Here is a 142057-nt window from a genome sequence, read left to right on the forward strand (position 1 = left end):
TTACTGAGTCAAGAGTCTTGTAAAACAACGTAGGGAGATTCAGCAACGCTGTGAGCTAAAGGTCAGCATAAGTAAAAACACAGCATGTGGTGTGTTATCTGAAGTGTGGTTTTACAATGTCACAACAGGCAGTGAATGTGTCTCGTGACTGAGCTTCATGAGAGAGTTTACATTTCATTCCCAGTCATTTGATCTGACTGTGACATTTCCCCTCCTGGCTTTTCTCGTCTAACGCAAACGGCTCTTTAGTAACTCCAGCAGTTACCTGTCAGCGTGACAGCAATCAGCGTCCCAAACATCAGAGCACTTTCACTGGTCCATGATGGGAACAGGACCTTCTGGATGCTGCAGAGCCTCTGGACAAACTTCCAGTCTAATTTTTGTCTGAAGGGACACAGCAAAGGGACAAAATAAAACTGCATTTGGAAACATTTGAGTCTTATGGATGTACAACCCGTGTTCACATGCATGAAAGCTGTGACTGCCATTTTAAACCATTTTTCCCTCATACTGCAATATCAACACTTGAACTCCTTGTTGAAACCCACCAACACAGTGCTGTACTGTATTATAATTACTATCTGGAATGTACAATCACTTATGAAAGGCTATACTGTGCGCTTGTGGATAATGTATTGAGGCGAACATGATTTTCAAAATAAAATACCAACATAAGATAAATTAGCAGAAGAATAACAGAAAAACTTGCTGTTCAGGTGAGTAAGTACCCGAAAACTATACTTTTCCATCAGTCCGCGTGGAGGTGTAGCTTCTGTCTTACCTTTTTGTCCCTCTTCCACTTGACTTTTCCAAACGAGGCATCTGCTCGAGCTGCAGGGGACGAATAGTCTCAGATAAAGCTTCACATACGCTTCATGTACCTGAGCATTAAGCTAACTTTAGACTAAATGTCGTGAACGGCTCAAGCAGCCAAAGTGAAACAGTTAACAGCTAACTACAGCGGTTAGCGGGGGAATGACGAACAAATTTCTTCTAAACGACGACCCTCCTCATTACTTTCACGGCTACATTAATTAGCTTAAATGTGTGCTAACTTCAGCATCACCTAACCCTCCAGTACTCTACTGACTTCCTCTAAAGTGAAGGTGAATGTTTTGCTAGGTAAAAGTAAAAGACCGGACGTCCGGTTTAATATACTCCTATTTTTCAAAATAAAATGTTCACTATCTTTTCATTGTACTGTAGGTTGACGGTGGGATATAAAGGTGCCACTTTTGCTCAAAAAGTTGAATGTAGACTCCTTTTTTTTTTTGCCGAGAACAGGTGTTTTTCATTGAAAAAACCAAAAAAACCAAGATTGTGTGTGCCGCATTTAATGGTAATTTGAAAACAGGTTTTCGCTAAATGTCCTTTGCCCCATTAGTGACATAAAATAGATGTATGCCTGAAAAGCTGAAAAGCCACACCTGGACAGCCACTGTGTTAAAAAAAAAAAAAAAAAAGAAAAAAAAAAAAAAAGAAGAAGTGGGCACGAGCCACATATAAAAGAGTCTATTAATGGTTGTGAGAGGCCTGGCTTGGAGAGCTTGGAGATACCTGAAAAGCTTGAAATTAGTGCTTGGATAATATCTAATAATGAAACCAGTACATCAAAAAACTAAATGTTCCCTTCGCTGGAGAAACAATTTCTATTAGTCACGCTTGGTTAAATCCTTCATTGGCTGATAAATGTATAATGGTAAACGACTGGAGAGACAGGCCATGAGTTGACCTCTAAATTCTTCAGATTTACACAGTCGTTACCCAATGTTCAATTTATGAGGGCAGCACACAGAAGACCTGTGATTAGGCTGGATGTGCATGTGGACTACAATCATTAAAGACCTAAAACGTTATCTAAATTGTCCAAAGGTTAAGCATGAACCCAATGTGCTATTTGAGTCCAGGGAGTAAAACACATGACCCAGTTGTCAAAGGAGGAACTGAGATTACATGAAAAACTGATGGGGCCTCTTACGACATCTCCTTGCAGGAAAGATAGACTCAAAGTCATTCTAAAAAAAAATGCATTCAAAACGTGTTTTTCTTCCGTTTTTGGAATACTTTATTCTTCTTGTTTCCATACTTTTCCAAAGTACACAGTCCTTGCATAACAGAATAAGATGGGGGAATGGATGGTAATAATATAAGTGTCTCATGAGTACTTTATAAGTATAAATGCTTTAGCATTAATATTTTGAAATGGGTATTGCAGTTAACTGTTACTGGAACATTACAACAGCAAATAACAAACAATTAAAACATTTAGACAGAGTGCTACAGTCTGTGTTTTTATACTGCAGATCAAGGCAGGGCAGCAGAAATGTCTCCTGAATATAATTCTTAGAAATAAGCTATGAATAGTACAGATTAACAGTTTGAATTTCTAGAGCAACGATTCAGCTCCAATTAGTTAAAATGGCAAAATACTTTATCAAAAATATGCTATTTTAATTGTATGCTTTCAAATGATTTGCTTGCATTTGGATTCAAATCACAAACGTTTTGAAAGCAAGCATACACACGTACAAAAAGGATCAGTGGATGAAATAATGCTGACTGCGGAAATGTAGAAAAACTGTAATGACACAACAGGACTGCTCAAAGAGGGCAAAAAGCACGAGCCTTCCAGATTTCAACAGGGACCATGTACACACCACACATTATCGATTCATGGTTTGGTTTATTCTGAGAGCATGGAATACTCCAATAACATATTATATATATTGAATAACATGATGGAAATGCACAAGAGATTCCGCACTGATGAATGCAAGCATCATTACAGTACATCTGATAGGTTTCATATTTGCAAAGTTCCTGTTAACACTTATATATGTCGACCACAGGTGGATCTTAAAGGACAAGGCTGGTGATGTTCTATATTGTTGTCATTGTCAACAAATCCCAAGTCCCAAAACCAACAATGCTTTCGTCCATCTCTCTAATACTGTCCAACTAATCTGTGGGCTCTGGCCCCCCCGAGCCCATCGGCTCCAAATGAAGATGAAATTCTTTAAAAATGGGCTACAAATATATACTTTCTTTCTATTTTATTTACTTTCCAACAAAAAAACTAAATTACAGTTTGTTGGGGACTATTTTAAGCCATGGATTGATACACATTTGGCAAACGTACAGTGTAAGAATGATGTATGTGAGATCCACTCAAACTTCAGTGGCCATGTTCATCATAATGAAGGAACATGTCACCCAGTGCAACAGCATGGCTCACTGATGCATTTTAATAGGTTTTCGACAACAATGGCACTCTCTGGCACAGAGGCAATATCCATTGACAATAAAAAAAAGATATAGAATATCACCATATTTCTCCTTTAAATCAGTTCCTGCCATGCAGAAACTGAGACTATGTCTTGTGTGAAGACAAGCAGCATGTTTCCAGGTGCTGTTTGCCATCACCATGTGGGTGAACATGTCAGCAGTAAATGACAGCGCGCGCGCACGACACTCAGGCGAGGTTTAAGATCCTAAAGAGGAGAGGCACCACACAGACACAACTAAAACCAACAACACTGTAGACAATGTAACGGTACGGCAACTCTACTTTCATGTGCTGCCTCGCCTGTCTCACATCATCCGAAGGCAGCTCAAACAGTCGACATAAGAACGGAATAGTCACTGCTTTCATAACCATTCTCGTGACGAGGAGGGCAGCGACTCCGATGAGGAAGCGCAGCAGGGCTAGAAACACCAGGCTGGTGGTCATTGGTGGTAAAGTTAAAGGAAGTGAGGAGAGAGGTGGATCCGCCAGCAGCCCCAGCTGATAGTTCACATGGGTAGCCAGAGCAGCTCCTGCCCCGGTGCCCAGAGCCTGAGCTGTATCACCTCGAGAGGTGCTCCAGGAATCCAGAGAGAAAGCAACAAGTCCCAGGCTCACGTGTGACACAATAATCACAAGGGGAGCATAGTGGTCCATCATGTAGAAGCTGTCGATCTTGTCCAAAATTGGCTGAAAGAAGGCTAGAATGAGAAGGCTGTACAGGAAGCCAGTGATTACCTCCTGCAACACAGGGACATAGATCATTGTAAACCAGGAGTACACGCTGTGAAAGCCAATTCTGATAGTCTCATACTCATATTTGCAAGCTAGAAAATACTACCTCGATATACCCACGGCCTTATACAGCATATTGATGTTTTAACCACAGGTTTAAAATGAGATGTTAAAATCAGTTTCAAATAAATAAATGGAAATACTTTTGACCAGGACATAATTTAGGCCACTGACCAGCTTTCCCCAGAGTCATTAAACCTCTTGTAAAATCATGTGAGCTGCTGACTGACAAACAGGTGTTACTACTGGAGGACTGCAAAGCATCTCCATAAATAAAACAATATCTACTAACATCAGATGACTGGCCACCAAATGTAATCTGACCTTATCTACTGGCTTTGATTTGTTTATTGGCTCAGTTTATCTTCAATGAATCATAAAATTCAAGCCCCATGTAAGTTATTAACATGAAAAATGGGGCATGACGGCATGTTGTACATATTAATATAATGTTTACATGTAAAAAGAAAGAATGTGTCTACTTACAGAAATGGAAAACATGAACAGGTTATTTCCAATGTGATGTGTATATGTAAACCTGGTGCTAACACTATCGTCCTCCATTATATCAAAGACATGAAATGCAGCATCGGGTATATTTGTGTAATGTCAGCATTTACAACCATCCGAGGTGTGTGTGATAATGATAATATAAGATCAATGACAGGTTGCTTTGCCTTTTGTTTCCCAGAGACCAAGGTGAGGTGGACCTCATTAGTGAGGGACTGTTTATTTCATATTTCTTTAACATACTTACCAGAATAGAATGCATCCCCATGTAGACTCTGCTCACACAGACCAGGACACTCCAGCTAAGAGCCACAGAAAAGCCAAAGAGGAAGGGGTACTAGGAGAGAGAGAGCATTAAGACAAGCTATTAAAAAAATGAATGTAGAGATTAGAAAGGTGGCTAAAGATAAGCCTTCAAAAAAATACAAAAATCCAGGTCATAGTTTTCTGACACAAAGAGCTTTAACAGTGGACTCATGGACCCTTATTGCAGGACTACATTTTTCTTAACATCCTGCTGAATAAGACCAGAATATACAGTAGAATTTTGGGAAGGAGAAGCTCCAGTTATCACCATCCTTGGCAGAGCATTAATGGCAATATGTTCAATTCACATAAAGTCTCCTTGACAGCTCACTGTCAGAGGACATGCGATGTTTCAGAAAACACAGTGCATAGTCCATCTACAAAACATTTAGCTGATATCTTTGAAAGAATCTATGCAAAGGTCACTGAGTGAAAGCAAGAGTCTACAGCCAGGAGCTGTGAGGACGGACTTTGGCACAGAGGTGCGCAGAGCTGAATGCTCATGTCGACGTGCGAACATGCTCGCAGTGACGATGCTGACATGCTAATGTTTTGCTGGTGTAATGTTGACAATGTTCACCATCTTAGTTTAGCATGACAGTTGGCTAACGTTTGTTAATCAGCACAGAACAAAGTACAGCTGAGGGCGATGGGAATGTCCTCAGTGTTGCATTTATTTAGTCATTAAATAAAGTATTGGAGAAACTAATCTTTTGAACTGATGATGGCCCTAAATGTTAAGGGATTAGCATAGGAATTACAAACCTCGTGGGGCACATGGATATCTCTACCAAATTTCAATTTCACTGTATTTGAGTCTGAAGCAAAGAGGTTCAACTTCACTGGAGGCACACCACTAGCACAGCTAATAAGCATAGGTCTAACACTGTTTATCTAACACTAAGAGTCTTCCTCTTGCCCTGCAAGCTGTTTACAGTCTGACTGCATCTTATCTTAACCCCTTTCCCCGAAATGTTTCAGGTCCACAGCCTTAGAAATCACTGAACTCGATGACACCAAGGGAGTTCAGGGGGTTCAGACAACTGCCTGTATTTGGTTCAAAAGCAGCTATGAGATTTGGGGTTCATAGTTCATGGTGTGAGTCGAAAAATTCATTCAGTCATTTTTTTGAGAAACAGCATTAGTACCTCTTTTTTTTACCGTTAAACATATGGTGCACAAGATGCAGGGGCAAGCTGATTTAGAGATTACTAAAGAATTTTGAAATACAGGATTTACATGTGGACTAACAAAGGACAGGAATGCATTACGCATCATTAATGCATCACTTTTCAAAAAGCATGGAGGCTGCTCATTCTTGTGAGGAGTTGCAATCAGGGCTGGGGGTTGACAGCATTTTATGCAGACTGATACTACACTGCATACTTTTCTCTCTTAACTCCCCATCAGTGAAGCAGAGACACTCAGTGATGGGGAAAGTGGAGTTCTCTCATCCTTACTTTGATCATTTGCATTGCTGTCCATTGATACTTCAGATCAAACTGAAACTGAATTTGATTCTTACTCCTCCTCTACATCACGTTCACTGGTCTCATTTCTCTCTGACAATGCAGAACAACGAGTCTCTGTTTATCTGAAAAACAAAGCTGCCTCTGCACGCCTCACCTGTACTTCTGACACACCCTGTCGTGTATTCTCAGTCTGTTTAAACAGAGGAATGTTTGCTGTCCCCACGTGAGACTGGGCAACAAGGATTAGTAGTGATTTAAAGGCAGCCTGTGCTTTTTCATTCCTTTGGCCGGACTAACCCACAGACTCTCTCTGGCACTGAGGGGCCATGGAGAAAAATGTCATGTGGGCTTTTCATTTCTTGCAAAGTCAGGTGCCCTGTGTGCTTCTTGGAACTCTGGTCTTTTTTTGTTTAGTTTTTACCTGAACAAACATATAATATACTGAAAGATGTTGGATGTGGAAAATTTCTCAACATTTGTAACTAGGGCTCTTGGGGTCCTTGAATGTCTGGGACTTTGGTGCGTCTGGCCACCTTCCCTGTGGGTTGTCAAAACATGTTCATATCCTGTGCATCAAGGCCAGACCACTGAATTCTAATGCAATGCGAAGAAAGAAAAAAAAAACACTGAGGCAACTGTGATATTTGTTGATTTAAACGTATCAGGTTGTGCCAAGTAATCTGTAATAACACATTTCCAGTTCCATAACACGTATTACCTCAGAGCCGGGTTATTGCTGTAGGGGGCCCTGGGGCTGAAAATGAGCTGTGGGTCCTATTGAACCCGCTGTTCCTCCCACTCAAGTGCACTGTGAGCAGCGTTTCAAAAAGTCTCCATTTTAGGGGTTCTGCAACAGCAGAGTAGTGTGGACACTGGGCGCAAACAGAGCCAAAAATGACCCATTTTAAAAAGCAAACGGACTTTAATGGCCTCAGTGTATGTGCCCTGTTGCATTTAAGTGCCCGTTATGACAGCTGTGTGTTTGTGTAATTTAATGCAAATAAGAAGCATGTGAGCAGAAAAAATAATCACTTTTCTGATGAATGAATTAGTTGATAAAATGTCACAAAACAGTGACAAATGCCTACAACAGTTTCGTAAATACTAAGTTGATATGTTCACATAGTTAGTTTCGACCAAGCCGGAATCCAACCCCAAGGATATTTAGTCTCGTGGCAGACCAAGAAAAACAGGAACCAGTGCATTCTGGACATTTTTTCTTTGAAAGTAACAAAAAAGGTTACTGATTACAAACCTGTTTCTGTCAATTAATTAATCGGTTAATCGACTCATGCAAAACATTGAACCTGGAGCCTTCGAGGCCACCTAAGGGTTTGGGGTACTGAGTTGACCCCTTTGCCCTGGTAAGGTCCAGGGCAGTCCATGTCTCGAGACATCCATTTTTACATACATTGACTGCAAGCCCTTGTTCTCACCTGTATTTGACACTTTGAGTGTTTACGAAGGTGCTCACCTGCCACCGTCCGTAGGTCAGCATGAAGAGACAGAAGGGTATGGCTGTCCCCGTCATGGCGTGCGTGGACGGCATGCTGTACTCGGAGTTGTAGAAGACCTCCACCTTCACCACAGGAGGGGACGCCGGCCGGGACCAGCGGACCATATCCTTGGTGGACTGTCCCACGAACAGGTTCCAGGCCCAGACGACGATGAGTCTCCGGCTGACCAGGGCGTCGATGTTCCAGAAGAGGAAGGGGAAGAAAACGATGAAGAACATCTCGTTGCCCAGCTCAGTCCCAAACGTGAACAGGTAGAACAGAAACTTGTTGTGGATCAGGAACTCTTGACCCACGTCTCCGGTCAGGGAGTTTTTCCGGAGCGGCTTCGCCCTGGCGGAGTCGACATCACCTCCTGCTGTTGCCCCATCAGGCCCGACGGCGTTGTCACCCTGCATCCCGTTAACCTGCGGCGCGGTCGCATCCCCGGTTGCTCCATTCCCGACACTGACGTCCGAGATTTGCCCCCCGTGTTGCGCTCTCTTCCTCAGCCCTTGAAAGTCCGGCTCCGACTGTCCACTGTCCGGCTTGGTTGGTTTCACCGGAAATGTCCCTTTAACGCCGCAAAAATTTTGAAACCTCGCTACATGGCGGGGGTCTTGGAGATAATTACACATCTGTACAAAAGTCTTTACAAAGTCGTTCGCCATGACTTCCAGCAACAGTTAATTTAAAACACACAACACTGTTCCGTCGTGAAAATGAAGCTCATACTCATGGAGTGAGCTTAATGAGAAGTGGAGCTCGGCGGCCGTTGCATTCCTCTTAACGAAATAAAGAGGGACTTAACGTTAGCGAACAGCACGAAGCACTGACACTCGTCTGCTACCCGGTGACCACATTCAAAACACAAACCTTGTACACCGGCGTGGAGGTTTTCAACGACAGCATCCAAAGTCCGTAACAGTTAACCATTACTTGACGGTATATCCTAATAAATAGAGCCACCAAATAACTGCGTCAGGCCGTTATATCCTGTTGCAACTTCTTCTTCTTCGGTTCAGTTTCTTCTTCATTTGAATTAATGTTAGTCGGTCAACGTCCAAAATGTTCAAGTGCTACCCCTGCTGGAAGTGTATTGAATTACATATGTTTAAAAATAAAAATCCCAAATCAATATTGTCTCAAAAGTATTTGTACCTACAGGTCGATGACCGGTGGTGGACGAAGTATTCAGGTACTTTTCTTCAATATAAATACTACAACGTAAAACACCCCATTATTAAAAAAAAAGTCCTGCATTCAAAATTTTATGTATTATTATCTGATTCTTAGTATCAAAAGAAAAAGTACACATTACGCAAAATTCTTCCTTTGAGATCATGACCAAAGTCTATTTATTTTTATTTATTTATTTTTTTTTGGATTATTATGAACATGTAAGCAGCATTTAATGTTGTTGCTAGTCAAGGTGGAGCTGATTTAACTACTTTAATCTGTAAGAATGCCTGATATTTTTAACTGATTATATGTTTTTGTTTTTTTGTAACATGTTAATCCACAAAGTGACCTGTAATTATAGATGCAACATAAACGTAACAGAATAAAAGGTACCATATTTATCTCTGAAATGTAGTCAAATAGTTCAGTATAAAGTAGCATAAAATGGATATAATCAAGTTCAGTACAGATATCTCAAAACAGTATTTAAATTCTAGGTGAACGTTTTTTCTTGATTTTTTCCCTTGTATACTTCCATAGATAGTTATATGAATACACATATATTTCTAGACAAAATAGCAAAAATTTCCAGTTATATTTTAAACACTTTTTTCTTTCTTTTCTTTTCTTTTCTTTCTTTTTTTTTTTTTTTAAGTAACTGGTCGAATGGAAGATTATTCGTTACGGATAGCGGGGAAAAAAATGGGAATTGTAGGCCCTGAGGACATTATATACATGATATATAAATAAATCTTCAGATCTTTACTTATATCAAAAGCAAAAACAAAATTGAAGTCCATACGAAAATATGAGAGAAATTCCAGGCCAGTCCAGGTATACAAGTCTGAGAAGCTAGAGACAATAACACCAGAACAACACCGGAAAACCATTAGAGTTTCCTTCAATATAAAAGTGTCAAATTTATTTATTAATTTATTTTAAATAATAATTTAAAAAAACCACAAAACTGATGTGATTCTCATATAATATTTGTCCGAGATATATCCAAAAACCGATCTTCATCTAGTGAGTAAAGACTGATCCAAGTTGTCTGGTACATGTTTTTGACTCATCCTGTCATTCAGGCTCATGACTTCTTAAGTGTAGACCAATGTGGCTGTAAATGTACTGTGAAACCAACAATTTGGGGATAATGATTACCATTTCCTCAAATTTCACATTAAATAGGCTTCAATTGTACGTACGCAGAAAAAAATGCGAGGTGTGAGGCTTTTAATTGTCTTAAAAATCCCGGAAGTAGTCTTTATAATTCTGTGTAACTTGACCCTTGTGGTTTGCGCTCCGGTCGGGCAGACAGCGGAGGGGGGTAGTTAAGATCAGCACGTCCACTGAGCAGCTGAGTCTCTGTCCTGAACCCTCATAATGCATGGGGGCAAGAGAGGACTGGTGGCTCCGCAGAACACCTTTTTGGAAAATATCGGCCGGCGCTCCAGCGGTGAGTTTTACTCAGAAATAGAAACAAGAATTAGAGGATGTTGATTTGGCATGTCAGTCAAGGTACCACACAGGGCTGCATGGGATGCTGAAGTAAAGCCGTAGTCATGTTTATATGTTTTTAATGGGAAGCAGCATCAACTTACCCAATCTTATATTTATTTTTTTGTACTTTCTTTTTTACAGCTACCAAACAATGCAATATATGCCTCTACTGGATTAAGTGATAAGTCTCATGTCTAAACTAATAAGAATTAAAAAGATAAAACCAGAACAATCACCTGTTCTTAAAGGGCATGAGTATAAGAAACTTGAGTTTTGTGAGGGAAACGTTTTGGTGTGGCTAATTTTGTTTTTATTTATTTATTTTATTTATTTTTTTTGTGTTTGGCTTACAAGTTGCATGTGTCCTGAGAGCTTGTATGTGCCTGACACAGTAAATGAATAAATAAATAACAATAACAATACAGCAGCTGTTGCAGACATGCCGGTCAGAGGCAGAGATTATTTATTTATTTTACCTGGAGCCCAGAAGTGCTCATGCATGGCGCCTTTTCAGTGACAATTGAGAGGAAATTTGCCTTATCGATTTTTGTTTTTACTTTCAACACTCACGTGAACATAAACAGTGAGGCATCAGTCAGACATCTCTAAGAGAAAATAACATTTTCCTTCAGAGGATGTCATTCATGTTCACGGTAACTCGGTGGATTTTTATGTTATCTCCTGTAGGAGTATAGTCCCAGTGAATAGTGTGTTGTTTTGCTGTAACATTTATTAGCATTTGTCGTTTATGCTCCAGGTAATATCCTCATTAAAAATTCATTTTTGGATTGACAGTCTGCATGGCAAACGACAGAGTCAAGAAACAAGAGCAAAGCTGAGTGTGCGTGACATTGAAGGTTTTCATTTCAGATACAGATGAAAGTGCGTGATGTCAGACACACTGTAGCACAAAGGAAGAAAATGCAACATGAATTACATTTCTGAGAAGTTCTTGCTCACCTCTGTCTGAATCTCTCAGACGCTGCATCCCTGCAAAAGCCTTGCAAATGCATTCATTATGACATAAACTCATCTGACACTGCATGCAATACAGATGCTTTAAGTATGATGGCTTCAGTTGTGACCGTTCAGCGTCCTCTGCGTTCTCTCCCTCTCCCTCCAAACTGTTGTAAAGCTGGAGAACTTTGCAGCTCCTCATTAATATTTCATCAACATTAAGGGCAGAACATAAACATTTCATCAACAACTATTTCTGCCCACTGACTCGTCTGATTAGCAATGTTTACTGCTGCTTTAAATATTAATCATCTAGTTTAGTAATTTATGGTTATTAACAGAATCTTAGTTGTGGCAGAGTTTGCTTTGTGTAATATAGAATATTTCAGGTAGAGATTTGAATATATGGAGAGGTTTTCTCTCAATCATGACACTGTAGGAGTTATAGGAGACTCTAAATTAAAAAAAAAACAAAAAAAACCCTCAAAATATAAGATTTAACCAACTGTTTTCTTATTGAAATTGACAATGCGATCAGCAAAAATCAGTCCAGGTTCAATAAGGTTGCAGTTGCATAACTCAGGTTGTGATGATTGTAAGGATGCCTCTGCCCTCACTGACGAAACACCCAAAAGTTGATCAACAGGTGCAGTTGTGCGCAGGTGTGGTGTAATTTCTATGCTTTGTTGCAGAAACCAGTTTCCTGTTGGGAAACGCACAGATCGTCGAGTGGCCGGTCGTTTACAGCAATGATGGATTCTGCAAGCTGTCGGGATACCACAGAGCCGAAGTCATGCACAGGAGTAGCACGTGCAAGTAAGATGCCTTCTGCAGCATAATGGCCTGCGTGTGAAGATACGCGCTTTGCATCAGGACTCATCAAGTGATTGATACTGCTGAAGTGAATACTGCACAGATCTGAGTGTGCAGATGCTTTGTCTGTTTCGTACTGAGGACCAGAAATGAAATAGTACTTGATCTCGTTGTTGTGATGACTGATTTGCAGCAGTAATATAGATTTAAAGACATTTCTAAAAAGTCCTCTTTAGTTGCAGCATGTCTGTCTTTGACCCTCTGCCTTTCTTTCCTCACGATCAGCTAACAATGCTCCTTTTTGCTTCTCGGTTTTCTTTCTCCTTTATTTTGCAGTTTCATGTATGGTGACCTGACCGATAAGAAGACTATAGACAAAATTCGAAAGACCTTTGATAACTATGAGTCCCATTTCTATGAGGTGCTGCTCTATACAAAGAACAGTGAGTATCACTGTTTGGTCCTGAGTTCTTACGGAAATCATTAAATGCACGATAAAAGTAAGTAATTGTACAAGTGTCATTTTTCTCTCACAGCTCTCGTTTTAATTGTCTCCTATAGGAACACCAATATGGCTTTACATGCAGGTCGCCCCAATCAGAAACGAAAACGACAAAGTGGTGCTTTTCCTCTGCACCTTCAGAGACATTACTCTTTTCAAACAGCCGATTGAGGATGAAGCAACGAGAGGTATTCTGAAATCTGTTGTTTATCCACTTCTGGCATTTTTCATCCCTTATTCCACATACAAAAGGGTTCAAACAGGGATTTAAATGAAGTGAAAGTCTCGTTAAGGCCCAGCCATTGTTATCAAAGCTCAGTGTTACCCTGTGAGTGCATGCTGGGTGCAGCGCGGCTGAACGTCTCTTGGCATGCACGAGTGGCCGTGACTTCACTGACTTTTGTTTCCTGGTATGTAACATACAACTGTCCAGGTGTTGTGTGTGCGGGTCAGTGAACAGTGGTCTCTGTGGGTCGAAGCAGTGCCATGTCCCAGGGGATTAAGTGCGCCACTAAGACTTTTACATGCATCAAGCAGAAATAAAGGTTGCTCAGGGCACACGGAGATGTTAAATGTATGAAAACACTGATTATACACAGAGAAAATAAATGAATATCAGACCCTTTAATGCAAAATGTGCCAGCTGCTTTTAGAGTGAAGATTTGAACACCATCAAGCCTACTCAGCATGCAGTATATGTGCTATCACACCGTCATTATCTTTGGGTTGCTGCATCATTTTGTATTGTTAATTATGGGGAGGAATATACTTGAGCATTTACTCAAAGATACTCTCAAACAAATGGATTTTAGCGCATTTATGTGCTCATATCAGTTCCATTCTGTGCAGAAATGCATTTAAAAGTCTGGCAGGATGATGCATTAAAACATGGGACATTCTGAATGAAAATGTGCTGTGTGCCGACATTAAACTGTGCGTCGTTTGGTCTTGAAGCAGGGTGGACGAAGTTTGCCAGACTGACACGAGCACTGACCAACAATCGTAACCTGGTGCAGCAGTTAGCGCCGCTGAGCAAGACTGAGGTCAGCCACAAGCCCTCCAGACTGGCTGAGGTGAGCAGCATCCAGAAGAAGAGTTTTTTTATGAATGCCATGGTTCTATTTAAGATTACCTCATATTGCAGTGATTTCTGTCCCCATATTGATTTTTGATGGTTACGATGGGACACTTTCCATCTGGTTCTGTACTCACATGGTGGTAAATGTTCCCCCTCAACGAAAGGCTCTTCAGCTGGGATCAGACATTCTCCCTCAGTACAAACAGGAGGCTCCCAAGACCCCCCCACACATCATCCTCCACTACTGCACCTTCAAGACCACCTGGGACTGGATCATCCTCATCCTCACCTTCTACACCGCCATCATGGTCCCCTATAACGTCTCCTTTAAGACAAAGCAGAACAATTTGGCTTGGCTGGTGCTGGACAGCGTGGTCGACGTCATCTTCCTGATCGACATCGTGCTCAACTTCCACACCACCTTTGTGGGTCCGGCCGGAGAGGTCATTTCAGACGCGAGGCTGATACGAATGAATTACCTGAAGACGTGGTTCGTCATCGACCTGCTGTCCTGTCTGCCCTACGATATCATCAATGCCTTCGAAAACGTGGATGAGGTGAGTGACTTTCAAACCTCTTCCTTAAATGGAGGATGATTTTTTTTTATTTATTTGTGCTGAAATAGCTCAGGCATTGTTATTTAACATTGCATATAAATAACGAGACATTTCTGATTGCCTGTCTCTATAAAGGATGCGATCACATCTGCGTCCTCAGCAAGTCACCTCCGCGAGTCTTCACACTTCCACAGGAATGCCACACGCACAGAAGACTCTGTACTCCCAGTAAGGAAATCCATGTTTTTCTTTTAACGCTATTACAATCAATATTCTTCATGATAACAAAGGATCAAGTGACTACACGTTGTGTGAAAGGAGTCGCTAATAGTGACAAAACCACAAGGAGTCACCATCTGAGTTTAACATTTCTAGCATCATCAGTCACAGTATTTAGAATAAAGACAAACTTGTCCGCCTGTCTCTCACTGCAGGGTCTCAGCAGCCTGTTCAGCTCCCTGAAGGTGATCCGCCTCCTCAGGCTGGGCCGAGTGGCCCGGAAGTTGGACCACTACCTGGAGTACGGAGCAGCTGTCCTCGTCCTGCTGGTGTGTGTCTTCGGTCTTGTGGCCCACTGGTTGGCCTGCATCTGGTACAGCATCGGGGACTATGAGGTCATCGATGAGACCACCAACACCATTAAGACAGACAGCTGGCTCTACCAGCTGGCCCTGAGTATTGGGACTCCTTACCGCTACAACGCCAGTGGAACAGGGCAGTGGGAAGGTGGTCCCAACAAGGACACGCTGTACATTTCCTCTCTGTACTTCACCATGACCAGTCTCACCACCATCGGCTTTGGCAACATCGCACCGGCCACGGATGGCGAGAAGATTTTCTCCGTGGCTATGATGATGGTGGGCTGTAAGTACTTTCCAACATTTGGCACTGTGTTTACTATTTATTCCAATCATCAGATGCATTTTGATTGATCTGATGTGCTTTCTTATCATTGCAAAAGTTTCAGTCTTTACTGAACCGCACATGACATGAGACAGCAACTATGGAGCAGGACATAGAGATGTTTCATTATAAAGACAATGAAGTCACACAGCCGCCTAATACAGATACACACAAGCTCTCTGCTTAGAGACACAGTTTCCATTTCACACCGATCGTTCCTGTTTCCTTCAAAGCCTCTAACAAATAGCACAAAGCCTACATTTATCAGTTGCCAGTGGACGGTTTGTCAAGTGAAATTCAAGTGATGCTTTTCAAAAACAGCTTAAATCAAAGTGACCTCTGTTTTTCTTCCTCACTGGACATACAGCACAACCTTGACAGTCCAGATAAATCTACGTAAAGGACAACAGAACAGCAGCTCTGCTGTCGTTTCAGTGGGGAACAGTATGAAGGCGACATTTGCTGAAACACAGATCGTTAGATTGTGCAGAAAATTGTCTCCAGTGACTGTTAAATTATTATGTTGCCATTAGACTACTGCTTCTGGTTTTGTCATTCAAACCATGTCTGAGCTCGGTCATACAGGGCTAATATTTAGCTATAGCTAGTCCAGCTAACTACCACCAAACTGCCCATAAAGAGTGTTTATTTGCCACTTGTTACAGCGACATAAGCTACCAGTTTACGTAAGCAGCTGCAGATGAGATGGCCATTTATAATTGGCATATGCCTGCAGAACAACATCTGTATAGCAATGGCCACTTGTCGATCTCTCCAACACTCTACGGCATATGATACATTATCCATTGATGCTGTTTTTATTTCATTGATGCGTTCATAATATGCCAGTAAAACCTTGCAGGAGCTCAAACAATCTGAATGCATTAGCTTGCATGTGCTCCACAGCCCGGCTGGCTGTCTGACAGCTGCCAGTAAAGAAACATATGGTGTAGATGTCGTACAGGTTCAGGAGGGCCTGCGCACACGCAATGTAAATCAGGCCCAGTGTGATAAACACATGGCTGGATAAGTGAGCGGTGCAACATAGATCGCTGTATGCTAATTTAAATCACTTTATGTTGACACATGCCATCATGGATAAATGTATAAATACATTACATATACAAACAAGCAAGCAAGGAACAGTGTGTCCTAATGCGTTGAGCCTATTTTTAGCTGCTGTCCCATATAGAAAGGAGCTTTTTTTTAAAAATGTATATCTTGTTCAATCCAAACAAGAAAAAAAAATCCTTGTAGTAGCATGTAGCTCAATAGGTTGTGAAGGAAAGGATCAGCTTCAGATCATAACGTGTTCAGAGCTGATTCATCGCTGTAACGTAAATTTACTTTATCCGTCAGGGACAATACACATAAACTGAGATCAATGTTCCACATTTAGCCAAATGTCGCAGCGGGGCAAGTTAAATAAGCATCATATATGTGATTAATCCAAAGAAGAACAGCTAATTGCTGGATTTTATTCACCTGAAATCTGGTTGAAATGTTGCACTCATAAATAAGTCTTTACTCTCAACAGTGCTGGGTTATCCACAGGCTCTCTTGCCTCGTGTAATTCACATTTAGTTGCAGCCTCAGTGTCTGAACCACCAGGGAGAGTTTAGGCGTCGGCTCTGCTGATAATAAAAAGTGACATGTTCAGCGCCCATCACAGCCTGCTCTGTGAGGGTCTGTCTGAAGGTTGGCCATCACCGCCCTCCATCACAGAACCATTGTCTTGTTGTTAATTCACTCTCACTGAAATTATTCGGGCCCTGTATGTGTTTAAACTCAAGGAATAAATGTTTTTTGTTTTTTTTTTAAATTTTTCTGTATTTCTATATGCAAAACATGAGGGACACATAACTGCTTTCATGCAGTCAGCTGATAAAGAGTCCAGGTGAAAGCCAGTACCTTTGTTTCGTTACCAAAAGAACTTACTGTGAATTAGATCAAGATCCTGATTATTACGTTGAGTCTTGTGTAACATGGACTCACAAGTGATGCAGCGTTACAGACCTTAGCATGTTGTATAACACTACAGGCTCGTAAACAGTCGACACTGACCTTGTATTTATTAAAATTACCTGTAATTTAGGGATTTGTGAACATATTTACCTCATTTCACCTCCCAAAAATGTTTCATTCACAAAAGTTAGCCTGTGTTCTCCTTAAAAATGGATTTATGTGAAATAATATGAAAGTCCAGCCTCTTTTGAATGACTTTGAACCGCTTCACAAAAATAGAAATCTATTTTTATGCATTTGTCTGTATTATTTCCATCGCCCACTCGCAGTTACAGTAATAGCTTCACCTTTAGTGTCACCGCTTCCACTGTCTTTTCTTACTGTTCCTCCGTCACAACTCGCCTTCGCGCTCTAACCTTTGACCCGCTCCTCTAAAACAGCATGGAAAGTGATGCAATAAAAACAGTGAGGGAAACCCGAACTGACAGCCGCGCTTCAAGGTTTGTACTTCCAAAAGTAAACACCCAGTTCTCTGGTGGTGTTTCGATCACGAAGATCACTCAGTCACACTGAAGTGTCGGGTTCAATTACGGCCGACAAATCTCCTGCTACAGATACAGTAATTATGCGAGAGGAAGAGGAGAAAGGGAGAGCTTGCCTGCAGGCTCGGGTGTAGTAAAAGGACAATGAGCCATCACGTTAGATATGTATCCTAACCTCTGTGATCATGCTGTGGCGACTGGAGACGACTCTTTCCTCTTGAGTGGGTAAAACCTCACGATAAGAGATACTGACTGACTCTTTGAGGTCACTGCAGCGCTGCAGCACAGTACTCTCACTGAGGAAATGTGCATTATGAATTACATTATAAAGACTCATTATGTGTATGTGTGTGTGCATTTACTGCTCAGAGAACTATATCTTCAACCCAATTAACTGTATTATGTTATTCTGCTGTGATTGTAGGCTGCATGTACAGCACAGTAAATTATGACACTAAATCATATTATTTGCACTGTGGCCAAATGAAGGTCACCACTGAAGCTTCATTGTTTACTTTATGGTTGTGTTTCTTTTTTACTCTTAATTTTTCACCTCAAAACTCAATTGATTTAATAATGATTTTATTAAAGGTCCAGTCTGTAGGATTGAGCTGGATCATGTGGCAGAAATGGAATATAATTTTCATAATTACCTTTTCATTTGTGTACAATCATGTGAAAATAAGAATTGTTGTGTTTTCGTCACCTCAGAATGAGCTCCTTATATCTACAGAGGGAGCGGGTCCTCTTCCACACAGTCCACCATGTTGTCTCTGCAGGGTGACTCTCGCATTTTTCATGTTTTTAGCTGCAACTGTCAGGAAGTGTAAGGCCAGAAGTGTTCATTCCGTTGCAATCTGCAACCTCACCGCTCAGTGCCACTGAAATCTACACATGAGATCTTGAGGGAAAAATGAATAGATAATGGGCTATAATATATGAGGGTGTTTGTGATAGATCATATGTAGTTAGTTTATAGTGTTTGTAGTTTGAGGGAGATTTCAAAGCGTTAAAACCCTGTAAATTATTCCAAAAACATGAAAATGATCCTGAATGTAAACCTTGTCAGGACCTTAATTATTCAGTTAGAAATGAAAATCTACAGGGGAAATATTAATGGATAAATGGTTTGTTGTCATGTTTTAATCAGTTTTAAGGTTATTTTTACCCCTTAATTACATGCATAAAATACATTAAAAAAAACCTGATGTTTTAATCCATTAATGTTTCAATAAATAATTTCCTTGCTCAGGTTTATCCCCCTGAATTTGGTACAAAGGTACAAATTAAGTGGTACATGTAATGTTGCTAAGTAAATATTAAGCGTACCCAACACCCAAAATTAACCCCAAATTTGGGGTGAAATACCTGAGGACCGTTTGAAATACAAATCCTATTAATATGACACTTCTTTGACCTGAAAACATTTTAGGCCAAATGACTCATACAGTAAAACGTGTTCATGCTGTTTGTAATGCTGCTTTGTTTTCGCCTGACTTTTGCTCCTCGCCTCTTTTGCTTTAGCGCTGCTGTATGCAACCATCTTTGGAAATGTCACCACCATCTTCCAGCAGATGTACACCAACACAAACCGCTACCATGAGATGCTCAACAATGTGCGCGACTTCCTGAAGCTTTACCAGGTTCCCAAAGGTCTGAGCGAGAGGGTCATGGACTTCATCGTCTCCACCTGGGCCATGTCTAAGGGCATTGACACAGATAAGGTATTATCATGGATCCGAAACAACTCTCAACAAGTCAAACTAATATACCAAATATATGCTGTAAGTATAAATGCATTAAGTAAGAATGGAGTGTATCACCATGTGCTGATTGAACAGAGGTTTGTAGAGGCTTCACACGTGTTTTAAGTCCAAAGTTAAACTGATGCACAGCTCTGTCACTGACTGAAGTGAGAGTGCTATCATTTTAAACAGCATCATAAAAAAGCCATGGGTGGGGTTGACAGGTGGATGTGGCAATGTGAGCGGTAACAAGCCTCAAAGGTCACAGCAGATTACTGAGTGCACCCGCTGACTCCCCTTGAGACTTTGCTGCATCTTGTTCATTAAATGTTAATAAGCGATAGTTGTGTTGAGCTACAGCAAAAAGATTGATCATTTTAATCTAATCACCAATATTTCATGGGTGCAAGACACCCAGGTTTTATAATGCACGAGCCCTTGTTTATGAAAGGCTATTAAATTCTTTACTTATTAAGGAAGGAATCCTTCCCATGGATGAGGACATGTTTTAAATTTTATGAAATGATTTTTCTCCTCGGAGAGCACCAGAAATGACATCACTATTTGCTGGGATTTCTAACCCTAACGCACTGAAATACCGCCTCTGCTTTACATTCAGAGCCACGTTGCTGTCTTACTGTAATTCAGCTGCAGTCAAAGTTGAGCCTGGCCTTAACTGCTTTGAACATGCAACCTTGATAAGCATATATGTCACCGTCTCTCTCAGGTTCTTTCAATTTGTCCCAAAGACATGAGGGCGGACATCTGCGTCCACCTCAACAGGCAGGTGTTCAACGACCACCCGGCGTTTCGTCTGGCCAGCGACGGCTGCCTGCGCTCTCTGGCTGTGGAGTTTCAGACCACACACTGTGCACCCGGAGACCTCATCTTCCATATTGGAGAGAGCGTGGACACCCTCTGTTTTGTGGTCTCCGGTTCACTGGAAGTCATCCAGGATGACGAGGTCATCGCAATACTGGGTAATCCAATATAATATTAGGAAATAGACAAGGCCATGTTTTAACAGTGCCTGTTGGTTTAGATAACACTAGAGCAAAGGTCGTCTTTTACAGTGTATCCTCTACCTGAATAAAGCTTTTTTTTTTGTTCACTATTACGTCATTCTGTTCCCCTTCACTTTTCTATCAAACAAGAAATGTTCATGTCAAAGCATTTTGACAAAGTGATACTGTCTGGCTCCCTCCAGGTAAAGGTGATGTGTTTGGAGACGTGTTCTGGAAAGAGACCACGCTGGCCCGGGCTTGTGCAAACGTCCGAGCTTTGACTTACTGCGATCTGCACGTCATCAGGAGAGACGCTCTGATGAGGGTGCTGGAGTTTTACACGGCGTTCGCCAACACCTTCTCCCGCAACCTCATCCTCACCTGCAATCTACGAAAACGGGTAAAAATGACTGATTTAACTCCTTTTTTCTGTCTTTATTAGACAGCAGAGGCAGACTGGAAATGGGTCAGAGAGAGGGGAATGGACTTTCTGTTGTACTTTACTTTTTCATCTTATGCAACTTTAAACTTCTACTCCACTACTGTACATCTCATTAGCAGATATTGTGCTTTCTATGATTGATGAGCTGGCCATCACAACTCACAGCTTAACCTGCTTTGGAGACTTTTTGACCTCCATAGTTATCAACTGTGCATTGTTGCTCCTTCCTGACCAGAGGCATAGTTGTGTCCATGAGTCGTGTTGAAGCGGTTCATCAAAATAAAAGCCCTCTGGTATTTTAATGTTCTTATTTAGGACGTCAAGAGGACACAAATGCACATGTTTTAAATATTGAATGGGTTGTGCCCCCCAAAAATCTATTCATAGAGTGCATTATACTAACAGATAGTGTGGCACAACATGATTCAACAACAACCATGAAGTTACTTACTGTAAGTGGATACAAAAAGGGAAACTCAGTCTTTAATTAACAAATGAAAATTACAAACCTACAACTTGCTCTGCTTGAATGACCAGTGTGTGAAGAGGATCAATTTAAATTATTCTGCATGCGAACACTGTCTCAAGTGAGATTTCAGAAGCTTATCGAGCAATAGAGTGATCACCAAAATGTACTGAAAATGAAAGAAGACTGTGATTAATATTTAATGGAGCTTCTTCGAGGCTATACATATTAATCCCGGAAGGCACTGAGATGTATTGCTCTTCAGTGTTGATAGTAAGTTGCTCATATATTCAATAATATCATCCTATGGGATCAACATCACATAAATTCTTAATGTGAATTCCCTTTAAAGACAGTCAGGCTCATGTGGGTTGCTGTGTTCTTTGTTCAAGGCCGGCTTATATGAAATACTTCTGAGGTTCGAAACAGACGTGTGCACTTTTATGAAGTAATTAAAGAGAATCACATTTTCCTAATACAATATAATCTCTGTTTCCTTTAGTCGTTTGACAACAGTGTGTTTACATGCAGGTCTCAGTCTCAGGGTTTATAATGACTTTCTAGTGTTTTAAGTAACTGACTTTTCTAGTTTCTTATGGCTCCATTATATAATCAAATATAACGAAATCAAACAGCCTCAGTGAAGCAGCTCTAAATCTAAACAATTTCAAGGCAAATTGTGGCTCCATGTTGAAAGATTTATGGCTCATACTTGTAATATATTGAATAAAAATAAAGCCATCTATTATTCATCTGAGCAGCTTTAGAAAGTGTTTGTGCTTGCATAGGTTTAAGATTGACTCTCTGCCCTCTTTGCTGTTATGTGTTCAGTGCATGAATGTGTGTCTGAACTGCACCTAAGCTATAGGTTAGAATCAGTGCAATCATTGCGTTGTGTTATGTGTTATTCAGCAATGTTTTTAACCCTTTCCTTTTGGTTTCAGTGGAGTTTTTTTTGCATTTTGTGCACCTGATCTGGTTAAACTGATGTCTTTTTGACTTTAAAAGTGCACAAGAGCTTGTCAGGTTGAACAACTCTGCTCATGGGCACCTCAGTAAAACTGGATCAGGAGTAGACGAAGACTTGGCTTTGAATAAAATTATCTATGTTACGTAGTTATCCTCGAGTTAACCCTCTCAAACAGCCAACATAGGGGATCTAATCATTAATATGACTGTCAAAAGGATTGTTTTAGTGCTTTGTACTCAGGTGTTTCAGATGTGAAAATAATTTGGAACTGTTCATGAACTCCAGATCTTATTGTATTCACAGTTTCTTCACAAATGTAGATTGAAATGTTTGCAAAGTCCAAGCGAGAAAAGAATGCGAGATGCTGTGTTGTATCAACTTTGCCTATCTTTATCCTCTGAGGGAATCGTAAACTTTCAGGAGCTCGATATTGCTCCATTATTTCTCCATTAACAGTTTCTCTTGTGCATTGCTGCTTCCAACTCTTTAATATTTCAGCATGCGTAGCAGGCCTAGATGGTTATCCTTGATTTAATACTACATTATGCTCTATATGTACGATAGATTCTGCTGAGCTCTACTATTGTAATTTAAATGTGACCTCTGTGTGTACATCCCACATCATTGTCCTCACGCACAAATTCTCCTCTCTTGCAGATAATCTTCAGAAAGATTGCTGATGTGAAGAGGGAGAAGGAGCGCGAGAGGAACGAGGTGACTCTCTCCATTCCTGACGACCACCCGGTCCGCAAGCTGTTCCAGAGGTTTAGACAACAGAGAGACGCTCAAACACCAGGAGAGGCTCACACTTACTTTGATCATAACTGTGTGCAAGTGGAGCAGCAGCAGCACCATCACTCCGACACAAACTCTTACACGCCGTGTCAGTCTGTATCTTCTCAGCAGCAGGAGTACAGCTCTGTGGTACAGAATAATGCACTCTGCACAGGAGGAGGGAGTGTAGGCGGCATGGCTGCACCTCCACAAGCATTTGTCCATGCTGAGGAATCAGAGCAAAGCTGCACACAAGAGGCTGGAGAGTCTATCTCGAGGCCTCGTGCAGAGAATCAGCTTTGTCAGAGGGTCAGCAGCCCTGCACGCAACAGTGGTGCAGGTGGAGCGGGAGCTGTGGGTGGTGCAACCAGCAGCAGAGGTGGTCGAGGCTGGGCAAAGTTTAGAAACGCCACTTCTGCTGCGCCACCGCCTCCTGCCGTCGAGCAAGAAAAGCAGCCACAGAAAGCAGAGGAGTGGCCTGCAGGATCCCAGTCGTCGGAACAGTTAGCAGCCGCTAACAAGACCCGGGATTCAGAGGAGATGGGGAGCGCAGAGGGGGGCCACAGCGCCGGAGAAGCAGGTGAAGAAACAAGCGCCCTGCACAAAACTGACTCCTGTGACAGCGGTATCACAAAGAGCGATCTGCGCATCGACCGAGCCGGAGATTCAAGAAACTCCTTTGAAAGAAGCCCGATGGAAAAGAGCCCGATGGAGAGGAACCCGTTTGAGCACAGCCTCGGGGTCGACCCCCTCAAACACTCTTTTGTTCAGCCGGCCTCTGAACAAGTGCTCCTTCAAACGACCCTGCACGAGGCCAAGCTGGAGCTGAAAGGGGACATTCAGATCCTGAGCGGCCGCCTGTCAGTCCTCGAGTCTCAGGTGAGCGAGATCCTCAGGCTGCTGTCGGTAAAGAGAAGACTCTCACTGCCACCGACTTCTTCCCCGAAGGCCAGAATGAAAAGTCAGGACTCAGTCGCCGCCCCTAAGCCTGTCACACCGGAAGCAGATGATGGGCCTTTCTGAATTTACTGATTTGAAAACCCTGAATCTATTAAAAAACAAAACAAAAACAGATTTATAGAAGCACCAGTTTGCATGTCCTGCTGGACTCTGGCCTGCCAAAGACATTTCTTGCATTAAACACTTGACTGCATGCAGAAATCCCTTTCATGTTACCCGAGCACTACAAAAACCCAGGGATTATTCAACAAGACTTTGATTTATGAGGCACTTTTGTGGTCCTGTGTATGCTACGTTTGAGAATGCCGAGAAAGAACAGGAACAATAGATTATCAAATATGTAACACTATCGAACAGTAAAGTTAGCTCGTCCATGGTTGAATGCTAACATTAGCTGTTGTCTAGCAGTAGTTAATGGGTTATCAAGTATGTTGCTTTACCTTGAAATATTGCCCCATGTCCCTCCAGATTTTCACTATCTGTCATCTTTTCAGTGGCCGATCAATTGGAAAGTGGTGAAATGATAATGATTTGTCAGATTCCTTATGTTATATGACTTGCAAGCAGGAACACCGAGAACAGCATTAATGGCATATGAGCTTCCTACCTCGAGTGTGACAGTAGAGGAAAATGGCCACCGTGTCAATATGGTCTATTATTGAGCAAAGGGGAAAAGAAAACCCCACTTCTGCCGTTACAGCTAGGAAATCTGTTCATTTTTCTAAGCATTATGTGTCATGTATGACACTCCAATGAAGGCTTTTGTTGAAACGTCACAGCCTGATAGGACGATGACTGAAAATGTTGTGGTCAGGTCACTCTTTTTCAAACATATTTTGAGTTCAGTCTTTTTGTAAAGCTGTCATTTTCCTGCCTTTTAATTTGCAGTTTTTGGTGGTACTCCTTCCCAAAGGGTGAAGCGAGTGAGCCAGAAGCTCACATATCAATGTCTCCCTTTGTCTTATTGAGCTGGAGATTCTCAGTTTTTTGTTTTTTGTTGCCGATCGTCAATGGGGACTACCTTTAGAGTTCTTATTTATCAGGTGATAATAGGTGCCTTAATAATGAAGCCTCATTCAGAGTTGTTTTGATGAGACATTATCAACTCTTCATAGTTTTTGAGCATATGTTTTATAATACAAATGTTAATCCTCCACTATGCATTCCTTTTATCAGCAGCTCCATTCCCATGCATGTAAAATAGGGATACTAACACAATAACGGTGGTTTAATTAGAGATTTTTACTGTTAATTATCATGATCGCAATTTTCCTGTGAAAGATTTATTTTCCTTCATTGAGACGTGAATATTTCAACAGGTAATTGCTGCAAACTCGCTGCGTATTCCTTCATGTAACTTTGCCTCTTGCTCAGGTATATTTAAATGGATTTAAGTATTTACTTCTGTATGAGTGAATTTATCTTTGTCTATTTGTGGTATTAAATAGCAATGCAAGTCATGTTGTTAGAAGAAAGAAGATATGAAATGATGGGTCACTAAACACTGCTATGCAAAACTTAAATGAAGTGACACTTGGTGGTGCAAACATTTGGATTTATGTTCTTCTATTTGGATGAAATGATGCACATGAGCAAACAGCATGGTTACAGTTTTAGTTCATGATGTTCTCAAGTTTTCTGTGTGACTGTGAATCACCTGAGGATGAAATGTAAGGGTCTAAGCATGTGAATCTATTTTATTTTAGATATGATCCTGCATGCATCCAGGGGAAACTGTCAGCAATCAAATGAATAATGAAAACTGATGCCTGCTCACCATCTGTTGTTCAGTCTCCTCTGTTATGCAACACAACAGTCAAGTCTATGTGAATGAAAAGCATTGAAAACTGCAATACGCAAGCTGTTTATGTTTCACGTTTATGTGTTTGTTGATCCAGGTGAGTCAAAGCTGTATTTGTGAACACGAACAGTTGCTGTGAAGCTGCTTCATTGTGCAATGAGGCCACCATAGAGAATGTTTGTTGAAGCAGAAAAGGCTTGAGCCTCTAAACGAACCTTTTTGCTCCAGTTCTTTTCTTTTAAAAACATTATTTTATTCAGTAGTTCAATAGTAGACAGGAAACGTGTGGAGGGCAAGAAAAACATACAACAAAGCACTGCTTATTGTCCCTGCAGAGTTAATCACATGCTTTGACATGAAAATAATAGCTTATAAATTATTTCCACTTTTTAAAGCGAGTTCAAAAGCCTGCAAGTGATGATATTCCGTCCACGGTGCCCGACTTTCATTTCAATGAACAATAAATACGCACGGTGGCGCAGCAGGTAGTGCGCGTGCCTCACAGCAAGAAGGTTGCTGGTTCGAACCCGGGGTCGGGCAGGGCCTTTCTGTGTTCTTCCCGTGCATGCGCATCTCTCCGGGCACTCCGGCTTCCTCCCACAGACCAAAACATGCTCGTTAGGTTAATTGGTCTCTAAAATTGTCCGTGAGTGTGAGTGTGTGAGTTGTCTGTCTGTGTGGCTGTGTATGTTGCCCTGCGATCGGCTGGCGACCGGTTCAGGGTGTACCCCGCCTCTCGCAGAAAATTGCTAGCTGGGATAGGCTCCAGCCCCCCGCAACCCCGAAATGGGATGCGCGGGTAAAGAAGATGAATGAATGAATAAATAATGCATGTAGGTTTACAGTACATTGACGGTGTCATGCGTGCAGCCCTCCAGAACACCAGGTGGCGCTAATCTCGGTTTAGTGTCGCGACAAACTGAAGCAGAAACAGATTTATAGAAGGAAAAACAGACAGGTAATTGGGGAAAAGTCTACGACACGTAAAAACAAAGTCGTTTTTGGAGTTAATATCATTGAATGCCGACCTCCTGCGCATTGTATTATCATTATTTCCACCCGTACACCCGTGTATATTCGTTTAAAAGTTTCAGTAAGTATATTTGCGCACAGCTCGCACTTGCAGAGGAAGCAGCTGTGTGTCTACGGCTCAACCTCCAGGTGATAACGTGTGTTTTGGTGTCCTCTCAAACAGGATCTTTATGGAAATACATGACATGCTTCATAGCGCATCTTCAAAATGTGCAGTTTGGTTTCAACAGTCACTTTGCATTTAATTAAGGAAAATGTCTCCAGATACTCTCCACTCGTGTTGTTACCTGAAGTCTGCGTTGATAAAGGGTTTGCAGGAATAAGAGTTTCCTTCCTTCTGGTCCGTAGGGATCTTTGATGTGATGCCAGAAATCCACAGAAAGTCAGTCAAGTTCAAAGGTGTAACTTGGTGAAGAGTTCAGTGAGTGAGGTTTTGATTGTCCAGAGCACCGCCACAGCTACAGATCGAAACATGACCTGCTCCTGACTACCAGTAGTTCAAATCTGTCTGGCAGCTGAATGTGAGATTTGCAAATGATGTTAAAAACGAGCTTTCTGCTGACCTCCGTGTCTGTATCTCGGCTCTGTGTTCCATTGGTTTCTTGAATCAGCGCTGTGATGGAAATGCAGCTTCCACCTCACGAGGGAGACGTCCTCTCGGTGGTCGACATGCACACGGGTGGAGAGCCTTTGCGGGTCATCCTCAGCTGTGTCCCAGAGGTCAAAGGTGACAGCGTGCTGTCCAAACGCCGCTACGTCCGAGAGCATCTGGACCACCTCAGGAGGGTGCTGATGTACGAGCCGCGGGGGCACTATGACATGTACGGAGCGCTGATCGTGGACAGCGAGCTGCCTGAGGCCGATCTGGGCGTGCTGTTCATGCACAACGAGGGGTACAGCACCATGTGCGGACACGCCGTCATCGCACTGGGACGCTTCGCAGTGGACTACAAACTGGTGAAAGAGCCACAGTCACCAGAGACCCAAGTGAACATACACTGCCCGTGCGGGCTGGTGAAGGCGTTCGTTGAGTACTCTGATGGTAAAACAGGAGGAGTGAGATTTCTCAGTGTGCCCGCGTTTGCGTTTGCTACAGGTAAGACACTCAGAGCAGCTCCCAGGTGTTTTCTTTTCTTTTCTTTTTACTCTGCAGGTCTAACTAAATGACTTTTCTCCAGATGTGACGGTGACAGTGGAAGGGTTTGGTGATGTGGTGGTCAACATCAGCTACGGAGGAGCCTTCTACGCCTTTGTGAACGCCCAGAGGTTTGGCCTGGATGTGACCAAGTCCAGGACTCGAGATCTGGTGGACGCGGCCACGGCGGTGACCAAAGCTGTCAAATCTCAGGTAAGAAGATCATATTGTCACCCGTGTTCGATCACCACACACAGTGAACAGATATGGAATATATCAGGATTATTTGACAGTTCTGTTTTCTCTCCCAGGTGAAGTTGCACCACCCAACCAGTGATGATCTGGCCTTCCTCTACGGCACCATCCTCACCGACGGCAAAGATGCTTATTCCTCTGATGCCACTGCCAATGTCTGCGTGTTCGCAGAGGCTCAGGTATTTTAAAGATCCTGGTCCTGAGAGAATCCCACGTTGTTATATGACACTTCACGGAGGATTGAAAGTACAGAACAGACACTCGCTGTCTGGTTGGTCAGTATTACCGGACGTTAACTGGTTTAAACGTGTTCTCAGGTGGACCGAAGCCCCACTGGTTCTGGCGTTACAGCCCGAGTGGCTCTCCAGTATCACAAAGGTCTCATCCAGCTGAACCAGACCAGGACGTTTGAGAGTGGAGCCACTGGATCCCAGTTCACTGGGAAAGCTGTCGAGGTACCAAAGTTCTCACTTGTAAAATGAGTAAAAATGTATTAAGACTCACATTTAAAGCCCTGGTTCTGGCCAATAATAGATAGCCTTCAGCCATGGACGGATTAGGAGGCTGATGTGTGTGTAGATAAGATGTTGATAGGTTGATTTGAGATAAAATCTCCCCTCAGCTGGAATCAGTCACTGCGGGGTGTTTAAAGATGTAACATATAGGAATCGGCCACCTGCCAAAGGTCGATCCACTGTTTTATTTTTAGGATGGTTACGTTGATTTAACATGTTCAGCTGTTCAGATCATCAGGACTTAAATTGATGGGTGGGCTGACTTTAATTAGTGACTCTGCAGAATATGACATATTACAATAGAAATGAGTTCACAGCCATTAGTGAATCAGGAAATGTCACGTTGTCAGTTATTGTAGAAACTACTGTTGTACAAAGTCCACCACAAAGACTTCCCCTCCTGCCGTTTATCATTACTCTGAAAAGTGTAACCTTCTGTCGGTGTAGTGCAAGTCAAAGTCTTTTCTTAATCTCCTGGTTGCACATGGAATATAATCTTAAATCCATATCCTCAGTTAACATGTGTTGTGTATGTACATTGCTTACATTTAGACTTTTTAGGCTTCATGTGAATCAGTTTTTGCATCTGAAGTGACTGAAGTGATGAAGCTGGAACGGTAAAAACATTTAGTCTCTTGTCTTTCACGGAGGCGTTTGTGATTCTCTCTCGTTCTTTCTGTTCAGGAGACCAAGTGTGGAGACTTCAAGGCTGTGGTGGTGGAAGTCGCCGGCAGAGCTTTCTACACCGGAGTTTCACGCTTTGTGCAGGAGCCAGATGACAAGCTGGCACATGGTTTTCTGCTGAAGTGAGCCTCAAATACACTTTGTCTCTAAGCTGTCAGTGAGTATTAAGCCCATAATAAACTGTTCAGAGTAGTGTCAAAATTATCTGTCTAAGAGTGATTTATAGCCTGATTTAACCTGAGCAGTAAATGAAGAAATTTCTTTGTGGGTGAAATTATCCACCATTCATGAGGACCAACAACTTACTGCAGTGCAGAAAATGCATGTCGTTCAGAGCATTTGTGTGCAATAGCAGTTATTAACCACTAGATGGAGTAATGAGCCAGGTTTGTATCAGGGTCTTTGCTCTTTGATACTTGACTCACACAAACAGATTCTACCATCATTTCTGTGTCCAGTGGTACTAATAAATAACTTTTTGAACCATAGTAAATTAATTCTTTCCTGTATTTGTTAACTAAGTACAAAAACCCATAACTGTTTTCTCCCATTTATTATCATCAGGTCATTTTACAATGGAAGGCAATATTTAAATTATAAAAGTCCAATGGAGCTTTTTGACACTGGATGGATTCACACAGCTGAGGGGACAAACTGAAATTAAAGGTTTCACGTCCACATGTGAAGTTTTGAAGAATGAAGACGTCACATGTGGATCGCAGAGAGTTTAAGCTTTTTTTTTTTTTTTTTGTAATTCTCTAGTGTGAATCCAGCCAGCGCACAGAAAACATTTCATCTACTCAAAACCTAAAGGAGGGCACTCCCTTCAGAGGGGGGAAAACAAGTGTATTGCATCTATTGGGTATGGTTTTAATGGCGTTTAGCATAGTAATTATGAATTTATATGTGCATGTGTAACAAGCACGCAACCTTATATATAGATATATGTAATCTATGACATGAGTGTCCACACTTGTTGAGAAATTGCAGATTAGGCCCAGGCCTTTGAGAGTACCCACTCAACAATTAAAATCAACAGAGTTAAGGCCAGCTCTTAACAGGGAAAAGTTCAAATAAAACATACAGTGGTCAGATACATAAATGCTGCACGTCAATAAAGATGAATAGAAAAGAAACTTCTGCCTCTCAGCTGCCTGTCCTGCAGCGGAAACCGCGTCTGTCAAACAATGCAGCGTCTCAGTCCTGTGATGGTTCTGACTGCAAGAGGACGTCAGCTTCGAGAGGAAGTTCAGATTCAGTCTTTCTCCAAAAATCGTCTCGTGGACGCTTCAGGCGAGTGAAAGCAGCCCCTCTCCATCTATGAAATCAGTCTGTACAAAATGGCCCCTTGTGTTTTTTAATGGAATCATCTTCCTGTTTGGTTTGAGCATCAAGCCCTGAAGGAGTCTGCGAGCTGCACATCTGTGCATAGATCCTGACGTACAAAAACAGCACAGACCGGGTTCCTGACAAACCACCGCGAGCATCTCTCACACCTGGAAGGAAACTTTTTCTCCTGCGGGAAATAACATTCAGCTCCTGCACGACAGCCTCCTCAAACATTTGACCAAAGTGATCCTCCAGCAGGGAATTATCTGATTTGGTCGTTAATAACAAGTTTTGGCTTCTGCTCCGTTTAACATGAAAATCTCAGAGGATGAAAGGTCGACAACATGTTGTGCTGTGTGCGGCTCTGCAGCGATGAGGCCGAGCTGGGTGGGAACGGAGGAGGGTGCAGAGGAATGTTCATGTCAGTTTGACCCGAGGGAAACTAATGATGGCGGGGGGGGGGGGGGGGAGCAGGGATGATGACCTCAGCCCTGCTTAGAAGTTGAGCTTTGTGACCGGTCGCTCTCTGCTCGAGTCTGTGGTCTGGCTGTTGATGCGCTTGCGGTTGCGTTTCATCTTGGACAAGTCTTTGTCGAAGACCTCGCCTGATCGCAGCGCTGACACCAAGTCGTCGAACTCGCCGCCGTCCTCCTCCCCGTTTGCCTTTGCTTTCCGGGCCTTTCGCTCCTTCTCCCTCTGCTCTTTCAGCTGGTGACACAGAAATGATTGTAATTCAATGATTCCCTCTCAATTTATTAACCAGAGGTTAACCAGAGGCATCAAAGAAAAATGTTGGCATTTGGGGAAATGCATGTTTTCACTTGTTTGTTCGATAACACTCATACCTGTGTGGTGAATCTGAGCTGCAGCCAGCTGCTGCTTAGCTTAGCTTAGCATAACGACTGGAAACAGATAGCCTGGCACTGCCCAAAGGTAACACAATCTGTCAACACCTCGAAAGCTATTTCTTGGCTGGTTCACAGATTCCATTTTTACACTTCAGATTTTGTATGGATTAAACAAACAAGATATAACTTGATAATTAATCAGCTTCAGAGGTGCTGACAGGTGGATTCTGTGACCTTCAGAGACAGCCAAGCTGTTTGTTTCTCCTCGTTTCCAGCCTCTGTGCTAAGCTAAGCTGCTGCTGGCTGTTATATTGAAAGTACAGATATGAGAGTGGTATCGGCCTTCTCATCGAACACTCTGCAAGAAAGCCAATAAACGGATTTCTCATAATGTCAAACTGTTCCTTTTAGGCAAGACTGTGTAACCTTTGCTACAGAGAGGCCACTGTGGCCCCAAGTGGGTATTACAAGATCATGGCAAATTGAATTTATATGAGTCAGTTGCTTGAGAGGCATCAGCGGGGCCTCCTGATACGCCATGAGTTTAAGATGCCAACAATGTGTTCAGTGTCCCCAGTTGGAGACTGCTCCAGGACTTTTTCTGCATCTAATCCGCTCATTTCTCTCCCCAGTTTCTGTCAAATCTATACTGTGTACTGTCTTTATAATGTCTACTGTAGCAGCAGGACCTGAGTGTACTGAATTAATCAAAGGGTCATTTTATTGGTTATTCTTTGTTATTAATCTTCGTTGAAAAGTCCTGTAGTCTGATTTTAAAGAATTTCCAGAATATTTCAGATTGGAATGGAACCAGGGAACGATCACATACTTGAGCTTCCATTTTGGCCCTGCGCTCCTCCTCCTCTTTGCGTCTTCGCATGTTCTCGTTCTCCTGCTGAGCCTCAGTGAACGACTGCAGGAACTGGTCGAAGATACCAAAGAACTCATCCGGCTGCATCTTACCAGGATCCTCACCGAAGTGCTTTAGTGCCCTCAGGAACTGTGGGACCAAAGAGGTAGGGGCACAGAGAGAGGGGCACATGGGATTAGATTTACAGCAGGACACAGTAGAGCCATGTTTTACTCCATCTTTGACTGTTTTACAGGAGACTCGTTAGGTCTCAGCTCTTTGAAATCAGAGCAGGGCACCAGCAGTCGGGCTTTGAAGCCCGCGTTAACCCAGATCTGACCGGCTACTGATTACAGCCCAGGCCAGAGACTGGAGCCGGAGCCCAAATTAAGGCAACGTGTTTGTTGAGTATTTTTCACAGTACGTTAAAAGGAGAACATCCAGATGTGAGATCATGTTGAGAACATGCACCATATAAGAAGTGTATGCTAACGGCAGCTCTATCCACGACACACAAAATCTACCAGGTGGAGCAAAGATGCATTTAACTTCCTGAATTTTTTTTTTTTTTGTTCTGAATGTGCATAATTTCTGTGACAAAATGGCTAAAATGGCCCCTTTTTTTTCTTTATTCTGCGACAATTCTATTATACATGCACACAGACAAAACAGAAGCAGGGAGCTGTTTAAACCATATCCTTCTGTTTCCCAATAATGAGCACAGAGGACCACTGTAAACACTCTCAAATATTTAACTGTGGGACACCGTAAATGATTCACAGAACTAATGGTTGCCATGTGATCAGCGGAGCACTTGGGTCAATGTAGCACACACACACCGTAGAGCGAAAGTCATGCTCAAGGTAAAAGCGCTTCCTGTCCTGCACCAATAAACGTGGACAGACACCATAAATTTAACTTCAGGGTGTCACGCTCTCCTTAGGAAGGTGAATATGCTCAGGTTTCTGGCGGTAAAAAGCCCAGTTCCCTTAAAATGGCTGCAAAATCCAGATAATATGTTAGGTTGGCAGGTGCGATCAAGGCCAATGTCCATATATAATGACGAACATCATGGTGTAAAATAATATCCAACCCTCCACACATGGCACCAAGCAGGCTGACCAATAAAGCGTCAGAGGTGCTGCAGGAGGAGGCGGTTCACTCCTGCTGTTAGCTTTGCTACAAAGGTGACTGATGAAGTCAGTAAGGCGTGCAGGAACAGCTGTGCCGAGAGGAAATGGGATGAAAGCTTTCAGCGTTTGTGTCTACAAGTGACGGCAGTGCGTGACGGTGGTGCTGTGCGGCCTGCCCAGACGATGACTTACCAGCTCCTTGGCCTCTGTGAGAGAGTCCTCCACATCGGAGAAGCTGAAACTGGCCACAGTGATGAACTGACTCACCACCGACACGAACTTGTCGCCCAGCTCCTGCGGTCGCTTCTTCTGGTATTCCAGCTCCTAGGGGTGAAGAGGATGCAGGGGACGGGACATGGGAAGGAAAAATGAAAGAAGAGCTAAAGCAGAGCCGCGCTAAACATAGTGTAACAGCCTGCCCAACACATAACATGTATTATCTCATTGATTTTTGTGACTCACGTTCTCCACGCTTTTGAAGCCGCTGCGCAGGTTGCCCATATCTTTTTCCAGCTCAGTCATGCTGCAAAACAAAAGGAGAAGGAAAAACTAATTGTTTAATACAAGATGGAAAGCAAACAAGAGAATCAGGCGTGTTTCAGGCTGCAGGATCTCCACAGCGCCACCTACTTGACTTTGGCTGCCTCTGAGATACTCTGGAGTTCCTCCTGGAACAACAGGACTTTGGGGTATTTCTTCTCCAGGATGGTGATCAGATAGTGCAGGAGAGTGATGTTTCTGCAAACAGAGAGCAGCAGACACACCGAGTGAACGTGGCATATGTGCAATATATTGCTTTTATTATGTAGGTTCAGATATGAATTAAGCATATGGAGTTTCATGTGCGTCACATTCCCTGTTCCAGATGTGACTTTTATAGATTTCATGCCGTTCTTTCTGTTACTGCTGAAAAGTTTTGATGTTATGACTGAAAAACGTTCTTACTTGTCGATACTGGATTTGGTATCAGCGATCTTGTTGAGTGAGGACACCTTGAAGCCGTAAGCGTTCCCCCTCTGACCCTTGTTCATGAAGTTTCCAAAGGCCAGCACCACCTCCAACAGCTGCTTCAGGTTTCTGTTGTGCAAGATCTCCTTAGATGCCTTGGCCAGAGCTGAGACCCCAAAACATGAAGAAAAGACATGTTTTCAGGTGTCTGATATGTTTATAGACTATTTTTCGAAAATAAAAACAAAGCAAAGTGTTTCACTTAGTGTCACTGGTGTGTGAAAATATGCAACTTTTCCCACCTTCAACTTTGGGTTTCAACTCAGCTATCCTCTCTGCAAACTTCTTCTTGAAGTATAAGGACTGCAGCCTCTGCTGGTAGTGGTTTATTCTGGACGGGATGGAAAGTGCGTGTCAGAGGAGGATAAAAATAGACGAAAATAATAAATTATAAACAGGGAAATCCACACATTTGGACAAAAGCCACAAACATGGACATCATGCCTGAGTAGAATGAGGCACGTCGCCCGCGTGCTTACTTAAATGGCACATATAAAGTTTGACTTGTGGTAATGAAGCTTATTTTTGGCAGCGTTTTTGATTTCGGCTTCTAAACCACCGACTCTGCAGCTAATGAATGCCACAGTGACATCCATCCTGGAGTCCATTCTGTACTTTGAGTAAACTCAAATGACAAAAGTAAATCATTAAAAACAAAAACAATTTTTTTTTCGTTTCCTTTGTTCTTTTTATACTCCAGGACTTTGTTTACGAAACTGCAACACAAATACTGTTATTACATTATGGACTCTCTTCATTCACCAACGCAATTTAGAAATAATGATTCACACAGACAGCTATTGTTCGCTGCTCAGTACATTGTGGCCATGTGTCATTTCATTTATCTGCTCTGACTAACAGGGAACAATGGCCATTGTTTCTCATCAGGTCTGATCTGCAGAGCGCTGTGCTGACCTGAAGCTGTCAGGTCTGAGGTCAGTAACTGTTCAATACAGAATGAAAAAGGTAACAGCTGAGAGAGAATGAGTGAAGTACCTGCTCATCTCATAGAGGAAGCGGTCGGGTTTTGCCATTCGGTCCAGCTCATGCTTGTGCTCCTCCAAAAGATCCACATCGCTCTTCTCTGGGACAAACTTCAGCAGCTGAGGGGGCGTGAACACACTCTTAACTTAGCATATAAAAACTCATTCATCTGTATCATACCGGGAGATGAACAGCATGCTAACATGCTCCTGCATCTCACGATGTATGTCACTAAGCACACGTTTTTTTCTTTTTTTGCAAAGCTCCACAACCATAATAACGTGTTGAAGTTCGTACTGACATGCATTACCTCACTCTGCAGAGAATGGAAAACATCCAGTCACTAAATGAAAGCACATTTGATTTTTCAAGTGCCGCTGCAGCACCGATTAGTGTTTCTCCACTACCCCCTACCTAATTTTGGAGGCCTGGCTTACTCATTTTAACTGCAGCAGTGATATGTCTATGCTTCTTTTTTGTTTGTTAGTTTTGGTGTGTTTGTGTGTTGGAGGACTGAAGGTGTGTGTGAATGTAACAAAGTCAAATCTTTAGCGTAGCCTCTTGAGGCTACTTTGTGCTGGTTCCCGTTTTACTTTGGACTGAATTACTTTGAACGTGACGATGTGTCGCTACATGATGATCTTCCCCTTCTTCCTGCGCTCTTCCTGCCTGAAGTCTCTGTCCTGCACATGTGTGCATATAAAAAGTCGACTATAAGCTCGATTTCCTGTGCACTGGAGTTTTCCAGGAGAAAATCAATCAGGGGAAATCCAATTCCTCTAATCAACTACCCCGATCAAAGTCACCAGGTGTCTCGTTTGTGACTTTTAAGAAATCAGCTTACTGGAGAAAGCCGACTGTAACCTGGCGCATGTATAAACACACAGCATGAGAGCTGCTGCTGCATGCTGGAAACCTGATGAAGTACCTGCTCCAGCATGTCTTTGGGAAGGTCCTCCTGTTCGTCCATGGTTAGAATGGCTCTCTTGATCTCCTCATTCGAAAGCTTCAACCTGCAGCGCACAACACATGAGTCCATTAAATAAATATACGACAGCCTGGGAAGTGTCAGTAATGTGTGTTATGAGCGTTATAATGCTGCAATAAACCTACCGCGAGAGGAGGATGTTACAGTTTTGAGCTCGACGGCCATCAATGACTGACAGCTCCTTGACCTTTTTAGAGCTCAGCATGTCTTCCTCTGCCTCTTTCTGTGAGCACAGTGATGAAGAGGTCAGAGTGCAACAGGCTACTCAAACATGCATAAGTCAGTTTTAGTTGAAGTCACCCACAGACACACCACAATGACGATGACACATGCCCTAAAATCCCAACCGAGAGAAAATACAGTACAAAGGTTTTGAAATCAGGCACACATTCATGAGTACATGCAAATACGACACAAAGTGAAGGGGCTCTGAACACAAGGTTGTATAATCTGTCGGACACACATTAAGTAAGAAGGTGTAGCTGTAAGTACAACAAGACACGACGTATAACACGTAAATCTGAATGAATCCACGAGGGGCGACAAACGTTCAGATCTACTGTACTGTTAAGTGCACTCACCTGTTTGCTGTTATTGATCATAAAGAAGTCCTAAAATGCAGGCAAGAAGCAGGGAAGATGTAAGCACTCATTAGAATAAGTAAAGCAGTTACGTGATTGCAGCCCATAAAAACAAACAGCAAAACCAATCAGAGCTCATTCAGCACTTAAATGCCAATGGATCCATCAGTAATGAAGTGAGCAGCAGTGAGGCGCGAGCTGTTCAGTTGTTCTATATGAGCTTATCGTTCACATGCTGTGCACATAAGAAGTCTGTGGAGTGTGTCTAGTTTTTGTTTTGTCATCTTTTCATTTCAACTAATCAGGCCCACGCTGAACATCTAACGTGTTCGTGCTCCCATTCATTCATTTTCAGTCTTTTTTTTTTTTACATCTTATTGTGTGTGTTGGACATGCTGAAAGCGCCTGTTGACATCTTTAACTCTGAAAAGACATGCTCATTCCCCTTGGCACAACTAATAAAGACACTACTGATTATGAATAACTAGTGACTAAATTATTTGCAAAATGAAGCCATGAGAGGAAAAGAAGATGATCCTGAGCAGCTCACTCATGCATTTTCAATCACATTTGGCAAAAACCACAAACAAAAATGGCAAAAAAAAAAAAACAGCATTCCAGTCAAGTGTAACAGGGCGTTTAAGATGATTCAAGCATGACATTTTTGCCTCTAATAAATCCCCAAAATCTTTCAGGCAATTTCTCCATTCTACCATTAATGTCTCAATTTTTTCATCCTTCAGGCCGACTTTTGTTTTGCTGTAAATGATCTGACCTCTCCCCTTCTCTCTTGTCCGACTGTGCTTGAGAAATCAAAAGTTGCAAAACTGAAGAAATTTTTCAAAATGCAAGCCAGCTGAGCCCTCTGCCACCCATCCCACCCACCCAGTCCGCCCCCCCCCCCCTCGGCACCAGACGCCAGCATTTGGTGAGTTGGAGAGATGAACTGCATCGCCCTCAGTACCTGCTGTCTCTGATAGGCTGAGAAGGTCTTTTCAACGTCATCCAGATCCAGGATTTTGAAAACCCTGGCATCATCCACATCCATCCACACAGTGCCCTCCAGCTTATTCTGAGCAGAGGAGAAAAACACATTTACATCTCATGTTCTAACACAAACCCTCAATATATTCAGCTATTTCATACTGCTCTCACCTCAGCTAACTTGGCCCAGTTGAAGGATTTGAGTGCATTGGATGGCTGGGGAATGTTCTTCTTCTTCAGGGATGGTCCTAGGGGTGCTCCTGGCGGGGGAGGGATACCCCCGATGGGTGGGCGTCCGGGAGGAGGTGGAGGTCCGCCTGGAGGAGGGGGTGGGGGAGGTGGAGGAGGCATCATGCCCCCAGGAGGAGGCGGTGGGGGAGGCGGGCCCATACCTCCAAAGGATGACATGGGTGGAGGAGGCAGGGGACCACCGGGGGGACCAGGGGTGAGGGGAGGCCCTCCAGGAACAACAGCTGCCTGTCTCTGCAGGGAAAGACCGAGGAGATTGAAATGCTGCAGAGTTTAACATTACAGGAGAATACTGCTGATTTGGTGATGGGTTTTTGTTTTGTTTCCCCTCTTCATGCTTCTGAAACTCCTTCAAGAGAAGGTCATTACCTGCGATGAGTAGTCAAAAATCAACTCAAGTCACTGTCCGGTCACTGGTGACATAATAACTGTGACAAATTTTTTATTTTGTGACACTTTGCCACTTAAGGAAACAACATAAAGTAACACATCAGTATGAGACAGAAGTGTTACATGGCTTCAATTTTGGCATTTCAGCTCCTGACAGCGGGATGATTATAAGCAGCTCTTATGTGAACTCATCCACCGCTGGTTGTCAATATCCAACTTAATATTCATCCAGGTTGCATTTAAATGTTATTATTAAGTGACCCAGAGAATATGAAGGACCACGTACGGTGCTGAGTTCATGCAGTCGGGCAGTGAGTTCGGCCACTTGCTGTTTCACATTCTTGTGCTCGGTGCTCTCCTTCTCCAGCTTCTCTTTCATCTTGTTGAGCGTCTGCATCATGTCCTCTTTCTCCTGAGTCTTTGCATCACATTCACGCTCCTTCTTCTCAAACCTCTGCTGCAGCTCGTGGTGCTCTGTGAGAGAAGTCGCAGAGATGCATGTTCAGCGCACTGAGTTGATATAAAAGCTGATTTTAATTGGCAACCACCTTTAACATCTCTTCCAGGTAAGTAACTCATAGTCTTGCTAACCTTTTCTCATTTTCTCTGCCTGCTCTTTCCACTGCTTGACCTCATTTTCATTGACCAGCCTGCAGAAAGAATGAAACACATAATTAGGCACAGCATCTGCATGAATAACTCCACTCATTGTTTTTCTGAACTTAAAAGGGAAGCTATTTTTGAGCCAACACTGTTGAGCACATGGCTTTTTAACAGGAACACAAACACTGGTGTCCATTCTTCAATCTGCCAGCAGCGTAATCTGTTCCATGTACTCATTCATGTGTCAGAGGAAATCAGAGGACTCACATCCGGACAACGTTCTTCACGTTAAAGTTCTCCAGTGGTGTGACGTCGGGGTCGTGACCTTTGTCATTCTGCAAGACCATCTGCTGGACGATACGATCCAGCAGCAGCCAGTACTGCACTGTGTTACCGCTCCTCTTATCTGCGGAGAGAGGAAGAGAGAGTTTCCCATTAGCCTGCTGGCTTGACTTTTTAATATTCATCCCAGTGATTAGGATTAGTATCTCCATTAGTGCGACCCAGATTCTAAAACAAAAAATTAACACAGAAAGCAATCACTTGCAAACGAATAAAAATGTTCAGTGCATCCCATAATATTCAGCAATATTATTCCGATTCCAAGTGCCAATCACAAGCTTGCACTTTATGAACTCTTGTGTATCACCACAGCACTCATATTCCCGACTGAAGTGTTAATTAAACTCTTCATGCCTCGGGAAAGTAACTGAGACTCATTAAAAAGCCACTAAGAGGGGAAGGTGGGCATTACAGGGAAGAGCTGCTGCTACTGTCTGCTGCCTCTTTGTTCGCCTCTGCCAACCAGTCAAGCTGAAGTTTATCTGTCTAGAATCATATTGTACATGCAGTGAAGGGATTTAATAGAAAGTCCTACTAATTCCTATACTGACATGTATGATTCCAGTGAATAAATTCCTGTGAGAAACATGCTGTCTTCGCTCAGAGGCTCTTTTTACAGAGGACTGATAAGAGAGCTTCATCACATGGTGCAATGTCCGTACGGACAACCAGAAAGAACATAAAGCCTCTGGCCACGGCTGTCAGTGCAGACGCATGAATGTAAAGCCAACAACAGTAGCTGAGTATTAGGTTTGGCTGGGAATGTGCTAATGTGGACAAAGTCAACATCGCTATCTTTTTTGGCCAGAAACCAGAACGTACAGAAGTACTGTGTGTTTTGTGGGAGTAATACTACTTCATGGTTTGGAGCCTCATTATATTTCAGGATATCTTAAATTCACTGAAGTCTTTTAATCACATTTTCCAACACAAAAGGTTCTGACTCTATTTCTCTGTGATAATATTCGCCCTGATGTGGTCTATAGATGAAGTAATGAACCATACAAAGAAAGACTCACGTGGCATGAGGAGACAGTGATGCAGGACAGACATAAAGTGCGGATATGCGTCAGTGTGGTTCATCTTCTTGCGGATGAGATCGAAAACTTGGGTGGCACTTTTGGTGTCTATATGTACCTGGAAGAGGAGAAGTAAAACAATGGGACCTGTCAAAATCTGGTGCAAGGTATTTTACAGTCAGAAATAATGCAATAATAAGGTCAGGAAATGATCTTTTTCCCCCTTACCGACTCAAAACGTTTTGACAAAGCCAGCTCATCCTCGTTCCGCAGCATCTCAAAGTAGTCTAAATGCCTGAGAGTGTAAAAAAACTGGATTAGAGCGGCAGTCTGCAAATGTGATGCACTTACATCAGGTTTTACTTAGAAAGATCTCTGTAAAACGTGATCTCTGGGACAATCTCTGTTGTCTTGCCACCTGATTTGGTGCCTTTCACGTTAGAGGGGGCAAGAGGATTCTTTCTCACCTGTCTAATGTGGAGTTTTCATGAGAACGTAGCTTATCGATCACAGGCTGGATCCCCAACATGAGGAACTCATATCGTAGGTGGATACGGAATTCCAAACTTGTCTATATTTGGGAAGAAAAGCAGATGAAAAGGGATGCAAACAACGCTTCAGAGCAGCTCAGGGGCATGATGACCTTCTACTGTGAGAGGGAGCATAAAAACTGTCTGAGGTCTATAATTCACCTCTCCAGCGCCTTGACTCAGCACAGCGTTTATAAAGGACATGATGGCTGTTTTCAGGTTGACCTCATCTCTGTATCGGCCCGTACTCCGGTCCAGATCGTTTATAAGTGTCTGCGGGATGACAGGTCATTACAGTTGTGTTAATTAAACTTCACGCGATGTTGCTTCTAAATGACTTTGCAAAAGGTTTGAAACCACAACACTTGGCTTGCTCTCACCCACCTGGAATCGCGTCCTCTCGCAGGCGAAGCGTTGATAGTGCAGCATGGCCTGCAGGATCTTTTTGTGCCCGCCGGGCACCAGGCACACGGCGCCCATGATCTCCAACACCGCCACCTTGGTCTTGATGTTCTCCGTGGCCAAGCTCTGAGCGATGATGTTGATGCTCTCGGAGTGAGAGAGGACGTGGGCGCGGCCCTGCGAGTTGTTCATCAGAGCTTTGATGCAGCCGATCAGAGACGTGTGGATCTGAGACTCTGTGGTCTCGTAGTCCATGCTCTTCAGGAAGTTTAGGATGCACGTCAGGCCGTCCAGGTCGATAAAACGAGTCACGAACCTGAGAGGAGAGCGGGCACAGAGAGTTTAGTGACAGAGAAAGACCAGTTTAATGTGAAATATAATGCACAAATAGCTAAATGTGTGTTATGTGTATGTATGTCTACTTGTCCAGAGTCATCTTCAGCAAATATAATAATTAACTCATGACATTTGCTTTGAAAGTGTGCTTTGACATCAGTGAAGAATACCAAACTAACTCTGCGGTGACCTTTATGGCCATTCAGTTCTTAAAGGACTCATTTACATACTGTTGTGAGGAACAGTGACAGACAAGGTGAGGGGAGGTTAAATGAACAGAGATGTGATTATAGATGACATTATACATAAAGGACAGGAAGGCGGTAACAAAGACTGGACAGAGCGACATGAGAGAAGGACTCGTCCACCTCATGGGTTGTGTCCTCAGAGCCGTCTTCAAGCTCTCTATGGTTTTGTTCCTCTCTTCCTCGTCTTCCTTCTCCAGAGCGAGGAGCGTCTTTCTCTGCTCGACAAAAGATTAAACATCATAAAGGTCTCAGTCTGTTGTCTGAGAAGCAATTTAGGGGCAAAATGAAGTTCATGTTATTACTTACAGCTGCCATTGAATTGAGCTGATCAATGTAGTATTCTGGCCAACTAGTTGCACTTTTGTTTTCTTCTTGTTCCTGGAACACAGAGAATAACAGAGATTGAACAATGCTGTGCAGTGATCCTGAGAGATTGTTTTTAAGGAACAAGTTAATTGGAAAAAGTGTGTTTGGCTTATGAAGATTAATCGGCGGCGACTGGAATTTAAAAAAAGGTCACAGAAGAATGCGGTCTTGAAGGAAATATTTCAAAAAGTCACAAGAGGGGACAAGTTTCAATTTGGTTCATGTCCTATGTCGGCATACATCAAAGTGGAACTACAAACCAGATGGAGAACTTCATCAATTGGCTTTGAAAGACATGAAACACACAAACAGCGACAAACACACGGGGAACAGACGGTCCAGGGCCTAAATAGCCAAAAGCCAAAAATGGAGCAGGATCTCAAAGTAGGGCGACACAGATATCCACCCCATTTTATCATCGAGCGCTTCACTGAGTTTCAGGAGATGGTGAGAAGCGCAGAAAAGAGAGCACAGCTGCTTGAGAAAATCTTGAGATTAGCAAATGAACGTTAAAACTGCGGATTAAGGACGTGGCCTGATTTATGCTGAGATTAATCTCCTGACAGGCACGTTTGTATTACAAATTAAAAAAATAATAATAATAACAGCAAGATGTTTCTGAGATGATTTAATGTTCCTACTCAAGGGCAAACACTGAGGAGAAAACGACTTGACCATGAACTTGGCTTGTACATAAAAGGCCCCCCGGCTTTCATTTTAACTCTCACTCCATTAAGCACAAGTGAGCTGTGGCCATCAGAAACTAATTGGGCGTCAGTTAATAAAGAGGCCTGCAGAGACTTGGCTGTTCTCTGACAGAAACTGCAGGGCCTTGGCCGGTCTGCAGGGATCGTGCAGCGACAGGGAGATCTGATCCTGCTGTTCCACTCAAGACCGGTGCCAGCTTGACCAGGCGGGTGCTGGCCGGAGTTCAGTGCATTAGTGGAGCGGTCGCAGAGGTGGGACCACTTCCCTTCGCATCTTAAAGAGTTCATCTTTCAACTCGGAAGTCAGCACTCTTCAAACACTGACATGTCTGCAGTTTATTTAGGGTCATGATGAGAGAGAAATGTGGGGAGTGTATTTCTGGGAGTTTATTTTCTCCACATTTGAGAAAGTAAAGATCAAAGGCACATTGGGAAACAGGAACCTTGGTTCTTTAGGGGTCAAGCGACAGTCGGCTTGAAAGAGAAGCTACGGCTCTGTCCTCTCAGAAATTAATTTTTTTTTTTTTTTTAATGAAATCTGAAACCTGACTGCAAAATCCCTCACAGCCAGATCAGTAAATCTGCCTCTTGGCAGATGATGTAGCCTAGAAGAGAGCAGACAAGGAGGAGGAAGAAGATTGATTCTCTGCAGCATGATTTCATCAGCTCAGGTGCCTGGCCAAAGCAAACAGCTCAAGCCTTGCTGCTTTGACTGACTTATCTCGGCCAGGCCCAGCCCGGCTCTTGAAGCCAAGAAACGGCTGTCGAAAAAGAGCGATATCATCACTTGCGGGCACAGAGCGCCCCGATAATGACCCCACCTTCCTCCTTATCATCCCGCTCTGCCTCACACACAAAAGCTGCACCTGTGGAAGTGAAGCCTTCCTGTTTGCCTTGGACAACCGACTGCTTCCTTTGCCTCTGTTCCACACACACGCGCAGACAGCCACACACACACACACCCTTCCTCTCTGAGCTCAGATGCTGAGTTTGTATCTGTCTGGGTCGGGGCCAGAGCCTGCTGCCGAGTCAGCAATGTTGATGCATCTCTGTCAGTCCTTCCTCCCCTCCTCTGCAGGTCGATGCCACACATAAAGATCTGGCTCCCTCAAATACGCCTCCTCCTTCACACCAACACTGAAACAACCTTGCATGATCTCTAGAAAGCTGAACGGACACAGAGCAACATTTTGGGGATTATTTTTGAAGCGCCTTATGTGGATACTTTGGGCCCCAAGACTACTCTTAATGAGGCCACTAATTGGGACACAGTGGAAACGGGAGCATACACCGTGCTGTTTCCATTTCCACTACCTTCTCTCCGTCATTCGCCTCGTTGCTGCTGGTTGGTGGGTGCTGTGTTCACCCAAAGCCATTAGTGCATCAATACTTAAACAAAGTGAGCTTGCAGCTGAAAATGAATAATTCATGTAGAGATATAGATTCTTGGGCTTATCATATTCATTGACACAAAAACACTCAAAACTGTACTATGCATGCATGCATTAAATCAAGTTGCTGCCATAAATGCACATTATTGGCTAACACAAACACATCTCTGAAGGAATATTTAAGCATTTTGGCAAATATGTTTAATAAAAAGAGTCAAGAGTTGCCATGGTAAATATGAAGCTACAGCTAAGCCGGTTAGCTTAGCTTAGCATAAAGGCTGGAGGCAGGCGGAAACAGCTAGCTTGGGCCTGTCCAAAGGAAACAAAATCCCTCTAGCAGCACCTCTGAAGGTCACTAAATAACACGTGATATCCCGTTTGTTAATCCACACAAAACCCATAGTGTAAAAATGTGAATTGTGGTTTTACACTTTGTGTGTATAATGGGCTCTTTTACCTCTGCCTTCCTGCAGCTGTGCTTTTGGCAGACCTTCATGTACACATGCAACCTTTCCATCCATCACACTAAATCCCAACACTCCTCACCTCCAGTTTGTAACTGGATGTAAGAAAAGATGAATAAATCTGTAAGGCTTGTCTGCACATTAGTCAGGACAGGATACCAGGCCCACTCACCCACAGCTACCTACGGCCTTGACAAACACTGCTGTAAAAACGTGAGGGCACATTCAGTGGAAGCTGGAAAGCTCAACTCCAGGTGATCTCAACTAGACCAGGCGCCTGTGATTTCCTGCATGCACAGGAGGGATTAATATACAGGGAAAGGCAAAAACAGCTGACAGTCCTTTTATCACGAAGACGAGACATAATGAAATATGACACTGTCACTGAGTGGCGGAGTATGTTATGGCTACACGAATGCTTTGATGGGACAGGTATATCATCTAAAAAGAGAAGCTGCGTGATGAAAAAAATCCTCCTTTTTTAGGAAATGTGCCAAGCTTTTTTGTTTTTGAATAACAATAAGACAAGAACCTTATAGTCTTTGGAGTCACAAGAAACAAGATAGTACTTTCTTCTTAATTCTACTACAGTCATGGAATATATTTCAGTACTTCACAATTTCTGACACTGCCTTTCCTGTTAGTGGATTATCTAACAGAACAGGCCGAATTTAGCCGTCGTCTTACTCCCTCTACATATCCCTATTTTTATATCCACCTTGTGTAACATCCACTTAAGTGAGTAATCTGTGGTGGAGCTCTGATTAGACTTATTATGTGGTGATGAGGAAAGTGACTGTGAGAGTGAGACTGAGGGAATAAAGCCATTAAACGGCACTCTTGTTGGTACTGAAGTGGTATGTTTGAAATGATTGGGCATTTCTGTGTGTAGTATATGTTTCATAGTAGCATGCTTTCCATTACAATGCATTTCAAGCAGTTAAGGCTGTTTTATGAGCATGATGACTGCTAATGGCTCTCTATCACTTACACTGGCTGCATAAGTAAATGTATTATTTGTTACATACTACCCTCATTTACTATTCGCTCTTTGCTATGTGGTGTCTAATAGCAGCAAAAACGTCAAAACAAAACAACAAAACCCCGAACCATACCTTCAGGACAAAAATATGGACATCGGTTCACCACGAGACAACAATGGATACTGCTTGCTGCAAACTCAAGGATTGCTACATTATGTCATGAATTATGTTTGTGCCTTCATGTCATGGGCATTTAAAGAGGAGAAAACAATCACCTGCATTCCACAGGTACAGTAAACAGAAAGCATGCTCATGCTCCAGCCTGTTATGAGCACAGAAATACAGTAACACAAAGACTTTGTGGTCTGTTTTTTAGAAAAATCACAGCTTCAGGTATCACCAAATCAATGAGGGAGAAGGATTACACAAACTTGGCAGCTGAGATATTTGCAGATATAATTCAGCAAAGGCAGCTGGTCTGCAGCAAGCTTGTGGAGGCTGATGCTGAGCTTGACATAATGCACCGCGAGAGTCTTTTACCTTCTTTTTGCTGCAGTAGATTTGCCATTTCTTCTCTGCAGGCAGGGCGAACATGGCTTCCCTGTGTTTCTCTGTGAGGTCAAGCTCATCCTGCAAAAGCGGGAGAAACATAGCAGAGAGGGTTAAGAAGTGTTGGTGAGGAGAGCTCAAAAAGAATCCTCTGATTGTGACTGGATGACTGTATGGAGAGGATAACGCTCAATGATTAGAAATAAAGCATCACTCTCAAAAAATAGCTCACGGACAAGCTGCACAAGCCATCAAACCATCACACTGTAAATTTAGAAACATCCACATAAATCAATGCTGTTTTTCCCCAAAACAAACACGTGTGCCAGGAGTAGTTGCACCAGAGCTCGGTTTGTGCTGAATCTCTTCACGATCACTGGGATAGCACCGTAAATTCAATACGACTCTGAATCAAATCAGATGTCTTGCAGGCTTTAGACGTGTGAGTAATGTGGGGGGGTGGGGGGGTGGGGGGGGAATAAGGCGTGGTCTGCCTGCTCGACATGTGGTAACAAACATCTGGAGACAACATGCGTCACAGTGTATAACAGATACTTCACGGAGGCACACAAAGGGTGCTGCTGGGAAGTGACTAAACACCAGAGAGTTTAAAGCAGATCAAGATTTTGCATCGTGGCATGGCAACGCAATTAAAGGTAGATTCGTGTTGACAATGAACTGTTTTCTGTTTCATGTTTTAATCCACACTGATGAAATCCTCAGGCAATTATGTGTAAATTAGCCTCATGTGAAATAGGTGGTGGAAGTCATGAGAGGGCTCTTAAGCTACTTAGTCCCGGGAGACAATACAATCAGCAGCCTAAACACAGGTTTATTTGTTCTTAGCTGCTCTTTAAGTAACAAATGGAAATTAAGTTAACGTGCTTTCCCAAACAGCCTGATTGCTTGATGTTTTATGGCAACCACTCATCATGGGAATGTCTTGGGGGATGTGTTTGCTAAAACCATCAAGCTCTGTGAATCAATATGTGCGATTTTAAAATGTGGACTATTGACTCACCTCATGAATTAGGGTCCACATACTGACGAGCGAGCACTGAATGAGAACTCATTCAACTGTGTGTATGAAAAAGAGCAGCTACAGCAACAGATTCGCTGTTAATGTTCTGCTTGTGAGTGACTGTCTGTCTCTCTCAGTATGGGATGGAAAAAGAAGCTTTACTTGACATTTAAGTTTTTGGAAATCTTTTAAAATCGATCTGAAGTTCAAAGGTCGGGTTTAATTGATCGTAACAGAGCAGATGGGCCCAGCTGATTCCACATTATGAGTCTCTCTTCCAGCAAGCCTGTTCTGATTACACACGCACATGGTGGCTCAAACTGGGTGAGAAGAAAAGCACGTGGCTGTTTTCTTTTGGTAAACAGAGCAACTGAAAGCCTCCTTGTCGTCACACTCAACTTACTCAATTATGTCTTCATAAAGGGTGGGAGACAAAAACAAGCAATTAGCAGATGGAGGGGGCCGAGACATTAAGAGTTCCTGAATGAGGTCTATTGATGTGCAAAAATGTCATGCTTAGATTACTGTGGCAACCACGGGAGAGGAAAATGGGGCAGGAGAGAGAGGAGAGCACGGCAAATTAGAAGTGACAATAAGACAGAGAGAGAACAGCAGCCTGGCCCCATTACTCACAAGACAGTGTAAACTGGGAGGAAGTGACCGCTTGTTTGCGATTGTCTTAAAATGCAATGGACAGTGTAAACAACGAGGTAAGAATCTATTTTAAAGACATCTTTGATAAAAAGCTGAACTGTACGAACGAGCCATTGTACGAACACAAATATTTGGATTGTAAATTCAGAAAAAAGTAAGTAAGTAAGTTCAGAGTATTTCAGTGTTAATAGTCATCTTCCATAAGCCGTTATTTATGAGGCAGACAAAGAGCTGTCTTGAACACTCTGTACTACGTACTGCTGAATGTGTCTCACACATTTGATGTGGAAACTGTCGGACAACAAAATGAAAAAGTGTTTCTTAAAGCGCAAGACTGATCATATACTGTTTTTTTCAATGCCATAAAAAGACCACCACCAATGCCGCAGTTGGTTTCTCAATACTTTCTGACGTTACTTTGCTGTGTGTGGACTCTCAGGACCAGAATCTACATCATTTGAAATGGCACGAAAATATGTATTTTAAAAAAGAAAAAAAAAAGGCTAAATCATTTCCTACAACAGCTGGACACACTCGTTTGTGGCAAACATGGGTAAAAACAGGAGTAAATAGCGCATTTGTTGGAAACTTCTTCAGCTGCAGATGAACACATTTGGTGCTCTAATGAGTATTTAAAGCGGCGGGATGGTGTATGTGGAATTAACTCAAAATAAACTACAGTGGCCATGCTCATGGTAATAAAAAAACATAAGTCACCCAGTGCAACAGTGTGGCTCATTTATGTGTTTTTAATAGTTTCTGGACAGCAATGGAGGCGCAGAGGAGTGAGCTATATAAGGCTTTAGCTACACTGGCAAAACTTCATTAGTAGGATCAATTAACTGCTGGTTTTTGGTCGTTTTGAGGAATTTGCTGACAGTTAAGAAAAATATAGAATAAGTACAATTAAAACATATTTACTGAGACATTAATTAAAGGCTTCTTTTGAAGCCTTACAATTACTCTGGTCTGATTTTCCTCAAATAGAAAAAGCAGAATAATGTCTCACCACCAACTCGGAGAACATGCCGTCCAGCTCATCGTATCCTGGCATCGGCAGCGCCGGCTCCATGGCCTGCAGGGCGAAGTCCTCACGCAGCCTGTAGGTAATCTCCGGGTGATCGTTGCTGTTAAAACAGCAGAAGATGAAGGAGAGGCCACCGCGCCCGCCGCCGCCACGTTTCCGAGGAGCCATGGCTGTCCGATGTGTGCGGCTGGTCAGGTAGGGAGGGTGGGAGGCTCCTTCAGGGCCTCTTTACAGCCTCCTCCACCTCAGAGTTTGGCCTCCGTCAGAGGGTACTGTGAGCAGAGATACGACACAATGAGTTTTTGGCACAAAAGTAAATCTATTCTCACACAGCGGAGTGACGTTTATGCTTTTTACACTCACATTCACTAAAATCCACACTTATAACCAAACATCTGTCCCCGGTAATGGTTAATGACGCAGGGTCAAATGAAGGGAAAGTACAATGCACCGTATCAGTGAGGGCAAGCACTGAAGGATTCAGTTATATTGTTTACATAATAGGGCCCCGTGAGAGTGTGATGTTTGAAATGGAGACCATAATTTGCCATGATTAGCGTATTCAGGCCTTTTCATCTCCCCTTCCTTCCTATTCAGCATCAGCTTTCCTCTAAAGACCTAATGAGCAATGATTAGAGGGGTGTGTTTACAATGACCACGGTGAGAGGTGTGTGAGGCTTTTTGTTGTTTTGAAGACTGGCCTGGTCATTGTGGGTAAAGAGTAAAAACAGACCTTGTAAACCCTGCGATGAGTCATTAGAAGGTGTGCAAGTCGGCCTGCGTGTTAGATGGCAGGTTAGATTTACAACGTTTGGAGTCTGCGTCAAACTCCACATGCACTGCCTCAATCATCCTGATAATCATCATCTGCAGACTTTCCCTTCCAGGCTCTCTGACTTAGTAGCTATGATTACACATTTGGTTTGGTCCCTAGCAGCTGCAATTTTATCAGTAACGTAAGAATTGTGTGCAACTCTGTTGGACTCCTGCCACATAAGGCCTGCCCCTTTATCACAGATAAAAATACACAGAGATCAGCTGTCATAAATGAACAGCATTGATGAGGAGGGTTGAGCACATTACAGAAAGTTTTGTCCTGCCAGGTGATGATTCATTGTGCATCACCATTTATAGATTTCCAAAAGCTCAAGGGTAAATTTGGGTTGGTTTCAGCCATGCTAGCAGCAGGGCTCTAGGAATGGCAATGTCAGGCTGTCGGTTGTTTTTATCTAGCTTCACCGTGAGAAACAAAACTGTTCAATACTTTGTTTTTTTTTGTTACCACACTAATCATCTATGAGCCACAGCTTTACTTTGTGTTAAGTGCTGATTAGCAAATGATGGTGAACATTACAAACATTACACCTGCTGAACGTCAGCATATTAGCATTGCCTTTTTGACTATGGTGCCAGGCTCTCACAGAGCCATTAGCATGGCTGTAGTCTCTTACTCTTGTTTAATGATACACATCTTATTGTGATCTCTTCGACAGGCATTTTGACCTGGGATCAGATTTAACTGTAGGTGGAACATTTGCTTCTCTGGTTACAGCCATTCAGACATTAACAGTGATGTTTTACTGTGATGTTTTTAAGCTAAAAAACTAAAAGGTAAGATTTTGAGACAAGACAGACCTCGAATCTCACCGCTGAAAACATAAACAGGTCTGATTTGTATCAAAACTACTTATTCATACTAGCACACAGTACAGGCAAAGAGACAGCTCTCAGACCTGCTGGCCCGAATCCAAGCAGGAATAATGGAATAAAGTGCACAAGACCTCTCTGCTGTCTGGCAAAATAAAGACATGGTGTTCAGATATCCACGAGGACACTGTCGTCAGCATGTCACAAAAACAGCTCTACAGTCTCCCTTCCTGCTGTGCGGAGCGATGTGATGCCAAGTCTCATAACCACAGAGGCTGTGCCGACCTGCAGGAATTTCTGGACATCTTTTTTGGTGACCAGCCGCTCGCTGAACATAACCAAGGTCGCTTGACCTTTCCAAGAGTTTTCCTATAAGTCAGAGGCTTCGCCCAGACAGAATGCATCATAAGCAGTGTGATGCAGTCTAAATTTAACATGGTCAGGTCACATACTTCACTGTAATCAAAGATTGCGGTTCGCTCGGCTCGGTGGGACGAGGCAACGGACGACAGCTAAAGTTATCTCTTCCAAAAGGGAAAGTGAGGACATTTCCTATGGCAACTTTGTCGAAGCAGAGTCAATAAAATGTCAGTTTTGTGGTCTACCTAAATAAAGCCTGATGCCATCACTGTCCCATTTTAGTCACTTTTTTTGGTTCATCTGTGCTTCTTCTATCCAGAAGCTGTGCTTTTCTAATCTGGGACAGTCACCGACTTTTTCCGACCGCCAGAAAAACTTGAAATCTGCCATATTATTTACATATTTCACCCTAAATGTTTTTTTTTCTGCCAGGGTTAAGCTTTGAGTGGACCATGTGTTTAGTTGTGTGTGTCAGTGTGTGCATGTATCTGTCTGCAGTGTATCTCACATACTAATGGACCCATTAGCCTTATATTTTATGTGCACATGCTCAAGAGTCTCTTGTTGATGGAGCATTGCTATTTTAACCTGAACAGCTCTTCTATCCTTTCCTGCACTGGTTTAGCAGCCCGGGAACCTACAGACCAGTTGCACGCATTGTCAATCATCCCACATGATGCTACTCAGCCAGTCAAGTATCTGTGCAGTCCAACAAGCATTGTGAATCAAGTCTGTGAGTGCAATACATACACTCAGGGGAGAGAGGACAGACAACAGTCAGGAAAACAGGTGAGTCAGAGAAAGAAATTTCACATGGTGTGTTCTGAAAAAAAAAAGGAAAGTAGACAAAGACAACAGAGCTTTCAATCACGAATAGACAGACTTCACATGTTCTTCCTATGGGCAGTTCATAACCAGCATATCTCATATGTTCTAAGACCACGTTCGTTATCAAAAGCAGCAATGTGAAGAGCCACTATGAGACATATAGGCCAAGGGAGACACATACAGCAAGAGGGATATGACAGCTAAAGAGGGGGAAAAGGACACAACATGACGATGTACATTTTCCAAAAGGCTCTCTGTTCTGATTAAATGCAGCCCTTATTTTACTTGAAATAAGAAAAGAACATTTATTTACTGTTAGAGTACTGTGCTAGGCACAGCGCACACACCTGGTGGAGATCTGAGTGCTCTCTTCTAGTTAATCTTTGCTTTACATGACACATTTAATGTGCTGATGCTCGCAAAACAATGAAGCAAACCAAAGAGGAATATAAGCCAAACACTTTCAAACATGAAGATAAAATATCAGTTAACAATTTAATGTTTTGTTTCAGGGTAAAGTGTGTTGATAATGAATTGTTGCAATGACCATTTAATCAGGCACTCTACACATTAGTCTAAATCACCACTTGTGTCTCTTGGTGGCCAACAAACTAGTAATAACTGGCCGAACTGTCAAACCAAACTTACAATGGTCAAATTTATCCCATTGCTAAAACAATCACTGTTCTCCAAATAAAGACAAATGTACCTAAAGTGCAGTCAAAGCTTAAAGTGTGCCACATAGACCAGGTACCTGAGGCCAAATGGCCACACATGGGATAAAGTACACAGCAGCTCACACAGAATAGTGTATTTATTTTGACACATCCTTGACTTTTCCAAATAGACTACCAGAGGCCTCAGCAGCAGCTGCTTGGCTTCACGGTCACCATCTATTCTAGCATGAAGGGAAGAAGCAATTCAAAGCCCTCTTTGACCATATTAGTCCACAAAACTACCCATCTTTTCCATTAGCTAAAGCAAGCTGTAAACTTTATATAAACTTGTGAGCCGGAGTGGGACAGCGCTGGTCCCCGTCCAGCTGCAGGAACCTGTGGCCATGTGAGGAGGGTGCAAAGAGGCAGACCGTTAGGGCAAGAGGGGGAGTATTTAAGGTCTGAACATGCAGACACTGTGTCACTGTTAAGATTGTGTGTTTGCGCTGTAATTGTTAACCTGCGACACCCGAGTGCTCCCACATTAGCCTCTACAGGTCGTCTGTCAGACGGTCAAGGTTCCCAACATAACAGAGGCCTGTTAGAACAAGAGGACATTCCTCTCATAGCCAGGTGAGCCTTGTGACCCTGAACAACACCCATACAACAACACCTTCCACCTGCTGAGAAGAAACACAGATTACTTCCAATCCTGAACCAAGTATGTACAAGTCAAACAGTCACGCCGACGCTGAGCTGTCCAAACAGTAAAAGTGAGCAGAATTAATAGTTATTTCCAGGAATTATCCTTGTAGTAGGCATGTTTGAAATGCTAACAGTCTGCTAGTTGATGATAATGCCACGCAACAGCTGCACTTTCCATATAATCAAGAAGAATGCTGTTTACACTGACGTAAATCGACTCTTGGACTGTACTAGAGAGACATGATGACTTCTGTTGGATGCTGCTTACAGTACGAGGCAGATTCTTTTGTACTTCTTCATTCATACACATCCAATAATTAAACCCGCCCACCCATATTCACACAAACACTTCTGTCTTTGTCTCAGGAGATTTCTATCCTTGGATAGCCTTGTTGTTTTCGTGACCATGTGGTTTGGTGGGTGACCTGGCGCGAGTCCAGACTGTAAAAAGAACCCCAGTGTTTGTGAAGTGAGTGTGAGTCCGTGCGCTGTGCCTGCCCAAGACCTCTCCACTAGACCTGCACGAGTGTCAGGTCGGTTGGAGAAAAGGCAGAGTCAGAGAGGAGCATCTTAAGCTAAACACAGAAAGACACTCACGTTACTTAACACGTGCGGAGCGGAATGAAGATCAGAAAGTAAGAATTCAGAGATGACCTGACACTTTTCATCCAGCTGTCATCTTCCAGCTCCGCCGAGGCCTCTTTTCCTTTTCTCTGATTTGGGTCTATTTTGGTCTTCACCCTCCTTTTCTGTTCAAGCTTACTTTAGTGTTTATATTATTTGCTGAATGGCGTCAGCACTGACGGTTGGTACACGGTGTGCAGAAGAAATAAAGACTTCTCTGGTGCTGCTATCGTTTGTACGAAAGCCAATTTTTCAGTGCCCTCACTTGCCACAGTACTCATAAGGTACATAATCTCAATTGCCCAAAAACCACTATTTGTGGTGTTGATAGTCAAACATTTGTATGTGATAACAGCAAGTCACAATCCCAAATACTTAAGTAAAACAAAAAAATACGTAAAACATGAAGGAAATTTGCAATACTATGCAATCAAACTACTCACTAAAACAAAAAAAGAGCTTCTAAACAAAACCAAACATGTACTCTAATAGTAATCATGTAGTTTAGCATACCATAACTGATGACGTAAAGATAGGCTTTTGACTGTAATTTAGAAAGAAAGTGGTCAAGCTAAAGCTGATGCTAATAAGTCAAAATGTGCTTCACTCAGAGCAGGAATTCAACCTTGGAGAGAGAACACAGTGGACAGTAGTGTATTGAAAACAGATGTGTGAAATACCTTCTTCTGAACCAGCTGGCATTTCACGGCGGTTTCAGACACTGTGATGTATTTTAATTTTTGATATCTACAGATGCCTAAATGATCAGTCACACTAATGATGATTAGGACAAGACACAGCAGAACGGCTCTGCTACGTTTCTAACAGAGCAAAGTAGCTCTACAGCCACAGGCGACGGCAGGAACGCCGAACAACACCATTAATGACAATGGATACAGGAAGCCCATATTAGACAGCAGAGTTGCTTCACCTTGAATTGTTTTGAATAGGGCTACAGCTACGTCTCTCTCAGGCTCAAGTGCTATAATTAGCAATAATTTACCTTTCTAAAATGTCCTTGAGCAAGACACAGACTCCCTCTCTGCTCCAGGGACATTGTTCTGTCTGACCCTGACCTCTGAACATTCTGTGGAGCGAGCAAATGAAAATTAAGTTTGTCACCAAAAATGGAATGAATAAAGCCTCATGATGCTGTTATTATCATCATCCTTGGATTATGCCATTGCTCTAACCCCAGCCAGCACACATCTATTCAGGCTTTTAATAATCCTGTAATATTACAAGCTACACAAAACCCAAATAATTTTATGTGCTGTTTTGAGCTGCACTGAATAAAAAATATGATGCGATACGATGAAGTGACTGTACAGACTATAGCTGCAACTGTGTTATAGGCAGAGCAGAAAGGCATTTGGTGCACAGAAGTTTAATCTTCTTTTCTGATTTAGGATTTGGGATGGATCAGACTTGCAATTTCATCATCATCTCATTGCAGTTTTTTCAATGCAAAGCATCCAACAGTGAAGGTAGTGCTGTTTTATTGCTCTATGCTACATAGTGCAGTGTTTCTCACGCTGACCAAAAAAATACGAAAACCATTGAGCATAAAAGTGTACTTCTATTGAAAAAGCCACTGTGGTTTAGGGATTGCAGTGTGCTTTTTGGAAAGCCCCACGACTGTTGTGCACGACACTTGGTAATTTATTTTGGATCAATTTGGACAGCTGCAAACAAAAGGCTCAGGAGTCAAACAGCGAAGGCTCGTAGTAGTCCTTTCATCAAAACACACTGCCTGAGCTCGGAGCTGCCCTGCTGAAAATCAATGAGCAGCCCACTATTTGGACACGAGGCGGTTGCTTAATCTGTGAAATTCAAAACTGTTTTGACTCAACCACAAAATGCTCGATAGTAACAACAATGAAAAGTAATAAAACAATCTCCATGTCTCAATGCAGCTGCAGAACACACACTGCTAAGCTTCTTCCCAATGCAGAAACCCTAAATCCTCCACGTTTTTGCTGAAAGCCAACATTAGCAACCTCTAGAAGAACGTAAACTAATCTATTGATCAACCCGTGCTATTCCTGAAAACTGGCTAAAGCTACTTGGCAATTATTTGTATGTCAACCATGGGGTTTCTCATTGTCTAATTTTCTCCGGTTTCGCTATGGTACAAATGGCACAGTGGTGCCCAGTTGTCTTGCACAGCTGGATAGCATACCGTTCATTCTGCCAGTCACTTAATGGCACCCTAAGTACACGATGAGTAAACACATGCAGACTTGGACACACATCAGAAAATAACTGGGCCACGATGTAAATACTGACTGGCAGGTTAAGAGGAGATTAAAATCAATCACTTCCCAGCAACGACCAGTCAGACAACAGGCAGCCATTAAAACTGTTCTTCGTGTGAGAGCAGCAGCGTTAACAGTAGCAACTAACTGTTCAGCTCTGCCTCTGTGCTCGTGTGCATAACGTTACACGATTGTGTGTCAAGATATGACAAAAGGCATTGCCTCTCGAGCATTAATGTCACATGGCTGAGGGAGTTGTGCTGAAGTGGTTCTCAGATTACAGGATTAACATACAGGGACACAGAGAGAGCAGAGAAAGGGATAACAGCACAGAGACAAAGGAAGCATTTCTCCCACCAGCTGATGCATTTTATGCACGTCTACATGGCTGCAGGTTCAAAAAAGTTCACATCTTGGAGGACTTTGAAGCAGCAACAGTGGATTTGTCACAAAGTTACTGTGAGCTGTGACTGCAAAACATTGCATTATGCTGGAAAGTTACGTGATGTAATGTCTTTTGGTGTGGTAGTTTTTCCAGTTTTTATGATGACATATGCCAGCGTGCACATTGATATATGTGTTAATCACTGCTACACTGCTTCCACTGCATTCTTGCTAAACCACTATTAATATTGGTTGTGCAATTAAACAAACTATATATAACACGATCAAAGGAGAACTACCTAAACTTCTTCATGAGGTCTGAAGTTACTATATAGTGCAGCTGAACCAGCTATTTTAAGAATTCATTAACCATTGAAGACATTTATCAAGAAAGATCTGATTCCAGCTTCAGTTCAAGGATTTGCAGATTTTGTCTGTTTACATCGTTCTAACTTGATTCTGACATGTTGGTGGCACAAAACAAGCATCTCCTTGAACTGTGGAAAATGGTGATGGGCATTTTCCACTTTTCACACACAATTAATCAAATAACTGGAAAAACAATCGCTAGTTGCAGCCCTAGTCTGTTTGCTACTCATAAACATTGCATTTTGGTGCTGAGCCCAATTTCCAAGGGCTATTATGACAAACATTACTACTGCTATGAAAAGGTTTGAACTATAATTGCACCCTGCATTGTGTTCAAACAGCAAATACTGAGTAACAATGCGGTAGTTTTCTATTAAAACGGCTGCAGTAAAAATCTAAAATTATGTCTGCGAACTGTTTTGAAACTTAGGCCGATATCAACATAACATTTAACGGCACACAATAAAGCTAACTACCATTCTGCACCATGTTACCAGCACACACACACACACACAGGCACTGCACTGCCTGTTGTAACTGAAAGCAAAGGGAACTCTATTAGCCATGTCACATAGAGGTAATCCAATTGCTTTCAACATCCTTCCCCATTACGCCGACTCGTGGTCTTCACACGTTTCATTCGGAGACATTGTCAGTCGGTCTGTGATAAATCAGGTTAGTTCAAGACCAGCTTCTGTATCTCGAGCCACACCTGTTTTCAACAGTCAAGGTTGATAATCTTGTAAAAAATGATCACCAAACAGGAACGAAACACAAAGGCTGTGATGAGTGCAAGCTGACTAACTTGCCGTGTTTGTTCCTACTGCTGAGGCCACAGCATTACTCCATGAACGCAGTGCTGATAGAGACATGTTTGTCAGATACGTTGTTTTGCTGCCTGGGAAAGATTCAATCACTGCTGAATCCAATTTGCGGTCCACTCTAGCTTTTTACTACTTTCTTTTTCCTTAACAAATGGTTCATTTACTGGCAGACCCAGCATATGTTTGTTTTAACTTTAATGAGCGGTGTATTACAGTAGCCAGTTTTTGAACAAAACTAGAAACAATACCTCTAATCCATAAAGATACTGGATGCTTTGAACACATCTGTGCGACCACCCAAATGAATTTGTGAGGAGAGGTCATGATGATCTAATTACCTATGGTCACACATTAGATGAAGAAATAACTCATTTTTGAGACTGAATGTTATCTAAAACACACCGGACTCCTCCACGCCTTAAAAAGTAATTCAGTGGTATTCCCCTTTTCTTACATAAATGAATAATAGCACAAAGCTAAAAAAAAATGTGCATTTAGGAAAGGGGAGTGTGCGGCTGAAATGTAGGGAGGACAGAGATTAAAAAGCAGGTTAAAGGCTGCTGCTCTTTCTGCAGGCAAGGTTGTCAAACTTGTTCTGCAGACAGCCTCTCCAACCCCCCACTCTTAACATGTTAGCATTCTTCCTCGGGTCAACCCTTCAAGTGGAGGTTAGACTCGGGGCAAAGAGGGAAACTACTCAAACATGCGACAAAACCCTTTCAGAGTTTCATCTTGGTCATCCGGGTTCGGGCTGTTGGCTGTGTGCCACAACAATGGAAAAAAAAAGAGAAGAGTTTTAAAAATAGCTCATAAAACACAAGCAGCCCTCTCACGTCGCTTCATAATTGTGAAAAATCGGCACAAAAAAGGCAATGGTTAACACATAGCACAGATGTTGACATTGCAAACAACTTGCCTATTTGGTAACAGCAGCTTAAGTTTTATGATCCGTAGCTGTCAAGCAGGTTCAGTTTGGGTTATGAATTACAAGTCTGTTATAGCTGCGATATGAATCTGCAATTCTGACTTGTATCCTCTGTGTTTTGGATGTTCTGCATGTGAAGCTCCTAACAAGTCTACTGAAATGTCTTTAATCTAATGAACCAAAGCATCTTCAGTGAGCAGACAGCGGGGACATGTTTTATCATCAAGACTGGAGAATCAAGAAACTTCCATTTAGTATGAAAGAAGGGCCTGAACCGTGTTGTATCTATCGCGTTATAACTATGAAAGCATTCTTTGGTAATCAGAAAGAGAAAATCCTACCAAGAGTGTTTGTATATGTTAGGCTAATGCAGATTAAACTAGAGCAGCAATTATAGGCACTTACACCTTAGGAGGTACATTTGCATGTGACAGGAATTCACTTGAAAAAAGAAGTGTGATTTTTTCAAATGTATCCCCATTTGGAGCCGGCTGTGACATCCTTCACACCAAGTGTTACGATTGAGAGTGCGTGAAAGCAAGTTAGCAAGTGAGCAAGCCAGCAGAGAAGCTGAAACAGTTCAGGAAAAGCTACGTCTGTAAAGATTCTCAGTCATCCAGGTCATGGTTATCCAAGGAGGGTTGAAACTAGTGCAACTGGCCTTGGGCCGCTTGCTTCTTCCGGAGTTTTACTTCGCATGTGACCATGTCAGCTTTATTTCAGCAGCATCATCGCTATACTGCTTTTTTAAGTAAGTTAAGTTTTCAACTAACATTTAGCTGTTTATCAAGCTGCTTATCAAGCTAGTGTCCTAAGAAAATAACTAATAAGATGTTAGACCAAAGTGAATAGAGCCCCTGAAAGCTGCACACAGCAGGATAACTTGTTAAAACACTGTAGATAAAAGTAGGCTGAAATTAAAAGTCATGGATAAATAGCTGAAACGTCCAGCTTCTGCTGCTCCGAGCCGTAGTAGTATGGATGCAAACTTGACCAAATCAACCGAAAAAAGTGAAATTAATTTTGCATTAACAAATAATGTTCCATGTTTATATATTAATAAAATCCAGTTTAAAAATTGATCCAAATGAACACATCTGAAACATGATGAGTGGTGCTGATGATGGGGCGCTTTAGCTTATCTGATAGAGCCGATACATGTCACAAAAAGGCTGGAGACAACTGAGGTAGAGGATCAATGAGACTATTAGCAGAACAAGAGAATCAGTACCATCATCGAATCAGTGTTATCTAGGTTATGTCTGTGCTTCTCTCTCTGTTTAAGATTTGATTATTACAAGATCAGCATCACCGTGAATTAGTGAATGACAGAAAACTGGGAAATTAGAGAAACAGCTGAAAAAACAGAAAAGAATAAACCTTTGCAAAATGTCGACTTCGAACGATCGAGAAGATCATAAAGCACCAACAGTGTGTGTGGCACAAGGAGCAGTAAACATTATCATGTGCATCACAGCTGGACAGAGTCCAATATTAGTCCCAGATTCATTCCTGAGCAGTATAATGGATAACCTCTCAGATCATCAATAACGGGGTGTGGACAGCGTTGTAATCTCTTCTAGGATACCCTGAGCTGCAGCCTGTCCTTTAAAAATCCCTACCTCTTCCTCAGTTGCTATGGAAACCAGAGCAGTGGGTGACGGGTGCAAGCTGGGTGGGTGGGTGATTTAATGTAAGCCCCTTCCACCGCACATTACCCTCCTTTTTAATCTGCTCTGGATGTTTATAGGGGAGAAAATAGGATTGTCTCTCTAATTCAGTGCACAAAAACAAATAACAAAACCCATCAAGGATTACAGGGGGAATCTAGCTTGCCATCACTCAGAGGCACCATGAAATCCTACAAAGATGAGCTGTCAGTCCTTTGTAATGCATCAGTCTGTGTAGTCTTTACATGCAATGTAGCCCACACTTAGCCTCTCGAGAGAAGCTGAGGACTGGAACCTGAGAAGGATGGGCAGCGACAGGAAATGGGAGAGGTGAATGAGCAGACCCCTCTCTGCTCAAGGTGACTTTCCTTTTCATTGACTTGATTATGTGCACTCCACCCCCATCATGGAAAAAAGTATGCCATCCGCTCTCTCTCACACTCACTTGACACTGATAACGGGCTGCATTCGCCAAACCACAGAGAGAAGCTAGTGGGAGGTAGTCGCCCGTAGCCTCTGTATGTGTGTGTATGTGTGTGTGTTTGTGTGTGTGCGTGCACATATTTCTACCACCACCTCACCCTATACAGACCAGCCTTGTCATTATGGGGCATTCCCCGTATACGCAGGATAACTCTCTCACTGCAAAATCAGCCCCAGGGCCCCGTCTGAGCACCCTGTCATCCTCCCCCCACCCCCCACCCCTCCAGTTACTACGGCAACACTGTTTTCCGCACTGACACCTCCTAATTAGACAGACATGACACAAGCACCTACGTCTTGGTGAGAGGAATCCAGCCTGCATCCTGAGGAGTGATAAAGCAAACCAGCAGCCCCAACTCCCCTCATGCACACACACACACACACACACACACACACACACACAGAAGATGATAGCCTCAGACTATCTACCGGTCACATGCAGCCTATACACACACATTCCAATCAGCAGATAGCCGGCTCCTGCATCCTTTTCCTTGCACTCATTTGATTACAGGGTAGAATAGGCAGATTCATTGAGCTCGTCTTACCCTGTCCAGGAGTGAGCTCGCTTCTGTTGTGCTCTGGGCATTCCCTTTATATCCTCAACTCACTGCAGTATCCTGCTTTCTGCACTGTCGACAGAAAAAAACACTGCTCGTACACGGCATGCAGCTAGCATTCTTCTGCGCAAGGTATGTGATCCACGCAGGTTCAAAGTCGCCTGCTTGAGGATTGGAATCCGAAAGGCTGTCAAAATCAGCTAAGAGGAGAATCCCAGTTAGAAAGAGACTGCTTCTCTGTGATGGCACGGGGGGCAGACAAGGGATAAACTCGCCATATAGCATGAACTGCAGTTGAAGAGCCTGCGAACAGCCAGCTGGCCGGCGAGAACTTCTCCTCGGCGTATCCACTCCCTCCCTAACCTCCTCTCTCTGCAGAATGCTGTGGGGGCAGAGGGGACAAGCACAGATGTTACTGGCTCCAGGCCACACCCCTTTTCAACACTCCCAATCCTAATAGGATGCAGCCGAGCCGTGGCCGCCGCCCAGCTCACCCCCTCCCCTCCCCCCTACAATGGCTTTGGACAAGTTGTTTAGGGTTTGTTTGGAGAGCTGCAGGAAGGGAAACAAAGCAAAGGTGTAAAACCTGCCTGGTGTATATGTGGGTGTGAGATGGGCTACGGATGAAATAAAGTAATGTCAAAAACATGCATTCAGAGAGAAAACAGAAGAGTTTTACTTGCCACCCTCCACCTTAAACTCCTGTGTGTAATAAAAACACATTCAGCCCGAGAAACTGAAAACGCTGCACACATCCCATCCAAACAGTCTGGCAATGTTGAGAAAACTGCCAAAATATCCAAAGGGTTTCAATCTAAACAATCCCAGGCACTCCCACATGATTTACAGCACAAGCATCGCTCCTGTATCTCAGCTAATTACTGACTCACAACATCCAGCATCCATAAACATTCCTGCATTGCAACACAGTGATATTTTTTGGACTGAATGAACACCGCAGTAATGGAAATGTGTAAGGAATTTGGTTTTCTGTGGAGGATGCTCATCAAAAAAGTATTTCACTTGAAAGAAATGTACACAGCATCACAGTAATTTGGCTTTTTGCTGCAAGATTTCACATGCAAACCGGTAATATAATAATATAACCATTTCAGTGCTTCAGTTCACTGTTTTCCAAGTAGCTTAAGTGAATAAGTGAAGTCACAAAAACAAAAGCACAAGACCCCATTATACCACTACTGCAATAAAACTCTGTGGTTCATTTAGACATCGACAGACTTTCTGTTCTTCCCTTTCCCTTAAATTTTGCCATGAAGCTCAAAAAAGCAGCAAAAATGATCATTTCATTCCAGGACCTGAACATGTTGTTTTGAATGCAGTGTACATTCATTAAAACGCGAATACTGAATGAGAAAGCTGAACTAAACTAATATTTTCAAATACACTGATACTTGATCTCATCAATGGGAATACTGCAAATACTGCTTTTAACCTTTAGATGACTACTATACAGTATCCGATCAGGCTCTGTATTGGCAGATATCCAAGTCCTTTGATATTGGATAAGGATCAGAGACAAAAAAAAAAAAAAAAACAATATGAGAAAGGTGTTGATTCAACTCTGAGGTAATTCTTGGGGCGACTGCATCTAACCCAATTACTGCTTTGTCCATCAGGAGGTGAGAAAATCAGACGTGTTCTCATGCAAGAACAGAAGTCAAGTACCTGATTCAGGCCCTTCAGCTTTCCATGCAGGTGTTGACGAAATAACTGTCATCAATCAGTCATTAACTTCCTGTTCTTCACAAGTGAGTCAGGCATTACAGGCAGTAACGAGACGTCATAGTGCTTTTGTTGTATACTTTGTTATTCAACCCAGCTTTGTCCAATCAGCGTATGCATCAGGAAAAGTGGCAGGAACACAGCAGAGTATCATATGCCCTGTAACCGAGACTGTGGATTTACACTGCTCGCCAAGAAAAGTCTGGACTCGGACACTTCTCTGCCAAAAGGAAGTCACAAATCAAACTTAAAAGAGAAATTCAAACTTTTTCCTCAACAGCTGTGAGTGAGCACTCAGCAACTTCGAGTATTAAAAATGCCGCCTTATTTTTTCCCTTAACCGTAAAGCAGCACAAAACAACCAGTTCCTTTAACAAGAGTATGGAGGTTCAATAAGGTCCTTTCACTTAATTTTTGAGTTTTCAAACAGCTGCCTCTCGCTGCCATTTGGAGATGCCAACGTGTAAAGTTGCCTGCGGCTTTAAGATTTCTGGACCACTTCCAAGTCACATGTCCTGCTAGTTGACATAATACAATCTTCTAAAGCACTGCAACTTTCTGCTTAGATCTGAAATGTCCATATTTGAGACCCTGCTGTGGTCTGATCTAAGAAACTGGGCTGATGTGAAACAGTTTATCTCCACAGGGCTGGTGTTACAGACATCAGTGGCGAGCCGCGCCAGTGCAGTCATGAATAGATAACAGTGGAAGCTGTACAGTCCTGGGTAGCTGCCTCTAAAAAGAATGTCATGCAGCTGGAATAACAGACAGGTCCCGGTTCTCATGCGGGGCTTCTGTTCTGGTGGGACAGATCATCCGTGTCAATAAAAACCAGGACTGATGTTTTGGTGAACTCAAGGCCACCAGGTACATACAGCAGGAAGCCTACAGGACACTGCAGATGGTGAGACTTTTACAGACAGTGACATTGGGAGTTTTGTCTGTCCAAGTTTTCAAGAACTCACAGTAATCAAAGCCTCTATGCTAACGCTAAAGCCAGGGAACTTCATGAACTAGAGATTTGGGTTCTTCTAACCTCCTTGTTTCTGTCTGGTATGAATGGAGACACTGTCACCCCCAGTGGATGCTTTGGATAAGAGAGCTTTAACCATCATGGATTGTCTGGAGAAAATACTGATCAGAACAGTAAGACAACGTACACTTACATCAGGCACAATAAAGATTCAGTGACATAATACATGAGAAGCTCTTCATTCCAGCTGTGGGTTGATGATTTGCAATGTCACATTTGAAGGTAGGAAGTGCTAAACGTACTCTGCTACTAACAACTCAAACAGAAACTGAAGGCCCAAAAACACTGTGTGAACCTTCTGTCTCTTTACTGCACTTTGCTGTTAATTATCAAGCATGTACGAGCAGACAAATCAAATTTTTGCCTGCTGAAAATCAGAAGGAAAAGGAGAACCATTTGTTATTGACAGGTGAAGAGGCAGACAGGAAACGGGGAGAGACAGGTGTATGGCACCCAACAATGGCCTCTGTCTGGAATCAAACCAGTGACAGTTGCAAGCATTCGGCCATGTGGCACCCACTGTATGATTTTGTCATGTGCTGACCAAAGGAAGCAGGTCAGCGACACAAACGGCACATAAATGCACAATGCAATGCCATTAATCCCAAGCACAGACACAACAGCTCTCCACACATTGCCTCTGGGAAACCATATTTGACAGAAAAGAATGATGTTCTGTGTTTAAAGCTGCTGAAGCTTGCAGATCAGTTCGCAGCACATTAACAGTGATACAAAGAGGCATGGAAGTCTGACTGGCTGCAGACTGTAGATGACCCTGAAAAGTCCAGCTGTGATTACAGGCTTGTTGATGGAGTTTCTCTGGTCATACAGGAAATAAAAGGGCTTTGGTGAAATGTTAACCATTCTGAGTACAGTGTGAAACATGGGTTGTGTCAATAGCAACACGCACAGGGACTACTAGAAACAGTGGGAAAGAAGTGTATGCAGAGAGCCCTCGAGTGAAGCACCTCAGTGTTTGTGACGATGAAAGAAGAGAAAGTTCTGCTGTACGATGATGATAAATATCATTTCAGCAGAATCAAGACTGACAGCTCCTACATAAAAAAGACAGTCTCTCAGACTGCTGTGAAGGAATGTGTGAAGGGGGAACATTATATTATGGCTCGTGTCATGTGGTGGAAGGAAACAAGACTACACCGTACATATGCTTCATTCAGGGTGGGGCCATATCCATAAATTCCACTCATGCAGCCCTTCCCTTGTAGGAGATCCTAACGATCACAAATTAAATGCCAGGATTAGAAAGGGTCCTGTTGGTCTCTACCCACCCTCTGGAAGGCTTGTAATTACCCCCTGGAATAGAAAGGTCCACGCCAGAAGGCCCACGCCACTTTCTGCATCCACTAATCTGTAAAACGCAGCCAGCGTGACGCAAACATGAAAAGGAAGTCCAAGTAAGGATACAACATTTTACAGTTTAGACACAGAGGTGAAACGGAGCAGTGTCTATCACAAAAAACAGCAAAAAAAAATTAAAAACTTTCCAAAAAGTGAAAATTCAGGCTTGTCCTTCTGCAAATCTTAACTCAAGGTCCACCAACCAGCCTTTTTCTCCAAACTCTGAATTTCTATCTACTTCTTCAACCCTAAAATTTTAAACAGACTTTTTTATTCTCAGGAAAAAAACAGAGAATTTAGAGCTACAAGGATGAAAGATCTTCCCAGAAGAAGTGGAAGAGACTGCTGCAAAAATATTATTAAGCAAAAGGCTGCAGCTGCAGTGAACGTGCTTGTAACGGATTGACAGAATTTGAGGGTTAAAAGGCTGTGGCTTAACTTGTTGATCCCTCCAGATGTAGGCCAGGCCCATAGCACGGAGAAAGTGGTGGTTAATGTTTCGAGCACTGAGATAAGAAAGAGGGGCACTGAGTATTTCAGTTAGCACATAAACAGACAAACATATCAAACAGAGAAACGTTAATCCAGCATAATCCAATCAGTATGCAGGCTGTTCTGAGGGCGAAGACAGCTTCAAAGTGCAGTGCGGCTATTAGCTAATGTCACACATGGATACTCTGAGAATTAGTTCACCAGACTAAATCCAGGTGAAAAGGTCTGAGGTCTCGGCCTCATCTTTGACGGCCAACATGGATGTGAGAGTGGCTTATGGCCAGCCGGACGCATGACTGACTGACTGACTGACTGACTGACTGACACAGAGGCAAAGCCTAAGGTGAGACCAAGCCGACAGACAGTGCGCGGCCATCTTGTACGGCTGGATGACCGAGTTACAAGCTGCTTATCTCAGAGTGTGTCATAATCTGAGCAGAGCAAAACAACCTGAGACCAGATCAGCCAGAACAAAAATATTAAAGCTATATTAAAGCAGTATATAAAATCTGCTGGGCGGCGCAATGAGAAATGAAACCAAAACACAAACAGCAGAAAAAGGATGTTTGGGGATGTTAACAAGGACACCTGCTGTTCAACCGCCCCTGCCCTGTGGCGTCTCAGGTATCAAAGGTGCAAATGACGCAAACAACACCGTGTGCAGGGTAGCAGTGCACAAAACAACCCCAAACTACACCGTAATTTAAGGGTTAGAGCAGGGAAAGACAAACCTGTTGTTCTAATGGAACACCTCAAAATCCTAACTCTGGTTAAAGTATAATAAGTTACATAACTGTGAGAGAAGAAAGAAATATGGACGCGGACAATGGTTGCCACTAAAGGCTGTAATACAATCACTCTTGAGGAACATTTAGCTGTTGACGCAGCTGGTTTCGTCTGACTGCATGGCTGTTTTGACGGCTTCTCTACAGTAATGTTATTGCACAGATATGTTATACTGTGGGAACCTGCTCGTTGTTGCAGCAGCCTCAAACCCTGCCCGAGGAGACCAGGACACCTTGTGTTCCTGGAGGGAGGACGGCGACTGCTGTGACTATCTTTAAGATAAACAAAGAGCATTTCCTACCTGTCAATACGCTGCATGAGGAAAGACTGAAGACAAGCAGGTTCAGCCTGAAACAAGGCTGCAATTCATTGCTTTGGGCTTTCGTGAATGTTATTTGTAAGAAATCACAACGCGCTTCACAACAAAAATGACAAAGAAACAAAGGTGCTTCTTTTAAACAATCTCAAATTCTACAGATTCAATTAGAATGTGCATGACTGACATTACCGGCTCCAGAGGCGCCAACTCAGTTAACAGTAAATGACATTACCATGGTAAAAATACCAATGACATCTCAGCTAGGAGGTATACAAATGACAGAGAGAGAAAACAGATCTACTAAATCAAGCTTTTATTTCCATACACCATGCAAAGGATGATCTCAAATCAAGGCAGTGCACTTTACAAGGCAGGTTAGCTCCATCCCTGACCAGGCCCAAAGAATTAAACCTCTTAATCCTTTCCTGTTGTGAGCTTTTGAATTGATAACATAGCGTCAATTTATGAATGAAACAAAGATAAGAAATATAGCCTAAACATATTTTTTCAACCTTCGCTCTTTCGCCTGTCAACTTGTCAGAACTTGAGTGTGCTTTCTGGAGGGTGGGGCGGCATTTTAAAGAGCAGGATAAAGCATGCCGTGCTCTGGCACAGTCTGCTACTGAATCTGATACCTGTCGGCTGTTTCAAGGCCTGCTGCACATGCTTTGGTTTGTGTCTGAGGAGGAAACATGTTGGCATCTGACCTGTTCCAATCGAGGAAGTGAATCAAACAGGATGCACGGCACACGCTGCAAATGCACGTGTAATTCAGAAAATGGCCCACTGAGTATTTCAAAGCATTAACGTGTACCCTTAAGGCTTGAAATGAGAGAATCGTGATTTGTGAGGTTGTAGTTGAGCTTTGTCAGGCATAGACATCAAAACAAGCTTTATGTTTTGGTAGCATGAAAGCGTCAAATCAGATGAAGGAGTCTGCACCCTCAGAAATTCCCAGATGCTGCAGCAGTCACCTTTTTCATCTTTTGTGGTTAATCCTCTTTGTTAACACGCCCTGATGAGATAAGACATATAGGAAATGGTCTGAACTCTGGCATTTAACTGTTCAAATGCTGTTAGACGGGCTAAGTACCGGAGGTGAGCGTAATGAGGACGGCTTTGATGTGTTGAACACACGTCAGCTTCTAGTGACTGAGCTGTACCATAACTACAAGCAGCAGCCTGAAGTGATGACTACGCAAAATGTCTGTCAGATGAAATGCTGGCGTCCAACCAGCTGGAAGCTCTCCTGCAACAATAAAAAAGAAAATAAGACAGTGAGCTCACAGACTCACCAAAACTGCAAACTCATATAAAATTCTTGCTTTTGGGAATTAACATTAATAATGAGACCTATAGACAAAGGGAATAGAGGCGAGCAAGGGTTGAAACATGAATCCCACTTGGCTCATAAAACCCCCCTTCCATCCTCCCACACCAGCATCTCGGTTATGGGACTCCCCCACACTTGCACACACGCACACACAGGACAGGACCCACATGCTCCCTTTGTTTGAGCTGCAGCATGGCTACACTTTTTCCACATCTTGCTGCTGAGGCTCACAAGTAATTAATTTTGGTGCTCATTGTCATGATAATCTGAGATTTGCCTCAATTCTCTCAGTCTGGCAAGAGAACAGTCAGTTTCTAACTTTGTTAAATGCAACTGAATGCCACTCTTAAAAGCAGGAAAAGCAAAGCAAGGCTATTAATTAAAAAACTGCACAGCCTGACAAAAATTTAGCGATTAAAAGACTTCAGTCAGAAACAAAACCAAGCAACCAAGTATAAATATAGCATCTGTCATGTGACATACTGTAACAGCCTGAGACAATTATGTCACTCCACATAACAAGCACTAAACCAGGAAAGACCATTTCCCAAAACTGAAATGTTTATTAGTATATGGTGTATTTACAACAGCGTTGAGCTGGGAGCAAATACAGGACTGAATCTTTTCAGCTTTGAGTGAAAACCCTTCAGTTTACAGCTCAGTATGTGCAAAAACACTGATTATTCTGCTCTCTGTTAACGTACATTTAGAGAAGATATCACTTATTCTGCAACGTGGGTTTATGTATCTCCAAACGGAGATTTTCTTGGAATAGATTTACTCTGTACAATGTACAAAATAAAACTGGTAATAAATAGAATATAAAATATAAAAACAGAGCTCAGTTGACGTCCTGCTTATCTCACAGCTAAAAGCACCTGTACGTGTGAATGAGAGTGATCACATTATCACAGCCTCACATTTAAAGCTAATATTTGAATAACTCTGAGGTTACATTGCTTACTATCCATTAGAAATATCATAACATGCTTTAAAGTGGTCTGGCAGATCGATTTGTTTCATAAATGGAACTATCTCAGCAGGCACCAAAAGTAGCACAGCTTGTTCTGTGCTCTCGAAGGTACAACTGCAAAAAGTTCAGATCCTCCCAAAATATAACTTCAGAGGTCACCCAGTTCTAGTTATAGAAGCATAAGACTGCAGATCAAGGCTTGTTTCTCTGGAGGGAGCGTGCTCTGTGGAGATGAGTCTGTGCTGCAACACCAGTGACTGGGCTGGACTTTGGAAAAGCTCAACACACCTAATAATTACACTGTTTTCAGTGGATGGAGGCCAATGTGCCAACTCCTGCAAGCATGTCAGGACTGACAATAAACTCTTGACAATGACATCGGGCTCATCAGATTTTAGAATCTTATTCATTAGAATGTAAAAAAAAAGGAAAAGTGACACCACATCTGCAGTGAGTGTGAGTGATTTTCCCATCAGTTTTTGTTCTAGGCTCAGTTCACATCATCTTAGTAGCTGTGATGCCTTTTTATTGCTAATAAAAACTGGGCAAAGAGTGATTGACTTACCAGGAAGGATCCATTACTCACCACAAGGTCTGAAGGCCGTCAACCTACAGCCCATTAATTAAAAATCTGCCACCACTGAGTGGTTGAGCTTGAAACAGGGTGCACTGCTCTTTCACCCCTGAACAATCAGAAGGGTCAAGAGTCAGGCGGCTTGGGAGGGAACAAGCAGTGTGCAACCATTGGGTGGGTATCTAAACTCATCTCAACGTAAATGTTCAGGATACACTTTTGTGCTTTTTTCTGAAAGTATGGTGGTTTCAAAATGTACTTGTGCTATAACATAAAAAAATGCTGCTTTCTGTGCAAGGCTGTAAGCAGAGTTCATGCAATATACTGTGTGTGTTTTTGTCCAAAATGATGTTTGTTACAACAGAAAAACTGTCACATCAGGATCTATCACTTATTTTTTCCCTCAGAAAAACTGTTTAGCTGAGGTGGTACTGTGTTTTTGTTTTTGCTTTCCTCTCCAGTAAATGATGTTCAGCTGCTCTCCATCAAGTTCAACGTTAGGGGTTAGAGAAGCCTTTGGTTTGCAACACTCAGAAATGCAAACTGAAACATGCTGAGGGGTCTGCAGCTGGGCCACAAAGCAACAATCCTCAAAATGTGAGGTTGGGTCTTGGGTGTGGCCAACAATGGCTGCCTAAGCCCAGCTGTCCCAACAGCGAGGACAAGTGCAAAGCCAGGCCAGACTGGGGGCAGGGTGTGGCATGGCAGGGGTGCCATGGTGACGGAGCAGGCCTCGACAGAGAAGGGATGCTAAATGAAGCCATTGTCTGGCCCAAGTGAAGCACACCGTACAAAGAATGGCACATTCAAACACTCATACAGGCCTATTGTTGTGGCGGGCCAGCGGAGTGCTGCTGGTCCACAGTTTATCCCACAGGATCCACTACACATCGCACAGAGAGAGCCTGATCTGAAAACATGGAGATCTGACACCAGCAGGAGCAGCAGGAAGCTGACCTGGAGGAACCTTTCCCCATAACAACTCCAAGGACTTTTGAGGTCGCTTCATCAATGCAAACATCAGTGAACTGGCCTAAAGCAGAGAATAAAAACACAACATTCTCCTCTTGAACCTCATTAATGTGTATCAAATACAGGTGAAGCAATAAGTCAATCCATGGATAAACAATCAGCAACTATTACTGGTTTAATAATTCTTTCAACATTATCAGCTTCTCAACTGAATTTTCATTCTTTTCTGACAATCTGTCAACCAAATGATTCATGGAGAGAAGAATCAGCAGGTTCATCGCAATTAAAATTAACTGATAGATGGAGCATAAATGTGACGTGTGCACGGTGATAAAATCCTTGGTCACGTACGTGTAATATTGAGATATAATAAAGTCCCCTAGAGATCCATTGAGAAACTGTTTGTCCAACATTGCAATAAAACATGTGCACACTTACCACACCCTAATATTCCAAAGGAACATTTAAAGGTGCAGAGACCACAGTGCATAAGTAATGCAAATGAAAATTCACTGACAGTAGACAAATGTACATTTTCTCACGGTATTTTGTCATATCTTCAAACCCCGTGTGTGGAAGGAGACTTAAGATGTGACACATAGAGCAAGAGTCAATCTTTAAGCCGAGTCAAGTCAAGATGGACTAACTGGACTTACTGCATTCTCGTAATATAAGCATTCTTTTACTGACAGTGCCAGACAAGTCATACATATTTCCCTAAGTGTCTACATGGACTAAATAACTTCAAACACATGTCTAATGCATGTGAAATACACAGTGATGATTTACAGGAACATGATAGCAGTATCATTTATATCCTTAATATAGCCCAGCATGTTAAAAAGAAAGCTGATATGACAACTGACTTCTTCTATAAGGATGTACATTTTCATTACTCTCACTGGGAAAACAGTAATCACAGGGCTGTGGTTCAACTCCAGCCTCTGTACATTAAGGCCACCACAACATCCAGCAAGCACGCTGACATATGGTGGTCTTCTGGGCTCAGCTGTGTTACAGCCACTCCTAAATGACACCCACCATTGAAAAAATAATTAGTCTATACCTCCCCCCTGTTGTTGGTGCTGTCGTTTACTCTTTCACTCTGTAGTGGTTAATGTGAGCCAAGGAAAGGGGAAGGCTGGCCCTCCGCCCCTGTGAAACATAACACTAGGTTCATTAACAGAGTTCCCCAAGAGAGGTTTAGATGCAATTGTGTGCTGACAGGCAGAAGAGCACCAGGTACAACACACTGCCACTGTTTGTGGACTCACAACTTTGATGTGACTGCTTTACTCTGTGGAGACCTGAATGGAAGACTTTTGAATGGTCACCACTGACAAAATGTAAAGACAGAGCATCTTCAGTCCCAACAGATAAAACTGACCGCTGTGATCTCCAGTTCTTCACCAGTGCCAACTGAAAGTGAGTCACAATGCTGCAGTCAGTTTCGCCAAATTATGTTTCCATCAGCGGAAACGAGAGTGTTCCTGTGAGGAGAATGACGAGGAACATCAACAAACGACTAGTGCCAACAACACAAGACGGAAGCTGCTGTCGCCGAAGGCTGTGCTCGTGTTGAGGAAGCAATGATCGCTCCTAACATAGCTGGCATAGCTCCTAACAGCAGCTAATACACGGACAAACACAGGGCGACAAGCTTGTCAAGGTACACGCAACGCCTTAGGGCTAACCGCTGGATAGACACATTCACAACCTAAGATGAACTGTTGTGACAATCCTCCATTAAAACCTTAATGCAGAATAAATAAGCACTGTAAATGTAAAGCTCCTTGAGGTAGGAGCAATGCATAACGCATTAATTCCCACTCACTGTCTCTCTCTCTCTCTCTCTCTCTCAAAAACACATTGACGAGACACCTGCCTGAGAATAGCCCGTCCCCTCCGAGCACACCCTAAACCACTCCAAGTTCACGTAGCATTAACATCATGAACACCTCTGCACAAACTTGTCCAAAACTGATGCCTTCAAGTTAACTCTGATAAGTTAGTCTCGCAGACCCAACTTGTCAAATGAGTTACTGGCAAGCATGTAAGGAGCCTAGCTAATAAGGATAACTGCAGTCAAGTTTGCCATTACTTGCAAAAACCCGGTCAAGCCAGCCGTTGCTTGGATTCTGATGAATGTGTATTTGTTCTGCCATAATACTTGCTTGGAGCGGCCAATAAGGACGAAAGACTTAGAGTTATTAGGCACTAAGTGAAGCGACGGAGCTTTGTGTTTAACGTGTTATTTGTCTGACACACTGTGAAACATTGGAGCTGTATATATTGTTCAATTGCACCATCACCAATTACAGGCCACCAACTGCAAACCTGCCAATATTAACTCAGTATCAGTCAACAATATGGACCTACAGATATATATCGGTGAGGCTTTAACAACAAGGCTTAGAGCACAAACCACTTGGGAATTCATGCAGTTACGACAAAGACTAATCATCTGCAATGTGCACTTATTCAGAAAAACAAGCCACGCAATTCAAATGTCAGGGCCTGTCCAGGCTGATCTATAACAAGCCAACTCCCTGTCTGAGCGTTACCACTGTGGACAAAATAACAGCATGGTACATCATGTAAGACTTCTCCCATGTTTACAGTGAAAACATGTCTGCAGCTCACACCACAGCAGTAAGTCCTCTCACAAGGCAGCGGCCCATTACAAGCACGTACAGGCCCCTCAATGATTTAGAGCATTTTAATTCTTGGGAATGCAAGCCTTTCCTGATAAGCGTCTAACTGGGAATAAAGCCTGCCACTAGAATGATTATGCTGCGATAATCCCTGTGTTGTGCTCTCTGACTTGACCTGTAACTTCATGGCTTCCACAAGTGTATCACTCCAAGCAAAGTGATACAAGTGAATATTAACTCAGAGCAGGTGAAGCTATCATATGTCTGGCCGGCTCCACAGGCTAATCCTTTTATCAAGGGTAAGGTGGCAGCTAGGGCCCTTTATAAGGGCCAGGCAGCTCTTCATGGACTGAATTAATCAATCAAAGATGAACAGCGTGGTAATGGGGCATGAGAAGAAATGATCAACCCTGAAAATCAGTAAAGACATAGTTAAAACATTATGTTTTAGGTGCAAAGTTCTTGTTATCCATCACATGTGTATGCAAGTTCAACTCAAAACTGTGAACGCAATATGGAAGTTATCAAGCATCAGTGGACCTGTGTGTGCCTTCAGATTACAGCCTCACTGATAAATCCGCCAGATATAATTGAACAATATTAGCTTACTGCAGTTACATCGGTATCAGAATATGCTTTTCCAGACAAGTTAAAAACAGAAAGGCCAAAAACACATTTGGAGTATTTAAGAAACTTTCTACATTACACAGCAACTCGAGTTTAAATGTCCCACATCCTGGTCACAGCTTTTCAATAAGACAACTGTCAAAAACGTCTGCTTTTATGTTTTTAGGCAATATCAACCAATATATCTATTTGTAACACTTGTACAGTCTGACTACACTACATAAACCGGGGCAAACTATCATTTATTAGCCAAAGTTACATCTCAGACTCCTGCATCCAGCATTAATCCCACATCCATTCATACACATTAACAGCAGTGCATTGTCCATCTTCAAGCGTTACGAAGTAATGTTATCTCAGCGTGAAGACCACACAAAGATACAAACACAGACGTGACATCTAGTTAATTAAACGAGTTTCAACTTTTTCCGCACTTTCTCTGCAGGAGCCCTCTCAGGGACCCTCGAGGTGCCCTTTGCGGACAGTCGTTTGCCTCGTTCGGGCTTCATCTGAGGAGGGACCCGTTGGTTCTGCGTGGACAGGTCAGCGGACCAACACACAGAGCTGACAACACAAAACAAAACAAAAACTATTTGCAAAAGAGATGCAAATGTCATCCGACTCCAGCCTGTTGACTCCTGTCTAGACCGGCTTCAGGCCGCTGAAGCTCTGTTAGGAGACTCGGAAAACTCAACAATAGACGCCAGCAGCTTCCATAAAGTCGCCACGGCTCACGTTAATGATGGCTGCTGTATTGACTGGCCACACCGGTATGGAGGTCACCACCAACAACGCAACTAAACGGCCCGGTGAGGCGACTCGCGCGGGTATTGTTTCAGGCGTTTTCAGACTTTTGTTCCAACGACAGAGTTCTTACCTCGTCACGACGGACATTCCTCTTGTTCTCTGTGTCCACAAGTTCACCAGGTAAGCAGAGAAGTACAGCAACAGAAAAAAAACACACACACATTCAGTGCAGACGGCACGGAGATGATCCACAGACTGGTTGGTCCGGGCTCGTGATGTCATCGCTTTACTCGAGCAGCTAATGCGCACGCGCCATCCTTTGTTGGTCCAGTGCTTCATGGACGTTGTAGTAAAAGATGTAAACTTTGCCTTTCACAGAAACCTGTTTAAGTTTACATGTTTTCCATCTGTAAATCTTTGAGTAGCCATGGTTTATCATTGTCTGTTTCCTGCATTGAAGGATTCCCAATATGAGACTTTATCTTAAAAGCCTTTACACCCAGGTGTGTTTTCAGGTGCTGATTTAGAGTCCACATTGGATTTACTGATTAGTCCAACTACAGAAAATTCAGGGGAACTACTGGGCAAAGCAATAAGCCATTTAAATAATTTTGCAAGGTACTCTCAAATGTTAATTCTCTGCCATTATACAGTAGCAAACTAGATGTGTTTGGCAGGTTGAACTTGTCGACTCGGCTTTGTGATATTATAATGGCCATTTTTAACTTTTTTCCTGACATTTCATTGAACAAATAATCAATTGATAAATCAATGACAAGTGACGAGTTGCAGCCCTCGTCTACATTCATATATGACCTCATGTAAACAGGATGTCTGTGTTATCCTTATTGCTAAACCCTAAACCAACAAAAAATCTTATGGAAATATGGAGGTTTTGTTTACAGTTAGGCCAGTTTAGTCAGGGATACCCAGAAGCATTTTACTGCCAAGATCATGTTTTTCCATGACATAGTTGTGGACCAGGTGTTGTTCCAGTCCTGAGAGCCACTGGTCAACAAACTCAACAATGGCTGTAATCCAAATGGTGTAATGTCTCCATCTAGTGAATAAAAAGGTGTAAATATTCAGGCTACACTCTGTGACATCAGGTAAGCCAAAACTAAAAAATACTGACTGGAGTTTTTTACCCCACAAACCTCAAAATATCTTTTTCAATATCAGTAAAATGTAAATGCTGTGGGTTCTGTATATATTCTGCAAAACATATATGTAATGCATGGTGTTGAGGTACTCTGTAGGAGCAGTGTGTCCTTGTCAGAGCCCTTCTAAAGTTACAGAACACATTATGTAATGTAAACATTATACTATGAACATTCTCATCTGTCTCAATGATCCTGCAGCTCTCTTGAGCTTCCCTCTGTTTAATTCCCTGCAAGGTGCAGGTTTCTGGGTGGGCTGGATGGTTAATCACACCTGTAATCACAGAGCCTGTCAGCCTGTCGGTGTAAATATGTGTGTTCCGAACTGACAAAGATCTGACTTGGATCAAATGTTGTCTTTTTGAAACATGTTGTGTCTTGGAGTCAGTGTGCAGGCGTGACTTTTGTCATTGATGTTGCTTTTTAAATAGCTTTGCACGTACGTGACGTGTGTATTTACACACCTTCAGGTCACCCAGCAATTATGACATTTTTACAAAAAACAAAAATGACATATCTTGTTCTCCAGGTCCTTCTCCATCTGGGCCAGTGCAGCATTCACCATGGAGGTTTCTTCTATTTGTTGGGCTGAGCTGTGGTTTGGGTGTCACAGTCAGCTCTGGTTCAGATGTCACAGCAGGCTGCGCTCCAGATGTTGCATCTAGCACTGGTTCAGGTGATGCTGATGGCCGGGGAGATGCTGAACAGCAGCTTCAAAGGTTTCTTTTTCTTGTCCTTCTTCTGTTCCTGCTGCTTGTGATTTTCAATGACACTCTGGAGAAGGGGAAAGTCTGCCGAATTGAGCTGCAAAGGTTTACCAGCTGGAGTGTTTCCTGTATGTCTGGCTGCAGACTGAGGTTTCTCCCTCTTGTCTTGGTTGCAGGCTGCTGATTCCACAGACGGCTCTTGTTCAACAATCTGGTCCTTTTCACTGCCGAGGTCTGCAAACTGTCCAGACTTCTTTTCTGAATGGAAGAGAGGCAACATTGGCTTACACCCTGTCCTATGCATATTGAATTAAATTTCCAGTGTGTGTGTGTGTGTGTGTGTGTGTGTGTGTGTGTGTCTCCTTGATTCTCTTACACAATACTCTTGGTAGTGTTCTGTTTGTGGGTTTTTAAGGTGAATCCTGTCCTGAATGATGACCTGCCAGCACAGATCATCTCATGTTGTTGTCATGTCATGTTGCCTATTTGAGCTCTAGGAATAGCTCAATTGCAAGTGTGTTATTTGTTCTGCCAACACTTAAAACCTGCAATAACTGATTTTTGAAAAACAAATTATTTATTTATTTTTTTTTCCCAGCAGAAACTAGTTATGAGCACATCATTGACATATCACTTTTTAAGCTGATGTGTCCAACGTCGTTGTCAAGAGAAGCCTGGAGAAAAAATAGATTATGCAATTCACAAGTCATACATATGGAAATAATCCTAGAAATAGAGACAACATACAGAATATTTGTAAAACCTGGTTTCTCTCGCCATATAGGTTCTTGGGGAAACACTGCCACCCTGTGGCTAAAAAGTGCCATAAGCCACTCAGAGGACAATATTTTTAGACAATAGATACTTAGTTCCCAGTTGATCAGGTAGACTATGTTAAAACTGATGCAGTCTAATACAACAGCTCTGTATTATCCTCATGAAGGTTACAATGTGTTTTGTTCAAACTTAACAGGGACTATGACTGAACTTCACAGTGTATCCCAAGGAGTGCAAGAAGAAGGAGTATAACATGTCTCGTTTGTTTGATGCTGTGGACATAACTACCCAACATCCTTCATCATTGCTGTTCTACTCTCTCTAGTGTAATGGCAACTGCATAAACACATACTTTGTTCTGATGTTACTGGAACTGTTGACATATGCATTTATTATGTATTATGTATTTTTTCCCCTGCAGGACTGCTTGTGTTTTACTTAAAGTACAAATTTTGATGTGTTCTGTCCCCTTTATAAAATAGCAAGCAATTCTTGGCACACTGTCATATATTGATGAGCATTTACATTTACCACCAGAATACAGTATATTATGGCTGGAGTGCACCGGAATCAAAACCAAGCACCAACAAGCACCACTGAAGATTGGATCACTGCAGGTCTTCTGCCACACACTGCACATATTGTGCCTGACTCCAGTGTACCATGTTGATAGATGTCCTCAACATGGTTCAACATGTTTGCCACTTGGTCTCCATCACATCCGGATCTCCATTAGGAATGAAAGTTGCAGTCCAGTGTAGGAGATTGCTAATGTCTGTTTTTTGTTGACATTCTATCAATCTATTAATTCAAATATATGTCAGTCATTGAGATGACAGTTCGTGTTGAAGTTATACTACATTAAATGAGAATGTTTCTAATATTTTGTCCTCATACATTATTTAAACAGAGTGGAATTATCTGTTTACAGCTAATGCTATATATAAGAGTACAGTTACACTACATGATGAACAATGGAAAGGTTTGAGGTTACACCGTGAGCCCCAGTGAAGCACAGATGGTAGCTGAGGATCAAGTGAAAAGAAGGCCTCTTCTGTTTGTGTTAGTGCTGCAGCACTGATTGTAGGTGCATTTCTGCAGTCATTACTTGCAGTGTCTCCCGAAACCATATAACTCACCAACATTACACCATAGGAAAATAGGATACAAATGTATTTGCTGCACTAACAGTTGACAATTTGTGTGAGTAGACTTCAGGTTTGTAATGTTAACATACTGAAGTTACCTCCTATAATCGAAATGCTATACTGACCAATTTGGAAGTTAGCAAACGTCACAAAGCAAGACTTATGTTAGACAGCTCATGTTTTCCTTTAAGGTGATTCTCCCGCCGTTGGTAGACGTCACAAAAGTCAACCAGGCATGAAAGCCCTATGGAACTGACATCCTGACAGGCTGGTGTTAATATTCATCATGTTTTAAAATACGGCATAAAGTCACATACACTCACAAGAAATCTCAGGAGCAAATTATTTTCATGTGTATCTTTTTTTTTTTTTTTTGCTTCTCTGAGATTCATGAGTTACAGTGGTCTGTCCCACTGCTTCAAATACATGAAACCTTTGAGAATCACCCCAATCTTGCATACCATAAAAAGGAATGGGCCTGCTGACCATGTGTGTGTCCCATGAGGCACCACTACAGCAGCTGATAGCAAAGGCACTGCACAGCTGTGGTGGTTACAGGGGGGTGTGGGGCCTAGAGAGCTAGACAAGCTATCAGGAAAGCTCTCAGTGTGAGTGACAGGCGCTCCTTGTGACTCTGCAGCCCTAAAAGGGCACATCAACTTTAGGGCTCTGGTGTCTCACATGCCACCCCCGTTCCCGGCCTTTCCTTAACACCCCCCTCACTGTAGTGAACGTAACTTCTGGAAGCTTCTGAATGGGAGCTTCTAGAAACCACCCCCTAAGTATAAAAAGACGCCGGCATGGAGCAGATAGTAACTTGAACTCACCAAGAGAGACTTACTGCCCACAGGAGCAGAAGCAAAGCACACATTTGGAGCTCTTCAAGAAGAGAAGACAAGCACAGGTTGACGGCCGTCTTCAAGAAGTGATTGTAGGAAAAAGGGATATTCAAGGTAAGACTGGAACACCTAAAGTAAAATGCATCGATGTTTCTGCTTAGCTATTTAAATGATATAAAATAATAAACAGTATTTTGGGTGCTTAAATGGTAGGAACACACACGCAGAACAGCAAGAATACTTGCTACAAGTAAGAATACACAAAAACTAGTAAGTGAAAAGTCATCTGTGTGGCAGAGCAGCCTCTTTCCATTACTATCCTTGCGAGACTATAACATGCAGGGAGCACATGGCAAGCAGGGTGACCCTCAGTATGAGAGCAATGGCGGGCGAGCAGGAAAACTAGTTGGTACAAAGAGCAGATACAGCAAAACGGCACATCTAAGTGCAGAAAAGTATACAAAAAAAAGAAAGAATTACAGCAGCAGGGGCAGTGTTTGAATGCAATGGAATCACGTAGGTACCAACTTGTGTAAGGCCTCTTTTAGCCATGACAGTTTCAAACCTGAAGGAGCTAATGAAATGTTACCACATGTTCTAAATGCCTCGCTCATGAAAAAAGATAATAGATTGTTACTGTTCTATAGTTGAAAGTTAGATTTTTTTTCCCCCCATCTTTGAATTCTTAGCTGCTATTCCTTCCTTTATCATAGAGGTGTTGGATGACACATGCTAAAGCCTTTTGGGGGTGGGGAAAGCATCAGAACTCCACCCATTCTCCAAATGGCAAGTGCTTGATTGACAGAAGGAACATGTGTTCATGTACCATGAGCAAAAGCTACCTACCTCAAGCCATGAGGCTGTCTATAGGAGGGGAGGGGGGATTGCAAATATAACAGCAGGAAATTATATTCCTGACACATGAATTAAGCATTTATTTTGGAACAAATTGGTATGTTTAAGCAGACAAAGCAAAATCAGGAAGCCAGAATAAGATCATTAATCATAACATAACATGTGCTTCCTTAAGATGCCTGAGAAAGCTGGACACATTATGGAGGAAGATGTGGAGACCTTTGCCTTCCAGGCTGAGATTGCTCAGCTCATGTCTCTTATTATCAACACCTTCTACTCAAACAAAGAGATCTTCCTTAGAGAGCTCATCTCCAACTCCTCAGATGTGAGTAAAATCAGCAGTTTACCACCATATCATCCTTTGTTTTTCATGTAAGCAGCCTTTATATGTATCCAAACATAACTATTTTAACAAGCCTATCCCTTCTGCACAGGCCTTGGACAAAATCAGATATGAAAGCTTGACAGACCCCAGCAGACTTGAGTCCTGCAAGGACCTGAAGATTGAAATCATCCCAGATCTGCACGCTCGCACCCTGACCCTGATTGACACAGGTATTGGAATGACCAAGGCTGACCTGATCAACAATCTGGGCACAATCGCCAAGTCTGGCACCAAGGCTTTCATGGAGGCTCTGCAGGCTGGAGCTGACATCTCCATGATCGGTCAGTTTGGTGTGGGTTTCTACTCTGCCTACCTTGTGGCTGACAAAGTGACAGTCATAACCAAACACAATGATGATGAGCAGTACATCTGGGAGTCTGCAGCTGGAGGCTCATTCACAGTCAGACCTGACACTGGTAAGTTTGATTTCCAAAATTAATATAATACTCGTTATTCAAGAACATGCATGGTGAAAAATGTGACTAATTACCGAGCCCTGTTCTCATGAACTCTTAGGAGAGTCCATTGGCAGAGGCACAAAAGTGGTCCTTCACCTCAAAGAAGATCAGACGGAGTACTGTGAGGAGAAGCGCATCAAGGAAGTTGTGAAGAAACACTCACAGTTCATTGGCTACCCTATAACACTTTATGTAAGATATAAGCTCCATTAACAACACAAATCTGTCATCTTACAGCCTAATAAAAACCAATGACATTGACTATTTTTTTTTTTTTTATATATTCAAGGTGGAGAAGACAAGGGAGAAGGAAGTGGACCTTGAGGAGGGAGAGAAGGAAGAGGAAGTTGAGAAAGAAGCTGCTGAGAACAAGGACAAACCTAAGATTGAAGATGTGGGCTCCGATGAGGATGAGGATACAAAGGATGGCAAGAACAAGAGGAAGAAGAAGGTCAAGGAGAAGTACATTGACGCTCAGGAGCTGAACAAGACCAAACCAATCTGGACGCGTAACCCTGATGACATCACCAATGAAGAGTATGGAGAGTTCTACAAGAGTCTCACCAATGACTGGGAGGACCACCTGGCTGTGAAGGTAAGCTTTACTGCTAATAAACATGCCAAAAAGAGTCACCTAACTGAGTAACCTAAGTGCAAATTTTAGCATAATGTAATGTAATGTTTTTTGAGCTAATGAATTCCTGCTCCATTCTTGTCTCTGAAGCATTTCTCAGTGGAGGGTCAACTGGAGTTCCGTGCCTTGCTCTTCGTACCCAGAAGGGCTGCATTTGACCTCTTTGAAAACAAGAAGAAGAAGAACAACATCAAGCTGTACGTGCGTAGGGTCTTCATCATGGACAACTGCGAGGAGTTGATTCCAGAGTACCTCAGTAAGAAACATAACATTTATTACTCATCATTCACATACAAATTCTTCCAATCCAAGATGTTAACAGCTTTACATATATGCATTGTAGCTCTCATACGTTGTAATTACTAGTAACATTAATTTATTTTTAACTTTAATAAATACATTTTGTTTGGCTTTGGAGGGCTAAGTATTCTTTATCTTCTCTGTTCAGATTTCATCAAGGGTGTGGTGGACTCTGAGGATCTGCCCCTCAATATCTCCAGAGAGATGCTGCAGCAGAGCAAGATCCTGAAAGTCATCCGCAAGAACCTGGTCAAGAAATGCCTGGAACTCTTCACTGAACTTGCTGAGGACAAGGATAACTACAAAAAGTACTATGAGCAGTTCTCCAAGAACATCAAGGTAGGTTGACTCATTTTAATTTATTTCTTTAACTCTTACCATTCAGATAGAAAATATAAATTCCACATATTTAGTGTTCAATACTAGTAACACATCATTTTGTGGTTCAGCTTGGCATCCATGAAGACTCTCAAAATAGGAAGAAGCTGTCTGAGCTCCTGCGATACTACACCTCAGCTTCTGGAGACGAGATGGTTTCCCTGAAGGACTATGTCTCACGCATGAAGGACAACCAGAAACACATCTACTACATCACAGGTTAGCAACTCAACTGTTTGTTTCTTTTTATATTTTTGGTCAGATGTTTTCTCAAGAGTGATTATTTAGCATACTGATTCAATGGAATGACACCCACTTTCACAGGAGAGACCAAAGACCAGGTGGCGAACTCTGCCTTCGTGGAGCGCCTTCGCAAAGCCGGCCTTGAGGTCATTTACATGATCGAGCCCATCGATGAGTACTGTGTCCAGCAGCTGAAGGAGTATGATGGCAAGAACCTGGTTTCAGTGACCAAGGAAGGCCTGGAGCTGCCTGAGGATGACGAAGAGAAGAAGAAACAGGAGGAGCTCAAAAATAAATTTGAAAACCTTTGCAAGATCATGAAGGACATCCTTGACAAGAAGATTGAAAAGGTAATTAAGAAAGATGATCTTATCTATTTTAATGTTCTTGTACTGTTATGCTAACATTGTATGGACAAATTCATTCAATCATGACATACATTATGCAATATTTCAGGTCACCGTCTCCAACCGCTTGGTGGCTTCCCCATGCTGCATTGTCACCAGCACCTATGGATGGACAGCTAACATGGAGAGGATCATGAAGTCTCAGGCCCTGAGAGATAACTCCACCATGGGCTACATGACAGCTAAGAAACACCTTGAGATCAACCCTCTGCATCCAATCATTGAGACCTTGAGGGAGAAGGCCGAGGCTGACAAGAACGATAAGGCTGTGAAGGACCTGGTCATCCTCCTGTTCGAGACTGCCCTGCTGTCTTCAGGATTCACACTGGAGGACCCACAGACACATGCCAACCGGATCTACAGAATGGTCAAGCTGGGTCTTGGTATGTTTTTTCTCCCTTACATGTGACATTACATAGATTATAGCAATTAGTCTGTTTTTTTATAGATTAGTCAGTGGCATTGGTAGCTAATGAATGCATTCTCATCCACAGGCATTGACGATGATGATTCTGCAGTTGAGGACCTCATTCAGCCTGCTGATGAAGATATGCCAGTCTTGGAAGGAGATGATGACACATCAAGAATGGAGGAAGTTGACTAAAACACTTAGTAGACTCCTTGCTTCATTTTTATTTTTGTAAGTTATAATGCTTCTCAAACAGACATTTCAATCTCACACAACTCTCATCTCTTAAACGGTATTCAATAGTCAATATATGTTAATTAATGGCATTAGTCTACATTGTATAAGCTGCTTATATAAAACTACTGACAACCATTAAGAGTAATATCAAGCCACAAGGAATTTGGCTTATGTCTCTTTTTGTAATTGTTATTTTTTTTTATGATATGCATTCAAATTTGTAATAAAATGTATTTAGAATTAAAACTTTCTTGCTCACTGAGTCTATTGCATGCTGCATTCCATCACTTTGGTTGCTTGATATAGTTGAAAATGGACAGTCATAATACACGTGTAGTATTTTTCATTTATCTACTTCATGCTCTTGTTCCATTCAATGTTCTGGAATTTTCAGTGAGCGCTGCATGATTCATTCTAGTTAACAGTCCTTCACGCATCCCTCGCCGGGTTCAACCTCTAGTCCCGCCCCCTCCATCTGAGAATGGAGAGAGGCGTGTGCACAGAAAATGATTGACAGACCACTGGGCCTGTCAGCGAGCAACACCGAGCAGTAGCGAGGATGATTCCAGATGGTTCTGGAAGCTCAGGTCAGGATTTCTCGAATGCTCGGTAACGGTATTAAAGCTGCCTAGCTTCCCTATCCGTACGACGTGGTCCACAAACCGAAGAGGCTGCAACTTCGAAGACAGGCGACCTCAATACATTTCACATTTCGATACACAGAAGGCCAAGGTAAACAAATTAAATATATTTTTTTCATCTAATAATAATTTACAGAGATTACAACAGCTAAAATATAATATACACTTTCACATTAATCGACAATGTTTGCTAATATTAGTTTAGTTGTTGTATAGCTATAGCTGAGCCGTTTTCTATCGAAGCTAATTATAACGCGACAAAAATGACAATATTCTGGCATTCCTGGTGTTGATTGAAGTGAAGGTGGCATACAATCTACTCAGTACATTGTGTTATAATCAGATTATGACAGCAGAACCATAGGCATGACATTTCTTTTCGACAATTTTACACTGAGGTATGCTACAAAGTGATTTACCGAGCATGTCAGCGTTATTTGCACATGTCAAAACTTTTGTTTTTTTTTACTAACATTATCTTGGCAACTATTCCGCCCACAGTACCTTTGCATTGCTCAAAGCTGGGAGACAGCAGCCACATGGTGCTTTCGTGGTGCACTTGACAGGCAGGCATTACGTTAAGCGCACAATTTAATGAACCGAACGGTGAATCAGATTTCCTGAGCGGTGAGATTTTTTTTCTCAGATTTGCAGTCCATGCCATCCTCTGCCGTTACTGTGAGTGCAAGAATAGTGAGTACAGGGACATCATTCATAAAATGTCATCGGACGATGGCTTTAAGGAGGAGCTTTCGATTCCTATGGAAACTGCTGGAGTTCTTTTCGCCTCTTGGTACCTTCTAGAATCTTGCATTTCGCCTGGGAAACCGCCAGGTGGAGTCATTTGTGCTCATATGCAGTTCTAGCCATGTGCTCATTTCTGATCAGCCAGTAACTAATTATGAAAATTGCAGTAAGAGAGGATCATAGCGCCTCTAATTACACTGTCATGATTTATCTACATATGTGGGCTGAAAGGCTGTAATTCATCACTGCTGTCTTGGTCGTGGACCTTAATAATGGAAACTATTTGAGATAATCTTGATTTTTTTTTTAAAAAAACAAAACAAAAATTGAGTACAATCAACTTTATACACTCTCAGTGTATAACTTTTATTGCATTTACAAAAAAATTAAATTGTATTATGTTACTTGTATAAAGGCAGAAGCAGAGAAGACGGATTATAGGCAGGTGGAGTAGTGAGCAGAGCTGGACCGTCTGTCACACCAGCTGCTTGTATAATTGAATAAGTGATACACACTCACACACTCACACTTCAGTTGTCATTACTGATGCATACCTCATTGCAACTTCAGATGACAGTCTTAACTGTCATCTCCTTGTATGGTCAACATTTTGATAATGACACTTAGAGTTGATGGGCACATTAATGGATATACATTGCGTTACATAACAGCCATGTAATAAATAAGATTTAGTCAGAGGTATTGATTCAACTCTAAAGTAGTTTTTGAGACTGGTTGGCTGTGGTGTTCATTCTAAGCACTTGCAGATTACCTGAGAGTGATTGGCAGTAATCATTGTAGATGTGACAGCGTAGTGACTCACTGGAGCAGCTAAACCACACAATCGACTTGATCACGCACACAGGTCTATAGCATGCCTGTATAACTGTAAAAAATAGGCGAGAACAAGTAAATCATTGGGTTAGGCAAAAGTCATATAAAAGTGTTCAACATAATGCTTTTGGCATTTCAGTTCTCTGATTCAAATAATTGTGTAGACCTTTGGGCATTGTGCACAAAGAAACAATTGGTGTCAGCTGATAGGATGTACCATTTGCTTTGTGTTTGCATTTGCAATCCATGATACATGCATGTTCTAAAAATCATTATTCATCTGTCTCTTCTGCTTAGATGCCTGAATCACACGACCAACCAATGGAAGAGGAGGCTGAGACCTTTGCATTCCAGGCTGAGATTGCTCAGCTGATGTCCCTGATCATCAACACTTTCTATTCCAACAAAGAGATCTTCCTTAGGGAGCTTATCTCCAACTCCTCAGATGTAAGTTTGTCATAGTATTAGTCTAAAACTGTTTCCTTAATCTCACGTTGTGTCAAAGATGTTAATTGAGTATTGTTATATGGTCATATGCTAATAATGAATGAATTGGAAAATGACAAATATTGAATAATTTAAAACTCTGCAAAATTTAAATTAAAGGATTTTTTTTTCCCTCCAGGCCCTGGACAAAATCCGGTATGAGAGTCTCACTGACCCTACCAAGCTGGAGACTGGCAAGGACCTCAAAATCGAACTTATTCCCAATAAAGAGGAACGCACCCTGACCCTGATTGACACAGGTATTGGCATGACCAAGGCTGACCTGATCAACAATCTGGGTACAATCGCCAAGTCTGGCACCAAGGCTTTCATGGAGGCTCTGCAGGCTGGAGCTGACATCTCCATGATCGGTCAGTTTGGTGTGGGTTTCTACTCTGCCTACCTCGTGGCTGAGAAGGTGACGGTCATAACCAAACACAATGATGATGAACAGTACGCCTGGGAATCCTCTGCTGGAGGCTCATTCACAGTTAAAGTGGACAACTGTAAGTAATCTTGAGGCCATTACTTTGTTGCTATTTAACAATTTAGTTTTATTAGTAGAGGGATATCTATAGGAGATCCCTTGTATTGACCAATCTTTTCTCCATATAGCTGAGCCCATGGGGCGTGGCACCAAGGTGATCCTACACTTGAAAGAAGACCAGACAGAATACCTTGAGGAGAGAAGAGTCAAAGAGATTGTGAAAAAGCACTCACAGTTCATTGGCTATCCCATCACACTCTTTGTAAGTACATAGTCTAATATTCTGCCCACTTAATTTAGGTCACTTAAACCTGGGTTAACAAAGTAATCAAAAATCATGGCAAGTGACTGAGTTCTATTTTTTGCCCAGGTGGAGAAAGAGCGTGACAAAGAGGTGAGTGATGATGAGGCAGAGGAGGAGGAGAAGGAGAAAGACAAGGATGAAGAAGAGGAGAAGGACGAGGACAAGCCCGAGATTGAGGATGTTGGATCAGATGAGGAGCATGACCATGACCACGACCACAAGTCTGGTGACAAAAAGAAGAAGAAGAAGAAGATCAAGGAAAAGTACATTGACCAGGAAGAGCTGAACAAGACCAAACCCCTGTGGACTCGCAACCCGGATGACATCACTAATGACGAGTATGGAGAGTTTTACAAGAGTCTTACTAATGACTGGGAAGACCACCTGGCTGTCAAGGTAAGTCTTGTAATTATTTTTTCAAACTTGGAAATTTGTAAGTGGTTTAATGGTCTGTTTTAATACAATAAGTATAGTAACATTTGAACACAGACCCTTTGGCTGACCTAATAAACCGTTTTTTTCTTCACAGCACTTTTCAGTAGAGGGTCAGCTGGAGTTCCGTGCCCTGCTCTTTGTGCCTCGTCGTGCTCCCTTCGATCTCTTCGAGAACAAGAAGAAGAAGAACAATATCAAGCTGTACGTGCGAAGGGTCTTCATCATGGACAACTGTGATGAGCTCATCCCTGAGTACCTCAGTGAGTTTTCCACCAAATGTGGAATTACCACCATATAATATTTGTTCATAAATCAAGTGATCATAACATGGCATCTTAGATATTTAAATATTGCTGACCAGATCATCCCTCCTGCCAGATTTCATCAAGGGTGTGGTGGACAATCTAAGATATTAATGGCCTTAAAGCCATGTATTCTAGCTGTCATAAGTCATTATTATCTACTCGTTAGTAAGATAATATTGTTTCAAGCTTTGGAAGGCTAAGCATTTTTTATCTTCTCTGTTCAGATTTCATCAAGGGTGTGGTGGACTCTGAGGATCTGCCCCTCAATATCTCCAGAGAGATGCTGCAGCAGAGCAAGATCCTGAAAGTCATCCGCAAGAACCTGGTCAAGAAGTGCCTGGAACTCTTCACTGAACTTGCTGAGGACAAGGACAACTACAAAAAGTACTACGAGCAGTTCTCCAAGAACATCAAGGTTCGTGTTCTCACCTTGCACTGTTCAAGCTGCCAGTTTTCCTAATCTTGTCACATTCAAACTTTTGGCAGCCACTTTGTGCTTAACTGTTGTCTTGGTTTGATACCGTGTTAGCAGGATGGAGCTTACTTTTGCTGAAAGTGCAGGGCTTTAAAAATGTAATTAATGAGAAAGGTTTTTTTCCTCTGACCTTAAACACAGTAACCATCTGTCTGATCCTTTGGCCATATTGGCTTGATCTAAAGCTGCTTTGAGTCTTCGAGCTTGTTAGTGCCATCTTCTGTTTAAATGAAGGCACTCTTCTTATCAATGGTTCCACCTTACAGACCAATGAAATAATGTAATTTTTGCCATAATTAGATTTCAACTGCACCAATGTAACTTTGTTTTCAACTGCATGTTACTGACTTGTTACTTGTCTCTCAGCTCGGCATCCACGAGGATTCTCAGAATAGGAAGAAGCTGTCTGAGCTCCTGCGATACTACACCTCAGCTTCTGGAGACGAGATGGTTTCCCTGAAGGACTATGTCACACGAATGAAAGACAACCAGAAACACATCTACTACATCACTGGTGAGGATGTTCTTCATCTAGAAGCTGTTAATGTAAATTGAAAAGCATTTTGAGATTAGGTGAGTTAATTAATGTGATCTTACATAAATGTGTGACAGCACTGTCATGTTTGTATTTCAGGTGAGACCAAAGACCAGGTGGCGAACTCTGCCTTTGTGGAGCGCCTTCGCAAAGCCGGCCTTGAAGTCATTTACATGATCGAGCCCATCGATGAGTACTGTGTGCAGCAGCTGAAGGAGTTTGAGGGCAAGAATCTGGTTTCAGTGACCAAGGAAGGCCTGGAGCTGCCTGAGGATGACGAAGAGAAGAAGAAACAGGAGGAGAAGAAGGCTCAGTTTGAGAACCTGTGCAAGATCATGAAGGACATCTTGGAGAAGAAGGTGGAGAAGGTGAGCATAAATTAAACGGCATTAAAGCAAACCACGAGGTGCTGAATAATCTTAAATTGTGTATAATTTACTGTTCTGTAAATAATGCTGAAAATGGTATCACTTCTCGTTTACCTCCGCAGGTTACAGTGTCCAACCGTCTGGTTTCTTCCCCCTGCTGCATCGTCACTAGCACTTATGGCTGGACGGCCAACATGGAAAGGATCATGAAGGCCCAGGCTCTGAGGGACAACTCCACCATGGGCTACATGGCTGCTAAAAAGCACCTTGAGATCAACCCTGACCACCCCATTGTGGAGACCCTGAGGCAAAAGGCAGAGGCTGATAAGAATGATAAATCTGTGAAGGATCTGGTCATCCTGCTCTTTGAGACCGCCCTGCTCTCTTCGGGATTTACCTTGGATGACCCCCAGACCCACTCCAATCGCATCTACAGAATGATTAAGCTGGGTCTTGGTGAGTAGTTTGTGTTTATTGACACAGTGTAAAGCTTTCGTGGCATTTTTAACTACACTTCTTGAAAATGTACCAGTGATAAATTATAGCAGTTTGCTGTGTAACACATCTGCCAATAGAATTATTTCAAATGAATAATTATCTTGTTCCACTGGCACATAATTTGCTTTCCTCCTCTTTTAGGTATTGATGAAGATGATCTGACACCAGAAGATGTCACCTCCGCTCCCACTGAGGACATGCCCCCTCTTGAAGGGGATGATGACGACACATCCAGGATGGAGGAGGTGGACTAGGCCTGTTTCTGTTGCCTGCTAGCATTCAGACGTAGCGTTATATTCAATTTAAATTTAAAGTTCAATGTTGTAAATGAGCCGGGAATGTCCCCCTCTCTCAACCTCTTTTTGACCAAGGTCACTTTGTTTCCCCTTGCATTGACCATATGCAGTTCAGATTTCATTCCTTTTAGAACTTTATTTTTGAAGTTGTTACTTTTTGTATCTTAAGTTGTATTAATGCATTTGTTTTTGTATTTTTGACATTCCAATGTTCTCTGAGTGTTCTGACTGTAACTGTAAATATTGTCAAAATTGACACTGTTGTTTGAAGCGGGTGAAGCCTATAAAGATTTACCATGTTAACAACTCACACTTTGTTCATCCTTACTGATTCTCTGATGTTTAGAACAGAGAAGTGAACTGTCCATTTCACTTCACAAGACAAAATAGAAAATGTGAGTAGAATTGCAGTATTAAATAAGAATAGGACAGGATTGCAGTGCTGTATTCAAGGACATGAACGGTAGTTGTTAAACAATTTTTAAACTACTGATGCATGTATGTAGCCATGGTGATGTGGACCTTTCATTGTATGTTTTGTGATGTTTCAAAAAATTGTAACAAAGTAAGAAACTCATGAAGAGGACAAATTGGTTCTTCCAAGGACATCGCCTCACAGTCACCTAACGGTTACATCAGTCACGTTATAGCATCGTAAGCTGTAGTCCTAGTAGGGAGAGCACCAGTTTTGCTAATTAAACTCACGATACCTCTGTTTTATTGAGTGTCCCAGTAAGCCATGACAACATGACAGTGAGCCAATGTGTTTAATTGAAGAATTCAGACAAATATTACTTACTCATGCTTTGCTCTACTATGAGAAATCAAAATGTCTAAGTGATAAATGCTAATCATAGGAGCCTGGGCATATTACCCATTGACAGACCAAAAAACAAAACAAAACAAAAAAAAAAAGTTGGATTGGTTTACTTGTTTTTAACTGGAATTGATGAACACAGTAAGTGACAGTAAACTTCCAGTAGATGGCAGCAATACAACACTAAGGATGCAAGCCGCTATACTCAAAGCGAATCCGACCGAACTGTATTCTAGAAAACTGGTATAAGGATGTTTACCAGCCAGAGGAAAACATAAGTTAGATGAGGATAGGAAAATTATTTAAACTATGACTCCAGTAAAGTTTATAGAATCGCTAATCATGCTTTAGAAAAATGTGACAGATTTTCAGTAACAGAAAAGAGCCCTCCAGAGAGTAAGCACTATTACAGTTAATCATTACAGTTTCCTAATTCCCAAGTTGACTATTCAGATTGTTTTGTGTAATCCAGCAGTTCTAAATTCTCTTATTTACATATAAGAAGTCTGGACCAGGGAATCTTTGTTCTTTTGCTGAAAAGTGACTACAAACATTGTATGTTCATACTGGTTTATTAATTGTACATTAACTTTTGAAATTTGGAGTTCTAATTCGTGTATTTATCAAAATAACTTAGATAGCTCAGAGTAAATGAGTGAGATAGAGCCAGTTCAGCAGGTTTCATACCAACCGCAGATGCCTTACGGAGGACATGATGATGCCTGCGCTGTAATGGCCTGTCTGTCACCGGCGCAGAGCTCCCACTGCCTCGCCATGCTCAGCGTGTCAATCTGAGCCGTTGGAATCAGCTGACAGACACCAGCCAATCACAGGCTGAGGACAGGCTGAACCGCCTGACAAAGTGGTGCCCTGAGAGTTGTCGAGGTTTTGATTGTGGAGTAACCGAGAGGGGAGCAAGGGCGGCTACGGTTGTACGATGCCGAATAAAACGAAAAAAGATAAGGTGAGTTTGAGAATTGCAAAGGGATTGTGGCGGTTGGGAAACAAAGTTTGCATGAGCTGCATTTCCGTGTATTTGTTGATAAACCGGCATCGTAAGTGGATATTTAAACAGCTAGCTGTCAGCTCAGTGTCCCATCACATTAACGTTAGCCAACCAGCAGGAACCACTAGCTAGCCGCTACCCTGCCAACATGTACCGCTACGCTGTGCCTTACTTAAACAAAGCATTATATAGGAGTGAGACAGGTTAGCATACTTTGAATGTCTATGCTTTGCCAGACAATATGCGTGTGTTTTTAAGTGTATTTGTGTGCTTTTGGTGATTTTTTTATAGCCGAAAGTCGGGGTTGTGTGAATGCTATTGAGTCTGAAGTAACGTTTGCTAGCTAGCAGCAGCCTTACCAGTGAATTCAAGCTGGAGTGTGAGACAGGGTGGGCAGGCGTTCTATATTTAGCATGGATTCTTACATGGTGGCATTCATTGATAGACTGGTTGCTGGTGTCAACGTACTATTTGGTAACTCATCTGGTAATGCCCAGTTGACTTAAGTGATCAAACTTTTTCTTTCAGGAGACCCCAAAGTCTGGCAAAGTGGGCAAGAGTGGAGGACAAGAGAATTCAGAGCATGAGGTCGGCTAACCCAGGACACTTTATTAGAAACTTCCTGGAAGACAGTAGGACTTTGTCTGACACAAGTTCAAATGCCACTGATATGACATTGTTACTGTTACTGTTACTAGGCTTCCTTGTCTGTGACGTAAGGAATCAATAATCTCAGCCTCTGCATTATCAGTGTCCATTACTGTCCTTTGCAGTGATTCAGGGGAAGGTTTGTGAATAATGATTCCTGGATCGGATAACATCATGCCCTGAAATAATAAAAAATTCTATTCTATGGATGGTTGGAAATCTTGGAGATAAGGCAAAAATATCGCATTACATTATTTTTCATAGCTGATAGAATTGTTATGATACAGTGTTATTTATATCATGTGGATCACAGTTTATAAATAGTATAAGGAGTGGCTGTGATGTCTGAACTTTCCACACCACAATAGCCCCCTCTATGTATAGAGCTTAAATTGTGTAATTTTCATTGAAACGGTCAGTGCGATGTTGATACTATGAACTATGGTACATTTTTAGGCTGTGGTGTCTTTGTAACTATGTCTAACCCTGATATGGTTGGATACATAGTTTTCCATTTACCCAAACAGCAAGCTCTGAGTGGATGCCCTCTTCTGTTGTTAAAGGACAGAGAGGGAGTTGTTTGCTGTACAGATTGTAAACCCTGTTATTGGAAATTTGTGATTTATAATATTGGGCTGTATACATAAAATGGATTTGAGCTGACTCGAGATTTCGCCTCGTGGCCAAGTTTTGTCATATAGTACGCGTTGTGGTTTTTTTAACCCTCTGATCGCGGCTTTCCCACCTTTGTGATATAGAGTCGTCAAACTGTGCTTACATACCGATATTGAACATGAGTCAGGTTCAGAGGTTCAGACTATCGTGTGAGTGTACCCCGCTCATGATGGCTTGTAGCAGCTGTAAACCTGTGTGCTGAACTGAGTTGCAGGTTGAGGCATTGGATATGCGTGCTTGGCTGAGTATCCAGTGGTGCAAAGGTACCATCAATGAAATTGTGACTGAACTGTAAATCACAGTGTCATATAGACACAACGTGCTGTGGATCATTGATGGGCTAGTAACAGCCTCTGTTGGTGAGTCGAGCGTTCATTAACAGGACTGGGTTTTACCTGGATCATGGTTGCCCATCTTGTGACTCATGCTGCTGTTTGTTGATAACCTGGTGCTAAATTACATGTAGATGACATCAGTTTAGGGCACCCACCTATCAGTAGAGTTCCTATTCTATTTGACTATACACTTGTCATACAGTGCTTAAAAAATGACAAGCCTTCATGCAGTATTAATGTACTTTACAAATCCTTTGTAATACTCCTGACATATACATTTACTAATATGTAGCAATATGCAGTAAATAGCTGATATTGAATAAAAACAGTCAAATATAATTGAAAGTAGTATTGTGAAAATAGCCAAAATAGCCACCTGTTGACTTTTTTGCTTACATCTGGATTGAGTCACATCTGGAAAGGCTGAAGGGGTATTGTTAAACATTGTGTTGATCCTGTAATAACACAGGCATCTGGTGTGAATAATTATGTCATATTATTGCGCTGCATAGTCATGTACTGTATTTGTAAAAGTATGAGGGTATTTAGTGGGACCAGGTGCACATTATGGTTTCAAACACTATTCTCTTCCCTCTTTTCCAAGATAAAACACATCTGTTAACAAATTCAACAAACAGCAGATTTAAGACAAATTTCATCCATGACCTCTGCAGTAACCATATGTAAACACCACTGAACAATTATGGAAAGATTTCAACTTTCTTCATTCTTCAGAGAACTGGAGGCCTTTCTTTTTGGCAGGAAGTCAAAAAATTCTTGATGCACTCATTTCAGGCCTGGTTTGACAGCTGGTGTGTCGTTCATGCAGATTGAAAAGCAAAAGGTTGTCCCCCTCTTAACTAGACTTTGACTATTCACATTATTAGGGCTGTTTGTGTTAAAGTGGGGAAGTAATACACTGTCCAGTTTGTTGTTGTATAAAAATGCACACTTGCCAAGTTTTCTGCTCCCTATTTTAAAGCCCATTTAAGAAAAAACATATTTAAATGTAACTTGAATATATTGCCAAAACATATATTTTCTATTCCTTCTTGTGATGCAAATTAGTTCAACAGATTTTTGATATGTTCCTCCACTGTCGACCTTCTGAACACGTTCTTTTTCTCAAACTGTGGTTTCAGCCGCCTATCCGCCTCTTGCTGGATAATAGCAAGCAGTAGCAGCAGTCTGTGGTGCTGTTGTGTGTCAGCACTCATGTAGCAGATCTACTGCTGCACCAACCTTGTGACAGATTGAAATCGCTGGGCTGCAAGCTGTTGTTGTTACCCCCCGCCCTTCCTCTTGTCCCATACACTGTACTTAGTAAGCAGAAGTGTTTGAGACTGAAGGCAATGTTTATGATATGTAGAAAGGCTTCATTTTCTGTCTTGGTAAGAAGCATATCAGTGATGAGGTACATTCACATCATTGAATTAGAAAATCATAGATTGCAAATGTTTGTATTTTGGCTCAAGGAGCTTACAAGGAGTGCATTACTTGCATATGACATATAGCTCATAATAGAGGCCAGCTCAGCTTTATGTCTCACTGTCCTAGACAGCTCGCTCATGGCCTGGCTCCTAAGCTCCCGTCTAGTAGTGCTGCAGACTGTGGCCGACTTGAGCTGGGTCTTAAATGAATTCAATAATTCCCCCGTGACTCGGACTGCCACAGCTCTACAGCTGCATCTGGTGAAGTAAGCTCTGTGCCAGCAGGTGTGTGTTGCTGAATGGATCGCAGCAGCCAGGTGGGAACAGCTGTGAGAAACTTGCCACATTCAGTTGAACAACAGGATTACTTCCAGCCCGACAAACCGTTCTGGACTTTTTTCTGAGTCTTCAGGGACACTGCTTTGTGGCTTGATGAGGGGATAAGACAATCATAAAATGGTTTGTTTATTCAATAGGAACTTGAAGAGTTACCAGATAAATGCACAGTTTTATATATATATTGTTTGTACATTGTGCAACATGTAGTTTATGACCTTAGTTACATAAGACAAGACACTGTTTTGTTTAGTAAATATGACATTATGTATGGAACAGAAAGGTCCCATCTAGTGTAAGCCAGCTGAACATCTCAGCAGCTAGTGGCTGTATTCACACAGTTTTATCAGATTCCTGAAGAGGTACTTTCACACTGTGCACCACATGTGCTTGCTCCACCTCAGTGTCACTAATGTGGGTTTTTCTCTTGTTTCAGCAGAGCTCTAACAGGAAGGCGAGCAATAGTGTTCCTCCCACCACTCAGCTGCTAAAGGGGAAGCAGCCGGGCTCCCAGACACCTGTCAAAAAGGACAAGAGGCAGAGCTCCTCTCGCTTCAGCTTGAGCAACAACAGGGAGCTACAGAAACTGCCTGCTTTCAAAGGTATTTACTGGTACAACAACTAAATCCTGTCATCTAATCACCTAATTAAGTAACTTCCCAGTGCTCTAGGTTTGGAGCTGTTGCATACACATATACAGTGTACACATGCAAGCACATTTAGTAGACCTGCTGTTTCCAGACTGGAAGAGTTTGCACTTGGTTGTGAAGTTGTAGTTGTTTGTGGGCAAAAAGAATCAGTTTGAAATGTTTTGAAGCCTGAATTCAAGGCTCAAAAAATCACCCAGAAGCTATGCATAGAACAGAATTTTTCTTTAGGTAGGCAGGGTAAGAAATCAATGTAATCATGACGCATGCCTCATGGATATGCATGCTCACAGGTACAAACTCAGTTATTTACACACTCTTTCCAAACTGAAATATCTGTGAACATGCCCTGCTGCATCACCCTCATTTTAATACCAGGCTGAGCATGACATTATGCAATACATGGAAACAAACAGAGGACGTACATGGCATGGACTTTGTGCTGGATTTATCCCAAGCGTCTATATTTAGTGGTAATCCAGAGATAAAGCTTTAATTCCATGGTCCTTGTGTTTCAGGATGTTGCCAATGACTGGCAATGTCTGGCAGCTATACTTCTATTCCTTCTCTCTTCCTCCTCTTGCAGAAGAGATATTGGTGTATGTTTGCAGATGTATATTGACGTTTACTTTTAATGTCAAAGCTTGGTGCCAGGACAGCACCAGATGGAAAAGCGAGGAGTGGATGCTGCCGTTAGGCCTCTGGGCATATTGTCTATGCATGCTTCTGAGTATGCATGCATGAATACACACAGCGATGTTGTCCACTGCCTTTTATCATCACTTTAAAATAATTATATAACTTGCCGGTGCAACGTGAATTCTATTTAATGTGATCTCACTGTTTCATAAGGTGAACAATTGCACACGTGTGACTAAAAGGCATTTTTCTGCTACCAGTCTTGGAAAATTTGAACAGTACATGTTGCACACAGTCCAACAGTGTTACTATATTTATGGCTTGTGAATTGGAAATGATGGTATATACATGAGAACTTAAGATGCTGCTCCCCAGTTAAAGAGAGAAGAGTGGATCTTATTAGAGAGACTGGACTTTCCTCAATACAGACTTTGTTGTTAGCCACTGAAGTTAAGGTCTTAATATAATACATATATATTTTTATTTAGAAAAAAGTGACTTAGTTTATTTTTTTCTGTGCTTTTTAAGTCTGAATACCATACTTGCAGTGATCTCCTTGCAACAACACTCTGGGGCAAAGGCAGCATTCTTCTTCAGTCAGAATTTACAAATGTTATTTTTCTCTTTGGAAGATTTGGCTAATGGGACGAAACGTGACAGCAACTGTTGTGTTATTGCGTGCCACTCGCTCACCGTTTTGAATTGATGGACACACAAAGGAGGATATCCGACCATAACATATACCTGTGTCTTTATCTTTGTTAGCTGTTACATGTAGCGTATCAAGAAATGAATCAGGATAACTTAATTCCTGATAAAAGCTGCTCTTTTCCCACACCCCAGTGAAAGCTTTTATAACATTCTGCAAAACCTTATCCCACAGTGGCCCAGTAGATGTTATCACTTAGTGCTGTCCAAACATGCTCCTCGCTTGGCCTGTTTTCTCTCCAGGCATGTTCACCACCTCCCAATGGAAACACATGTCCAAGAGCTCGTCCTGCAGAGCCGCAATGTTGAGGAGACAGAAAACCCTGACCAGAAGCAGGCCGTTCCCATGAACTCGCCCCAAAACCAAGTGTGCTTGTTGTGACTCCGGAGTACATTTTAGCTGTCCCAGAATTTGTATTTAGTAGCGCAGTAGATTATATACTTTCTGTTGAAGACATAACATGAGTCTACCAAAGTACACAAATCGAGACCTTTGTGTTTTGGATAAATGTTTGCTGGAGATCTATCTGACTGTAGCTCGTAAACAGAAGATGAATGCTTTGCAGGGGCCTGTTTATTTTATTGTGGTCTTGTTTCAAGTGTAAACGTACTTGCCAAAAAGCCCAGAACAACAACAGTTGTTACCTCTGTATGTGTTCTCTATTAAAGCAGGAGCTATGCTGCATGAGGCATCTGTGTCATAGGTTGTGTCGCCATCTGCTGGTTAGAGCATTAAATGTCATTTCTGTTATATTGATTAACTGGAACAAACGTTTCAGTTGTGAAAATGTAATCTAACTTACCTCTGCTACTTTAGCCATGCCAAACAAACAAAACCACAAATCCTAATCAGTGAATTTAAGTGTTATTGCAGATTAAGGCATATTGTCTGTGTTAAAGTTGAACAGGCCGAGTAACAGAAGTAATGGAACTGGACAATTTTGGAATAAATTATATTTTAGTGCAGCACAAAATATTTATTTTCTATCTTTTATGTGCAATAGACTAGAATGATTATTTAATCCATGTACTAGAGAGAGAGAGAGAGAGAGAGAGAAAGAGAGAAAGAGAGAGAGAGAGAGAGAGAGAGAGAGCGCTGAAAATATTGCTTCTACAGTGGATTTCATTTGAAGGAATACTAAAAGAAACTTGGAACTGATGTCACCTGATGATTGTTTTTCAGGTTCCATCAGTTACTGCAGAAGTTACATCAGTTCCTACAGACAGTGTAATGTTGTTTACTTTAAACAGTGAGTATACTACTATGTTTGCTTAACGTAATGTTAATCCCCTCATAGTTACACAACGTTCTTTGTGTATGGTTTTATTTACAAGTCAATATCATGTTTACTTTCCATCAGCTAGGTGAAAAGCTTTAGTGTCTGTAAGGGCAGAAAAGTTTGAAGCGACACTGAATCTCCTGCAGAGGTACATATATTTTTTTCACACGGCTGGCAGATATTTAAAGCAGGAAGCGAAAGGGCAAGGCAGGATTCAGGGAAGGGTTTCCTGTCTCACTCCTGCAGGTGGTAGAGGAAAAGACTCCCACATCTCATGAGAGAGACTTCCCTGCTAAAACATGGCATTAAACTACAACAGCAAAAAATAGAACTTGTTGGCTATGATCAAATGCTTGTCAGTAATACAACACAGTGTTAGCAGCAGTGTTTCTAGTGATTTCTGTTGAGTATATTCAACTCGCAGTAATGTGGCAACAGGTGTTTCCCCTTAGCATGTCCAACATTAGTGTCCCATGTTATACTCCCACTATAATTGCAGTAGAGAATCAGAGCTGTTATTTTCTGATATTTTCAGTCTGTATGTGAACATGACATTTGAGAACTGAGCTAGGATACATATGGAGCTGTGTTTCTATCATTTGAAGCTGCTTGAGGAGAAAAGCAAATTCAGCTAGTGTTAAGAGCCTCACCTGTGTTGATCTGTCTCTCCATATAGATTTGAGCCTTCAGTGCTTATTACAGAGGACCATGACACTAGGGATCAGCTGGAAACTCAAGTATATAGGCTGGCCTGCTGCCATCAATGATGAATTAAGGCAAAAGCACAGCTATAACACAAGCACATTCTCTATTCCATCCACGATCAGACTCATGATGCCTCACAAGTTCTCTCTTTTCCCACTAGCAGACACAGCAAAAAAAACCTCATGCCTGATGAATGTATATGCTGAATGAGCGTTTTGAGAGTATTTGTAGCAAGTGGGTGTGTTTAGCGTTGTCTTGGTCAGAACAACAGATCTTCTGATGGGAGGTTGCCTCATGACTAGGGAACAAAATGGCAAGAAAGAGCCCTTTATACTCTCAGACTAGGGCCTGCTGCTGAAATACTCCACTATTGTATATATTAAGACCAGCCAGACTAGACTTCTGTCACACTGCAAAATTGTGTTTGGTGACTGGATCATTATGCAGGGGGTTCGTTCCACTTTGTTTTGACCCTGTAGCCTAGTTCAAGACATTGAAGGTTTCTGACATGCATAGACAGCCGGTTAACAGTTTCTAGCCAGTGTAGCAAAAAAAAAAAAAAAACCTGAATCAGCTGTTGAGCACAGAATATTGCAGAAATTGACGAATTTAGGATGCAATTTATAAAAAATCTGGGTTTTCCCCTCCATCTCATGTCAAAGATGTCCTCTGAGGGAGAGAGGCAGTGTGCTAGCTAGAGCTCATTACTTCAGCAAACTCTCCAAGTGCAAACACATCGGCAGATGTAAGGCACACATTTGCAGACGACTTTGCGGCTGTGTGCATGGACTCAGACATTCTGTTTGCAAAACTGAAAAAGCTACATCTGGACAAGCATTGTAAAGGAGAAGCGTTGCAGACCCACTTACTTGATGTGTTTGACCTGCTTATGGAGGCTTTCCTGCAGAATATCTGTTAATTAATTAATACTCATCAAAAATTTAAGATTTTCTTTAATTGCTGACATTTCATGAATCCCCCACATGATAAGACTCTGATGACAAAATGTGCTTAAATTGGACAACAATTTAGAAAAATGCGAATGGAAAACATGTCATTTGGGAAACATGGATTTCATTGGGCCCTACATTGGTACATGTCTACTAATAAAATGCTAATCCTCATGGGGTAAGCAAAGTGCACAGGAAATGACTTTTTCCTTTGCAGTGTCTCGCTTGCTCTTTTTCATGAAGTGTCCATCCTAAAACATGTAATAGTACAGCCAGCATTAGAAATTTTTGGATTATATGTTTTCCTACTCCAGAATGCCAAAAACACCCCCTGCATTGCATTTGCATGATACTTAAAATGCGGAAGCAAAAGGCATATGTGTGAATATGTGTCTGGGTGTGTGTATGCCCATGATCCTTGCAGCATGATGACACACAGTACACATGGGGATTGGTGATAGTATATGTCGTGATTGTGGGTGGATGCGCACTGTGACTCAACCTTTGTATTCTGATCGAGAGAATAACTGTCTTGTTGTTACTTGATTTGCTGCATTTGAAGGCATCGCATATTTAATCTTAGTGTCTGAGTATGATTTTAGTGCATTGAACTGTGTGAACTGTAGATTTGCCCTTTTCTCACACAAATTTACAGAGCAGGGTTTCGCCCCTCGTGCTGCTGAGGCAGACAGAGTGCTGCTCACTACATATGCACATCCTGTGTTGCTCACATTGAGACTTCCTGCCTTCCTGTTTCTCTGTCACATACACCTGGCTCAGCCTGTGGTCCTGGAGAGCCATCTGTCATGCAAAAGCTCACACACATACACACAAAGACAATACACACACGAACAGGGCTTTTATCTGATCAACAGTGTGAGATGTTCTCTTGTCTTGTACAAACCTCAGCTCATGTACCCCTGTAGCTATTCCACGTGCATCACAAAAATCATGTCTAAGCCTGCCCCACGGTGTGCATGCTTAACGCTTGTGGTTTCATGTGTCATGTTAAATGTATTGAACCTTTTGTGTTTGACTTCAGTGTAGTCATTTGTTATGTCAGTTGTGGTATTGGGGTTTGTTGTTGGGTGTGAGGTTGTGAATGAGAAATGAGTCGTGCCACTTCACCCATCCTCTGATTTACTGCAGCCTACGTGTTGGATAAGAAGGAGTATTTCCTTGCCTTGTTTTTTCATTTAAATAACAAAACAGGCTAAACTAACGACAGATCTGTAGGTTTGTGCTTTAAAACTCTTGACAGATGTAGCTGCTCTTGCTCCAATCACAGTAACAGTCCCACCCCTTTCCCCTCAGCCCACCAGCCAATCCCTTCCCTCTTGTTTATGTATTCTGACAGCCAGCCCATGTGATTGCAGCCAGCCAACCGGGCGGCTGCAGTGAGGTATGACATCACTAACTAGCTGGTTCCCTCCAGCAGCAGGGGAGCTTCATTTTCTGCTCCGAGTGTTCGTGCTAAAATGGAGGCTGGCTCCTCGCCTTAGCCTGGGCTGCCCTCTTCTCCCCCGTCTCCTGCCTCAGCTCACTGATGTTGGCATGTGCTAGACCTGCAAGTGGGATGGTTCTGGATGCACCGAGCTCCAATGGGCCTTTCCAGCCCGTGGCCCTCATGCATTTTAGAGGTGAGAATAGGAAATTTGCCTCCTCTGCTTCTCTGTGTTTCTGTGTTTCAAGGGGAGATGGGCAAGAATTGTTGCCATTTAGCAGCTGCAGCTGCTACTTTGGATTTTGCAGAAGAAAATATTTGTGTCAGAATACTTTTGTAAAAGTTGCCACGAGACAGTGAGAGCATTTATCCTCGTAGTGTTGGTGGCAGGAGTATTTTTGGAAGAGGAAGCGAGGGATTGTGTTTGTGTGTCAACGAGGAAAGGTTTTGCCAAGACATTGCATAGCTTAGCTTGAGTCATGAAGGGAGGGCGAGGAGAGAGTGAGAAGGAGTGCGAGTTTTGAGTCTCCCATCCCCCATCAAGACTGCTGATGTCATAGGAAGCGAGGTCAAAGCATGTTGACAGTGTGTGCGTCTGTATTGTGTTGTAGATGGGTATCTGGTGTCAGATGATACACGTGCTCTGCAATGCTCTGCTTGTTGTTGAATCTCCAGTAGGCTTCTGAGTTACAGTCTAACCAGATGAGCCTGAGGCTTGGACCCTCAGCAAGTGCTGAGTGTGTAAAACAGAAACTGACTGTAGAATGCTCCAAGTAACTCGGAGGTGTTTTAGTGCAACACATTTTCGGCCAACCACAGCCTGTTATTGCACACCTGTGCTACTATCAGAGATGTTGGTCTCATATTGTCACTTGTTAAATGGCCTTATGACTTTTAAAAGCATAGCCATAATTGTACCCACATGATAGGACATAGCCTCCTGATGCCAGTTTATTACCAGTTCATTATACTGTATATTCACCACCTGATACTACAGGATTTGAGATCTGAACTTGGAAGCAATTTGTGTCCATGACTGGCTTCCTATGTGCACACTGGAGTCTTTAGATGAGTAAAGGTTATTTGCTCATCCATGCAGAGAGGCCTGTGTGTGAAGTCTGCACCTGCACAGCATGTCTCTTAATATTTTAGGCCTGTTCAGAAACCCTAGTGCTGTTGTGTAACTGTAGCTGGTAGACCTCTTGGCAGTCAGGGCTTGATGAGATGAGGTGCTTATGGGTAAACCCGTGTTTCAGCTCATTCTTAACAGGCAAAGATCTTTCAGGTACGGGTGAATTCAGCGTAAAAGCAGTTGTTAAACTTTGATAATGAACAGATGATCTCCATTTAACCTAATAAACGTAAAGACTTCTAAAAAACAAGGTGTTTATTTTGGGGTTCTGCATTTAAAAGGCCAATTCGTTTTGTCCTTGATAATTTATTTGCACTTTGATGTTAATGCCATGTCTTTTCCTGCTCAGTGCCATAAAAGGACTGAATACTTCTTGTGTAGGTATTGTATCTGCCAGAGAGGAAGCAGGGAAATAGAACAGTAATTGACACAGAAGGTGGCTGCTAGTTTTCCCCAGAAAAGCTGTATTGCTCAGTGGCAGCAGCTTCACAGTTTAGAATTGCAGCTTATTGGAAAGGAAGACAGAACAAAGAATATACTCAGCTGTGTCTTACATAAACACAGTGTTGAAACAAAAACAGATCCCCATTAGGGTTCTCCATGGATGTGGTAGCCAAAGCTCAGGGGTGAAGCAAATTGCCAGCTGTTTGACCTTTGATGCGGTCGATTAGATCCTGTTTGTGGCTGGTAGTTTGGATAGATGGAATGAAATATGATGTTACTGCAAAGCTGCTTGCAGACTTGTCATAATTTTACACTGTCTGAATATAGACTCAGAAATGTTCTGTATTCAGTTGGCTTGTCTCCTTCCAAAGTACCGTACAGCACAAACAAGCCCTAAAGGCTGATATGCACTGGAAAGACATACGCTGCCTCGTCAACCTCAGGACACCCATGTTTTAAATATATTTTACAAGTGCTTTATTTGCAGAATTATTTTTGGTTCAAGATAACATTAAATGGGATACAGAACAGAAAATATGGCTTTTACAGGTAGCACACAGGCAGCTGCAGTTTGTGTTATGTGTTGGATACCAGCTGTGACTCAGAAACATGGAGGTGGAGGGAAAGTCCGTCTGTTGTTGCTGTCAGTCCCAGGTTGAGTTTCTAGCCTGTGTGGGAGTGTGCACAACAGACAGTACTGGATCTCTTAGGAGTTACTTATTTCAGTGTCGAGTAATTACATTTTTCGGTATCAACTCTGATATTTGTACCAGTGCCCCCCACTTGCTGTGGAGGCAATATTCAAGAGAGGGCAGTCCAGAAAATACTGCAAATTAATATTTACAGAAACTGTTATCAGCTGCTTCCAGCTGCTAAATAGGTCTGCATGCCCTCTGCAGGATTTGAAATGTATCTGCTGGTGGTCTCAGTGTCTAATGAACAATTTTAAAATACAGTTGTTTGCTGAAAGGGAGGTTATACAAAAAATGATGGCTGAAAAATGACAATATGAAAGATGTCAGCAAGACTAAGGCCGTTTTCTGTTCAGGGGAGTGTGTATACGTGTGCAAGTAGTATGAGCGTATTTGACTTTATTGTAGAGATTTATTTATGTGTCAGTTATGTGTCTGTATTCTGTTGTTAGAAAGTATCTATACGAAACTGGCAATTGCTTTGTAAGTAGAGTTCCTATGGAGGTTTTTTATTGTTCGCTGCTGTGTTGTCAGTGTTTGTGGTAAACATGAGGGCACATTCTGTGCTGTGGTTACATGCGCACGCTTTCAGTTAACACAACTTGTAGCAATGTTTGCAACAGAAAAGCCAAATTACTCAAATACACCACATCTCAAGACTCAGGAGTTTCACCTTATTGTGCTACTTCTTTTGATAAGTTTAAAGCGCAAAATGTTTTCTTCAGTCTGACACTAGTTGTCACCATCTGATGTTAGTGCTTTTCTGTATGTGAAGTTGCAGTGATTTGATTTATGGCATCCACAAGCTGATGAGTCAATACAGTAAGAGTCTGTAATGCTGAATGTTAATATATTAATCTGCCATACATACATGTTCAGACTGTTTCTGATATGATCAACCTGATTTTATTTGTTTAAGGTTGAGTAATAAGGCCAATTGCTTAATTACCTTTTTCAATATTAAGTTCTGTGTACTTCTGTGGTTTGTAGGAACATCTTGGAGTGTCCTTTGGGAATTTGTTATCACAATGATGAAGCTGTGCTTTATGCTATACCTGTTGCATACCTTGCATAACCAAATTCCCAGTATATTTAAATCTTTTTTTTTTCTGGCTCAGTTCCTCTGAACATAATGACACAGAATGGTTTCGTAACAGTACCACCTCTGCATTTCTACCTTCTTTTAAGTGTTGTAAGAAGTGTTGACTGATTGGTGTTAGTTTTTCTCTTGATTCCCAGTTGGTGTTATCTGTGTTCGAGGTCAGTTTGGCTGACACGTCTCTTGGCCGCAGCTGATGTGCACAGCAAATCAGCAGCATATGAACCAGTATAACTACAGCAGCAGCAGCAGCCTGCATGCCTCTTTGATTAGTGTCGGTCACCCCCTGGTCCAAAGTCCCATCTTTGCCTGTGGTTACCATGGTGACATGCAGTACACATGCAGATTGTTAATGGGGAGACAAGACTGACTCATAAATCACATGCTGTGACAGACAAATTGGTGCTGCCCCATAGGTAGTTTTTATGAGGTAACATTTAGGTTTTAGTCACTGATCCCTGTGTTGGATGAAAATGAAGGAGCTTCATTGCATTTTGGTTGCAGGGTACTTTTTGTAGCTTGAGAATCAGACCAACTGAGGCGAAATGATTTGCAAGAGAAACTGTTTGTCTATTGTCATTTCTTTGAGGCTGCTACTCACATTTTGTCAGGGTGAAAGTAAACTAGTTTTTCCCTTAGTGAAAGCAGCATGTCCCATTGCAGAATCTACATCATGACAGAGTATGTATTACCACGACTGATTATAGTGATGGTGTCCTCTCTGGTCTTCCCAAAACAGCCGAAAATCGGTTGATGCAGAGCGCACAAAATAGCTATTTTCACATGTCTGCAGTGGTTACCTGTAATTTCAGCATTGTTATAAAGTTCTTTTACTTGTTTAGAAAGCAGTACATGGCCTTAAGCACCTTATGTGTCTGAAACATATTTGGTGTTGGAGTAGGGAAAGCCCTTCAGGTCCTCTGGGAGCACACTGGTAATAGCTCCAAAGTGCAGAACAGAGCTCCTTGGTGATTCTGCATTCAGCTCCTGTGCGTTTGGCTTATTTGGAGGGATGCTGAAAGTTGCTAAATTTTAACATCGACTGAAAACATACCTTTTTTAGTGCAACATTTGAGACGTTTTTATATATTATTAATGTTTTTCTTATTTTATGAAAATGTTCATTTGGTTGCTTGAGGAATGGATTGCATATTATGTTGCATAAGAGTGTTTTGGATGGTTTGTGTTAGTCATTGATTTATTTGAGGCAGCTGTTGTATGGGGATAATGCATGCATGCTGGTTGCCTCAGTGTGCCGTGACTACGAAAACGTGCCATGATTTTTAAATTGCAAGTTAATGATTTTACACAGACAGGTGTGGCTCAGTATTCCTGGGGCAGATTTAGAGTCTTTGCATCATTGATGTAGTGGTGACACTGACTTTAAAAGGCTAAATTATTGATTATGAAGTCTTTAAATTAAGTCTCTACATGTCACCACATGAACTCAACAGGTGTACTGAACCTGAATAACATTAAAGCTTATTATGAGTGTGTGAGAGAGGGGGTTTGTGATTGTGTAGGTGTGTGTGTGTGTGTGTGTGGGGGGGGGTTTCTCAGATACAGTGTTACTTTCTTGAATGTGTAGTTAGGATTCACATCCTATCTTGTAAAGAGAATTTGTTCCTGTTTTCCGTAAAGGAGAAATCTCTACACACGATGTCAGACCTGTTGATTCCAACCCTCCTTCCGTTTCTGTCTTGTAGATGTTCCCCCTGCAGAGCAGGAGAAGCTGTTCATCCAGAAGTTGCGGCAGTGCTGCGTCCTCTTTGATTTTGTCTCAGACCCACTGAGTGATCTGAAATGGAAGGAGGTGAAACGGGCGGCACTAAGCGAGATGGTGGAGTACATCACCCACAACAGGAACGTCATCACAGAACCCATCTACCCAGAGGTGGTTCACATGGTCAGTATATTCACACATTGAACTGCAGACTTGGATTTAAGCATGGTGAAAAGTGAAAGGTCTTTTTCTCCTCTCCCACACGTCTCTTTGGGCCTCCAAGGAATACTATTTTTGTGGGTTTTATATTGTATCATTGTGTCTCAAATAGTATGATATAGTTTTATGATGCGCATAAAACCTAGTTTTATGTGAAGTTCCTGTTATTTGTTAAGAACATTAATTCCACCATCCCTGTTTTCCACAAATGAAGGCCTCTCCTAATTTAAATTGGTAAATTGGCAGCCATAATCACCTATGATGGATAGATTTACCCTACCTAGTTTAAGCCTGTTTTCTATAATAAGCCCGTATCATTTAGCTCCATAAAACAAATCATGACTTTCTCGTGTGTGTCTGGTTCGAATAAGTGTAGCAGCACAGTTGGTCGTTAAGTTTAAAAATGTTCACTTAGATTGATTCCTCAGCTACATGTTCCTGAGTTGCCTCACTGAGATGAGAAGGGTTTTCTTGTATTATCTGTGAAGCTCTTGAAGCATTGCTGTAAATAAGGCTCTGCTGTGTATCGCTAAATGCGTGTCACCATGAAGAGACATTTGACTCAGTAGAATGTAACTCTTGCTTTTATGTTCCATTAACCTCTGTATGCGGATCTGCTGTCTGTTATGAAGCTAGATCTTTCTTTTTCATGTGGGCTTAATTTCTGCACCATGGGAAGAGAATGTACTGCGGTTTCTACTGCCAGCATTACTTGCTGCTTGCATTTAGTCTTTATTTTTAGGCTCCTCACAGCGTCATAGGAAACTCACATGAGCATCACCGACCTCTGTTTGAACCCTCGCCTTGAAACTTAACAGTTATCTTTAAAATCATTGGTGATCCATATATTTGTCTGAAGATGGCCAAGAAAGTTAACTCAAATCTAACTGGTCTGTCGTTGCTACCTCTGCAGGTCTGAGGCTGTTCACCCAGTTGGGCTGTAAAAAGTGTGACAGTCATTGAGCTCCTACTGTATATTTATTAGAGATGTGCTCCTCTGAGGTTGTGGCATGGATGTGTTCATGGTGCCAGGTTTTGCTTTCCCAAGCCAAATTAAAAAGCCTTTGATGTTAATCAAAGCCCTGCCTCAATGCCACATGGTAAACTGCAGGTGATCAAGGTGCAAATTTACCCCCATCCTCCTTGTCGTGGCTCTATTTGATCCGTGCAGCAGAAAATGCAACCGAGCTGCCAAATCAGCATGAAAATATACTCTTATTCCCTGCAGCCCCCTTCCCTTGCCCCCTTAAAGACAAAGACTCTTTGAAGCTCACTGTTAGCTTTCATCATCAAAGTATGGAGATTGACACGACAAACTCATTTATAGCCATAAAGAGTGCATTCGTATGTTAAGGTTGTACATTTTATTTTCTCCCATAAGCCCTTGTTCTTTCAGGGCATGTTTGATGCTTCGCTGTTCAAGGTTTAGAACAATATTTTGGCAGACCTTTGGATGACACGACAGTGGTTGTTCCATTAGTCCCTTTCTCTGGGGGGGAAGTAAGAAATGGTTTCTGCTAAGAATATAAACATGGCGAGTGAGCGTGTTTTGACCTTTGGTCGACTGCACTCTGTAGGGACTGTCGTAAGTGTGCTGTCTGGAAAGTGAGAATAGACTAAGAGGGAAAATAGATGGATGCCTCCCAGTTTAGGGAATGGTATTGGTAGTGAAACAGGGTGCTATCTCAGACAAGCACAAGTGGGAATATTCAAAAATCAAAGCACATTTTGATTCATGCTTTTCAAAAAGAAAGCACAACATTTTGAAGGTAGATTATGAAGGTGGATTAACATAATGGAAACTTCATTTGACAAACATTTGTGTTGACTTGTCTCTTGGAACAGTTTTGGGCAAGAAGCAGAGCACTGGGAATACTTTTGGGTTGAGTTCAGCTAAGTTGTTTCGCAAAAGCTAAATAGAACCTGAAGCTAAACCAGTTTGCAGAGGCTGTGTTTGTTTTAATATGCATTTGTACTGTTCTGCAGTTCAACCAACATATCTCACTGTTTTAGTTCCCATTTGCAAGCTGTTGCAAAAACTGTGGTCCTCTCTAGTACTTTGCAGTCAACTCTCCTAACAAGTTATTCATCATTTGTTGTAATATGGGGGGATAAGTTACTGATGGTAAACAACCTTGTTTGCTTGTCCAACACTGTGGCTGATGGATTTCTGAATCCTCCAATCAGGTTCATTATGTCAGCTGTCAGATGTGTTCTAGAAGCAAATGTTCAATTAGCGGTTGTCAAAGTGGCAGGTAGAGTAGACAAACATTAGCCAGAGCTAATGTTTACTATAGTGGCACTATAGGTTTGGCAATAGTAACTGTTATTTTCCACCCTGGTTAAACGTAAGACTAAATGCAGTATAAAAAGTGATTGTAATTCAGTGATGCTGCACTGAAAGATACTATATATCACGATCTGCTTGTTAAATTACAGCTGGTGCAGTCAGATGGCCTAATTTTTCTAATTTCTTTGAAATTGAGTTATTTCATCTTAATATCTGTGTATTGTATTATTGAATTTTCAGTGGATTGTTGAGTTGACATAATTTTCTCTGTTTTTTCTCCCCAGTTTGCTGTGAATATGTTTAGGACGTTGCCGCCATCATCCAACCCCACAGGTGCTGAGTTCGACCCAGAGGAGGATGAACCCACACTAGAGGCAGCATGGCCACATCTACAGGTACACAGCACACACACAAATACACACACACTCAGACCAAGTCCGGCTTATTCTCTGTAAATCATTTCAGCTGGTGCTTTCAGGTCTTTTAACCTGGACCCTTCTTTCCTCAGCTCGTCTATGAATTCTTCCTACGGTTCTTAGAGTCACCTGACTTTCAACCAAACATAGCCAAAAAGTATATTGACCAGAAGTTTGTAATGCAGGTAAGTACGTAATAATGTATTTTCATAGTGAGTGTATTTCTTGTTCATAGGTCTTTGGCACTCAGTGTCTCAGTAACTTTTTTTTGTGCACAGCTCTTAGAACTGTTCGACAGTGAAGACCCCAGGGAAAGAGATTTTTTAAAGACAACTCTTCATCGCATCTATGGCAAGTTCTTGGGCCTGCGAGCGTACATTAGGAAACAGATTAATAACATATTTTATAGGTGAGTGAGTTGGTGAGTTAAGCACATTAGTGACACCTCTGTTGTCTTCGTGACTAATGGAGTGTGTTTTGTTAAATGTACCACCGTAATGTATCGCCGTGCTGCTGTTTTTCAGGTTCATTTATGAGACTGAACATCATAATGGAATAGCAGAATTACTGGAAATATTAGGCAGGTAAGATGTTTTTGAGAGGTGCACCCATAAGACCATTTCTGATGTTTGTGGTTCAGCGTGTACTTTTGTTTTTGGTTCATTTCCTGTAATGGTTTTCAGGAGTACGATGATTGAATAGGCACATGTGGATTGATTGTCTTGTCTGTCTGTTGTTTCTAGAGCCCATTAGAATCCTAAATACAATTCCAACACTCCTTTTTCTGATGACCACCTTTATATTTACAGCATAATCAATGGATTTGCATTACCGTTGAAAGAAGAGCACAAGATATTCCTGCTGAAAGTTCTTCTGCCATTACACAAAGTCAAGTCTCTTAGTGTATATCACCCACAGGTAAACACTTGGTCAGTCTGAAGTCTCAGTAGTGTTTACAGTACTGCAGTATTGTTTGAGGTGGTAACGTGATGTTGTGTTTCACCCTCAGCTGGCCTACTGTGTGGTGCAGTTCTTAGAGAAGGATAGTACCCTCACAGAACCGGTAAGATATGATTTATTATCGTTGTGTTGTGTTGTCCTGCCTGCTCAAGATTAGTCTGCCTGCATGTATTGCCGAAGTCTATTTTTTTTTATATTTCCTTAGCATGCTTACTTGCAATGTGACTTGTCAGGTGCTCATGTACAGTAGATCTGGTTACTGGGGCTGGACCTGACTCAGCTGTTTGACAAGAGGAGAGGAGAGGGAATGCATTGGAATTATTTTACCTCTCTAATTATGTGCTTGTCAAACTTCATCAATGGGTTATTAGTTGGACAGATCAGGATGTCCATACAGTCCTGTTCTTCTGTGATAAGCCTGTTGTCCTTTGTGTGCAGACGGTGATGGCTTTGTTAAAGTACTGGCCAAAGACCCACAGTCCAAAAGAGGTGATGTTCCTCAACGAACTGGAGGAGATCCTGGACGTCATCGAGCCTTCAGAGTTTGTCAAAGTCATGGAGCCCCTCTTCAGACAATTGGCCAAATGTGTGTCCAGCCCACACTTTCAGGTCTGGCAGTCATCCCACCACACATAATGTTATTTAGTATGTTTCTTTTTTTTTTCCTTCAAAAGTTGTCTGTCCACTTATTTAACTCTGCTATAAACTCGTGTGTTGTTAGGTGGCAGAACGAGCTCTGTACTACTGGAACAATGAGTACATCATGAGTCTGATCAGTGACAACGCCGCCAAGATCCTGCCCATCATGTTCCCATCCCTCTACCGCAACTCCAAGACCCACTGGAACAAGTGAGTCACCACGCAGACTTTCCCTCGCGTCTATCTCTGTGTTTCTCTACCAAGTGCGTAAATCAAGCGACCCGTTGCAATCCTTGTCATTCTGCAGAACGATCCACGGGTTGATCTACAACGCTCTGAAACTCTTCATGGAGATGAACCAGAAGCTGTTTGATGACTGCACCCAACAGTTCAGGGCAGAGAAAAGCAAGTAAGTAAGACATCACATCCGATTTTCCAGTGCAGCCACGGCTCTCTTGGTCTTATTACATGGTTACAAACGTCAACGATAACATCATACAAACATCATTAGAAGTGGAAAAACTGACTAAGCAGGCAAGCAAGCCAGAAAAGTAAACTGAACCATAAACTCCTGACATGCTTTGAACATAACAGATGCGTGACGTCAGTGAATATTTCCTTTTGATGCAGTCTCTAATGGTTTTGCCTGTTTTGTTGGGTGCCTCAGAGAGAAAGCCAAATGGAAAGAGAGAGAAGAAGCGTGGCTGAAGATTGAGAATCTCGCAAAATCAAACCCACAGGTGAGCAGAGAGATTTTAACATAGCAGTACATTAACACTGCAGACATCTCACTGATCTGACTGACCGACGCCTCCGTAACTAAAGTCCTGTCCGACAATTTTATGTTGCTGTAGCCTTTGGAGTTTGCAGTGTGACCCAAGCTAGCCAAAAAAGAAAGCTCAGTTAAAGAAACGGGTAGAGGCTTCATATATATATATATATATACACGGTGGCCTTAGAGAAAATGTCCAAGTTGATCAAAGATTTAAAGTCAAAAGCATGATTACATGAGCAGTGTGTTGCCTTCTTAACCGCCCCCTCCACTTCTCCCTGGACAGTTTCTGATGTACATTGACTCGGTGGGCTCAGATTGTCCAATGGACATGGAGACAGATGGGCCGCTGCTTGATGATGTCAACATGCTAAAGAAAACAATGGAGGAGGAAGCCACACAGGTCAGGAGTGTATACGTGTATCGTGCAGTGTAGCAGTAGATATTGGTGTGTTTTTGTGCAAGGCAGGTGCTCTGGGAGGGCTTTGTGGCTGATGCCAAGGACACTAGACTCCGTGTTCAATGTGATCTCTTTGTGTAAACCAACTAAAGCTATGGATTAATTGACTGACAGAAAGGATGATATTGATTTTGTGAGTTTAGACAAAGTTATGATTTATGCCTTTCATGATGAGGATTGGAAGCTGCCTTAATGCACAGCCTATAGAAAAAGCAGTCCGAGGTGCCTCACATGCATTATGTTGTATCACACAGGCATTAATCAAACAAATAAGACAATTGTCTCTTTCACCTTACACATGTTTGCATTGGTGGCTCTGACTGAAATTGTCACTTGCAGATATTTGACGATGTTCTGAGGTTGAACTTTGCTTTATTAGAATTATTGTGAGCCTTTTCTAAGTTTCTATGCGAGTGGAATCCATGAGGCTTGAAAGCATTTAGCTGAAACTATGTCCATGTGAGTTGACATAAATGAACTTTTTAAGCAGCCACAGCTCGAACATTTGAGGCCATTTCAGGGAGAAAGGAAGAAGGAAGGAAGGAAGAAAGGAAGGAAGAAAGGAAGGAAGGAAGAAAAACAGTCTCTCCCATAAATTATTTCTTCTGTCCAGATGATCATTCAAAGCAGACATGGGTCACATGGTTCCCAAAGTATCTTCCCAGCTGTCTTCCAACTTCCAAGTGGAACAGAGGACAAACTGAGTGAATTGGCACAATTACCCCATCATACCATGCAATTATTTACTCCTCATAGTCAAATGTGCTTTGGATGTGCAGCCATAGTGAGACATCTGGATCAGACCGAATCTTACTCAAGACACGTTTCTGTTCTGTGCTTGTTGAAAGCGTGAGAGCAGCGTGCGTCAGAAGGCACAGGTGAGGTATGGCTGAGGTGTGTGTTAGTGCTGAATGTTACTGATCCCTCTCTGTCCCACTGTCTCCACGTTCCCAGATCCAAAGAGATCAGCGTCGAGAGCGCCCGTTGATGCGGAGGAAATCAGAGCTCCCGAAGGACATCTGCACTGTCACGGCCTTGGAGTTGCACCGGAGAGCCGAGGACATGTTGACAACGCACGACGGCCACTAAGAGACCACACCAGATCCACCGTAAACCAGCAGCAACAGCAGCAGCATCCACCACAGAGGAACCACAGGCCCACAGAGGCCAGCACAACAACAGAACTCTGGTATCTCAGTCTAGCCCAGCACAACACAGACCTGAACAGTCCCAGCTCCACCTGACACGGAAAATGTCTAAAGCCGCACATCTAAGCCTGGTTCGGCTTTCCGGGACAAGCGGTGCTCTGTCCCTACTGACCCGCCCCTCCCTCACACTCTTTAACCCACCTGGTTGCTGTCCAGCAGAGGCGTCTGTAGTGCTGGACGGTCCTGCATGACCACAACATGCACCGTGCCCTGAACTTCACCCAAGATACCGTAGTGTCGTTATCTCCTTTTCCCCCCTCGTTTTTTCTCTTCTCCTGTCCTCCTAACTTTTTTTGGGGGGGTGCTGTGCTGCCCCCTTCTGGTCATTTCTCTCAGGTGTTCTGTTCTGTGTGTGTGAGCTGTCTTCTCCTCTTGCCTCTTCTTTATAGATGTCAGGTGCTTGTACAAATAATATGAGCCCCCAACTGTAACCTCCACAGAGGACGTCTTCAGTTTCATTTCAAAAAAACAAAAAAAGGACAAGAGAAAAACATCAGTTGATGTTAAATGTCAGTCGTTTCTATATATTTAATATTAGCTATTTTCTCATAACGTTTAAACAAGACAGCTGTTTCTATTTTTTCCTACATAGTATATTAGGAGCTCCTCTCAGAGTCAAACACACTTCTGTCTGAATAAACGTTCTGTTAGGAGGTTGCTATTTTTTCTCAATACATTTTCCATTAGCTGCGAAGATTCCTTGATCATTCTGGTCATCAGGACCGGGTCATCAGGGACTCCCAGTAGAATGTGTCAGGATCAAAAGGGTTACGACACAGTTCTTTGGTCAAAGTGCTGGTCTGACAGAGGTCTGGGTTCAGATCTTTGCCCCTGTGTAGAAGCCTAGTTTAGTGCCAACTATGCTCATTAATTTAGTTCCTTTGTTACAAAAAATCCTTTTAAATGTGTAGGCAATAAGTTAAGACGGGTCGCAGTGTGTGTCAGCAGCTCAAGCAACGGTCAGATAGGTTGTTATATGTTGAGATCCATTTGATTGGTCCTTGGGATGAGTCCAGCCCAAGCCCGGCTTACCGTGCCAGTTACATGAGAGGGGATTGTGGGGTTTATTTTTGGTTGCCCGTTGGCGTCCAGCCGCCGTAGGACTGTGTTTTAACATGGTCATTAGCATTCAGTACAAGTCACTGTCATTCATGTGAGGCTCACGAGAGGTCAGAGATGTAGTCGCTCATCTGGGATTTACACAATGTTTCTGTGTGTTGAGAGAAGTCAGACGGGGGCAGAGACCGTGCTGATAGTGATTGCTTTCTCTACTCTTCTCGAGCAAGATCCTTTTATTTATAAAACACTTGTTCGAGATTAGACCGCTTCGTAGATGAGGTATGTTTGGTTCGAAGAGGTCAAACATAAGCCTTTCTTTTCACAGTGCCTTTTATAGTCTAAGGGGATATTTGCTCAACCGAGAATCGAGTAGCAGCATGAGCTAAGATGCCAGATCCGTGAAAAAAATACAGAAAAAGAATAAAAATAAACGTAACATTGGTTTTCCAAAAAACAGACGCGTTCAGGTCTGCGCTTGGCACGCTTTCGGCCGCTCGGACTCCAGCACATGCCTTGATGAAGCTACAAAGTGGGATTTTTGTAGTCAGAAGCTAGAGAGGAGAAGCAGAGTGGTTGCCCCAAACCACTTCAGCAACGAAGCACTTCCTGATAAAACTTGAAAGAAAATAGAAACACAACTGAAAAAAAAAACAAACAAAAAAACAAAAACAAACAAACTAGTAAAGAATTGAAATCCGTGATGCTGTCTGTCTTGGTTTGTGGGGTCGCCTCCCCGGGTGCCTGTCTATGAGAGGAAATCACCTCCCATCGTGACTTTTCCATGCTGTGCCCCCACTGTCCCATTCCGCTTAAGATTTGTACCACCATTGTTTGACCCCTTCTGCCCAGATCTGCACACTGGCTGTAACACCCCCAAACACACACACACACACACACACACACACACCCCAAGTAAAAACCTACTTCCCTGTAGGGCTTGTTATTTGGACATCTGTGTGATCTGCTTCTGGATGCTTGCAAGTTCTTTTTGTTGTGGATTTTATTCTTCCTTTGCCTGCAGGACCTCCTTGTCAGTGTTTCAACTGAATGTGCAAATTGTAAATAATACTGCAGTCGCGTCGTTCCGTTCTCTCCATGTTGTCTCGGAGAACAACATTCACCAAAGGCTTTTACGCAGACCTCATCCCCTTCCACCCTGGGTATTACAGTGGAGTGGATGAAAGCAAAGTGATTCCATCCCTTCTGTAATCTGTATCCTCTGATTGGTTGTCTGGGTTGTCCCACTGGTGACTGTTGTTCTTCTTGAAATGGCTTTAATATTGGCTTCTTTGGAGCTCTCTTCATATACATAAGCTTTGTTTTCTTTTTCTTTGAGAAGAATGAAGTGTCCTTTAGTATTTATACTAAATGGCTTCATCTAATATTGTACATATAATGTACTTTTATTTTATGTTTTAACTTTTATTAAATGGTAGATTTCATATTTTATACAAAGCACCCCGTGTACAGAATACAGAGGTTATTAGCAACTGCAGACAGTTGGTATGTGGCACAGACTTCAACACATGTGACTATTTACATTTAGAAACCGTATAGACTTTGGATAGTTTTTTATCTATTTGAAATCCGACATGTTTTTCCGTTTTTTTTTGTTTTTCATCTCCAGACATGTGTTGAGATTCTACATACATGAGCTTTTTATGTGTGCTTTTATCCAAATCTCCAGTGGTGTACATCTATCTATATAAAGCAAATAAAGAGAACATGTGAGTTTTATATTTTCATCCTAAAAAAAACCCAAACAAACCTGTTCTTCGAGTCGTCATTGGTCATATGAACAAAACCATACGCAAGTATTTATTTCTACATTATACAGAAAAGAATCAGTCAGAGTCTCCTGGGGTTGACAGCTGTAAAGGTTTCTAGAAAACCAGTTCAAGTCCCAACAAACTGGTCTGTTACATGTGCAGTATCATAAATCCAGAGATCGCAAACTCAAAATTCTGGATACTGAATCTTTCTAATTGGAAAACTGTATTTAGTCTGTAATAAACAACTGTGACTTGAGCTCAGATCGTGTTACCAAAGTGTCCAGAGTTTGTTCCAGCAGCTGTTCAATCCAACAGTGGAAACTATAAGATAATGTAATGCACCGCTTGCCATTGAATAAACAAGGACAGTTTATTCATTCACCTTCAGTCCATTCTGCTGCAATCATTCATAGAAATTATAGATTTTTTTTTTGAAGTTGTGTTCTTTATATTCATTCACGTGGCGTTTTTGTTGAAATGTTCTACGTGACAAACCAGCAAAGGCAATTCTCCTCACCCTAAAAATAAATGAGACTTGAAATCCCCGTCGAATTCGCCAAATTTATATGGAAATGCAGTCCTTTGCTGCCACCTGTTGGACAAAACCGGTAAACACCCAACATCTTTGAAAGGCGGATGATTCATCTCCAGAAGCTTAACCTAATCAGGAATGTTTTTGATCGCTGCGGTGCCCGTTTGCACAGTCACTGTTTCACTGTACCACGCTTCTGTGCTCATATCACCAAAAGGCCTTTGTTTTTACATCTCTGCACAGTCGACACACTATTCCTACCTCACTGTGAGACCTTTCAACGAGAGCTTCATGAAGCTTATTGTAAAAACATAGTTTGACAGCTAAAAGCAGTCTCACCCTTGATCTTAACTTCATTAAAGCTGGAATTATTGAGCATTGCACACAGATATTAGAGATCAGCATGGTTTTTTTTTGTCATATAACTACTATAAGAATATAAATTCTTGCATTCTCAAAGATTTCACATGTTGCTTCTTGTTTAAATGTGTTGTCCTGTGTGTGTTTAAAGCATCAGCAGCTCTGAATGAGGACACATTACCAGGTAATTCAGGCATTACTCACTGAACTGGCATTGATATTCTGGTTTAATTCATATTTCCATGCGGTATAATTTGAAGGACGCTGCTTGCTCTCCTGTCGGAGATGTTGCTAGGTGCTGCCATCATTCATTCACAGTTGCCCTAACTGGCTTGTCTGAGGTCACTTAAGTTCCTCTATTCATAAGACAACAGTGAGGTTTGGCACCCGCCCACCCTCTTGTGTCTAGCACCCCTGCTGGGACCTGTGCTGAACCCAAATGAACCTGCGGGGGTTTAGAAAACAAACAGACGTGCACATTTTCTCCCTCTAAAACGCACATGTTGGGCCTCACGGTGATGATGACACAGTGAGAAAGACACTGCAATCATTGATTTGTCTCTTTGAACTTATTAATGTTTTAGTCGTGCGTGCTTTCATGAGAGGGATTCACCCTCGCTGCATTCCACAGATCCCATTTTTCAGGGTCAAACATAAATGTATTTATTTACTATAAGAGAACTAAATATTGTGGCATAATAGCCTTTGTCTCTGAATGACGTCCCTAATGAGGATGCAAATTGTCTCCCACAAAAAAAAAAACCCAGTTTGCCTCATTATCAACACATTGTAGCCCAATTATCTATGAGGAAATATTCCTCTGGGCTGGATGTGCCATTGAAAATTGGAATACGTCAGCTGTGCGTAGTTAAAAGACTCCCCCTCTGCTCTCAGATGAGGTCACTCGGGTTCATTGGCTTTGCCTGCGGTCTTGGTGCTGTACCGTCGCTCTTGACTTGAATTATGGTATGTTGCTTGTTTTTTTTCCGATCAGGATGTTCTGACAGCCGTCTTTGACTGTCAGTGTTCAGATCTTGCTGTGCAAACCCCCCCTGGTCCTTGCAAGGGAAAAAAAAAAAAAAAAAAATCTTGTCACGACAGGAGATGTCAGAATCTATTGCCATGGAAACAGAGCTCAAAAGTTTGGAGCGTCGACCCCCATTGTGACTGCATCCAATCAGATTTTAGGAAAAGCTTTCAGCGTTGCATTACTTTACTCTGAAGTGCAGTGTGGGTACATGTGTGTGGAGCTGATTCTGTGTGTGTGTGTGATGGTGTTTGTGAGGACTGGGAGCCAGAAAGTGACTCATCGCACCACCCTGGGGGTCTGAGATCCGACTCAGCGCCGTGGTCTTGTTCTCCATCTCTTCCTCTCACACTGCAGCTCTGTAACACCTGAAGTCCCACTGAGCAGAGTCAGAAGTCACACCTCGCACTTCAGCCGTTCTCCCAACCCCCGAGGACTGAGGGCTGGGGTGCAGCCCAGTCCCAGTTTCTTTTGATGCTTGACACTGGGCTTCAAAGTCCTCTGCATCAAAGCAGGGGACTTGGGATCAGGCCCAGCAGCGGCCCGGCATCCTGCCTCACACATACACACACACACACACACACACACACACACAAGAGAGAGAGAGGATAAAGCCGTTTTCCCTTAGGTTCATCCCGATTTAAAATGCTATCTTCCTTCCAGGGGGACACAAGACAAAGTCAGTGAAATTACACTTAGGGACTAAATACTTGAAGTATTTTTCTCAGGGGAATAATAAGAGATGAAGTGTATGTAATGTAATAAAGACTGAAAATGAAAGCAAGCTGAAGTGCTACAGCTGATGCATTGTGGTCGAAGTGTTTGCGTCAGTTTCTTCAGCGCACACTGCAGCTGAATGGAGTTTTAGAAAGAAATAGCAGGACACAGCTTTCGCTTAAAAAAAATGACTTAAATGATAAATTGATCATGAAGATAGCTGCAGATTCATTTTCTGTCAATCAGATCATGAAATATAAGCAGGTTGCTTGTTGAACATTTAATTCTACTTTCTATTTATTTGTCTAGAGATGTTCCCCAAAGGGCTCCAGAAGTCACAAGAAGCATGGCAATGATGATTACGGAGGACTGTCAGCCAATCACAGCCCTACAAATACATGTGTAATGGACGGAATAAATAATGCAGACATGTTCCCACACTGTGGCTCCACATGTGCATATTTTACTGTGTTCTGTCCTTTCATTTCACAGGGTGAAGCCTTAGAAACCTGCTGCACTCTCTGCATGCAGCACGAGGCTGACATGATGGAACCACAGAGGAATAAAAGGTGAGAGGGGCACAGGTCAGAAGGTGTTCGAGCTGTGACGGGCAGCAACAGCCAAAGCATAGTTCACCACTCCCTGCACTCACACCGTAGCTTTAAATGATGCTGAAGGCTGACACATTTATGGTTGTGATGTCCAGTGAAAATAATTCCAGAGAACTACCTATCTGGACCTCACTGTTGTCACATTATTTTTTTTTTTTTAATGAACAAAAACATATATATAATATGACCAGACATGTCTGTATCCAGTGAAATGAGGCTGTTGTCTGGAGCAGGAAGTAAAGCTGAATGGGACACAGCACCACCTATTCCTGAGTAAAATATCACTTTTATTATGTTTAAATTGAAATAAGTTTTTATAAAGTAAAGATCCATGTGCATGAGTATGTAAAGAAGTGTGTCTGATTGTTTAAAGACTTATTTTGTTGGGACTGACTGAGCAGTTTGAGTTCCCTCTGACAGTGAGGACAGTGAACTTAAAGAGTAACGCGTGTACGTGTGTGTGCATGCATGTGTGCACCTGTGTGTGCGCGTGTGTTTGCTGGAATGCATGTCAGTGACCGAAGTCGGGATGACACATTTGTTGATGTCCACCGCTGTTTCATGTCCGCCCAGAATAAGAGATCAGAGTGCACTTTGCCAAATAGAGAAACACTGATTCAAACAATGAGCCACACAAACACACATCCAGACACGCTGAAACACACACACACACACACATACACAGTGTGACACATACCCACACAAACAGGCTAACCTCTCCACACACACACTGTGCCATTTTGATGTTGGCTTACAGGAAATGTGATAATCATTTAAACATGAGCCATTAGTTTTGATTAGTATTTGTTTATTTGAAGTTTTGACTTTCTGTCTTTAGAGCTTCTGGCTAAAAAACTTTTTCTCACTCAATACTGAACTACTTTCAAAAATGATTGTCTCCATTAGTCACTTAGACACTAAAATATGGAACACAGAGTCCATAATCACAGATAATATTTGACCGGAGTTTCTCCCATTTATCCGGGACACTGAAATCTTCCAGGACACGTGGACTGGCACCAGTTTCTTCTGATGGAAACTCTGATTGTAAAGCTGCTCAGACTCTGGAAAGAAAGATGCAGTACCCATTTTCCACAGAGATGCAGTTTGCCCCACGCTGAAGAGACTCCACACAGCGAAGCAGCTTGCATAGCAGAAGAGGTCTGTGGACCTACTGTGAGAGATCAATGATCCACCATCGTGCACATTCCTTACACTATGTTAATTCCATGAAACAGATATGCAGGACTTTAGAAGGAAACCATGTAAACATGACTCCTCTCTGAAATACAGACACTTCTAAGATTCTGCCTCTGTGTCCCTGAAATGAATTCCCCCGGACCACAATCTGTTTTCAGCATGAACAAACATTCCTGTTCCTTTTTTTTTTTTTTTTTTTCCCAAAAGGAGGACAGTTGAGCATGCATAAATAGAGTGTTTTTGTGGCTTTTGTATTCACAGCGGAGTTTAAACATGATAATGATATACATTCAAGGTTAACCTAAAGAGTATCCTGGTAATGCTGTTAGATGAATCTGCTTAGACATCACAGCAGCTGAACTGTATGGGATTAAATGTTCAGTATATTGTTGATCTTGAGCTGAAAGTTCAACTGAACTGAACTGACAGAGCCACTGTGATACTTCATTGTAGCTGTTTCCAGCTTCTCAGATGTGAATGTCTGCTTGCTTTCTCTTTGGAGTTGTTGGTTGGATGAAACAAGACATTTGAAGACATCATCTTGGGCTCTGAGAAACTGTGTTTGGTATTTTCAACAAATTTCTGAACTTTTAAAGACCAAAGATTTAATCGGTTGATCAAAAATAATACTGGCAGATCAGCTGATGATGGAAATGATCGTAAGTGGCAGTGCAAATTTATTGGTATGTTTCCGATAGCCCAAATGCTCAGTAGGCTCAGAAGTGATGAGAGCAGTCGTAGAAAGGGTAAATTGTATTTATTAAACAGGCAGAGAGAGGTCCTACCTTGGGAAATGTAGTCCTAATTTGAAGACATCACTGTTTGATGTCCACTTTTTCGAATTTTCAGCAAAAACCGCAGACATTTCCCCTGTTTAGTATATGTTTAAAGTCCAGGACTAACATATTGCTGCAATCCGTCTATAGGCATGAGCCTTTACAATCATGTGGCTCCCTTTAAGTTAGGAGGAAAGATCAGTTTGGTCAAAACATCATATCCAGACGCGTGCTGGCCTCTGCACATAGATCCAAATCTGATTATGATGTGGACAGCTCAGGTCTGATTGTGCTACAAAGTCTGGTTTCAGGTGAATAAGAAGATCAGAGTCACCACAGCCTAAATGCCACTTCAGCCTGATCAAAAATATATAACAGTGTTGTTAGGCTGGTCTACACAAACCTGTGTGTGTGTCTGCACATGCTTCATATGTGCATGTGGGAGATAAAACTGTGGTAACCTCTTCAGCAGTAATCCTCCTGTTGCCTGTCAGTACGGGCACAGCAGAGCTGAACTAGGATGCTCTTCCACTGTGACTGTCTGGATCACACACACACACACACACACACACACACACGCACAAAACCTTTATTATCTTCCAGTATCTGGGGCACCTGGGGACAGCCCTATTGTCTGAAGCCATGCAGACACATAAGCCTTCGTCTGTACGAGGGACACAGGTAGCTGTCTGACTATATGTGGGGCAGATGAGCCAGAACAGTGTTGACAGAGTGTAGTGTGGCCTCACCTGACCGTCTGGGGCCTCGCTAGTCTGAACACACAAGGTCAGGAACACACTTGAGAGACACGAGGGGCAGAACACAGAGACAACAACAGAGAGCAGAGCACGGGCTTGTGTTTGGAATCCGTTTCATGCACAGTGGTCACTGCAGCGGACAGCTATTTCAAGCTATTTTGTATATGCAGTGGTTTTGGTGGCATAGTTGCATATCAGCTACCACAATGGACATCAGGTCGTCGTTCCATACACTGCCACCCACTGGCCAGCTGTTGTAAGTGCAAAACAAATTCCCCAAAGCCAAGATGGCTGATGGCAGGCTGGAAACGCTGAGCAGCTCCGGAATATCTTGCCAGTCCAATCCAATAGTAGGAGGTTCTTGCAAGTAAATAATAGTTTGGAACATCAAGTAACGGCTAAGGAGTAACACAATGTTTAAAGTGTCCAAGTACTGATTTTAAATTGGGAGGAAAGTTCGATTAATCGTCGGTCCACTACATTGGACATCATGCATCGCTGGCTATATTTCAGCTACAATTCCCTACCATTACTGCAACTTCTTGAAAACACTTCATGTGCAGTCACTGGCTGCAGATCAGCTGATATATGTACAGTATTTGAATGTAACTTGCCGTTTTTATAACAAAAACAATATTTTGGGCAGATTAGTTCCAGTATGTGAGTAACAGTATATTTATATTTTGTGAAGCTCAAACACTGCGAAACCAACAACATCTGCATGCAGTGTTGTGTGGCTTTGTGCCCTGGTTGCTTTGCCAGTTTTCATGCTGAATTACATCTGAAAGCGAGTATTTGTTAGAGTTATGTTTGTAGAAAAATGTTGATTGAAAACCGTTCAACAGAGGGGGGAGAGAGAGGCTGAGCAGTCAGGAGTTAGGAGTGAGGTTTCTGCATTGAACAGTGTTAGCCCCCTTGAAAAATTTCAAGAGATAGAAGATATTAGTCTAAATGTTTTTTTCACGCCTAAAGCGGAATAAAAACAAGGGGGAAAAAACGCTGGCTGAATTGGCCATAACTCATGCTTGAAAGGGACAAGAAAAGGAAGATGGAGGGAACTGGATGGAGAAACAGCCTTGCAGGGAGAGAGAGAGACATGCGCAGAGGTCTTTCACACTCTTTTGCTCTTTTTCCGCTTGGCTAAGCAATGGACGGATGTGCAGAAAGTGATGGAGGCAACCTTTCTCAGAAGGGGATGTTCAGATGAGTGACTGTATCTAAACAGCATGCATGAATGATTTTCCTGAGCATGTGCATGGATGTACGGGTGTTTTGCACTGACTGTGTAAGTAGCGAGCGATACGCATAGCAGGTGAATTGTTTCTGGGTGCATTTTTCAGAAACTGTAGTACATGTATTACAACGTTTTGTTGAAAATAGGGATTCCATCTCATCTAACCCCCCCTTCCGCTCAGACAAGCTGTGAGCACACACATATTCTGCAGACCCACTTTCAAGCTCATATCTGGGCCTTGTTATGCTAATAACAAGGCCCAGATATGAGCTTGCTGGATGTAAATGCATACTTTCACAATGGAGAAATGATTTCAGTTCAGTTCATTACAGATTCCCATGAATATCATCACATCAGAAATAGGAACAAGCATGCAAACTGTAGTAGAAACAACAAACATGATTATTTTGAGTATGTTCTGTAATAATCTGTAGATTATTCTGTCCCTGAAAGCCGCGCTGCCACACGTGGTCCTTGAACAGATTTCACAGCTCTTTCTAACAGATGCACTCCACTGATAGAAGGCAAATCTAATTGAAACGTTAGCCTGATCTCTGGCAGCCGAGCAGGGTCAAGATGATTTAGTGCTGCTCAGTCTAGACAAACATAGAAAAATCTGGCTTTACTGGTCCTGTCGGAGGTGCTGGAGGAAGGACAGACTGCTGGACGTCCACCCTCTGTTTCAGGAGAGAACCTGTTGCTTCTTGGACTAACTCCCTTCCCTCTCAGGATAATTCGTAGGCCTTGGTCGTTTTCTACTTCTGCCTGCATGTGTTGTTTGAACTTGGAAAATCACTTGAGGACACGTTGCCTCAAGCTAAGAATCTTGCGAGAGGAGCGTCACGGCATTAGCCACGGCTGATGCTGCCTGTGCGCTCAGTTCGAGGACATTCAAAGCGTGTGCTGAACTAATTGGGGCTCTGGTTTGTGAAGTCCATCGGAGGTCAGGAGTGCATCCAGTTTGCCGTTGGAGAATTTAATGAATGAATCTTTTTTTTTAATCGATTGTGTTACATGCGCGAGAGGCCAGAAAATCCATCTTAAAAGCATGTTGGACTAACAGCTGAGTGTCCAAGCTTCATACGGCTCAGATTAAACATGCCGCTCACAACCCTGATTGGAAAAATGTTGTGACACCATGTAAAAGATAAATAAACGAGAAAAAGATCATTTGCACTCAGCCACCACTCTTGAGGATACTCCGGCTCGCCATCACACGTGTTGAGATTTGCCTTATTTGCCAATTTGTTTAAGGCTACATCAAGCAGGGTAACATTTTACAAGAACATAATGGAAGCTGGTCCACCAGTACGTGGCCCATTTGCGTGTGTGTATGTATTCGAGTTCCCTTGCAGCTAATTATACTTGGGAAAATGTTGTTGTTCTTTGAATTCAGTGAATTCAAATGCTTGACTACCCCTTCAGGAAAAATAAACGATATTAAGTCAGTAAGTTTCTTTGGCACTCATCCACTGATTCAATGAAACCTCCGACACGGACACTGTCAGTTCTACTTTAGTCTTTCCACACACTCGCTTCACAAATTCAATTTGTTATTACGTGATGAGATGATTGCGTCCAATGCCAACATAAAAAATGTGAGCAATCTCAGCTTCCATAGTGCCCGGCTTTTTGTTATTTTCTATGTAAATACATCCATTTCAACATGTTGACAGCCTCGGCATTGGCAGGCGGGCTGACCCCGTCCTCTGCACGACATCAGCTCAGAAATAAGGATTTAAATGAATGTCGCAGCTGTTTTTGCAAAGGCATTACACCACCGGTCCTATTGTGTGGTGATTGTTGTTCACCACTATTTGTATAGTTCAAACACTATTTCAAATGGATTCTACTGTTGTATCCATTGCACCTAACTTGCATGTCCACTGTCACCAGTGAACCAGAAGCCCTGAACCCACCCACCATGTTAAAGCAAAATGTCATTCTTGAGCCAGAATCATGTTAATGTAATAGTTCAAACCAAGCCTCAAGGAAAATTAAACAGGCAGTCAAGAAAACTGAAAGTACTTGTTGTAACAACAACCGAGCATCTCAAACAGCCAGATCCACATCCGTTCAGTCATATGTCACATGGCTAACTTAATTTACACTTCACACAATGTGCAAAATATTTGTATCCTTCTGTGAAAGGTTAATTCAAGGACTGTAATTTCTCGTTGGTGCCTTCACATAATGTGTTTAGTGAAAGTGACTGGTGGATCACACCATTTACACGCACATGTTCCTGGTGAATTTATTGCAACATGGTGGTACTTTAGGAAGCTATATATTGAATTATTAGCTAGTAACTCATAACTGAGTGTTGTAAAGCTTTGTCCTCTCTTAGCTTGTTGTTAGCAACGGTTTGTGAACCAGCATTAAATGTTTTGAACAGTTTGTGATTCTTTTTTTGGCTTCTTGATGGCTTTCTTGTTACAACTGGTGAAGATGTTGAAGCCTACACACATTTTCTGTCACAAAAATAACAAACTGCTAAATTGCTTCGCAACGGTAGCGCTTCAAGTCTAAAGACATGTTCATAACAAATGTGAAATGAATTGTAGAGGCGACACAGCGTGTAGACACGCGTGGACGCGGATTACCTGGAGTGGCACAAATTGAGGCAAACACGTAACAGTAGCCAAATATGAACATTTTAAACCTGAATGGAAAATTCACCCTTATCACTTCAGAAACGTGCGGAGACAAGAGGAAAGAGGACAGAAACTGGAGGAAAACAACTGAATGAACAGGAGTTGACTGCTAGCTGTATTGAAGAAGACTTGAAACTAGCGATTGAGACCATAGATTTATTAGGAAACTCTTAACTGAGGTAAAAAATCCGGTGATAAGTAGTGTCATTTTCTCATAAGTTTGCATACAATTAGGTTTCTTTTTGCAGCCAGTGGAGTCGCCCCCTGCTGGTCATGATGGAATGCAGGTTTAAGGCTTGTCTACATCGGCTCCATCCATTGCTCATACAGTCTGCAGTGTTAGCACCTGGACCTGGTCTACTCAAGTCTTTAAAACCTACTCTCTCTTTTCGCCCTCAAAGTTGTACCACTGTATTTATCAGGATATTGTCCCTAGAGGCTAATGCTAACCGTAGCCATAGCTTGAGATAACCTTGAGCTTATCACAATTCTCCAACAGTCTTAACCCTACTGTGATGAACAGATTTCCGTCCCTAGATGTGAGCCCGACAGATTGCAGCCACTTTGTGATGAAGACAGAAAAGCAATAAATAGATTTTCATATGCTGCTCAGGGGTATTAACGACTGGAAAGCAAGTAGGAGGTATTCCCACTTCTGTACAGATTCACACGTCAGAGGTGCAGAGACATGCGTCATGCAGGGGCTTCACTGTACTGCGCAGCACGGAGGATGGGACGGAAGAGAGAGGCTGGAGGAGGAGGATGGGAGAGAAGAGTGAGGCTGGAGGGGAGAGGCTGTATGTCAAGCTGCACTTTGATCTTGACTGGCATCTCATGGTATTCATCTGATGTACTGAATACTTCACAGCGTGCTTTTGGTTCAGCATTTCTGACAGCGTGATCAGAAGGAGGAAGATGCAATAAACTGTGAAGGATTCACTACACAAAGATCCGAATGGCCTGATCCTTGACTGACATTTTCTGTCTTCAGTAAAATCTTTTCTGCCAGTCAGGGTCAGAATAAGAAATGAGCGTGAGCCTTAACTGTCTGTAATTTGACCGAGGCTTTGTTACCGAGAGCAGCACCCAGTGACATCTGCAACCGCCAGATCTCCAGATAAATTGATCTCATAGCAACCGCGTTGCCATGGCAACCGGGATACAGATGCCATGCTGAGGTGATATGCAGAGTGACTGGCTGCCAGACTGACACTTTTTCCAAAAGAAGAAAAAAAAAAAGCATAACTGAATGATTCATCTTGTTTCCCTCCCTAAATTACTGACGACATCATCGGCCTCCTACCATTTCCTGCCTATTCTTCTTGGACTAATTACTTTTTTACCGTTCGTCCAAAGCAGCCTCCTTTCACCACGATTGATGCTCCTCTTCTGCATGGACCAGTGAGGTTTCTAGATGCTACAGGCAACACTTGCAAGAACTTTATTCTTGCATTTTTAGTTATGTACTTTATCCTATCATTATCATTTCTGAGTAGATGTGCAGATATACTGCACATGCACATTCTGCATGTGGGCACTAAAAACACTTAAAAAAAAGTTCTAAGTTAATAAAAGAAAACCTAATAAAGTTTTGTGGTTCACTGTACTTGAGGCAAATTCCCCCAACCCACAATATCTCATGCGACCATAATTTACTTAACTATATGGTAATACAATCACAGAATTTTAAAGAGACACTGTATTTCATCTCAGCACTTATTGAAGAGCTTATGAAAGGGCTTGTTTCCACATGCTAATTTCCTGAATTTTGTCTACAGTCTGCTTGATCTCTATTTTTTTTATTATCACTACTGTTCTTATTTTTCTGGTTGCTTTCATAACGGTGCAACAGAAAGTTTACTTTCCTTTACCAAAGTGCATTTATACTTATGAATATTCCGCTGAATCTTTGCCTCAGATGTACAGAAATTCAGATGCCAATTACACAGTGGGTGCACATTTTGGAAAGTATGTCTTAAACCAATACTCACATGCTCAGTTAATGAGTGGAAATGCTGGAAAAAAAAGTCAAAATATTGGAAAAAAAAAAAAAAAAGTTTTTTGGCTGACTTGCAAAAGTTGGCATATTGAGAAAAACTAAATGTGAAAGTGCAATGGAAAGATTTAGTGAATCAATCCCGCCGTACGTGATGCATGTGACTTTTTCTGAAATAATGTAAATGACATATTCACATTATGTTCCTCATGGTTTGACAGGCGCAGGCACAATTTACGTCATCTCATTGCACCATGTTCCTCTGCAGTTGTTTGATGGCACCAACTGGACAATTAGTGCCGCCAGCCATTGATCTTGATGTGCCCAACCTCTAATATTTGCTTAACAGTAGTGGATAGAAAAGCACATTCATTCACATTTTCTGTTACTGAAAATTTGCTCTAGATTTAGTCATGCAATTAAGGTTATTTAAACAGACTGACATCACTGATTTATCGAACTCAGACAGCTCAAGCCGCATACTGACTTCAGCTGAATTTGACATGCATTTTTATGCGGAACAAGGGCTCCAGATTTTCTCCCTCATTCCTTAAAATCGCATTAGGAATGATAACAGCATCCAGGAACTTTTTAAATTGTCCATATGTTGATCGTTTCATGATGGGCTTGTCCAATGCAAACCAGTCTTTCAAAAAAAAAACAAAAAAAAAAACTGCATCAGTGCAGATGTGACGTAACAGTCAAGAGCTGAAAACCGCTCTCGTACCTTTCATACATTAGCTTCAACTTGAATTTCTATCAGAGTCAAATACCAGCAGAGTGTCACCTCTGGTCAACTCTCCACTGGAAGTCACTCCTCACTGCTCCTGTGATTCTTTCTACCAAATAACACCATTATTGCCTTATGCTGTGAGCATCGTTTATGAAACGCCCTTTTACCCCCCTTGTGTTATAGTCTAGTCCACTTTATTTATTATGAGTATATGCTGTTTTCACATTATATTGTCTGCACATTTCTATACACCATATGGGACTTGTGTTCTTTCTGCACGAGGCTCAGACTTGATTCTGTTAGTATGCTGCCCCGTTCAGTGCAGGTGTGTCGTCCTGCTGGAGCTTCTTAACATCTTCCTTCATCTGTCTGCTGGTCATTGTACTTTTAGAATCAGGTGAGCTTGTCTCTGATAAACAGCCAAATTTTCTTCTACCAAATAAAACTGTGAAGTTTTCCTGAGGGTCACTGAGGTCAGGACATCAAAAATTGTAAAGTGTGTTATAGAGTGTCTCTCTGCATGGGTACACTGTCCCATGGTTACAAACCTTGTTTTCTACATCATATGACTTGAAGGGCTTCCAGCTAAATGGAAAGTCATGGGATTGGCTGGATGAGGAGATATTATTTCAACAAGGCATTTTATGCCCCGTCAGGAAGTGTGTGTGCATACGCATGTGTGTGCATGCGTGTGTGTGTATGAGAGAGTCCTCAGTTTCTTTTTTCCCCAGTAGTGTAGCAAACTTCACATTACAATCAAATTTCCATTTTTAACTTTTACCTGATGTCCCTCTTCTAGAATAATTAAATAATTTAACTGTCTTGATTATTTAATGTAGGACTTATGTCACCTTTTACATTTTTGTAGCCTTCGGTTTGATGAACTTAAAAGGCATTTCACCTTTTCAATCTGCAATGAAGTAAAGCAACTGTAAAATGAACTAACTCCAGAGACAATTGAGACGACCTTCGAAGATTTTGTCAAGCCATAAAATCTCTGTGTCAGATAACTCTGAGACACTTAATTTTTCCAACAAACATTGTATAGCCTCCAGCTCTTTGTTTGGCACATTATCTGATGGTACTTCCATCCTGCCAGTCATGTTTCCAATAAGTACACTATGTCCTTCACTCCCTTCTCTGTTAGGGAGCTTTGTAAGGCCTTAAAGGTCCAGTGTATAGGATTTACGGGGGTCTATTTGTAGAAATGGTATAAATAGTTTGTTGTGTTTTCATTAATCACCTGAAAATAAGAATAGTTGTGTGTTTTCTTTTCCTTAGAATGAGCTCTTTATACAGAGAGAATATGTTTCTACAGTAGCCCAGAAGGGCGTTTTTCACTGCTACCAAAGGGGACGGTGAGGCGAGGGGTGTTTCTTTGGTTGCAATCTGCAACCTCACCACTAGACGCCACTAAATCCAACACACTGGACCATCAAAGGACTTAGACCCTAGAAAATATGTCTAACCTAACTTCTTACACCTGGCTGCAAATATTAAAGCTGAACGAGAGTCGCATGTTTTTAATCTTTCTACACAAAATAGTGACATTGCTGATGTTTGGGAAACTACTCTTTGTTCAGAGCGAACACAGGCTTCAGGGGTAGTTTGGTTTGCAAACCAGCAAAGTGTTTCACCGATCATCAGGTTCAGAGAGGGCAAGATGAAAGGCGTGGTCAGAGTCACAAAAGAGTTCTTTAACAGGGTAGGAGAGCAGACGAGGTCAGGGTGAGGCAGGCTGGGCTCAGGGGCGGGGCTTGTGGACAGGCAAGCCAGGCAGTTGCTTGGAGCCCCCTGGCCACTGATTCACAACAGCAATTATTGATAGGGCTGGGCTTTCAGGGACCTCTGTTGGTCCCTGGACCACACTTTTTCAGTATTCATCTCAAATGTCCCAGAAATTTTGCATTTATGTGTGCGAAAATCAAATTTTTGCAGCATGCACGGGTGGGGTGTGGGACCCGAGCAATGCCACTGGCTGGTCTTATAGTCTTGCATCAGGGCTGAGAACAATCTGCCAATGTGTGGTCGTGAGAGCGTGGCTTAAGTCTTAGGCTGATTGGCAATGAGTTCCAGGTGTGTGCTCAGGTATTTGGACCAGTGGGTGTGGCCGGGAGTGCAGGCTGAGCAGGTGAGCAGATGAGAGTGGCAGCAGGTAAGAGTTGACTGATGTGACGTCAGTCTGCATTTGACACTGTTCAGTCACACCAGTATCACCTCAGTCGAGCGTTAAATGCAGACAAAACCAAGGCCGTGTTCTTTTCTTACAAAGAAATGGTGCCAACAGTTCGTCCCTGCATCATATCTGCACAAAAACCATATTTCATAACTCTTGGGATACAATGGCGACCAAAAAGAAAAAAAAAAAGTCCACAAAACAGGATATTTTTTTCCTTTTTATTAAATAGTAATGTTTTAGGAATAGTTGATTTTCTTCCTTGCTGTTTGCACTGGTGCAGCTTTGGGTTGAAAATCTGATTGTAGATCTGTTTTTTGTTTTTTTTTAAACTATTGAATATATAATTAAACTAGCGTCTGTGGAGTTTTGCTCTTGTTCAGAGTATTTAAAGTCTGACAACCACTAAAGACACTTATCACTTCTATGATTCGTGTTCATTTGTCTCAGTATTGAACGTCCTGTCTGTCTACAGCTTTGTGTTGCATTGCTATTGTTCTCATTCTCAGGTCTCTCCTGTCTAAACAGATATGGGGAAAAAAAAGCTGTACATTATCTCAAACGGCATAATGATCATTTTATTTCATGAACGGTACATGGCAGTAGGGCCTGGAAATACTTTTTGACAGGTGCCAAGTCAGAACTTAAAGCCCTGATTCTGGCTACATCCACACAAATATTTTCTCATTTTAAAATGCACAACTTTTGAAATGTTTATGCTTAGTGTCCACACTGCTATGGTGTTTTAGAACTGGTCGGGGCAGTGCCTTTCTGCATGAGTCTGCATCCCCGTGTTTGTGTTTGCATCCTGCGGGTATTCAGTTTCCACCGCCATCAAAAAAACATGTATGTTAGGTTAATTCTCCTGTCAGTGCTCTGGACCAAGGCACTGTCTTAGAAGTGTTGGTCCCTGGGTGCTGCTCAGTGGCTGCCCACTGCTTCCTAATACTTAGGATGGGTTAAATGCAGAGATTGAATTTCCCCACAAGGATCAATGACAGATAACTTAAAACACTTTTTAAGTTTAAAACATATTAATGCGGATGTCGGCTCAAAGCGGGAGCAGCACTGTTTTTAGTGCCACCAAAATGTGACCAAGATGGGCCCCTTGTCTGTAACTAATCCAACCTGCAGGGGTGGAGTCATGGGTGGAGTTGAGCGATTGGAACAACAACAAATGAAAAAAGTCCACACATGAAATATGTCCATATTTGATCTACAATGCAAGCTGCAGCAAACAAAATGTCAACAAGCCTAAAGCCCTACTGTTAAAATATGCTGATGGAAAAGTATGTTTTATGAGGAAAGGTTTACTGTTAGTGGTTATCTAAAGCTGCATGAGTTGATTTTTTTGGCCACTTGGGGGCAGAGCAACGACAAACACTGACATTATTACCTTCTAAAATTGATTAGGTGTCGGTGTTAGTTAACAGTTACCTGTTTGCACATCCAGCAGATACAGATATATCATGCTCCCGACCACCTGATGATTCAAAGTCCAATTCTGACACTTGTTTTCGCTCTGTTTTTGGTCTCCACCACCTCTTGAAGCAAATATTTGGCTCTTTGCCTGCTAAATGCTCCACTATGCTCACCAGCTAGTCACTCACTTTGTGTGGCTCCAGTATAATGTTGAACAGGCAGCATGCAATCAGTTTATAGCCTGAAGCTTTATTGCAGAAAGCAGCTGGCTGGGAAAGATACTGATCAAAGCAGTGAGACTGAAGCAAAGGACTAAACGTGTGGGCTGGAAAAGCAAAACGACAAGCTAAACGACGCTAAAATATTTCAAACAGTTGTGGGAAACTGTGGTCGGTTGTGATTCTTTGTGGATTTATCACTACAAGAGAACACTTCCTCATTACACACACTCGTTTGATTCAGTAATATAAAATACTAATTTTTGCAGCTTTAAATAGACATAAAGTGATCTTCACGTAAAACTGCATCCAGTGTGGAGACACAGCATTGTGGATTGTGAATTTGCGATGCAACATTAGAGCAAAAAAGATGAACAGTTACAAGGCCAAAACATCTTATCTCATGCATAATTAACATTTTTAGAGTCCCAGGTTGCTCCTTCTTGGAATTTCCCACCATGCTACAAGAGGGATTATTGAGTTGAATTTGTTTTCGTGTGTTATTCAACACTTAATAACCTCATTGATATTAAGAATCGTTTGCGTGCCGGCCAAGACAGCAAAGAAGTGGTTTGGTCTAAATCAAATCACCCAGCATACGACTCAACAACAGAACGGACGGCTTGCTGCTCCTGCCTGGTGCCTGTATGTCTGGGAGATAAAAGTAGAAATTATGCAGCGTAATTGACTCAATGTAACAAAAAAACGTCACCATAATTTAACACATGCACACATGTGAATACCAAATAGTCGTATTGTCATTCCGTTTTGATGAACTTCAGTTGTTCTTTTCAGTTCATAACAAAGGGTCATTTGATTGCAACATACAGAGACTTTGCACTCGGGTTGCAGCACTGCTTGCTGCTTATAGTGTCACACAACTTGCACCTGTTGACCTTCAAGCTGCCCGCAATGCAATGTTAACATTAATTTTGTTGCATAAACACAACACACAGCAAATTAATATGCACCCTATGGGAAGACTGATTAAAAGTATAGTACATTTTCAACAGCACATTCTTATTTATTACCATTATTGCTGTTCAAGCCTGAACTTGAAGCTATTTAATCATATAAATATGTGATATTTACTCCATTAAATGTGTAGGCCATGCAGTGGTTTTTCCACAGTACGTTCAATTAGATGTTTCAGCTTCAGTGTCAGACGTCAAACTTGTATAACTTGTATCAGAATCTGTCGTCTCACAGATGCCTGTTACACGGAGAGGGATTGAACTAGTTTGTACCCATGATGCATTTATGTTGTAATAATCAAGGAGAGCACCCGAACGTCTCACTGCTCTACGCACACATACTGCACATACTGTATACACACTACAAATCTCAGTGTATTGTGCACTTAAGCCACACCCTTGAGTCTGGTGTGTCACAGCTACACTTGGTTGCATGCAAATGAGTCCCACGTTGTCTGACGCAGACAGTGGCACGATCTGATAAAACCCCAAGGTAAGAGGTTCTGCCCATCACCCGGGTTTGACTCATGCAGGCCACACTGTGTGTCCCAAAGTCTAGACTCAGACTAGTTGCCTTTAAAATTGACTGTCAAATTAAGTGTTTTCCTTTTTTATGTGCACCAGTCTGTCGTTTTGGGAGCCACAACACTAATTTATGGAAACTTCTCGCAACAAGGCCAGCGACAGAAAAAACAAAATCAAGGTAGTTACAAAAAACCTTGATGTTTTCTTGTGCAGGAAAAAGTTTCCGAAAGATGAATCCACATATGTGGCTGTAGCACCGCTTACTGTCAGGATTTATAACACAAGCAGTTTAATATCAACAAGTTTGAACTTTTTTGTGGTATTCTGGATGGAGTGTGTATCTAAGAGTGTTTGTGGTTAATGTAGATTTATTTCTTTTAATCTGGTCAGTCAAGACTGATATCGAGATGGCTCTATATTAGCCTGTGACGTTTCTCTGTGCTGTTCAAAGCCTGTTCTCCTAAAGAGGGAGTTGTTCTGTTATCACTGCTAACTTTTCATCATGTCACAGAAAGAGAGTCCCGGTCACATCGGATCTAACTTTCCAAAGTTCACTGACTCATTTTTCATCGTCCCACCCATGCTTTCAGTCCACGCAAGGATTCGAGAAAATATTGATGCAGGAAGTTAAAGCTAGCTATAAGACGGCTATAGAAGGTGGCAAATGCGAACCTGTTCCTCAGAGCAGCACCAGCCCTGAGGACAGGGAGCTGACCTCTAGTCCAGCTATCCTGACCGCTGCTACTTCCACGTCTACAGAAGTTGTAGATGCTGGTACCTCAAACAGCTCCAGCCCTGAGGAGAGGGGCCGGACTCCAGTCAGGCAAGCCAACGTTAGTCTGACTTCAGTTACTTCCACCGCTAAAGCACCTACAGCTGCTGCTGGTACAGTATCACTAACAGCGCCAGCCCTGATGAGTGGGAGGTAACCCCAGTCCAACTAATGAGCCCGACCGCGTCTACACCCACAGCTACTGAACCTACAGCTGCTGACATCTCGGATGATCAATTAGCTGAGCATCTCCAGCCGAGAGAGTTTGATTTTCCAGCCAGGTGTTTTGACAAAGAAACGTTTTCAAGATCATTCAAAGCAGGTTGGTTTCAACAATAGAAATGGCTTGATTATGTGAAAGAGGCTGATAAAGGGATGGTTTTGGAGCTGACTGATCTGAGCATCTTTACACCTCCTACTGATGATGCTCACTAAACATCTGCTTTCACCCTTCGGTGAAATGGAGAAGTGGATCCAGCTGTGTTTGTGTCTACCTGTGTCTACTGCATCCTTACAGAGATCTTTCTTAAGGCTTCATTAGCTGAAAAAGTCCCTCTGTAACACTCACGTAGTTTCAGCACCCCCAACTCCAATCAGCTTCCAGTGTCTCTGCACGTGGTCTAAGTCTCTGCTGTGTGGTTTTAATATATTCAGCTTCCTTGATACCTCAGTTGACTCTCATCATATCACCGTGTGCATATTCTGTATGGCTCTGCGTGTCCCTGTGCATCACGCTGCATTAATGCATAAGTGGATTCGCCTCTATCCTGGAAACTCCTTCACTGTTTCTATGCAAAAAGGGGGAAAAAAAGTCTGTCCCCATTTAAACCTGCTTTTTCAACCAATTACAGCTCTTTAGGCGCAAACACGGTGATAAGAGGGTCAGTCAATCAGCAATGTCTGACCAAAGAGCTTTTTAAGATTACAGTGGTGACCTGAGACTGACTGATAACACACAAAGCAAGGCTATCACTGTCAAGCAGGACAAACCCCTGATTCCCTGCAGAGAACATCTGTCTGGACAGCAGAGACGCTGGGAGGTGATTGGAGTTGAGGGTACTCAACTAGGCTACCCTCATTAGTCTGGATGCTGAGGACACTCAACATCATATAATGACTACTTACAACATCCTGTATGTTCGTCCTTCATAGAATATTCTATACAACAGTCTAAGAAAAGTGCCAGTTGTCACAAAGGAATCACACAAGGCGAAGAACATGCGATGTACACAGTAAGAAAGTGGTCAAACTGCTCACACAGACAACCACCAAACCAGGTTATCAAATGCACTGCAACGAGAACACAGTCCACTAAACTCTTGCACACATTGAAGGCTTCTTGCCACGGCCTTGCAAGGACCAAATAGTGCCCCTGTCAGCAGCGAGCCTGTTATATTTACAGTTAGATGCCCGAGAGACAATCTTGTGCTGAACGGTGCAAGGTGTTCTATCATTTTGTTGTGTATCATATCAGACATCCAGTTGTCCCTCCTGAGCAGGCGGTCACAAGCTGCTGGTAGTGAATGCGCACACTCAAGCACGAGTGACCTGAAGGCAGCACGGCAATGAGAGCGGACTCTCAGAGGCAGCCCATCATGGGCTACAAATCTGACTGACCTGAAAGTCAGCTCCAAAACCATCCAAGCTGTGATCTGTTCTTTGGCTACCAAGTCCGACAGCAACACATTTATGACTTTGTTGCTCAGTGATCATGACTTCTCAAATATGTTGTCAGCTCTTATCTTCTCCTGGCTGAGAAGCCTCTTTTCAGCAGTGGAGCAACAGGTGGAGCACCAGACTTTATCAGTCTCTTTCACAAAATGAATCCATTTCTATTGTTGAAACCAACCTGCTTTAAATGATCTTGAAAAGTTATTGCTGCCAAAACACCTGGCTAGAGAATCAAACTTCCTCGGCCGGAGAGGCTCAGCTAATTGACCATCCGAGCTGTCAGCAGCTGTAGGCTCAGAAGCTGTGGAGCGGTCGGGCTCATTAGCTGGAGTCCGCCCCCTCTCCTCAGGGCTGGGGCTGTTTGAGGTACCGGCATCTGCACTTTCTGTTGATCAGTGAGTAGCAGAAGCCGGGCTAATGTTGGATAGCTGGACTGGGGGTTAGGTCCCTGTTCTTGGGGGGTGAGGCTGCTCGGAGGAACTTGTTCAGAATTAAAACATTCTGTACCTGATTTAGCTTTATTTCCTGCATCACTATTGTCTCTGTGTTTTGGTTGACACGGTGAGCGGGAAGATCACGAAAAAATTTGTGAAATTTGGTCATTTGCGTTTGATGAGACCGGGACTGTTGAACAAATCCAAAACCCTTTTTTGTGACATTATGAAAAGTTGGCGGTGAAAATAGGAAAAACTACCCACTTTACGAGAACAGGCTACATACATCGCAGAGGGCCGTGTGATGGGCTAATACAGAGTTTATTTGGGCATGAATCTTGATCAACCAAATTGAAAGAAGTAAAAACTGTATTTGCCACATGCACTTTGTGCAAAATACCAAAAAAGTCCAAACTTATTTACTATTAACTGCTTGTGTAATAATGCCTGGCATCAGTGGGTGCTGCGGGCCCCTCAGCACCCCCACTTTACACGTGCGTGGCCACGTGGGATCTACAGTAATCACATTGCTCTCTAATCCTAATTACATGTGGCAGTGTGTCTGTGTGTGAATTCATGCTTGTGTGCGTGTGTGCGTGCACATATAGGCTACGTATAGGAAGGAGGACAAAGTGAAAACGATAGAGATTCCAGAAATAATGAGAAAGTGAGAAAGAGGAAAAAAGGAGATAAATGGATTAAAGACGCTGCATCACCAAATCAGCTCAACTTGCTTTGTTCCTTTAGACTGATCTATGCACAGCAAATGTCACGGCTCGAGCTTACATAAAAGACACATTTGATCAAATGGGATTTTTTTTTTCCCCTAACAAGCATGTTTACTTTGATCTGCTGTTTGTGGGTGTGATTTCCCCTTGACGTGATAGTTGTTTTTGATGAGAAAACATAGCTTTCACTCTTTTGGATCAGTTCCTGAATCAAATCAGAAAGCACTTGATTTCTCAAATTAGCTGCCAACAAAGGTCATATTTAAATTCAATAAAGAGACAAACTCATATTCGGTTCTAATTTCCCCCTGAAACTTGGAGTGCTTCTAGATAACCTGTGGAATTCTGACATTTTGTGACCTTTGCTTGATCTTCACTAGGTTTCATGATTCGTGATCGCTTCTGATTAGCCGGGTTTCACAACATGAAACAGCTCCCTTCCTTTGAGCTGTACAAATACTGACTCGACTTCTGTGTCCTCTTTTCCCCACACATGAAAAGGTGATTCCTTTGCCTCCTTCCTCGCACATTTCATGGCTGAAAGTGGGTTAATGAAGAGTGAATGGTTTACTAATCAGTCACAAGGACGTAGTATTTAGCTCCACTCTGCTGTAGATTACTATGCTAATGGCAGTTTCGCTTTGACCTGAATAGGCCTGATTAGAGAAGCAGGAATCAGTGGAAGTAAGTCTGAAAAACAGCAAGATAAACAATCAAACAAAGACACATTCTGACTGTAAACAATCATCAAACATCTGTACAAGAAGCAGGTGTGATGTCACCAGGAAAAACACAGTCAAACACATATATATGTATCCTATACATATATATGTATATGTATGTATGGGAACTTTAAGGTGCTTTTTCCACAGTCGACAGTACAGGATCAATGTGTGATCTGACATTTATTTAAAAACATTTGTTCAGTTACATGGTTTCAACATTACATTATTTGGCAACCGATCATCGAGGAAGGCATCCTGCTAATATGGACCCGCTCCCGGTGTCAGAAACATCAGTGTCGGTTTTCTGGCTTCGCCTTTTAAAAACCGAACTTCACAGAAACACCAGAGTGAGATATTAGCCTGAACGCACACACACACACACACACACACACACACACACACACACACACACCAGTATTGTAGAAAAATAGAGTGATTACTAATTGAATGCAGTTTCAACTGATTCAAGACTTTTCCATACAAAAGAAAAAAAAGGGACAATCGCTATGAGCAATCAGTTAAGGTCGAGACGAGCACAATAAAACAGCCTACAGCCTAGAGTTAGGCTTGAACATGACTTGAGGCTATTTGTCAAGGAGTCCTGAATATCTTAACGCAAGAAAACAAACAAAACAAACAAACCATAACGTGCCATGTGTGAGCATTTGATAGCAGCATCTGAATATTTTGCACTGTGAGTTGGACACTTAAGCAGAATGGGCAGAGCGTCAGGCAGTTCAGCATCTTTTAACTACACATGGAGCACCGCTGTTTGGGAATTCACCAGATCGTTCCTGTATCGCTCCAGCCAGTTCCTGAGCTCGGAAATCCGGTATCCCTCTGGACCTCTGCCCCCCTGGTACACTACTGTCTCATCCCTCACGATGTAAAGTCTCTCAAAGTAAGCTCCGTACGCGGCGTTGGATGAGTTATCCATATTATCCACAACCACGTTGCTCCCCGGTACCTCGGCGAGCATCAGCTGAGCGGCTCTCAGTCTGTCCTCCAAGCAGCGGTGCTTGGGGATCTGATATGGAGCGTCCGAGCTCACCCAGCCGTCCGACGGATGTGCCTCCTCGATATATACAACTAAAAAGTCCGCAATGTCTGCGTACTGGCTCACGACGCGCTGAAACGCCGTCAGGCGCGTCATGAATGGCGGTCAGGAGCAGCTGCCAAAGTTAAGGATGAGCGGTCTCTTCCCTTTCATACAGTCCAGGATTCGGACCTGCCTCCGGTCCTGAACCAGCATCACCTCTGTGTTGGGCGCAGCGCGCCCGAGGTGCGCGGATTTGAGAAAGTCCAATTTCTGGCCGTACCACACGGCTCTGAGGGACTCCAAGGTGAACATCTTATTAGAGTCGGAGACGCACACCGGCGGGTCGTCCGGGCTGTCCTGCCTCTCTCCCATTTTCATCAGCACTTTTTTCCTAATACACAAGAAATCCAGGAGCCACAGCATGACGGCGGCCAGGAGGAACCGGGGCAGCAGCATCAGGCACAGGGCTGCATGTTTCAGCGCCCTCGCCATTTGGACACCGCCAGAGTCGTGCATCATCTCTTCCCCTGCCGATAGGATGCGACTGGGCCGGCGAAAGAGACAACTAGAATTTAGTCACCTTTACCCATTGGAGAAAACTATCTGACGCGCGCAGGCACTCCTTTTATAGGTACAGCGGCATTTGAATAATAAGGAAAAAAGAAAAAGAGAGAAACCACGCCTCCGGTACCCGCACCGCCCACTCACATGGTGGGGATTACCTCCCGTCCACTCTGAGCTTCAGAGATTCAGGGAGAGAGAGAGAGGAGCTGGAGACAGCCGGAAAGACTGTGTACTGAGTCCACACGTGTACAGAAAACATGAAAGTTATTGGATCGTTACATATATTTATATATATATGGATCATTGACACTTGGGGTAGTTTTAATTGGCTCTAGCTGAACGCACGGTTGGTCCATAAAGTGAGGAAAAAGGGAAAACATTTGGCTTCACTCTGCCTGTGGATCTCCCTGTAATAAGTGCAGGAGCCTCTGTCACCACTAGACAGCGCTGGATTCACACAAACTGGAAGGCAGGATGAGTCATTCATGATCTGCAAGGGCCCCCTGAACACCTTGTGCGGAATAGAGGCAGAATGATCTTGCCACCACCAGTTTCAAAACTGAGAGACATTTAACACCTTAAAGTTCAAGCTTCTTTCTCTTCTTTTCTTATGAAGGTTTCTGTTAAGAGATGAACCAATTTTCTGTATGTTTACTGACTGTTTAGCACTTCTCAACAGCCCTCTGACACCATAGAAACAAAAATGAGCATCAGACCTTCACAAATGTGGCATTTATGACAGGACTGCTGTATTAGATTGTGTTTCATTGTGCAGGTGTTTGATCTAAGTGACACCCGTTAAGGCTTTGGAAGAGCCAAGCTCATT

General features: G+C 42.4%; 9 protein-coding genes across 23 annotated transcripts in view; 5 read left to right on the plus strand and 4 right to left on the minus strand.

Moving 5' to 3' along the window:
* abcd4 (ATP-binding cassette, sub-family D (ALD), member 4) overlaps nt 1–1097 on the minus strand; it is a 7097-nt gene extending 6000 nt beyond the window's left edge. Inside the window, exons 1-2 of the mRNA XM_076756552.1 lie at nt 782–1097; nt 266–384 (exon numbers count right to left, since the gene is read on the minus strand). Coding sequence (XP_076612667.1) covers nt 266–384; nt 782–822 — 160 coding nt within the window. The 5' untranslated portion in view covers nt 823–1097. The remainder of the gene's footprint in view (nt 1–265; nt 385–781) is intronic.
* Nucleotides 1098–2049: 952 nt separating this feature from the next.
* On the minus strand, nt 2050–8882 carry LOC143336458 (sphingosine-1-phosphate phosphatase 1-like). Its single transcript, XM_076756657.1, has 3 exons — nt 7841–8882; nt 4836–4925; nt 2050–4024 (listed from the first exon to the last, which is right to left on the minus strand). Exons 1-3 carry the CDS (start codon nt 8528–8530, stop codon nt 3473–3475), a joined length of 1332 nt encoding a protein of 443 aa, XP_076612772.1. The 5' UTR covers nt 8531–8882; the 3' UTR covers nt 2050–3472.
* Nucleotides 8883–10384: 1502 nt separating this feature from the next.
* LOC143336667 (voltage-gated delayed rectifier potassium channel KCNH5-like) lies at nt 10385–25889 on the plus strand. The gene is made up of 11 exons (XM_076756931.1): nt 10385–10497; nt 12191–12314; nt 12648–12754; nt 12873–13001; nt 13771–13886; nt 14056–14448; nt 14883–15312; nt 19383–19582; nt 20331–20583; nt 20811–21007; nt 23143–25889. Exons 1-11 carry the CDS (start codon nt 10425–10427, stop codon nt 24280–24282), a joined length of 3162 nt encoding a protein of 1053 aa, XP_076613046.1. The 5' UTR covers nt 10385–10424; the 3' UTR covers nt 24283–25889.
* A 1044-nt stretch (nt 25890–26933) lies between these two features.
* On the plus strand, nt 26934–30128 carry l3hypdh (trans-L-3-hydroxyproline dehydratase). Of its 2 annotated transcripts, XM_076756024.1 has the most exons (6): nt 26934–26978; nt 27664–28148; nt 28231–28400; nt 28499–28621; nt 28760–28897; nt 29642–30128. In XM_076756024.1, exons 2-6 carry the CDS (start codon nt 27671–27673, stop codon nt 29765–29767), a joined length of 1035 nt encoding a protein of 344 aa, XP_076612139.1. In that variant the 5' UTR covers nt 26934–26978; nt 27664–27670; the 3' UTR covers nt 29768–30128. The 2 variants fall into 2 exon arrangements, with proteins under 2 accessions (XP_076612139.1, XP_076612141.1); XM_076756026.1 differs by having other exon boundaries at nt 26944–28148; nt 29642–29864.
* A 49-nt stretch (nt 30129–30177) lies between these two features.
* On the minus strand, nt 30178–75793 carry daam1b (dishevelled associated activator of morphogenesis 1b). Of its 3 annotated transcripts, none has more exons than XM_076756021.1 (26): nt 75663–75788; nt 49610–49899; nt 46917–47006; nt 42772–42843; nt 42586–42680; nt 41864–42197; nt 41642–41752; nt 41417–41520; nt 41178–41244; nt 40950–41067; nt 39856–39994; nt 39577–39635; nt 39272–39459; nt 38518–38829; nt 38327–38434; nt 37363–37392; nt 36907–37004; nt 36722–36806; nt 35806–35912; nt 35052–35140; nt 34747–34915; nt 34432–34539; nt 34264–34324; nt 33994–34125; nt 32648–32818; nt 30178–31678 (listed from the first exon to the last, which is right to left on the minus strand). In XM_076756021.1, the coding sequence occupies exons 2-26, from the start codon at nt 49793–49795 to the stop codon at nt 31466–31468; spliced, it is 3246 nt and encodes a 1081-aa protein (XP_076612136.1). In that variant the 5' UTR covers nt 49796–49899; nt 75663–75788; the 3' UTR covers nt 30178–31465. The 3 variants fall into 3 exon arrangements, with proteins under 3 accessions (XP_076612136.1, XP_076612137.1, XP_076612138.1); XM_076756022.1 differs by lacking the exon at nt 75663–75788 and adding an exon at nt 61909–62306; XM_076756023.1 differs by lacking the exon at nt 37363–37392 and having other exon boundaries at nt 75663–75793.
* A 4429-nt stretch (nt 75794–80222) lies between these two features.
* hsp90aa1.1 (heat shock protein 90, alpha (cytosolic), class A member 1, tandem duplicate 1) lies at nt 80223–84427 on the plus strand. Its single transcript, XM_076756758.1, has 11 exons — nt 80223–80277; nt 81194–81343; nt 81453–81819; nt 81920–82053; nt 82151–82456; nt 82586–82751; nt 82944–83134; nt 83245–83392; nt 83498–83766; nt 83873–84206; nt 84318–84427. The coding sequence occupies exons 2-11, from the start codon at nt 81194–81196 to the stop codon at nt 84425–84427; spliced, it is 2175 nt and encodes a 724-aa protein (XP_076612873.1). The 5' UTR covers nt 80223–80277.
* Nucleotides 84428–84987: 560 nt separating this feature from the next.
* On the plus strand, nt 84988–91190 carry hsp90aa1.2 (heat shock protein 90, alpha (cytosolic), class A member 1, tandem duplicate 2). The gene is made up of 11 exons (XM_076756757.1): nt 84988–85201; nt 86989–87138; nt 87317–87683; nt 87793–87926; nt 88035–88364; nt 88498–88663; nt 88933–89123; nt 89550–89697; nt 89818–90086; nt 90209–90542; nt 90726–91190. Exons 2-11 carry the CDS (start codon nt 86989–86991, stop codon nt 90836–90838), a joined length of 2202 nt encoding a protein of 733 aa, XP_076612872.1. The 5' UTR covers nt 84988–85201; the 3' UTR covers nt 90839–91190.
* A 1190-nt stretch (nt 91191–92380) lies between these two features.
* LOC143336009 (serine/threonine-protein phosphatase 2A 56 kDa regulatory subunit gamma isoform-like) lies at nt 92381–116515 on the plus strand. 12 transcript variants are annotated; one of them, XM_076755784.1, is made up of 16 exons: nt 92554–92661; nt 93232–93291; nt 96567–96729; nt 107574–107773; nt 110384–110494; nt 110608–110700; nt 110794–110924; nt 111040–111099; nt 111325–111433; nt 111525–111578; nt 111914–112084; nt 112197–112324; nt 112422–112523; nt 112782–112854; nt 113173–113289; nt 114301–116254. In XM_076755784.1, the coding sequence occupies exons 1-16, from the start codon at nt 92635–92637 to the stop codon at nt 114433–114435; spliced, it is 1734 nt and encodes a 577-aa protein (XP_076611899.1). In that variant the 5' UTR covers nt 92554–92634; the 3' UTR covers nt 114436–116254. The 12 variants fall into 12 exon arrangements, with proteins under 12 accessions (XP_076611905.1, XP_076611899.1, XP_076611907.1 ...); XM_076755783.1 differs by having other exon boundaries at nt 92574–92661; nt 96564–96729; XM_076755785.1 differs by having other exon boundaries at nt 92634–92661; nt 93235–93291.
* Nucleotides 116516–139796: 23281 nt separating this feature from the next.
* LOC143335909 (thyroxine 5-deiodinase-like) lies at nt 139797–141262 on the minus strand. Its single transcript, XM_076755602.1, has one exon. It carries the CDS (start codon nt 141184–141186, stop codon nt 140380–140382), a length of 807 nt encoding a protein of 268 aa, XP_076611717.1. The 5' UTR covers nt 141187–141262; the 3' UTR covers nt 139797–140379.
* Nucleotides 141263–142057: the final 795 nt, after the last annotated feature.

Source organism: Chaetodon auriga, chromosome 18, assembly GCF_051107435.1.
Source record: "Chaetodon auriga isolate fChaAug3 chromosome 18, fChaAug3.hap1, whole genome shotgun sequence".
In the NCBI taxonomy this organism is placed as follows: domain Eukaryota; kingdom Metazoa; phylum Chordata; class Actinopteri; order Chaetodontiformes; family Chaetodontidae; genus Chaetodon; species Chaetodon auriga.

What these genes read in the sequence shown, in the direction of transcription:
- l3hypdh (XM_076756024.1), top strand. Translation starts at nt 27,671, where the DNA reads ATGGAAATGCAGCTTCCACCTCACGAGGGAGACGTCCTCTCGGTGGTC. An exon ending in GCGTGTTCGCAGAGGCTCAG is followed by an intron (nt 28,622 to 28,759) that starts GTATTTTAAAGA and finishes ACGTGTTCTCAG; the next exon opens with GTGGACCGAAGCCCCACTGG. An exon ending in TCACTGGGAAAGCTGTCGAG is followed by an intron (nt 28,898 to 29,641) that starts GTACCAAAGTTC and finishes CTTTCTGTTCAG; the next exon opens with GAGACCAAGTGTGGAGACTT.
- LOC143336009 (XM_076755783.1), top strand. Translation starts at nt 92,635, where the DNA reads ATGCCGAATAAAACGAAAAAAGATAAG. An exon ending in ATTAATAACATATTTTATAG is followed by an intron (nt 110,925 to 111,039) that starts GTGAGTGAGTTG and finishes GCTGTTTTTCAG; the next exon opens with GTTCATTTATGAGACTGAAC. An exon ending in TCCAAGACCCACTGGAACAA is followed by an intron (nt 112,325 to 112,421) that starts GTGAGTCACCAC and finishes GTCATTCTGCAG; the next exon opens with AACGATCCACGGGTTGATCT.
- LOC143336458 (XM_076756657.1), bottom strand. Translation starts at nt 8,530, where the DNA reads ATGGCGAACGACTTTGTAAAGACTTTTGTACAGATGTGTAATTATCTC. An exon ending in TGACCTACGGACGGTGGCAG is followed by an intron (nt 4,926 to 7,840) that starts GTGAGCACCTTC and finishes TCTCTCTCCTAG; the next exon opens with TACCCCTTCCTCTTTGGCTT. An exon ending in TGGGGATGCATTCTATTCTG is followed by an intron (nt 4,025 to 4,835) that starts GTAAGTATGTTA and finishes CCTGTGTTGCAG; the next exon opens with GAGGTAATCACTGGCTTCCT.
- LOC143336667 (XM_076756931.1), top strand. Translation starts at nt 10,425, where the DNA reads ATGCATGGGGGCAAGAGAGGACTGGTGGCTCCGCAGAACACCTTTTTG. An exon ending in CACAGGAGTAGCACGTGCAA is followed by an intron (nt 12,315 to 12,647) that starts GTAAGATGCCTT and finishes TTTATTTTGCAG; the next exon opens with TTTCATGTATGGTGACCTGA. An exon ending in GGCTATGATGATGGTGGGCT is followed by an intron (nt 15,313 to 19,382) that starts GTAAGTACTTTC and finishes CTTTTGCTTTAG; the next exon opens with CGCTGCTGTATGCAACCATC.
- hsp90aa1.1 (XM_076756758.1), top strand. Translation starts at nt 81,194, where the DNA reads ATGCCTGAGAAAGCTGGACACATTATGGAGGAAGATGTGGAGACCTTT. An exon ending in GTTGATTCCAGAGTACCTCA is followed by an intron (nt 82,752 to 82,943) that starts GTAAGAAACATA and finishes TTCTCTGTTCAG; the next exon opens with ATTTCATCAAGGGTGTGGTG. An exon ending in ACACATCTACTACATCACAG is followed by an intron (nt 83,393 to 83,497) that starts GTTAGCAACTCA and finishes CCACTTTCACAG; the next exon opens with GAGAGACCAAAGACCAGGTG.
- daam1b (XM_076756021.1), bottom strand. Translation starts at nt 49,795, where the DNA reads ATGGCTCCTCGGAAACGTGGCGGCGGCGGGCGCGGTGGCCTCTCCTTC. An exon ending in GCATGTTCTCCGAGTTGGTG is followed by an intron (nt 47,007 to 49,609) that starts GTGAGACATTAT and finishes CCGCTTTTGCAG; the next exon opens with GATGAGCTTGACCTCACAGA. An exon ending in TCTACTGCAGCAAAAAGAAG is followed by an intron (nt 42,844 to 46,916) that starts GTAAAAGACTCT and finishes TCTGTGTTCCAG; the next exon opens with GAACAAGAAGAAAACAAAAG.
- hsp90aa1.2 (XM_076756757.1), top strand. Translation starts at nt 86,989, where the DNA reads ATGCCTGAATCACACGACCAACCAATGGAAGAGGAGGCTGAGACCTTT. An exon ending in TTATCTCCAACTCCTCAGAT is followed by an intron (nt 87,139 to 87,316) that starts GTAAGTTTGTCA and finishes TTTTCCCTCCAG; the next exon opens with GCCCTGGACAAAATCCGGTA. An exon ending in AAGACCACCTGGCTGTCAAG is followed by an intron (nt 88,365 to 88,497) that starts GTAAGTCTTGTA and finishes TTTTCTTCACAG; the next exon opens with CACTTTTCAGTAGAGGGTCA.